We start from the raw sequence: 144,179 nt of genomic DNA, 5'->3' as shown, positions 1-144,179 counted from the left end.
GCACTGGATGTGCCTTACACACTGGTACCATGCATTGCTCCCCCCCATTTTAGACTTTATTTGCTCCCTCATTTTAGACTCCTGTAACATTTCTTCAAACTCTGACTTCAAAGAGTTTTAAAAATACTGCTTATCTTCCCTGAAACCACAAAAGGAATACTGTTACAAGTACAACTTTCTACCTGGTTTACAATCTTAGGGGATCTAACATATAACATTTCCCCTTAAAAAAAACACCCACATTTGCTCGTGCTTACTTCAGCGGTAGTACACTAATTTTACCATTATTTACAGAATCCAAATGCTGTTACAATAACTGTTTGTCCATGCTCCCTCAAATCCTACTAAAATGTTGATAACCCACTGAGTGTCTCAGTCTAGAGAAGAATTCCAATTCAGTTGAGGTAGACACACCTTTGGCACGACAGTTCATGCCCCTGGTCTCACCCTGCCAGAGCTGTTCAGATGGGAAGTCACATTCTCCATAAGGCCAGGGATTGCAATGTACATCCTCAAGGAGCTTTCACTGTGCTAGAGCCAAACATCAAACATGTTCTCCAAACATCAGTGAACCTGGAGATCCAAGCAATTATTTAAGACTCCTTTTATCAAGTTGCTTTATTGCCTTTTTATTTTTATTTTTTCTTTTCCTTTTATATTTTCTGCTGTGTATCGTGATTTCCATTCATTTGCACCCCTGAAGTATGAATCACTGACAGGTTGAACAGAGTATGAAGAAAAGAACTTGGAAGATGTCTTGACTTCCCAGTATTGTAGTGAAGATGACTGCCAAATCTTTGTTCTGTCCTGAGGAGATGTTTGAAAGTTCTTTAAGTCCCAAATGAGAGGCTGAAGAATGTTGGATTACCTCTTCCTGTGAAAACTTTTATTTGCAATCAATACATACCTATGACACAATTCCTCTGTCACCTTATTAAGCTTCTGTAAGTGATTCCACTAATTTAAAAAAATACAAGTGTTTCTTGTTTTCTTGATGTCTTCCCCCAGACCATTTGTTGTATTCTTGATTTATTGACCTTTGCTTTTTAAATCTTTCAGCTCTAATGGTCAGAAACATTACTAAAATTTCCTCAAATTTTAACCTTTAGAGTTATTGCTGCACTGTGGCAAAGTATCCTTAGATTAGATACTATCACTTTGAGCTTTCTTTTGAGAGGCTGATAGTGTTGGAATGGAGGCATTTTATGGGACTAAATAGAAAATCAATAGGATAAACAACCCTTTTGCTTGCATGTTTATTTTTATTTCCTGATTGTATCTCTCTTTCTGAGAATTGCCTGTAGCAGAAAATAGGAAGCTCTAAGACTAGTGTTGCAGCTGTACTCTACAGTTTTTGCTAGGGCAAATTATAAAATAGTTTGGAAAACACCATCCCATTCCTAGTCTCAAAGTAATCTCCATGTTTTGTTCATTCAATTTGTAATTAAATAGTATAAAGTCTAGTCATGAAAAAGATACCCAAATAACATAATTTTTAAATAATTAGTCTGAAATTAGTCTGGTTTTAGGTTTTGAGTATAAACCATTCTAGATAAATCTGAGCCTCTGGACTATTCATAATTGACTGTTTTGATAGGTGGATGCTTTCCACCACAAGTAGAGTGGGGGGAATTTTTTCTGAGGCTTTTGGGAGTCACCTTGAGTAGGAAGTAAGTGGTAAATCCTTCATTCTCCTTCCCTGTAGAGGTACAAGAGCAAATAGTGTGACATTTCTTTAAGCCCAGGTTTCTATCAAGTGGGTTTTCTTGGCAACAGAAATTTAATCCTCCCTTATCAGTATCTCTAAATCCCTAATTATTTTCCTAAAATCTTATTCCAGAACTCTGGGCCTGCTTTGTCCTCCAAGGGAACTATTCAAGAATTTCATAACTGCAGAACAGCTACAGAATAATAATGGCAATGCCAGCTCCTCCACACAGCCCAGACTGTATGGACTTTTAAAAGCATATTGAAATAGCGATTTGAATTGGAGAAAACTTGTTAGGATGTGACTGCATTTCAGCTGAGAGTTTCTCTTAATATTTTCTGAAACTTTTGTTGGAGCTCATAAAGACTAGGGTTTGAAGTTTTAAACTTTGTTGTTCTCATGTTTGGTCCAAAAGTCAGAATAAATCTATGCAAGAATACCAGAAGCTCTCATAAATTATAATAAATTATAAAGTTCAAGTACAGATTTGTTTCTCTATAATGGTACATAACATAATGAAAAAATAACTATAAAAATAGTGCCTGTTGTGGAAATTGGTTTACATAGAAAAAGGTGCTAAGTCTGAGCTATCCACATACCCCAGCAATATGCAACTGATCCAGTCTTTGGGTTCATTCTTTGGTGTAGCTGAGCCTTTTCCATGCTCCTGAGAGTGGTGATATTGTAAGAACAGCTCTACAGACCCCATCTGTGGAATTGCATTTTATCCACCAATCTTATGTGTGTCTCAAAGAACAGAAGATTGGAAGTCCTGTGAAAAATATTTTGAAGATCAAAAGCTCAGAATTAATGGGGCAGAAACATAAATCTTGAATATTAAGTCTGAATCTAATATGCTATATAAATACTGTTTTTACTTAGGGAGTGTGTGGAGACCAAGGACAGCAGAGTGACTTAAAATTTCAGTGCTGAGAAGTCAGAAAGATTTTGGAACCAAAGATTAACCAGGAATAAATGGGCCAGTGTATTTCCTCTCTGCAGCTTTAACCCAGTGCTCTCAAAGGTACAAAACTCATAATGAACTTGACAGTTGCTGCTAATTCTTACAGTGAGTTATAGGACTATAGTACTCTGTTTTAAATCAAGGCTTTTCTTAGAGGCCTTCTCAAGGCTCCTTATGAATGGAAATAGGGGGTTGGAATATTTTCTTAGTACTTTAATTGTTTTATTGCTTGACTTTTTTCCTACCATATGCAGAATATTTTTTCCCTCTGTCTTTCAAGTCATAACTGAGTTCTTTCCTTGCTTACAAGTGTTCAGTGCTGAAGAAGCCAAATAATTCAAAATAAATAATTTAGTAGGCATTGCTTGGCTTACTTTATTTGCCCAGTATATAAAAAGCTCTCACACTGTTTATATTTCCTCAATGAAAAATTCTGCAAAATCTGGACTGAGCCAGTGGGTTACTCACAAATTCAGCATATTCGTTGTGTTACTTTATACTCAAGCTGTTGTAATGGGTCACCTGAGTCACATTGTTCCACTTTTATAGTTTCACTTCCGTGATTGGATGCCATAAACTGTATGTGCTGCTTTTCCAAAAATGAGTTTTGTTTGGGGACTTGTTCTATTATCCACTCAGTGAAATCACTTGCTCCAAATGCACTGGTGGGGGGCTGTGCCTGTGCCAGGGACTCCATCAGGGACTCAGGACTGATTAGTTCAGGAATGCACTGATATCTAATCAGCCTTCAGCCTACATCTGGTTCTGATGATTCAGCTGAACCACCCTGGGGACATGGCAGGAAGGAACAATTTGAAAGTACTCAGATCCCCAAGTCTCCTCACAGCCAAATGTCACCCAGGATGTTCCCAGCAGTGCCACTGCCAGGATCACACCAGGCCCCAAGTGGGACTTGGTGAGCACTTTCCATGGCTGCTCTTTGAATTTAACTATTCTAGGTGATTCTTCATAAAAGGAAAACAATATCTTGCTTTGGTTTATATTTTTTTCTGAATTTTGATGACAAGTTTTTGGTATCCTTTGCAAATGTCCCATGGGTCAGAAGGAGCCCTGAGTTGAGCTATGGCTTTTTAAAAGTTACAGAATTCATTTGGGAAATGTTAATTCTATTAACTAAGCTAAAAAAGTGTTTTGTCTACAAGAGGGAGTAATCTATTTGTTTAAAATCTATCTATTTCTTATTCTTCATATCAAATTTTATCATCTTTCTAAAAACAAGTCTTTCATCTCCTCTTACATTTATTACTTAGTCTTAACTTACAGTGGGCATCTGCTCTTGGACTTTATTGAGACGTGGATCAAAAAATGTTATATTTTCAAAGTTAAAAACATTGAATTTCATTTTATGCAGTAACTTGTGTAATTAAAATTCAACCCTATTACTAACACTGATTAAAAACTGAATGCTAAAACCCTAACATGCAAGAGGCCTATTGAAAAAAAAAAAGCTTTTCTTCATATTTCTTCTAAATCAATACATTGTCAAAACATATTAATAGTATAAGAGCTCGGACTATGGGTATTCTTCTTCAAGAAAGAATCCATGTATGCCTTTTTAAAGGTTGTTTCTTCCTGAGTTGGGACAAATCTCTTTTAGATCCTTCCTTTATAAACTATTGTCTTTAATAGGCTGGACCTGAATTTAGGGAACCTAACTTTTGCTTTTATCTCTTTCAGCAGCCTTCAAGTTTCATTGAATTCATTGGAAAACAAAGAAGCAGACACTTAAATTCTTTCTATTGACTGTTCTTCTTCTTTCTTTCTTTTTTTTTTTCCCCAATGGGATATGCTGGGTTAGATAGGATTTTGGAGGCAATCAAGACAATATTTTTATGATAGCAGATAATCTTTCTCTTCTGCCTCAGCTCCTCCATTTGTCAAAAAAAACCAAAATGATCAAGATCTTTGTTTTGAAGTGCTTCAGTATATACTAATGAGGGCAGTTACAAGAGTACCAGATATTTTTATTACTTGCTTTAAAAATAAAGTTAAATAAAGAATACCACTATCTTACTTATTGAAAGATCTGATACAATGCTTCTAGACCTAATCCAACAAAATCTTTCTGTATGAGTCTTTATATAAAAATATATTTTCTGTTTAAACATGGTTGTCCTATTTAGTTTTCTTTTCATCTGAAACAGTCCCAACATATTTAGTCCAAATACTACTTAATATTTAATAATCTTCTTTTTGTTCACATTCTGCATTGTAATTCTTGCTTAATGTTGGACCAATCACTTAACAAATCTTTCATACTTTTTTCACATGCATCTGATACCTACAGGAAAGTTTTTAAGTATTGTTTTCATTTATGGAAACACTAAAATTTTCTTGGGTTGTACTTCAGGAAGTGTTATTCCTTTTGGGATGCAGGAGTAGTATTCCCTCTGGATGATACAATGAAGCAGGTAGTCAGTTTCCATACTTCTTTAGATCTTCATTGACATGTGATCTATGTCTCTTTTAGTCCTCCATATTTCATATTTAGAGAAAAAGTTTGTAACCATGCCACCTTTGGGAAACAACATTGGTTCCAAATAGAAGTGGATCCTTAAAATATCTGAGGAAGTAAAATCACTGCAGTTACTTCATACAATTGTATGCAAATATTTGCCTTAAACTGAATTTTAATAAATTATATTTTACCAACTTTTACAATATGTGTTAACACTTACTAAAGAAAGTACCAGTATTCATAGTGTGAATCACACACAGGCTTTTTTGAACTTGATCAGACTAATATATATTTGATGAACTATTTTTATTTCAATTTGAGATTCATAGATAATACAAATTATGGAATAAATAAATTGAAATCTTTCCTTTTTTTTTTTTTGTAATCACTGAAAATGCATTGTCCAATGATTTACTTTAAAAACATTTAAATTTAAGTTGAATTTACCAAAATTTAAAAATTCAATTCTCAATTTATTAAGGTATGAATATGGAAGATTAATAGACTTGGCAAATTGATAGATTGATTTTTATTGGGTGTAGTCCCTTTGTGCTTCATACATGCTTCCAAGAGATCCATGCATGTTCATATTTTTCATGAAGTTTGAAACATTAATGGATTTTTTTCTGCCTGGAAAACATAGTAAGTAAGCTGAATTATAATATAAATTATGTAATAAATCATATACTAATAGAGCTGTTTATATATGTTTATATATGTATAGAGATATTGCCTTGCCAATGCCTACTTTGATATCTAAACTTTTATTTTGGGAAGTTTCTCTGAATCTTTGCCTTAGGTAGAGAAGGCTTAGGTGCTGCAGTGCTCTTCACTGCAGAAGGACTCTGAGCCAGTGTCCAGACTGTGCAGAGATGCTCAGGCAGAGCAGTTGGGATCAGCATTATTCCTGCATTCCTTCACTGCAGGAAGTACGATGAGTTGTCTTTTTAGTATCTTCTCTGAAATATTTATTTGCTGTAATGTTTCCCCAGACTCTACAGTAATTCCAGGGATAACTTCAATTTTTGGTTTGATTTTTTTTTCCTTCCCCCTCCCCGGCCTCATACTTTTCCCACTTTTTTCCATGATGGCCTTGTGACCTTCATGCACTTGGTGTTCTTCCTCATAAATGATGTAAGTGCAATCCTATACTTACAGTAGGTTTAGCCAGATATAGATGACTGTACCTATGTGATAGCAGGTGTCTTGTATCTGATATAGATAAAGCCAAATTAATTCTCCATGTCCCTCAGGGTAAGAATACATATTGGTTTTTTGCCTTCTGTGAGAACAGGGAGTAAAAAATATTCAGAAAACAGAATATGAGACATTTGAAAAAGTTTTAAAAACAATGGTCCAGACATTCATGGGAGACAGACTCTATTTTCCTTAAAAAACAAGTCACAAAAGTGAAGTTTATGTTTTGAACTCGATCCTCTTCAGTTTAGGATTCTTTTATTAAATAATTAGTTAATTAACACTTAGAGATCTGTAGGTTAGGAAAGTCCTCTCTGCGCTTTCCCTTGCATCAGTGAAACATGAAAATCATTTCCAGATTCAGGTCTTAGATGGGCTTTTCCACCTGGGGAGTGGATTGTGTCCTGTGATGACAGAGGGAGTCTGAAATTAGCGTGCATCCTAGCATGCTCATCCTGATTTTAGTCCTGCATCAAATCTTCTTTCCAAACTGGGTGTACAGAGAACACTCATGTCAAAACCACAGATCTGGTTTTAATGACCAGGCTGCTGTTCATCACATGGGTCAGCACAGCTGTTCTGCTTTGAGGAATGACCAGGCTGCTGTTCATCACATGGGTCAGCACAGCTGTTCTGCTTTGAGGAATGAAGCTCCAATCTCACTTGGAACTACAGGAGGACCTCTAAGATGATGCCATTCTGCTCTCATTTGGGTTTCTGGTTCTCTGTTTGCCCACCAGTTCAAACTGGGCTTCCCAAGAGCAGCAGGCCAGTGCAGGCTGCTTCCCACTGACTGCCAATCTACCTGAGTGTTACATGTGGGGAAGAGAAATCTGGTTCTAAATCAAATTGTTATTCAAGAACATTTTCACATTATCAGTGTTATCCTCCTTTATTCTGGTTCCAATTGGAACTCATTTAAATGAATAAATAACAGAGAAACTGAGCATATAGGTATAAGTCATTAAATGCTTGAAAGTATGAATTTGACAGTGCTGTGTCCTTTGGAATGATCTGATTTGATTAGAATGTCAAAGTTATTATGCATAAAAGGCATCTTGAAATTGCCTTTTAAGAGATTTAATGTGTTAAAGACACAGTATGGAAAGCTGAGTCCTTCAGGAATTACAGAATGTTGTTGGTTCCCAAAGCTTTTACTTCCAAAAGCTATGACACAGATTGGTTTGTTTGGCCATTTAGAGGCAGGAAAAGGACATGGGCAAATTAATGGGAATGGTACAAGCAAACTGGTAAAGCTGTAAAATATGAACAATGCAATGATATTTTTCTGCTCTTTATCTGGGCTGAAAACCAGGGTATATCAATATATTTCATTAGTATTAAACTCCTTTTCACAGTAAATTAGATGCAATGAAGAGTAATTTAGCATACATTGCTCTTATTTGTTTTAGCTGAAACCCACACGCAATTCCACTATGATACATTTCAAAGACTTGCAGAAACACATTTTTGAGTGCTTTTCGCCTCTGAATGCACAGAAACACTTCATCAGCACTTTCTGGCCATGCATAAAACATTGACATGAAAACACAATAGGATACTCCCTTACTGTAGTTAAGAAATATCTTCATACCACAAAGGATTAAAAATCAAACAAACCAACCAACAAAAGACACTCCTTTTTTGTTGCCAGAATTCAATTCTGTAAAGGAAACCTTGATCTATCTGGCTGAATTCAATCTGAGCTGGGAATAGTAGGATGTTGCAGATCTTACCTGCACTATAGTTCTGGAAATCTGGTTTATTCACTATACATGTACCAAAAATTGGTTGAAGTTGAATAGTAAGTATGTGATGTAGAGGAAAGCTGTACTAGTGATCCTCTGAATTGCAGATGATGATTAGGATTTACAAGTTCATTAAACATTTACTGGAAAACAGAAAAAAATCTTATGAAGATCCATCTTCTTTTCCTTTTCCCATATGTTTTACTCCTTTGTGTGCTGGCTGAATTTTTAACTCTGGACTTGTCCTAGTTAAGTAGCTAAGAAGGATATAATTTGACAAGATTCTGAGATGTATTATATTATTTAATATCCTGGTAATCACTGGATGTCAATATACAAACTCTGGGAATTATAGTTTACAAACTGTTGCAGATAAGACCAGAGTAGCATTACTCAAAATTAATATGACTAAATTCCAGATACTCAAAACCTTCCCAAACTACCCTGTCACACTGACTTAAATGAAAGAAATGAATCTCTTGAATATTTACGGACCTCTTTCAAAAAAAAACCTGACAAACAAGCAAACAAGAATCCTTAGCCTTGGCAGTAATGCAGATTTGCAGAAAGTCTGTGAAGTTGAATTATCTCTATGAGCTTTACTGGGGAAACAAAAAAAAAAGAAAATTATTTCTTTACTTTTATAAACTATTTTGTGTTAGTTTTTGCATTATACAGAGTTGCTTGCGTTGTTTTTTTTGGAATGGCTAAAAAGTTTCTGAAAGAGAAAGCTGATTCAAGGCTAAGGCTGGAAGTCAGGCAGAATTTAACCCAAGTACCCTAAGTACATTAATAGAATCTAACATCTTTTTAGGTTCCTCAAATTTAAGATTGGATATTAGGATTTGAAATAATGCCAATCTGAAATATTTGTTTTTCTGCTGTGTTTTTCTATAATCATGACTAACTGAGCTTTTCACAGCTGTCTGCATGACATTCAAAGGTTCTGTGATTTAAAAAATCCCAGAGAATTGTAGAGCTCAAGAAATGGACCACAACTAAATATTCTACATTTTTTGGTGAGTAGTATCATATAATTGCAAAGTGTTCATTGGTTTGTGTTATGCCTTCTCCACAAGGATACAAAGTTCCAAAGAGAAGAAGGTCCCAAATTTTGGCCTTCTGGCATAATAAAGACTTTGCTCTTTATTAGTTTGACCTCTAAAACATATCTATCTTTAAATCCAACCTACATTTAATCTTTTATTGCTTGGTCAGAAATACTTCCTTTTGACATGTTTTGTTCTTTTGTGGCTGCACAGATTTAAAATTATATTTCAAGCTTTGGGGACAGGAGTTATGCAGAACTTTTTTGTTATTGCATTCCCTAGCATTGGAAAAATGTGTTGAGACTTCAGAAATGTGTGTCCTGTGGGATTGAAGTTACTAAAGAGCAGCAAGTCACTTAATAGAAAATATCGCCTAGTCCCTGAGGATCCTTTCCTATTACCTACCTCTAAATGAATGACTAACATAATGGATTAGGCTGTTCACCCTTGATACATGACTGGAAGACTTTATGAACTAGGAGGAACGTATTTTGATTTCACTGGTGTCCTTCCCTATCACTGCTGTTGAATTTTCAAATGCTTTTTGGACTCATCAGAATCTAGATGGAGAATTCTCTGAATTGTGAGAAGCTAACAGTGTTGCTCTGATTATCTTTTTACTTAACCTCCATGTGTCCTCTGCATAATTCTGCCTTTTCCCAGGATCAAATCTCTGTCAAGATCAAAAATGGATATAGTCAGATAGCAAAGGTGTTATCAGCTAAAATGTACAACTGGAATTTTAACAAGAAAATTCAAAGGAAGAATTCTAAACATGTTTATGCATAAATGAAGATAAATGTATTGGGTTGTCTTAAAGTTTATACCATAGGACTGAATTCATTGATCTTTGTGAGGCTCCTCTATAGTGACTTTGAAAAACTTACCATGCAAACATTGGGTATGGAGAATATCTTTCAGAGACACCACAAGGATGCATTTGAATGTATCCAACCATCTTTTTATTTGCATGTTCCATTTAAAGCTGTAAATTACCATTCAAAGACTGGGAATTTGACTTAATTATTATGATCTCAAATGCTTAATTACGATTAAGTCCTTTAAAGTAAAGCTCTAAAGCAGCAATAAATGTATTTAAAATTATATACAGATACCAGTTCTGTGCTTCTGATGAGAACTGCTTGCCACAGAAGCTGGGGATTACAGTTTGGGGAAGCTGTTTGCTCTGATCTCACCTCTATTATCTCTGTGGCAGGTTAGAGTAACCTCTTGTCTCACTTGCAACATTTTTTAGTGTGTTCTCTGTAGTAATTTCTGAAGTAACATCCCTGAAACCTTTTTCATAACAATTTATACACTTCTACTGAGCCAAGGCTGGTAGAAGCCTGTTATGGTCAATTCTATATCAAGAGAGATTTTTGGCCATCCAGAGAATTGTCAGCTAGCCACATTTGACCACATTTTTTCTGCTCCTTTTCTGAGAAACTAAACTGATAACACTATTAGTTACCCCACTTTGTTTTCTGTTTCTCGAACCTGTGGAAAATACCAGGTTTGCAATGCATCACAATCCCTTTTCTCACTCTAGTGTGGCACTGACAGGGGTCAGATATACTGCAATGAACAAGTGTCTTCACAGAAAAGAGTCCACTTTGCCAGTAGCTGGGTACCAAGCACAGTGTCACTTCTTCTCTTAGATATGCAGCCTTTAAAGAGAAAACAAATTTATAGAGGTGAGAGAATTGCTCAGTATAAGCATACATGTTTGACTTCATAAGAAAATAAATGCTAGTGTAAGTTTTGGTAATGAACAGTTTCTATGAGAATTGCCTAACTCTTAATTAATTGGTCCATAAACTGTATGATAATCCACCTTAACAGGTGTAGCACATGCTGTGGAACTGTCCCTCACAGCCTCTAAACAAAGCCTGAGGGGAAATGAATCAGAGATTAGCTGCAAACTCTGTTCTAGTCATTAAACAAACACTCTGCAGTTAGAGGTTCAGGTGTTGACTTTAGAAAGACACCAGACAGGTGAAGTGACATTCAGACTGTACAATAGAAAGAAATGCAGATGTTATCTTTAGAAGCAAGAAAAATCATAGTCCAAGAGTTGCAGAGGAACTTCACACTAAGCTGTTACTGCTCAAAATAGATAAGCAAATAGTGAACTCAGTAAATTGCAGGCAGTGTAAGTTGTGCTTCACAAAGAGGGAACAAAGAGAAGATCAAAAGCCACAGGGCTCTGCAAGATTAGAACAATTGAAATTGTTCTCTTTCTTCTCACAGCTCCATGCAGCACTGAGCAAGAGCTGGGCAGTACCTCCTTAGGAGAGTGTCTCTTTTGAGACAGTGCATTCATTATCAAATACTGGGGGTTGCTGTTCTTTAAAATAACTATACAAGAACTAACAGAAACCTTGAATATACACATGCATATGTTCTGACAGCACTGCTAGTAATTACAAGATATTAGTTCAAAACAGAGAAGGGCAGCACTAAAATAATACAGCTTTTGTTTTCATGAGAAATTGTTGTTTTTTCCTTTTTAGTCTTCCCCATCACAAGTATTTTTGACTATACTAAAACTACCTTTTTGTATTTAAGAACAGGATTTGAGAAAAACACAAGCCTTCTAGTTCTTTTATGCAATTATGTTAAGATATTTTTGATCTAATTTTTGGTTTACCATCACTCATTTTATCGCAAACTGACAGATTTTATCGTAGTTCAATGTTCAATGTACCAGAAACTATGAAATTTAATCTCCTTGCAAGCAGAGCACCTTCTTATGACTTCTGAACTCACAGCTCTGTCTTCAGAAGAGAATAGGCACATAGAGCTGTCTCAATGCAGCTTTATTGAACAGCATAACTGACTTCAGTAATGGAAGGGCTGAATTAAAAAGTGTTGGCTTTTAGTTCCAAATTATTAGATTTTTTAGAATGCAATTTACTGGTCAGATGCTGAGTATTTTGATTTGAAAAAGCAGCATTTCCTGAGGGCAAGTGCTGTTCATGAAAACCTCACCTTGTTGAGAACCTGGTACAGTTAAGTTTCATTAGGGAAAAAGAAAGTCCCCTTGTACTGCAAGGAGACCTTGTACATATCCTAGCACCAGGAGATCCTGGTAAGATACTGAGAATCCTAACTAGGATTCTTCTTCTAGTTTAAGAATATAACAAAAAACAGATAATGAGAATTCCTATTTTGCACGTCACGGTCCCTCCTTTCAGTCTGTTTTCCATAAATGCATAAAAGAAATGTCAGTTGAGCTTGTCATGCTAGAGAACTGGAACCATCAGCTAATAAAACCCTGTGACTTGCATGAGTGTGACACACTTCCAGTACAAAGTCCAAAAGTGCAATTTCACTCAAATTTCCAGAGCTATAAAAGGGACCAATACAGACCAGTAAAGAGCAGCACTTGTACTATCAGCATATTATTTTAAATACTCAACTATGATCAGTAGGAATCATAGTTGATCAAGATGTCTGAAAATAATGCGCTTTTATTTGCATGCTCAATATCATAATATTAATATCTTTTATTACATTGAAAGAACTTAACTTGAATTTACAGACAGGCTTTCAATGCAATTCCCAGATGTGCATATGTAGTACTTATCTGCATCTTTAAATGCCTAGTACTTGTAAAAATATGAATGTGTCTTTATTATGTAACTTCAGGGATCTTAGCAAACCTCTAGGAGAAAAGCTTTGGTCTTTCTGCAAAAATGAAAGGGAAGTTCCAGCTTGATCACTGGTATTGCCTCTTCCCTGTAGCTCATCTTCTTAACCTGCATGTCTTCAAACACAAATTATTTTGATTATTTAACATATAACAGGTTCCTGTGCTAACAAAAGACCACAGGGTTGGACCATGGTGCTCTGTGGAATCAGCAAATGACTGTGAAGATGTGGACCTAGAGTTTATTAAATTCAATATTAAAGGCGGAGAGGATTTTACTCCAATCTAAGGTACTCAGTTTTAAGAAATAAGACATTTCTTTAAGGGTCTGGAATTGTTCTCACTCTTACTAAGTAGCACAGAGCATGTTTGAGTGAAGTGGTACAAGAAAGAGCTGCAGAGTGACTTGACAAAATAAAGGGATTTTTAAGGTACTTTTGAGCCTTCTCCCATCAGACCATTACAACCACTGAAGTAGATCAAATGGTTACATAAAACAGTAGAACTAATGGAGTGATTTTATTTGTACTAGAGCAAGTCCACTATTGCATGCCCTTTGATTGCCTCTAAGTATCTGCGTAACTTTATAGGAAAAGACATTTTCTAGCCCTAAAAAAGTCAAGTGCATGTTTCTTTTCTGCACATTTTATATCCAGGTTAATTCCTGTTATGCTTCATTTTATCTTTTGGAAAAATGGAAAGAGAGCTGTACCTAAATTTTCTTAGTTCTAGTGAGTGGGGAAGCAACATTTGCAAAGGCAGCCCAGGAAATTTTATTTTCATTTTCCAGAAATAGGAATGGGCATGGCACCCAAGACAGAATTCTGGGTATTTTTGATACAAGTAGCACATTGGACCTTGGCACAATAATAAGCAGCTGTCAGAAGGATACTAACAAAAGTAAGGGAATTAGTGCACTGTGAGGATATCCTTGGAGTTCTGTACATTTTCAGCAAGGTCAGCTGTGCAGCCTCCACTGCTGGGCTCTGCACCTGATGCTGGTTATAGTGGGCAGCAGGCTCACTCCAGAGGGCAACAGCTGTAATCCATTTATGTCAGCAGTGCAAAGAGACTTTTCTTTCCTGAAAGTCCTGCCTAGAATGCTCCCCAGCTCTCAGAACTCTAGATTGAGGCCACCACCCTATAATTTTCCTCTAGAGGGATGATGCCAGCTGCTCTGTCTCACTATAGTCAGACTGTGTAAGTCAGCTTTACACTTTCCACGTGGAAATCTGTAATACTCATCATTTGAAACAATTGCAACTCTGAATATTTAGAGCTTGATCCTCTTTCCAAAGAAGTTACTCTAAATTTTGGTCACTGGAGCAGATGTGGTTCTTGAAAGGGCATGGTCAGGCCTCAGAGACTTGGAATTTACCTTGTAAAGACAAATTCTCAGTCCTAGTCCTGAATCTCTGGGTGCTCACAGTAGATGCTTTCTGCTTATCAATCTGTCAGGAGCTGTTTTTTCCAGGATATTCCCTAGAGAATGTCTGACCTCTTGAGGGGATAATGATGTGGGTGATTTATGGGTTGTTTCTGATGAATACAAATATTCTGCAATTTGTAAGGTGAGGCAGTTAGAGAAAGATCTATATGAGTCAATTGAAAGTGAGGGAGTTTAGTATCCAGAATCCAAGATGAGAAATGAACAATATTTATTGCAGGGAACAACAGTGGGCAGTTTCCATACTGATTTTCTTTTAGGTGAATGTAGATTATATATCTGTCTCTATCTCTGTCTCTATATCTGATGTATATTAATAAAAAATATCCTCTCTCTCTTTTGCTTGTTATTTCTTTTAATTACATTCTTGATTTTTATGGTAGTAGTAGGTTTGGTTGTTCTTTCAAATGGACTGTTCTTGTCAATGCCTGTTGGAACAGTGTCGAAGTTTTTTATGAGGTTGAGGAATATTATTATTTTATTCTGTAATATTAAATTATTTTGGGGACATAAGCTATTTTTATCACATGTTTTTGGGAAATAAATTGATGAGTTTTCTTTAGGTTATTCTAAAAAATTCCTTACTAGAGCCTTTAAATATATTAACCAATAAATAGTAAGGGAAGAATTTTTATTAATTTTAGTAAAATGATTAAGAAACTATTGTAAACATTCATGGAAAGGAAACTTGTTGATATGTCATAAGAATGAAAAATGTAACTTTTGGCTGGGAAAGGGTACCTTATATATATACACCTTGGTGTTTTTTAGCTTAATTTGGACCATAGGCCTATTTCTGAATTTTGATATATGAAATACCAGGCTTATTCCTGTCTAACAGCATGTACTGAAAATAGCTTCATTTGCTGAACTCCCTTCCAAATGCACTGTAGAAAAAGTTTGCCTACAAGTTGAGCATGTTGATATCAGTACAGGTGACAAATACTTCGGAAAACAACATTAATCACCTGAAATGTAAGAGACATTTATTTCTGTCCTTCAGCTCCTCGGCCTGGAACGGACTGCATTTGAAATCACTCAGACAGAAGTCTTGGGCTGATAGGGAGTTTGTGTGAACACAGTTGCTGTACTGTGCAAATCTGTTTCAACATCCATCATTTAAAGGATAGGCATAAATTTAACTTGTATCCAGCTGCTCTTGTGTTAAATAGTGACCAGATTATAAAGTGATTTTAGAAAGCAGGGCTGATAATGAATATGCATTTTTAAAAGCCACCAGCCAGTGTCAAGCATATGAAGAACTACGGCTAGTTCTTTTCATCACAAGAGTAACTTCCAAGATTTATATTCCTGATTTGACTCAGTGTAATTTGCACATCTCCCTAGAGGAGAGGTAATTCTCAAAATAAATTGTTTCTTCTTTGTGTTTAAGTACATTAGTGATGTTAGACTAGACATCAAAGCTTGGACAGTGTGTTCTGTAATGTGAGCTTGGCAACATTTCTATAGACTGGCATTTTGGCTTATTTCATTATTTTAAAAGGAAAACCAGAAGAAAAATTTTAGTCTTTAAAACTAAATTTAAAAAAAAAATTGAAATTTACAAAAGGCCATCAGATCTTGCATGTGCTCTGTTGACTTCTGTTGACCCCTTTTTGACAGATCAAAACACCCTTCGGTTATGAAGTATGTAGAGCATTAAATAATTTAAGTTCTTGAGTTTACTACTCTAAAAAGAGCCAACACCTGCACTTCTTTCCTGAAAAGAAATGAAAGCAGCAAATGCTTAAGATAACTGAAAGTAATTATAAAAGAAAAGAAGATAATTTTCTTGCTACATGGTAGGAAGCCCTCTCCATGTTTCTGTGTACTGGCAAAGCTTTACCAACTTGGATAGTGCTCTGCCAGTCTTTTGTTTTACCATCTGAGAAGTTGGCCTGGCAATAGAATATAATGGATTATCAATGCAGGGCTCTCCCATCAACAAGGGCATTCCTTAAAATGCCTAAATACACAGAAAACTTCCTTCCCTCCTCATATACACACCTCAGTAGTTTGTATTTAAGTTCACATTTAGGCCTTGTCCATCTCATTCCCTTCTCTGGCAGCTTCTCCTATGAACTGGAAAAGGCCTTGTGTGTGTCACCATGAAAACCCAAATCAGCTGTTAAACCAGCAGACTATGACCACTGCAAAACTTGTCTAAGGAAATTAGATCAATTCACATGCCAACTGTGAAAGCAGTACTTATGCATTTACCAAGGTGATAATCTAATTCTTCAGGCCAAAACATATTTTTCCTTCATATTAGCATGTGGTTTGCTTTTCCTCCAAATATGTGAAAATGAGTGATTAGGTGGAGAACAGAGCTACCCAGAGACAATGATTTCTAGACAGCAGAATATAGCTTAAGAGCATATTAACTTCTTGAATCACAGATTTCATATATAAAGTTGTTCCTTTATTTTATTCTATTTCAAGCACAAAAAGTAGGAATATAGGTTTTGAAATTGTGTATGACAGCTCACAGATGCAGATGGTTTGTAACTAATTTTAGTCTGCATTTTCCATTCAGATGAACAGATTCTAATGTTAGAATTTCCATGATACATGAAGATGTAGAGAGAGTTGTCTTGAGAATCAAAAGTTATTTATAAAGGTGTTGGTCTGCTTTGGATGGAGAACTGCAGAAACATTCTCTTTTTTCCATACTGGTGCCAACACACTAGGAAACAAGATGTTTCAATAGCAATGCCACCAATCTGTGTGTCACTGAACACCTGTTTTAACATGGTCTATTTGAAGATTAATTGCCTATTTTGCAACGAAAGCTTCTTGTTGAGAAAACTCCTGCTTTTCCAGATCATTACCCATAATGTAACCACATATACAACATAATAGTTATTGAGTAACCACATTTAAATTCTGCCATTTCCAAGAAAAAGACAAAAAATTGCTATGAGTCACTGTCATGGCTACAGTTGACTGCTAAGTGTTTTGCCTTTAATCCACCCCAGTTAGAGCTGATGTACAAATTTTAAGATGCAGTGTAAGCTAAACACAAACTTTATTAACAACTCCAGGACATTTTACCCAAAAAATGCCAGCATCTGAGAGGAAAACCAGGCAAATGATAAATTTGAATTTTGCATTTTGCAGATGCAGCATATTTATGGGATATCTTGGTTGCAGTATTCTTCATTACTTGAAAAGATTTTTCAGTGCCAGAAGTCTGAGAATGTGATGGGACTGACAGAGATAAGAACTGAAGGTATGTTTGGTCAGAGAACTTGTGATGATCTCAGAGTTTACGAAAAAAATGCAATGCATTTCTTGGCTTTGCCCTCTAAACATTTTCCCACATGAAAACCTTTGCAGTCTCAACCAGCTACAAAAGCAGGAGATTTCTCTGCACATACCAAAGTCCTAATGAGAGCAGCTTGGCAGGACACAATCTCCATCTGAAGGCTGAAAGTCACACAGCTTTGCAAAGCCGGCGTGCACTAAATCAGAGGAGAGCAGTTGAAGCATTTTTATTTGTGCACACTTAACTGAAACTTTTATTTTTATGTACCTTTGTATCTAGGCCAAGCACAAAAGAAGCAAGCTTGTATTACCTGCTATGTACTGTATTAGTGCAATCACAGCAGCACTAGTAGTGACCAATTTTTCTTTTGCAAAACTGCTTCTACAAGTTGTTTGCCAAAAATGTTAAAATTTTGGCTAATCTTTTGCTTAAGTTGGGTAGAATCTATGTTACATTATCAAACTAGACTAACACCACTATGTACAGTGGTACTCAGTGGTTTTCTTTATGTGATGCCACATATATTAAACTTCTTTGATAAATCCGTTGTTTTCCTCTACATTTAAAATAGACATGCAAATACTGAAGATCCTTGATTGTGCTTTTCTTCTCAGTGCTCAGGTCGAGCTATTTATAGAGCATTGCACATCTCCAGCAAAAAGCTTTATCAACCCCAAGAACTCAGTCAAACAGGCTCTCATTTGAAAATATTCATATTTTGGTAAAACAACAGGGTCAGCAGAGCCTGTTTTTACTGTGGGTTAAGCCTGACCATACCACCCTGACAATGGCCAGCTAGCTCAGCTGTAGAGCCTAAAACTGTTTGTAATATCAGAGCTGTGGGTTGGGTCCAGCATTGGGTGCCATCTAAGTGATGGGGTGACCCTGTCCAGCTGCTCACCCTGACACTCCTTCAGTCCCCCTTCTCCGTGTGATGGGGGAAGAAGGGGAGGTGAAAAAGCCATCAGTGGAGACAAAGATCTGGAGATCACTTACCAACTGCCGTCACAGGAATTAGGCTGGATTTGGGAAAAGTGAATTGAGTTTATAATAGAGTTGGATGGCAAGAAACAAAGAGAAAAGCTAAAACACTTTCTCCCACCCTTTTTCCCAAGCTCAACTTCATTCTCTGTGGCCCCCATACCTGCACATGGACACCTGAGACATACACGGGAATTGCCTATAAAGTTAAAAAAATGTTTCTGTGACAGTGTAGCTGCATCAGGAGGAGGAGAGAGATCAAGGTCTCAGGTAACCCCTGGTTTCATCTGCAAGTTATTCAGTCTTTCTCATTTTCATAACTTTGTGACAAAGTAAAGCACAATGTGGTTTTGAATTCTAGCATTATCTTTATACCTTTGTATTGGGTTTCATGCTGTAAACTCCTTTTATGAGCATTTTAAGAATCTGCTGTGTCTAAAGAGTGAAGAAACTTTTGCTACTTTCACATTATAACATTAATCCAGGCTGGATAGTTTCTAAAAATTCTTCTCTTCCTGACTCTAAGATGCTCAGTCATTTATATTAAATAAACTTTGCTGTGGACCTCTGTGCCAATCCAGTGCTGCAGTGTTAAGTGGTGAATATGAGAGATTATAATCTTGGCTACTACATGAGACTGCAATTAAAGTAATCTTCAACTGCTAGTTGCTTTTTCTTATCAAATGGAAACATGACATTTCAGAGGCTGTTAATTCCCAGTCTTTGCTGCTGTGTTCTCTCTCTGCTGCTGTGCTAAGTCAGAAAGAAGGCAGGAAGAGTCACGCCCACAGGCCTGATGCGAAGGTTAAACTCAACCTCCATGGAGTTCCTAAATCAAGGGAAAAGTTATTGAATTTGGGCCATTACTCAGCACAGAAAATTGGCATTCATGTTAACTCAGTCTCATGAGTGCAACTGCAAGCTCCTGAGTTAGAGCAGAACTGCCAAAAGTGAGTCTCCCTTCCTGCTTCAGGCTGTGACCTGCAGCTTGGACACGGATGGCAACACACAGCAGCCCCACCCTGCTCAAGGAGCAGGGCTGGTCCAGGAGGAGCTTTACTGTCAGAAAGGGCAGTGGAACAGCTCCAGTGCTGAGGAGCAGCTGGGTGGCCCCTTCTGGATTGCAGTGTTGGACTTGGTGCCAAGGTGTTATTGAAGAAAATCCTGTTTGTGGGATGCAGGCTGAGTTCTCTCTCTGTAAGGGTCAGGGCCAAAGAGCACATGACAATTCAGCTGGGTAGAAGACCCTGGGTTCACTGAGGGGCACACCTGAAAGTATCATAGTGTCCTGCTTTGACACGGGCCAAATGCCAGGCACCCATGAAAGTCATTTCTTACCTGCTTTTGCTACAGTTGGGCAGATGAATTAAGGACTAGGAGAAAAACACTCTAAGGGCAAAATAGGTTCCAATTTAAAGGCATAAGGTAAATTTATTATTAACTGAGTCAGAAGAGGATAATGAAAAATAATATAAGCCTTTAAAACACCTTTTGCCCCTCCCAGCCCTCTTTATTACCAAGCACAGGGAGACAGGACGTGGGAGTTTTGGCCTGTTCATCAAAATTTCCTGTTCACTCAGGGAGAGGAGTCTGTTCTCTGCTATGCTGAGAGTCCCTCCCATGGGCAAACAAGTGTTCCCAAAACTGTCGTGGCCTGGGTCACTCATCCACAGGGTGCAGTCCTCTGGGGATAGGCTGCTCTAGTTTGGAAGCAAGGCCCCTCTCCCTGTCTCTGGAAGCAGGAGCCCCCAGCAGCAGTTCCTTATCGTCCCTGGAAAAAATTGCATGTATGCTATTTTCATTTTTCTGCTTAAATATGACACCACAGAGGTGTTACCAGCCTCTCTAATGGGGTCAGCACCATATCGTCCAACTTGAGAGCCAGCAGAGATTGTCTCTGTTGGACATGGTGGAAGCTTCCAGCAGCTTCTCACAGAAGCTACCTCTGAGGCCCTCCCCTGCTACCAGAAACCCAGCTGCACCAAATCAACCCAGAGAAGTAAGGAATGAAAACTAATTAGGCTCTAACTGCAATTGGGCCAGCAATTGCATTAATTGATACAAAAATATATAAATGGGAAAGGATTTGTTTTGAGTGAGATACTTTGTGGATCATTAGAGTAAGAGTTAGCTTGCAAGAGGACAGGAATTTAGTAGGTAAGGGGTTTCCTTTATAACAGAGTAAAAGAAAGACAAAAAAAGGCTCTCTAGTTAGTTATTGCTATTTCAGCCTTTTTCCTCTAGGAATTTTATCTGGTTTTAGGCAAAAATATCTTTCTACTTTATCAATTCATTAGTAAGGGAAAAAGTTAGGAAATGTTAATAAACTCTTGTAGTTTTCTGGAAAGTAGTGTATTGCTAAATGCAGATGTTTTGAGGGGTCAAATTTGAAACCAAAGAAAGAAAACTAAGGAAGTTTTAATCTTTCATTTAGCAAACCAGAATGAAACTAGTGGCTTCTATTTTGTTCAATTTAATAATGTGGTTTTAATTATTCTATTTTGCTTTCATTCAGCATATGTTATCAAGTCTAATGAGCCAAATTCTCATTGGCTGAGCAGGTTTTTTTTCCAGTTTTAATCTGATTTCTAAGGAATAAAATGAAGCATCTTTATCAATAGAGCCCATTTACAGTGCTGTCCGTTTTTATTAGAGCCCAAATCTAAGGATTTGAGCTTTTTAAAATTCAGAGGTTACTGTTAATAAGAAGTACGGGAGAAAGTATCTAATGGCTTTTGCATTCTGAGTACTGCTACTGTATAGAAATGAAAAATGTTTCTGACATTTTTGCAGAAACTTCGTGGACCCCTTAGACTTAGCATACACGGGAAGAAAAGATTCCAGTTGTCTGAAAGTTGCACTGTTTCATGTGAGCTAATTGCAAAGTGCTATTATTACTTCTACTAGTGGTATGCTACTTCCACTAATACCATATTAGAATAATTGGTGTTTTGGAGCAGAAATTATAGATTCAATAGGCAAATAAATGATATTTCACTGCTATTTTAAATGTCTGCTTTTGAACTAGACTGTATAGAGTCTAGGGTTTTGGGGATTTTTTCCCCAGTAAGGCAACTAGAACAGTAAATCTGATTGATAATGTAATTTCAAATTGTGTCATTTGTGTCTTAATATATCATAGGTGGATACAGCTGCTATCCTATCTTGGCAAACTCGCTGTCTTTAACTTCTGGAGACTTATAAGGTATGGCCCAATATGAATATTTTATCAGTCTAAATCAAACTTCTTTCTTTTCCAGTTTGAGTGTTACAAGTGCATTGATTGTTAAGCACTTCAAATGGACTGTAATACAACCAAGATGAGGTAGGACATTTACAAAAGCTTCAGCCTGCTGCTGTGTTTATAAAGTACTTCAAAGTAAATGCAAGTGACCTACATACCACAGCAAAGTGTCAGTTTAACTGAATTGTACAATGAATAAAAAAGAAATATAATATGGATTTTTAAAGCTGGAATAGAAGTTACTTACAAAAACAGAGGCTTTTAATTATTTAGGTGGTATAAAGTTGCATCTGTTTTTGAAATGGCCCAGCTATTCATAGTTTATTAATCTGAGGAGACTGAACACCCATTAGATCAAGTGAGCTTTCTGTAATTTATGAGTGCTTATTAGGAGATGAGTTTCTCAGCTTACAGGTTTGAATACTGGCAAAGCAAATATATATTTGCACATGTTAAGATTTTTACTATGAAAAATTATGTATGCCATATGAAAATTTATGTATGCCACACATCTTTGCCTGCTACCATGTGCCTTGCAGTGTCCACGTGCTAAGTGTGCATCTACAGGGGAAGAAGTGCCTTGACTGAAACAAGCAACTGCCATTAACCTTCTTTGTTGTAACAGACACAAAAGGTCTGTTCTGTCCCAACTCAAACCCAGCTGATAAACTAAATCAGATATCAACTAAATCCAGCAAACTGTCCAGGATCCCTTAATGGAATAGTCAGCAATGGCCTTTGTGCTACTGGCAAGTAAAAGGAAATGGGTGAAGAAAAAACATACCTAACTTGCTAATGATGGATTTCTGTATGCAAGCACTGCTCTTGGATTACAGGCTGTTCCTGCTTTCTTGATTGTTAGATACAAAAAGGATTTTAAAACCAGTTGAAATGATAATGGCTCCCATCAAAAGAGCAAAACAGAGCAAAACTGGTAATTACTTTTCCAGTAGTTAATGACAGAAAACAGGGTTTTTTCTCAAATACTGAGTTCATTAATCTAATTGGTTTCTGTTATTGTATTGCAAGATGTCTAACCATGTGTATAAAAGATGCTACATTTTTGTTCCTGACTATTATTAGTGGCAACTGTTTGGTTTAGGGAAGTATTTGTGATTTCTTCTCTGAGGTCCTGATACTGATTCCTGGCTCCCTGCATTTGTATACTGTGTGTCATTTCTTTAGATATTTTTCAGCTTTTCACTCCACAGCATATTTCTGATGGGATTTCAGAAGAAAAAGCAAGATTGTAAGATTTTTTTTTAAAGACAAGTAAATTAGCAGCATTATCATTTTGAGATTGTCAGAAAAGGATTGAATCTCATGAAAATGATGATAGGAAAGCTAAGCTTCACTGATTGCTATGAAGAGCCCTGCAGTCAGTGTCAAACAATACTTCTCTGATAGCTGCTTATTTGATTTGGAGTCATTCACTTCTTTTCTCTGTGGAGGTAAACATGACAGTTCTGCTGTTCTTATTAGCAGGGCAAAAAGCTCTGAAAAAATCCACAGTCATATGCAATTACATTCAATCCCATGCATTTATTGCTCTGGTTTATTTGAGTTTTTGATAGAAGTTATTTTTCCTGGTCTCTAACCTGTTTTATACATAAAAGTTCCTTAGTTCATTCAGATTTGACAAATTTGAATTGGCTAACAATTAAACAATTTTTTTTAGTTCCTATTAGTCAGCATTAGTACCAATTTCTCTTTTAGAAATTGGAGTCCATCTAAAACACTCATCCTGCTAAAAGGAAATTTTAGAATATGCTTTTCAACACCTATCAAGCTTATTTTCCTAATTCCTTTTTTTGCCTAGCATGTGCTCCATTCTTTATAATTAAGGCATGATTAGTGATTCTATAGCTAGCATTCACCTACTCCTTTCCTCCAATTATCAAACCCAAGGAGCTGCTGCCATTGGAAAAATGGGGTCCCATTCTTTCCTTAATGGATTTGGACATTTTTAAACTTTACCCCTTGTGGAATGAATTCTAATTTGTCTTTTTAAAGAAAACAAACAAAGCCCCCTACAGGAATTGCTAAAACTTCTTTCATGCACAAACCTTATGTCAGCAGCTTCCTCAGAGGTGGCAGTTGCCTTAATATAATGAGACACTTTCTGCATGCTTCTACTCTAAGTGACTTTGAATTGCTGGGATATTGGCAAACCTGTCCAGTAGAGACTTAGCTTCTCTTCCTCTGGTTCTAGTTCACTTCACTTCTGCTGAGTCTTCTGTTTTCTCTTGTCATTTGAGAATCTCCTACTCAATGAAAACCTCCTTTTGAGACTAATTAAAAATAAGCTAAACTAGTTATTTTCTTTGAAGCAAACATGCCATAAAAAATTGCACTGTCTCATTAGTAATAAAGAGATGTCTGCATTGCCAGCTGAGGTTTTTGCAGCTGATCTTAGTGCAGATATAATATTTAACAACTGTGTATATTGAAGATTGCTTTCTTGGTATTCTCCAGGCTACTTTTCTTTCCATACATCCTTCCATAGCTGTAATTACTGCTCTTGTGGTGAGGTGATGAACAAGTGCTGAAATGAACCCTTTCTCATTTCTTACACTAATTTAATATACACTAAAAGAGTAACAACATACAGATTTCATAGTCACATTGAGTTCTTGTTGATGCCATAACGCTGGGTGCTGTAAATGCACAGTACCTGCAGGTAGGATAGGTATAGATTACTGTCTAGATGTGGTGCAGAACCATAGATTTCTTTGCCTTGTGCCTTTTGTCCAAATGTCTCATTTAATTTTCATTTTCTGAGGGTTTTATTTGGTTGGTTTTTGTTTGGTTGATTTGTGGTTAGTGTTTTGTTTTTTGTGTTTGGTTGTTTTTTTTTTTAATCAGGGAGGCTTATTTTATTTTGTTTTACACTAACCTGTGACAAAAGCAAAAATTGCTATGACTAATGTCACACAAGACTGTGCAGGGAGACTCTGCTCAGCTTTCTTGTATTGCAAACCAACCTATACTTTATTTCCATTATCTCTACTCCAAGAATGCAACTCTTTATAACAGTGAGGCCAGAGGAGAGCTAGTGTGTGTGGAGGGCTCCATGAAAGCAGTCCCCATAACCTTTTGTTCCTTACAGTCTTTCTAGTTGCAAGATTTGCAGTACATTCCTTTTACCCTGACCATTAGTCTAAAATTACTTGCTCCTTTTGACAACATGCCTCTTGTGTTTGCTTCTTATGATTGTAAAACACTTCTTAGAGCCATTCTGAAAAAGAATTTTGTCAGTTCTGTCTCAGCTGCTGAGCTGTTACTGCTGTGTGCCAACTAGTATTTTTTAGCAATAAGAAAACCCACATGAAGGCAAGAGGGATTCATATCTAGTAAAAAGTAAAATAAGTAGAAAATGTCAGGTTTTGAGGAAGGATAAACTTTTGAAGCCGTGTAAAGTCTGTGCTGATTTGCTGGTTTCCTGAATTACTGTTCACAGAGTGAACAATGATGGGGCATATTTTACTCTAAATTATTCATCATAGTTGAAATGAAAATGCACTGCAAAGAGCTTGAGAGACACTAAGCAATAAGCTTTAGTCAATAACAGTTGGATGATAAACCTGGAGAAATCTTTAAGAAGCACCAAAATGGGCTGTAAATTCCTGGTGCCAGACAGAACCAAGATCCCCACGCTGCAGTGCTGATCATGCTGGAGCAGCACTGAAAATACATGAATATTAGATATTACCAGCTATGTGTATAGAAATAGAAACAATTATTTAGGCCACTGTTCTTATAGACAAGGAAAAAGCTTGCATTTAATAATGTTGGAGCATCTCCAAATTTAGCAAATACATTTTATAATGCTACTATCTGGAGTTTTCTGATTTCTTTCACATGAAAGCCTGAGCTAACTTTTCCATAATGGCATACCCTTCTGTTATCTCTCCTTTCTTCATCAGTTCTTCATGTTTTTGCTATAAACATATGCCTTCTGCCTTTTTTGATTTTGCAAACTACCTGGGACAATAGCTTTTATATGAGGGGCTGCTGGACTCAGTGTGGCTTTTTATGCCAGATGGTATTTTTCAGTCTCTGCTTTAATACTGACAGCCTTCTACAGGCAAAGATGTGTTTAAGATGGAAAATGTTTTGGACATAGTAAACAGAAAACTAAAGCAAGTTTAACTCATTCAAGTAAAGAAATATCTATTTCTGCCTGTGGTGTTTTATGCACGTTGGTATTTCCACTGGAGCTTACATATAAATACCTTTACCTGCTTCTTATCTCTAATACAGAAGGAGTTCATCTGGCATGCTTTAATTTGATGCATTATTACAATTAAAAATCCTGGCAAGCTTATAAATCTGGCAAAGCACCACTCTCCAGGTTTGGAAAATGTTTTCCTCTCAACTTTTGGTTTTTAACCAATTAATCAATCTCTCTTGATGTTACAAACTAATAAAATCTATGATAAGTGGTGTAGGTGACCTTCTATAGGGAAGAATGGTGCTGCTGTGATAAGTGAGCATTCACCTGGGTTAATGTTGCTGGTAACAGAGCTCTGCAGTAATTCCCAGAACAGTGAACCTGCACACATGTTCTTCCTGACCACCTCATTCAATGTCAGGGCAATGTGTGGATGTGTTTATCATTCACTGAAAGATTCTGACTGCTTTCAATGATTGACTGTAAGGTGCTGTGACTGATCAATTAGTGTACAGAGGTGTTGGTGTCAGGATGGAAGAGGGAGTGAGATGTGATGGCACTTCAAGAAGTGCACTCATATCATCAGTATTTTCTGCATTTAACAGGGGAGACCTGCTTTCTGTGAGCTTTCTTCTCTTCCAGCTGCTGTCAAACACTGAATATTAGCCTTATCTTTGTGGAGTTAGGACCATTGGCAAATGTCTCAAATGAAGCAGCAGAATGAGGAATTGCTGGCAGCAGTGGCTGATTATTAATGCTGTGGATGTGCAGGTGTTTGTGGGGATGCTCTCCCAGGCCCATGTTGTGCTACAGGGAGGAGATAAACCTTCCAGCTCTGAAGCTTTTGATTGCTGTGTCCAGCCTTGCAGCTTTCTGAGCTCTAGATATTTGAATCTGCCTTTCTGTTCAGCCTGAGGAGTTGCTGCATATTATGTCTCTGTAGTAATGCTGAACAAATAACAGCCATTTTTTCCTGTATCTGCTTGGATTCTAGTTACCATTTTTGTTTCTTCTCCTTTTGGGTTTTCTCGAAGGGCAGAAAAGAGGAGTTTCCCTGCCCTCAACAAATGCAGATGCATTCCTACAGCAATGTAGGGCATAATAAGGTTGGAGTTGGGTCTTGAAATATCTTCCTATCTTGCCCTTGGTCTGGAGACACCATTCATGAATGCTGTATTTATGCTCTTGCACTAGAGAGGTGTTGAGATTTAGATTTGTTTGGTTGGGGTTTTCCCCCCCTTGCAAGACAGAGGAAGGTGAGGGGGGAGCTGCCTATTGCACATTGATGAGGTCCCCTCTCAGTCATCTCCTCTGGAGGCTGAACAGGCCCAGCTTGGAGCTGGGATGGGATAGGCTTACAGTGACTCTCAGCCAGGACAGCCACAACCCCAACACATTCAGTGCAGGTCACAAGTGAAAAAATGGCCACAGATAGGAACAAAACTTCCCAAGAGCTGGACATGAGGTTGCTTTGCAAATACTTCCAAGATTAGCACTAGGACTTTGAAGGAGTACTTAAAAATCAAGTGAAGCAGCATGTGTGCCAACTGGCACTCATTGATTTTTTTTCCAATAGAACGAGGCCAGAAAAAGACAATTTGCAGCAGAGATTTGGCTGCACTGTGCTGGGCTGAATGGCAAGTAGGTGGCAGCAGGACATACTGAAAGCAACATGCCTCAAGGTGCTGGGACTTGGCTGGGTCCCCCTTGTATAAATAGCCCTGCTAAGTGCCCAGCACAGCCACAAGAGAACATGCTTGTGTTAGTGAGCTTCCAAGCATTCATTACTCTTTAATGACTCAAATTATAAAAATGATTGTAGAAGTTAACATTTCTGGCTTTTCTATGGTGCAGTAGTTAGTAGAAAAGCCCCCATGTAGCTGAAATTCCAGGGGGTTGTCCTGTCAATCTTTCTTGACAAATACTAGAGTTCTAAAAACAATGCACAGTGGAATAAAAAAAAAGTAGAGGCAAAGGAAGTGAAGTTGCATAGTTTTTTTAAAATCACGTGCACCATGGGGCCTATTGGTAACCTCTTGGACTTTAGCTACATCTACACTAAAGGGTCTGATTACTTCAGTTAGGGATTGCAGCCAAACAATATTGCTTTGCCATGAGATGCACAAATGCTCACAGTCTATTCAGCCATTGTTTCTAACAGAAATGAGGTTCCACCTCAATGGCCCAGTCCTTTTGTCTCTGGGTTTGGTTTTAAATGTGTGATCTCTCTCTCTCTCCTTTGTCATTCAATATTACAGTGTCTCTGTATGTGTCAGGATTAATATTCATAAAGTGCTCTAGGCAAATTAACTATCCACATTGCCAAATTGTCATGTCTGACTTCTTTACCACCATTAAAAAGGAGATTGAGTACTCAACATTTGACTCTCCTGAGTTCCTGCTTTGAAGTAACACGATGAACCTATTTACAAGTGGAAAGATTAAGTTTCTGACATACACAGGCATATCCATGTAGTCACCTTTTCATTTTGTTATTCCCCTGGTATTACCCTTGTCCCTTTGAACCCTGTAAAATGCAGGCTGCTTGACCAAGATAATTGCTCTTGAACAATGCTGTTTTATTAACATTCACATCAGCACTACAACCCAGTCCTGCTGGGGCCTTGCTGCAGTATGTATGAGAGGTACATACAGAGCAGCAGAGAAAAACCCTAAGAGAAGAATTCAGATGCCTGCCAGCTTGCTTTTTTGTTAGGAATACATCAAAACTCTCCAGTTTACCAAGCAAATGTGAAGCCCTCAAGAGTATAAATCAGGGGTCAAAGTAGACTCTTGCACTAAGATTGTAGAAGGGATTTTCTGTTCTGCAGATTTTCTCATCCATGCACATTAGAGAACAGATGTATTTTCCTCTGCCATTGGCAAAGAGATCCACCCTGTTTAATCGTATTATTATCCTGTGACTCAGCAATAGCTGAGCTCTTGTATCTCAGTATTCTGGTTGACATTGACTGCTTAATCTCCAGCATAAAATTTCAGCAAGTCTGGTAAGGTCAGCTCTTCTTAAATGAACAGCTATTTCTTACAAGTCTGTCTCTCTTGATGGGGCACAAGAAAGAGGTGGAGCAAGAAAAGTTATTTTAACATCCTTGTGAATATCTTTCTCAGCTTATAGGTACCTTGCAGAACTTCTCATCACAGACTTTGATAAGAGCTGCAGTCTGAAAAAAATGAACATAGGCTTACTCTTTGTCATTCTTTCAGATAGCATTAGTCTGCAGTATTAAATAGTTATATATTAGTATATATCTATATATAGTTAGTATGATAAATAAAATTTAAAAAGCACAGATTTAAGAGATGTAATCAGGGTCACAATCAGGAGCACCAGTAAGCATTTATTCTGCAATGTTCAGACCGTGGAGAAACCTGCACTGGTGTTTGCTGCAGGATCTCACATGCAGAGCATATTCAAGTGGAAGGACTGATTAGTTAAACCAGGATAAGGGTATTGAATACAATGAATAATGGCAGTGAAACAGTGTCCTAACATTATTCTTCCATTTCATTATGACCTTTAGCTCAAAATGACAGAAGATCTTATGCACTCAGCTGGAAGAAGCAGAAATTTTAAGTGTATGTGAGGTTTTTTTTAAATTAGGGACTGATAAAATATGTAATTCTGGGATTTGAACCTTTTAAAGTTCATAAAGCTCAATTAAAATTTTGACAACAATTCTGATCTGAAATGTTCATGTAGTTCTTTTTTCAGTGAAGTACCTTACCTGTCTCTCTTTCTTTTTTTTTAATGCTGCACAGTGGAATTTAGTGAAAACTGATCCAGTTATTTTAGCAGAAGTATCACACATTAATATGGATACTCTTGCTTTCTGTCAGTGTAGTATTTCTCCTAGGTTTTCTCTGAAATCAAATGAGTTAAAAGTGTTTTAACCAAGTTTATGACTGAGAATAGTGTGATACACAGAGATACCTGGAAAAATCAAAGCAAGTGTAAATTATGATTAAAAGAGACATTATTACTATATTCCCCACCCCCAGAAAGTGAACAAACCTATTTTATAGAGAGACCAGCATGAATTGAGTGCCTAGAGAAAGGCAAAGCTTTACATGGTACTTGTAAAGTTCAAGGCTTCTTTGAAGACTGAAATTTCTTTGATCCTGTTGGTTTAGCAGTGAAAGCAGTTGCAGCATGCCAGGCTCTGGATAGGCAAAAAGATTTTGTGGATATCAGCAGTACTTTTTAACACAAATTCACTTACTTGCAACTAAAAAAAAGGTGCCAAAAGACATTTGAGTTAAAGTTTACATTTATTTTAAAAGTTGGTAAAAATGCAGGCACCTAAGACTTAAGAGCAATTAATGTTAGAGCTACTCCCCTTAATCTAGTTCACTTTACTTAATCATGACTAGAAAGAATTACTGATTGTAGCAAATTGCAGTTTGCCAGCACAGTACTTTCACTTTTGCTGAATCCCTTGTAGGCAGTAGTTCCAGTTTTTACTGCAAGTATTTTAGCCATTTGAGATCAGAACTCAAAAAGGATTTCCTAGTTAAGTTATATCACTTCCTTAATACTTTATATAAGCTAGTATAAATTAGTTTTCTCCTTATTTTATGTGTGAATGGTATTCCAAAATGTCTGTCTTTTTTGACTGCTTCAAAACCTTCTATTAATTTCATAACCACTGAGTATTTATTTCTTATTTTTTTAGCTTGGATGATCTTCTGTCTTTTACACGTTCTCTTCATTTTCCTTATCACAGTTTTATTTAAGAGTGGTACTGAACTGCCAGCCCACAGCTCTCTTTGCTTCTTTGTTTCTACCTGGTAGAAGAAATTTCAGGTCATAGTTTGAGTTAGCAGGCTTTTCTATTAAAGTATTCAAGATCGTTGTATTGCTATGACTTCATTCTTTAATACCACTTTTGTATTTGAGAATTTCCTGTTTATTCATGGTAATTGTAATTCCCCATACTCTGTCTGTAAATAGGCTGTCTAGATTCTGCCTGACCTGATCACTGTGAAAGCTGAAAGGGAAACTAAAGGCTGAAGTGGGTCCTGTAGCTGGTTTGATAATTCTCAGTAGCTCCAAAGCTAAGCCAGGTGGTACCTGCAGTATTTTATGTCACGTTTCATTAGTAGACCTGGTCCACACTTCTGACCAAAAAACAAATGAATTGTGTTTTCTGATGAAGAAGTAATGACTTCTGAAAGAGAGCAGACCTCAGAGGAAAAAGTCATAGTGGGTTTAGAATTTTAAGTACTTGCCAAAGCCTGATAGAATGTCATTGATGTAAACAGATCTGTGAGTCTCACTGGGGCAGTCTTTACAATTCTGGCTGTGGTACCTGTGTACAATTCCTTGAATTTTTCATTCATTTTTTAATTGTCCAAGCAGAATATGGAGCCTTCTCAGGTCATGAGCAGTCATGAGCAGTCAGTGTGTGCATATGGTGTAATCCCATCTGCAATGCTATATGTGGCAATCAGATTGTCACGTGAACTGGAAATGATGAGTTCCCAGAAAGAACATTCATGTGCTGGAAGGTTCTGATGATGTTGCCTTTTATTACCTTTAGATGGGCACTGTTTATAAATAACTATGGAACATAGAAGTTCTGCTTGACCCAGATCATCATCTGAGTCAGGAAAAATTATTTGAAATGTTACTCAAAATTCAACATTTCTCATATCCAGATGGAAAATGAAATATGTTAGCAGTTCTTATTTGATTTGATATGCCTAATTTCTTCTTTAATTTGTTAAGCTATTACACAGAACAATTTACTGTGGTGTATATAAGATAGCTGCATAGGGTTAGGTAACGTTATGTTTTGTCCTTGATTTACAAAAGTAATGCAATTTTAATCTTTCTGATCTTCTTTCAGTATTTGATTTTGGGTTTTCAGAGAACAGATTGATTTTAGAGGTGTCCTTGGTCTGCCTATGGTTCAAGCCTTTACCTCATTTGGAGCCTCTAACAAAAAAACTCCTTTGGTTAAGAGGGCTAGTGAATCTGTCACAGATCTATAGGTCTCCCTGCATGTAGCATCTGCTGTAAAACTCATATAGTGAATAAACTGGTGGAAATGATGGTGAGAACCCACTTGAAATAAATTTTAAGGGTTCTCCCTCCACATGGTTCACTGTTAACAGTGTAGGCCTATCTGCTTAGTGAGCTTTCATGTGAGAAAAGAGATATTCTGCAGTAAATAGAATTTCAATTTATTCTTCAACTGGGTCAGTTCTTGGCTACAGGCAAAATGGGTTGATGTTCACTATATTGCTGTTAAACAGAGGAAACTGCAGGTTATTACAAATTGTCACATAGGCCCTTGACAGTGACCAGAACTTCATGCCTTATGATTCTGTAATGTACTAGTAAATAACTATAAGTAGCTTCTTAATGGGTCATAAATTATCATCAAATAAGGAACTTGTGACTCTCCTGAGAAACAGGTAGGGAAATCTTCAGAGTCAAGTTCCTTAGCAGAAAATAGCTTACTCTTAGATAAGGAAAAATAACGTGAGAAAAGAAGATTGAAACAAACTCTTTGCTTATCTGGGCTGGATAGAGGAGAAAGAAAATCCTGGTTTTGTTTGTGAGTCTGGGCCAAATGTAGGGGAGAAATTTAGAACTTCTAAATGAATATACAAACAGAGCATAAATGCAGGGGAAGTATTGCATGGCTCATAACATGTGCCTGTGCACATTTATGGCATTAAGATTTCAAGATCTCCTGGTTTTAGACAAGGTCTTCCCCACTGGTGCTGTGGTTTTTCTTCCACCAAAGCTTTTCTGAAGCCAAATCACTCAGAATATCTTATCCAGAGAATGGGGCATTCAGTCTGGTGCAAGTCCAAAACCCTGTGGAGTGATTTTCTTTTTGGCAAATTTGAATTTCACTAATGGAATTTGCACATTTAGTGATGTGTCTAACATGAAGTTCTGACCAGGTGATGAGGAGATGGTTTTTCCTTATGAGGGCAGTCAGGTAACAATGAAGCCCCAGCTACCTGGTCTGAGCTCTGCCCCTGCTTTGAGGAGGCGACTGCACTGGAGACCTCCTGAGGTCTCTTCCAGCCTGGTCCTGTGCAATTCAGACTAGGAAGAAGAATATTTTATACAGTAAATGAAGCTCATCCAAGGACAAGTTTGTGAATTGTCATATTAGATTATTTGTTCTTGGTTATTTTCAAATGAGACTTGGATTTTATCTAAAAACCCCTCTAGTTTACATAAAAATTACATGAGGAGATTTAAGGCTCTTTTATAATGGTATTAGACGAATTTACTGTAATATTCTTTGGAACTCTGTAAATATTTTTCTCATTGAATATTTTTATTCTAAAGTGGCTTTTTTATCTTTGATTCTTGATTTTTTTCAAAAACATTTCCATCTTCATGTGTTTTATTATGTGCAAAAGGCACATTACTGACTGCTATTTATTCTGTGTACAGCTTGATAGAGATTAGGGAACAACTCACATGGAAAATGCACAGAATTTTGCTGAAGTCAGTTGAATACAAAGAATTCTCATTTGTGTTTTGCTTTTGTGTATTTAAATTTACTAAAATGAGAAATAAAAATGTGACTAGTGTGGTGTGAAAGTTAAGCAAAGGGTGTTTCAAGCCAACCAATTAAGTTGAAGGACTTCATATATCTGTATGAAAAGCCACTCTTCAGATTCAATAGGGATTTAAATATGGAATAAAGAACACTCCTTGCTTGGAAAGTAACCTAACTGAATAGAATTATGAAATGAACTGAGATCCTAGGAAGCAAACTAAAATGAAAGAGACAATTTGGACTAAGAGGTTAATGATGTTAACAAAGGTTCATTGAGGAAGATTATAAACTAGATGTTAGAGAAAAAGCAGGATCTGAGCATATGTAACTTTTCTGGCCAGTGGGATTGATGTGGGAATGTGCTCTTAGTTTTGCCTCTATTTACAAGGTGGATGAGGCCTTTTTTCTCTCTTTCTCCAGTTACATGCTGGTGGTAAAACAGCCTAGAAAGCTGTGCTGTGTCAAGCAATGGATATTTCAGTGTAGAATGAGACAATGGAATCATCTCACAGTGGAATAACTGAGAGAAATTGGGAAAAATTTCAGGGTTCTTCAGAGGTACAGGCCCAGCTTGTGAATTTCTTGCCACAGACTAAAAATAATCTTCCAATGGAGTAATGTGTATTCCAAACCCATCCTCTATGTTTGCAATACCTAAAAGTCAGATTCATTTCATGTGGGACTGTCCAAGATCCTCAGTTTTGTGGTTGATGTTTGGTACCCCATGAAGTTTATCAGATGCCTCTGTGTAGCATTGCTCACTAGAGAACAGAATGACTACAGTTTAACTGCTGTGAATAACATTTAAGTCAAGGCAGACTTTAAAGTAAAACTGAAAATGGATTTATTTTACTCCAGTGAAAAACTTTCTAAAGCAGTTGTGTTTAGAGACTGTGATGCAGAGGAATAAACAAATACTTAGAGCTTTATGGAGGCTTGTAGCTTTTATTTAAGTTATTTTCTCAGTTCTCTTCCATTACCTGAATGTCAAATTAAGCTAACTATAAAGATGTTTCACACAGCTCTTCTGGGGTAGGATCCACTTATTTCTAAAGCCCCATCCTTGAGCTTGTTATCTACAAAATAGATACCAGCTTGTCATGAAATAGTCTCCTTTGTATTCCTTTTTCTCAGCTGTCTTTCTATTTAATACAAACTCACTCTTAGGTCCCTACTGATTGCAACTGCTTCAATGGCGCCCTGAATTTATGTCCTGCCTGTTGACAGCTTTCCTGCTGTCACAAATTTGGTTCATATCTGATTAATCTGTAAACTATACTACTTGCACAATGAAAATATAGATCTTTGCTTGGAAAGGTTGGCTTGGATACCATTTGTATCACATCTGAGTGTATGACAGTTAATGTACGTATGGGATTTAGGAACAGGTTGACTTTAAGACTGTTTTATTGTAGCAAGATATAATCAAGCATGATGCATGCAGGTAACTTCAAGATATTCACAGGTTCTAGTCATATTTACAGGAAGTCAAAGCATTAGTTATATTGTTTGCTGAGTCCAGGGCCATGGTAAGGAATAGTTGTTGCATAATTTTGGTAGTTTTCTCACTAAAACAAAAGAGCTGGTGCTCTTTCATTATATGTGAAATGAGTCAAGAAAATATAATACTTTGTCACATAGTAATATCAATAATAACTCATCTTTGTAAGTGTGTGGTCAGGCTTGATTGCAAATTACAAAGGGAACAAAATGAACATATGCTGGATTCCACTGTTAACAGTTAACACATAATGTGGTAACGTTATGAAAGAACTGGCCAATTTGGCTGTATTGGCTAAGGAAGGAAAATATCTTAAATTTATATTATTCTTCAGTACCTTCCTTTCACTGGTAAACCTGATATTTTAAAGAAATTCAGTTTCATATGATGGAACATTTTATTAGCCACTAAAATGTGAAAGGACTAAGGCAGCCCCTCCTTTGGATTAGAAAACTGTACACACAGAATACTAATGTACTCTGTCTTGTGCTTTGCACTGCTTCCTTCAGAGCTTGGAAAATTCTATGTTTGACTGGCAAATGAGGCATGCTAAGATTCAGTGAACAAAAGATTAATGTGATCCAGTGTGGCTCAATGGAACAACCTGATCCCAGTTTGAACACAAACAAATCCAAAAAATTTCTATCATTGTATTACTTGTGTTCCAGTTTTGATAACAAGACAATATTACTTTCTTCCTTCTATCAGACAGTTCTCATGATAGTTAAAAAGCTATTGTTTTGGTAGGCATTACTATTGCAGACTTATTAATGTAACTTAAATATTTCAGAGTTAGAGCAGCAGGACCAACCAATGTAAATTTTCTTTCTTTGTGGATAATCTGTAAAGAGATGTTTGGAAGCCAGAGCAGAATCCAAAAAAGGTCTCAAAAAAGACTCTGCTGATACACTGCTTTATTTTACTGCATTTATTACACCAGGAGTCATTACCTAGGTCACAAAGCCATTGCTAAATATTAACCTCTTTCATTACCTCTATCATACTTACTCGTGCACTGCTTATGAATGTCTATTACCTCTGACCAGACCCATTTCTTTTATACAAATCATGGTGATATCTAGGAGGTTATTAAGGTTATATGCTTTTATTCAGAAAGTCAATTTCCATTTAGAGAGTATAGCATTTATTGTTATAACACAAAGGAATTTATCTTTTAAGGATGTCATGTGTCACTGTGAGCTTTCTGGCAACTCTAATGCTACCAGTTATGAAGAATAAAATTTGCTCTAATGGAAGAAACTGAAAATTTCAGTATAGCAAAATTTAAAATGGTGCTCAGCAAATATAAAAAATCAGAAAAGGCTAATTTAAATTAATATAGTAGAAATTTTGGACACATTTAGCAGATCAGTTTTTAGATGAGTTTTCTGGGATCATATACTGCACAGAGGTTTTTTTTTTCTGCTATATATCAAATTATATTTGCTACTCAGGTAGATAACAGTAAATGTTATAAATTAGACCAAAATCTTTAGCAAAGATTTAAAAATATTTCTTCCCCCCCTCTACACCCACCAAATTAGTTTAACCTAGTTCTCAAAGCAACTAGGAGAAAATGTCATGTCATAGTTAGAAATTTTAATCTATTCATTAAAGTCCACAGGGAATATCTTTTAAGGAAAACATCAGTTGAATCATTTATTAGAATTCCTTAACATTTGTTTCGTTTGGAGCAGAATCTGAGGTCTACAGGGTGCATGTGGGATTTTTCAGTTACTTTATATTCTTTCTTTTCTTTTTTTTTTTTTTGACTGAAAGGAAAGCAGGAGAAAATGGACCTACATCCTTACTGGTACCTTGTCTTAAAGATGTTTGCAAGATATAATTGTCTGTCAATTGGATACTCTCCAAGGGTGTCCTCTTTTGCTTTCTTTTTTTACATTATGCAGCATTGGACACTACCAAAGACTAGTGAACAAAATAACCTTATAATGGATAGGAAATTACTTATCATATGTACTGTCTTGGCTATTCTTTTATCCCTAAAACAGGAAAGAACTGAAGCCTTCAACTGCTGTTTAAGTTTTCTTCCTAAAATCCTAGACAGAACCTACCAGAAGATTTCTCAGACGGTTTTCAAAACATTGACACTAATTCTGGAAGTTTTTAGAAACAAATCTTTCTTGTAAGGTCCAGATGTATCTTTGATAAGTGGAAACATGTATTCACAAGGTAAATCTTATAATGTACAATAAATAATCCATATCGAGTGGTTGCTATAGTTGGAACTAAGAGGTTTCCCCCCCCCCTTTCTTAGAGGGATTTTACAACCTCAGACTCTTACACAGACTTGTGAGAATATAAAATTTACTAGACTCTGGAATTATGCTAACAGTAATGAAATTGAGAAAGAACCACTGTCATTTTCTCAAAATGTTTTTTTCATTTGTGCCATTAAAATAAAAAAGGGAAAAGAGCTTTCAAATGTGAATAAATTCAAAGGTCATATTCCATCCACTGCCGAAAACCAAGTGCCCTTTTCTGATGTCTGTTGACTTTTAAGATCTTGATATTTCTTTTGGCAAATTCCACTTTAAATTCAGTTTTCTTCACAAAGCATAAGAAAATTGCACATGTTATGTGGCATAATGAAGCATTATTGTAGTTCTGACTTCTTATTACAGGCCTGAAAGTGAATTTAGCCAAGGCAAGCAGGCAGAAGTCATTATCATCTGATAGCTGCTAAAGGTCACAAGTGACAGGGCCACAGGCATTCCTTTCATTAGAATAACATTGCAGTTAAACTAGAAACTGCTTCATTTTAGTGCTTGAAAGAAGTATAAAATTTAAGTGCATAATACCTTGAGGATAAGAAACAACTATCTTTAGCTTGCAACTAAAACATCTCGAACTTCTGAGCGTCTGCACCAAAATCCAAGACATTCATCTTCCTTCCCATTTTCCCTAGCTAAACTTTTTCCTCTCCTACTCCTTTCCTGCAATCCAAGCCCCTGGTAAAATACCCTATGTTTGATAATCATCAGTTAAAACTTAGCATGCTGTTACAGGACACCTTTTTAAACTGTTGTGAATATTGTTGATGTTTTCATGCCAGACCTTGAAATCTTATATTATGCTTATGTTTTTGTTTTAAAAGTACTCCCAAAGAGCAGTTGACTAGTTCATGGGGTGTGGGAAACTGAGATGACCCCTCACAGAGGATACAGAATTGATTATGATGGGATTTTAATTACACTGCAGCTACTGGCTCTCTGAATCTCCTCTGACAATGAAATCAAGTCCTCACTGAGTAGGGTGAAGCTTCAGCTATTAAAATTTAATGACCACAATCTCTTTCCTTGTCTTTAAATGAAAATTGGCTTAATATTGATAACTTGGATTTTAACTCTTTGCTCTAGCCTGTACTACATTATTAAAAGCAGCACAGGTGGCCTGGCCTGCTTCTTCACTGCCCTTTTTTGGCCTTACTGAAAAAAGGATGTGCTGTTGGTTTGTCACCATGTTGGCCCAAACAACATGCTGGCTTTTTTGGATAAAGACTTCTGTAGCAAAGCGGGCAGTTGAAAGCAAATTAAACTATTTTCCTCTGCCTGCTTTTCCTTTTCCTTAATGATCTTACCTTTCAACTGTGGCAAGACCTATCCTAGCTCGAGGTATCTTTGATTCAGGGAGAATTGATTTCATTATTTGGTTTTTCTGGGGAGTGTTTCAATGGTTTGAGGTTTTTTTTCCCCCCACCATATTACATTAAAAGATTTAATGTAAGCCATATGTCTTATGAAAGAATAGACACATCTCTCTTGTCTAAATGGAAAAATCACAATTCTCCTTTTGAAAATAGAGATGACATTTTCTGTGTTCCTCTTCCCTTCTCCCCTCAACTGGACCTTGTCCAAAGCCATTTGCCAAATACTGGACTCAGGTTGTCCGAGCTATTGGAATAGTCACAAGAAAGTTTTTCTAAGAAATGTCTGATAGGTCTTAACTTTTGTTAATTATCCACATAAAATATCTAATTAAAAATGTGTAAGACACCTTCTCTTAAGATAGAAGTGATCTTGCTGTGAAGTGGTTGCTCACAGCCTCCAAGTGCCTTTTCTGTTCAGAGAAGCTTCATTGTGTAATAGCTGTAATACAAAACACTAAGACAATATTTCAGTGTTATCAGACCTCTGACATTTCATTCTGGTTTTGCTTACTAGATGTTTCTTTTAAGTATAATTGATGTGAGGAAAGAGAAAAGAAAGGTCTTAGGGTGTGTTAAAATTCAGACAAGGGAAACGTAAGCACAGTGTAATAGAAAAGATTCCACTCTTTCAACCTCTAGCTTGTGTGTACAGGAAAAGTCCATGAGGATTTTATTTCTGTGACTCTAGGCAATCATGTACCAAATTTTCAGTGTGCATTAAAGCATGGGGATGGCAATCTGGAGTGTTTAGTTTTATGAGAGAAAGGGAATCCAAAATGTTTACAACTAAAGCATACAGTTGTGCCAGGATGTCCAAATGGTTTCACAGGAACACTGGGCAACTATTATTCAGATTAGATGAATTCTGTAGGATTCAACCAGCAGGAGTGCTAAGAGGAATTATTTTTACTTGTCTTCTCATCCTGTAGCAATGATTGGACAATTTTGCTAACAAAGCACAATCTTTGCAGTATAGACTGAACACAGAATATTCTGTTCAGTTGTGTCAATCTAACTTTTCTGCCTAGATCTGAACGAAAAAAGAGATAGATTAATTTCTAACTACATATTTAACCTTTGGCAAAATGAAGATGGAATTGTCAAGTGGGCCATGTAAAGATCTTTACTGAAGGTTAATTGCCTGTGCTATATAACTTCCTGTTTTACTGTACCTTACATGGCTAACTTAAAATCTGAAAGGATTGATGAACAAGTATAATGGCTTGGACATTGGAGAGGCTTTTTCAGTTTCTCTTCATTTAGTGAGGACAATTAGGCTGACTTGATCTTCCCTATGCTTCTCTTTCCCAGTGGCATTTGCCCAAGCAGTCACTGAAAAGTTCCTGTCATTTGCTTAGTCACATGGAGAGCAGGTGTTGTACCCAGAGTAATATTCCTTCAGATTTTTTCTGGAGATGTCATGGGGTCACTATAGTCCATTGAGAACCCAGATGCAAAAATCTCCAGAGGCTTCAAAAGCAGAGAGTTCTTTCAGCCTGCTTACCCAAGGTGTTACTTCTGTATGATGTCCACCTGATAAGGTCATCCCAGTGGGGTTACTGCTCTCTGTAGAAATGTGTTTAAATTGTTGTGGGTGCTTCATATCAGTGAAAGCTCATGTAACAATTCAGTTTCTCTGACTAAACTAGTTTCCTTTCATCCTTGCTGCCAGATAATCCAGTGCACCTATCACCCAAGGATTCTTCCTTCCCACTGTGGTAGAGCTGTGTTTGTGTGACTCTGTATCTGGTCCCAGGTTGGCTGCTGAGGTTTTGGTGTGCCTGGGCCCAGCCGGATGAAAGGCTCCACATTTGTGTGCAATAGGTTTGCACACAAGGACACACCATTAAAATACAGCTGGATGCCCAAAAATGATACCCAGATTAACACATGCTGCATAGTAGCTTAATCCTGGGTCTACAGGCTGATAATCAGGGATACACCCTTGTTCTGGATATCTCTGATCCTACTCAGTGGCCACATTAACTTCAGTGGAGTTCCCTGCACACAACGGGGTCTCCCTGGTAGATGGTCCCTGCCCAGCTGCTGGACACTTGCTCTTCAGACCCACACTTCCCCATCAAGTGGCACTCAGAGCTTCTGTGTTACTTCAACTCTTCCTTCTGGTTCTATTCTGATGCCTTTGTGTCCAGACAACTGTGATGCTCATAAATCCATACCATTGGTATCCATATGATACCAATATCATATGAATAAATAAGCTTTGGCAGGCTGTCACCTGGAAGAGAGATGATTAGTTTTATTGCTTTGCTCTGGCTCTCACGGAATTTGACCTTGAGTTTGCGGGTAGTTTGGGATAATATTTTCTGAGTCTATGAAAACAGATGAAATGAAACTTAAGGTGAATTCAACTCAAATTTTATATTAGTTTATGTAACCAGTTCCCCAAACATTTAAGATTCCTAGCATTCTAGTTCATCTCCAAATGACAGATTTAAAGGGGTTTATTCCATGTTCTGTTGCCCAGAATATGCAGCATGATGGGAGAAAATTCTCCATGTTTTCCTTTCTCAGAGTTAGATTTGCCAAACAATTAATTTCTGTTGAAGTATAAACTTTACATCCAGGTTTTGATGGTTGACAGAAAGGAATACTTGAGGACAAAGCCCTGTATTAAGGTATCTCATATCATTATGAGAAAAATATTGACATAACTGGGACTGTCAGTAGCATAGCTAGATTTGCACTGAACTGTAGTGTAGAAGAAGGGATTACATGTGACCTCACCCCTGATAAGTCGCAGCTGTACTAATTGCCAAAGAAGAAAAACAGCCTTGCCCTTAATGGGTTGCAGCTGTGACTAATAAAGTATAACAAAAGGGGTGGGTTGGTTGGTCAGAGGGAACCTTGGGAAGGAGGAGTTGGAAGAAGAGGATCTTGGGGAGGAGAGGAGCCCTAAGGAAGGATGACTGATCTGGAGAGGTATAAAGAAGAGAGTTACTGCTGCACAAGATCTGCTGTGAGGTCAGTCTGGGTCTGATAGAGTTAGAGCCTGCAGTCAGAGTTGAGTTGGGTAAAAGCCTGTGGTCAGGGGCAGTAAGAGCAGACTTGCAGTCATATTCCAGTAGGAAATAGCAGCAGTCAGTCTGTCAGAGAAGCCAAAAGTAGGAGCTCATGTACTTAGAGTCAGGATGGGTAAGCTGTAAATAGTAAGCCAGGGCCCTTCTCCCATTGTTGTATTGAGAGTCTGTGTCTTGGCTCATTTCTACCCCTAATGAGAGGCCTGCTGCAACACTGAGCTTAATATGGTGGCATGGGTCAGGTGGGAAGGAATATTTGCAGTTACAGGGAGGTTAGGATCACAACTTCTGAGATCAGAAAGTAAAAGGATGCTGGTGGAATACTTCCCCTAGGTTGTGAATGTGAGAAAGAAGGGAATAGATAGGTAGGTGATGTTCTTGCTCTCTCTTGCTTAACTGAGGGACACGTTGTAGTTAAACTCCCTTCTTCTGTGGAACAAAAAACTGTTTAGGCAGTCATATATGTCTCTAGCAAATCTTCATAAATCGTTGTTCTGAAGTATGCAAGAATAGGAGCTACCTGTAAAAAATTTTCTTTCGTTAGGAGAATCATATTAAAAACAAATGCTGAGAGCCAGGCCCTGCAGTCTGTTTGCTTTCCTTGCAGCAAACTTGACCTTTTCATCCCCTCAGATTTACCTCATATAAAATGCTAATGATGTATTATATGTGCTATGTTTAGTTCTCTTCAAACTCAACCCCATTGGTAGAGCAGTATGAATTGCACAGAATGACCAATTACTGGAACAAGAAGCATGACCATGGCCATGGATAAACTCATGATTCCAAACAGCACTTTTAGTGTATTGAAGGTCTTTGTGTAGATTGGTGAAAGTCTCTTAAAACAACTTTAGAAAGATCATTCACAGGCACATTTTCCTTTGGCTCTGCTGTAGTCTTCAGGCAGAGCTTCTAGCCAAGAACTTTTGACCCCTACTGCTGCTGTGATGGCACTTTTGAAAGCTTAGTTCAAGCCTTCAGTGGCCCTGGGTCCACTGAAGTTAATTATGGGGAGCTACTGTGTGAAAAAAGTCCCCTCCCTTGTTTCGGCATAACATTTATTGGTCTCCTGGGATGAGGGAAGATCATGATGGCATATTCAGGTCACTTCCTTGACATAGCAGCTGTAAGCTTAACTTTTAAAAGTTTGACTTTAGCTATGAGTTTTTATTGGCAATTGACAGTAGCTAAAAAATATGATTAAGTTCTCACCCTATGCCAGCTTGTCTTCCTTAATTTATACTTACTGAGATAAGTTGACAGAAGTTTAAATTTAAAAAAAATTGTTGTCTTGGAACAACATACACAGTTCACTTAAAAGTGGCCTAATTCTGAAAGACTTTGTAATAATTTTTTGTTCAATGCCAATATCCTTTCTTCTGTCTCAAGCTGTTTTGCAGAAGTCTGTTTTTGTGAAAAGAAGTTACGACTATGTGTATATTTGGATCTAGTTCTATATGATCTATTTTATGATTATCACATTCTGCTACTAAAAATGTAAAATTCCTAATTAAAAAAAATATTAAAAATATAATAAAAACCTAAAAAAAATCAATTCCAACCCCAGACATATTTAGATATGTTAAATCCACTTTACACTGCTCTGGGGTTAGGTGGTATATTGAACAAACTCAGCTTAGGCAAGTGTAAGAGACCTTGTGGCACCATTTGCTATGTTTTTTTGTTACAAATAAGTGTTGCATCTTTTTTCTTGATGAGAAGCTATTTTTTTCATGTAATGGCAAATATATTGCAGGTCCCACTTCCAAGGCACTTGGTTCCATTTTTTTTACAATAGATAAAGTAATTGTAATGTTTTTCCATTTACTAAGACAAGACAGTGAGAATGAGAAGAGCAAATACAAGTAGCAAAATGCAGCTCTAATCAATAGTGGCCACACATACAAATAGAAATGCACTAATTTCTGCAGGGTTGCTTTAAGTCCTACAGCAGATGTTGATTATATACTGTCAGTGAGCAAACAGCAGCAAGTTCTTTTCAAAACAAGTGTCTTCTGTACAGTGCATGAAAAGTACAGTATGTGAATGTGAGATGAATGACAGAGCTGGGCAGAGAGAGAATGAAGAATAAGCATATTTCTGATGGAATCTGCTTGATATATTGCTTCCTGATACCTTGCAGGCTTCATTGTCTTGTTTCACTCAGAGAGACTGAGGGCAAGGAGGGAGAGGAAATTAATTATTAAGTGGGAGTTGGTGGTGGAAAATTATTGGTGGTATTTAGAAAAGGGCATTCAGAGTAATGAAGGGACATTGCCTGGAACAACCAGTAGTTGAAGACTCTAATGAAGGTCCAGGTTGGGTTTTCATCTATATCAGACCAGCTGCCCATTCCATACTAGGGTAGTGCTCTTTGTCAGAGGCTGGAAAGGATTTTAGATAGAGGTTTTCATAGGATGGCTATAGATGGACCTATGAATTAGGAACAAACATTAGGTTTTCAAAATCAAACAGGCTTTTTTTAGAGATGGTTGCCTTGAAGTCCTGGGAAACAAGATTTAGAAGTTTCTTTCTAAAACTGATAGGGTTAAATGCACATTTAGCCTTGTAGCATTAATGAATCCTATTAAATGTTGAGGTATTTGCAGATTCTGGTAAAATAGTTGTAAGTGTTAATCCTTCAACTCAGACTAAGAAGAAACAACCAGCCTATTCTGGACACCCATGTGAAAATATAAATGAGGATCATGGACTAACCTAAAAGGGTTTCACAACAGGAGCTTTCTTTGAACTGTACAATGCCAAGGCTTTGGCTTTAAGCAGCAGGTGTGGACAGAGCTGCAGTCCACTGGCACTTGCTGTTTTGCCTGAACTTGGTCTTCTGATTGTGGGCATTTTTTATTCCTTACGTAATCACTCCATGTTTTACTGCAGTGAACAGGCCTTAGTTCATAGACTAGTGTTTCTCTTTTTTATTCTTCAAGCTCCCAAAGGTACTGTCTTAGATTCAGTTAGACTCAAAGAAAATGCAATCTTTGGAAAAGCACAAGCTCACCTTCTTGCAGTCTGAGCAGCACCTCCATTCAATTCCTAAGCCCTGTGGTGACAGTTCTTTGTGTCACATTTCTTATCTCTGTATTCCATTACTTAGCTGCCAAGGGATTTGCATCATTTAAAAGAAAAACAATACAAATCTCAAAGCTTCTTTAAGACTATTGTGTCTTATCAATTATGTTCAGTGACTCTGTTCTAATTCTAAAGGCAGTTCTCCTACTTGTCTGTAATTCACTGCTTTCCCTTATTAATAGTTTTAGTTACCAATTCATTCCTCTAAAAACTGTTTAGTCATAAAATATTCATAATTATAACGTCGGTGCTATGATTAAAGTCATGTTAATACTTCTATTAATAAAACCTTCAATTGCAAGTGGTAAAGTTTATATTTAGCTAGAATTTGTCATAACAAAATGCAGACACAAAAACTGTTTTGCACAATGAAAAATATTTTATATTAAAAGATGCTGCCAAGTCTTTTTTTTATAATTTAACTGTATCCTATAACCATGTCAGTGAGACATTGCAGAGCAGACAGTAGAAGTAAATAGCTTTTTCTTGTTAAAAGTATATTATGTTTCCTTTTATAAACACAATTTCAGAGGCTTAATCTTGGTATTAATTCTCATCTTGGAAGGTCTTTCTGTTTTTACCCTGAGTGTAGCAAGTTTCATGCAGTTCTGGACTCCAAAATCTCTAGATAATTGCTCTATGGAATGTCATGGTCACATCTGCAGTAGTTGTTTCCGGGTTGGGTTATACTAACACATACTCTCACAGTTCTGTAACAACTGTGGTCCTGAATATTTCTTGCCCTTCAGGTCTGGGATACCACACTTATTGTGATCAAGGAATAGATAGATTATGTGGCCAGAAAGATTCTTTCTTATTGAGGTTTTTTTTTCCTTTTCTGATTAAAACTGTGTTTTCCTTTGAAATGCTTCTGTGTAATTTCATTTATTTCTTACCAGTCTGTGGTATTAGATCAAATAATGGCTTGACAGATTGTAGTACCATGTATTTCTTGACTTCTGAAAACCCTATTTGTTTTTCTGTTTCTTTGTCAGTGGCTACTTTGTCGATGGTTTGAAATGTTTGCATACAGAATGATTCATCCTGTGCTGCCTACTCAGTCTCACACAGGTCCCTGTGATATGAGTCCTTCTACACATTAGACAGAGATGCAAAATCCTAAAAGCAAGTTAAATTAAATCTGGATCAAGCTGTGGTTTTATGTCGTGTCCCATGTTGAAACAAATCTGAATACAATGAAGTGTAGCTGGCTGCATGCAGATTCCTGGGCATGTGCATGGACCCTTTTCTTCTTTGTCTCCTTGCGCAGACACAGTATGTAAGGTCAATTCAGAGGAAGTTAAGTTCTCCTCATATGCCATGAATACCTAAACACATAAACAGGAGTCATGTATGAATTGTTCTCCAAAAAATATATTAGGAACTAGAACTTAGAGTTTTGAGTCCATGGAGTGAAGTCCACAAGTGCATTCTGCCCCTCTCGAGGGTTTCAGGCTGTTACTGTTATGTCTGTGCTTTGATTTGGAAAACCCATGGATGAGACAGTGTGAAGGGGGCCCTGCTGCCTCCAGTACTGTAACTCCACACTGGACTGGGATGAGATCTGTGCTCTGTCACATCAGTTCCCAGCTATGTCACTTGGCAAGCAGCTCTGGAACTGCTTCTCACTAAGATGAACCCACCAGCAGAAGGTGACCAAAGCTGAAGGGAGTTACTGTCACCACCAAATCTACTTCACACTGGGACCGGGGAGAGCCACATGGCATTGCACAATACCTAAAAGACATGCAGAAATAGCTTTTGTGGCCAGAGATAAAAATAAGCATTTTAATACCTTTGTTACTAAGAAAAAAAATGGAACATAAATGCTAAACCATATCCCTTTTAAAATGTTGTGTTAAAAGTTTATTGGACTTTAATTTTCCCAATGCTTTCCACTCTTCTGCCTTCATATCAGCAGGGCCAGGTTCCTAAACTACTAGAGATGTTTTTTGACATCCCCAGGTATTTATTGCCATGCACTTATTCTGATATTTATTTCTGATATCCTTTTATGTAACATGAACCTGCAATATTAAAACAACAGACCCAGGTTTAAATGATGACATGATTAATAATTTCTCTCATGGAAAGCTGCTTTCTGACCAAACAGTGGTTATTGCAATGAATCTGTGAAATGATCATTATTGTGAAATATTCTGGAGGGTACTCACTTTGATATGAGCAATAGGAGCTGGCTGGTTTCTAGCAATTAATTAGTGCAACACCATATGTTAGCAGACACACAGCAGATGTGTATGTGTGTGTACGTGGCAGAACAGAGCAGAAAATTCTGCAGTTGGAGTTAAAGGAAGAGAAAAGACTAATTTAAGGAAGAATCCAAGAATAGCAACTTTGATTTGTTTTCAAGCAGCCTTTCTGAACACTTAAAATGTTTATATTTTTACTGTGGTTATTGTTAGGTTACTTCTATTTATGTGACTTCTAATGTTATCTTGTTACATGATTAGTCAGACATGTTTTTAAATTTCCACTGACTGGAGGCACACATGCCAAAGCCTTTGTGTCATACAGCAATTGTTCTATGTGTGTCTATCTCTTATATTAGGAAAGGAAATTGTCTCTGTAACCTAAGCACTAAAATATGCTTGTTCTCTATGTACTGCTCTTAGAGTATTGCTAAACCATTGGTTCAAATGAGATTGAAAATCAAGTCTATCAGGTTTAAAGGAAGATTGTTTTTCTTGCTGTAGTAAATGATTGTTACTAACTGCTGATTATTGTGTCACATCTCCTCAAATACTACCAAATCTAACCAACTGGTTGAGATAGAAGAGTTACCCAGTGCCAAGGCAGATCTAGCACCAAAATGGAGTTTAAATAATAAAAGACAATATGACTTTCATTCTATTTTAGAAACTGTCTGCATGAAGTGAGTTTTTAGGAGATCTGTAGGGTATGTGAATGAATAATTGCAGTTTGTGCATTGAGCTACTTGTTAGCCTTGCAATAATTTTTTTTATTTTCTTAGAAGTCAGAGTTTTAGTTCTCCTAGAAAATTTTACTTTAGTGTGAGGTGTAGCCCATGGAAGATGCAGTTCCTACGATTCTTGCAATTTATTTAAAAACCAAGCAACTGGAAATCACAAGAGCAGGTTTGAAACAGGGACAAAGTACAAGAAAGAAAGTGGCTCATTTAAAGAACATTCATAACAGAACAGAACCTCATGTTCCTGAAATCTTATTCAGTATTCCTCAAATCATATTGAATAGCTTTTGATATTCTAGGTGTTTTTATACCAGTAGATTTTATAAATTTAAATAAGCAACAGAAAAATATATTTGAACTATGTGACTAGCATTTCATTTTCAGAAAGGCCTTGCAAGAATTTCCTGTGCTTTAACAAGACAGAATTATGCCATCTCAATTGATCTTTGGGAAGATTGTGCCTATGTGCATCCCTGCTGTTGTCCTGTTATCTCACCATTCTGCAGTGAATCTCTTCTCCCTTGTCCCTGGCCATTCCTGTTTTGTATGTATGTGCCATTCAGCTCCTTGTACACCCTCAGTTGCTTTTCCTGTCAGTTAGATAGAAAAAAACTTCTTGCATAAGTAGCACTATTTAAGACTATGTAAAAGATGGCATATAGACAATCTAAAGAGATACAGGGTTTTCTTAGTCCTTCTGAAAACCAGAAATCACACAATGGTTTCTTTTTCTTATTTTAAGTTATTTTCTGGCAAGGTCTTAGAACCAGAATCTTTAATTTTTTGGCTCTTCTTCAAGGTGATGCAATGTGTCTGTCTATTCTGTTCTTTCTCTGAGGTCTTTCTTTTATCTTTTTTTGGTCTTTTTTATCAGTGGTTTACTTCACCACTGGTGAAGCACCATCAAGGATTATCCACTCCCCACTGTGGCAGTGCTCAGGGCTTTCTCTGAACGAGACACTTTAGTGTTTGCTAAGTGAGTCTGAGGGGTACCAAGTGAGAAATCAAAGTATAATCATGATGTCCTCAGAAACCTGCTAGGAAGCCAAAATCAGAATCTTTATGCCAGTGTGAGAAGAGTAAAGATGCTTTTGCTGGAAGGGTTTGTGCTTAATTATATGTGTATCTTACATGGTTAAAATGCTATAATAATTAGATGGGAAAGAGGTAATACAGAACCATCCCCAAGAATAGAGAGCTGCCATCAGTTTTGTCACTTGATGAATGGAAATTTGAATGGAAAATGTGCAGTGTGGGGAGCCTTTATCAAGAACTTCATAACAGAAGACTAATATGTGTTTGCTGTGTCCTGTGGGATGCCAGTGGATCCAGCTAAACGTGCTGCAATATGAGGGAAATACCAGCAGAGGTCATGGAAGCAGGAAGAAAAGCATGGAAAGGGCTGATGGACTAACAGAGAATCTGTGAGGGGTAGCAGGTAAGGGCTGCAAGGGAAATCAGATGTCACACAGTACCAAAAAGAATTCAGTAGCTCACAAGCCTATATAATAAAATGCACTAATTGCACACTTCAAGTGTCACCTTCTCAGAGACAATCCAAGCAATAAATACAATACGTGCATCAAACTCCAGTGCAAAATTACCTGCTAATAAGGTGTAATTAAATAATCTCGTGGATGAAAGAATAATTAGGAAGATATTTCAAAAATTAAATTCAAAAGCAAGGTACCATTCATGCCAATAAGAAATGACAGGTTTTTAATAAAGACCAAATTTATATTCAAGGAAAAGCACTTGATGAAGATAAATTTGTTTATTCAGGCTTCTCTTTGTAAAGTTTCAACATCTATGTATGTAAAGTTTTCATGATCATATATTCTAAAATTGTTTGCATTTGGTTCTTGATGTATTGAAATTCTTCTGGAGATTGGGAAGGTTAAGCTTAAATATTAAGCAATTACATTTTATTACATTTATTTATTGGGAGAAACTTTCAAAAGTTTATTTTATGTAAATATATCAGACCGTATGAACTGTGCTGTTATTTTTATAGGGCAAATAATGATAGATTAAGAGATTTCAAGTCTAGTTTTTATTGTAAATAGTTTGATAGCTTTTACAAAAATGTGGAATTTTACTCAAGTAATGGAGCTTGATCCAGGAAATAGGAATCAAAGAGCAAGAAGAAAAAGTTTACTCATATCTAGCTTTGTGGTGCCTCTTCCACTACATCAACAAAAGTTATACATCACTAGGATGTGAAAGTGGAATATTTTTAAATACCAAATCCAATATAGGGCAATTCTCCTAATAGCCTTTTACTTTTTAAGTGGTGCTTCAATGATTTCTATAAAATGAAATCTAGCCCCTGTAGAGAAAAATCTTTAGTTCTTAATAAATTTGCTGAAATAATTGAACCTGAAAGAATTTAGCCAAACATTTAAACAATGTTTTCTATGTTTTTAGTGCCACATTTGTGTGCTTCTAGTTTGGGTTACATAATTTTCGGTCTTATTTACAAATGTAAAAATTTTATTTTTGGAGATTGCTCATCACCTGAAAATGAGAAGTTCAAGGCTTTGCCATGTTCTAGCAAGTGTTTTAATCGCTGACAAAAATATTCTACATTTTCTATGATTTTTTCCTTTTATAATAAAAGCTAAAAACCATGTATTTTTGGTAGAACTGAGGTTGTGGATAGGAAGTGTGTGTCATAGAAGATCTTTAGTTATACTGTAATGAATTGGCCTTGCTGTATTTTGCTGACACTGCACAGGAAGAAAGGCACTAGCACTTCTTTTCTGCAATCTTTTTTTCAATATAACTGGTCAGCCGTAAATGAAAATATACCTGGACTGTAAAATGAGCAATGAAAATGATCCCTAGATAGCTATTAAAAAAATGGTCCTCTAGTATCTGTCTTGTTGTGATAAAGATGGCAGGAGCAGAATTAATCATAAAACCTTTCAGAAAAATGACAGATTTCAGAGATAAATATGAATATCTGGAGGGTGGAGAAACTTTAAGTTAGAAAACATCATTTCTAGCACTTCCTTTTCATATCTGTGTAGGCAGAACTGGAGTGATGGCAGCTGTCATCGAGCTGCACACTATAAGTGGCAATATCATCTTAGGAAAATTAGTATGTTCTGTGACTTCTAAGACTTCTGCTTGTGGAGTCTTTGATCCTAAGCTGTAATTGCAATTAATTACTTATAAAGCTATAAATTTTTAATTACTGTTTTTTAAAGAAATAATTCAGTGCTTTTCTAGTGAGATTCAAGGTGATGTCTATCACAACTTACATAAAATTAATTCTGGAAAACTCAATTGTATGACTGGGAAAATAACCTATAAGATGTGCACGGCTAAGATCCAAAATTAAGCTTTAGGTATTGCCCTGATCAAAAACGAAGCTTGTCAGCTCTTTTAGAGGCAAAGAAGTGATCCATTTAAAGGGTGATAAATTTAGCAGTGGTTGATAGAGTAAATCACTTAGAGTGAGGGCAGCACCAAGAGTCCTTAGGGACTTTGTCAGTGGCTCATGGGCTATGATCCTTTTTTCCCTCTTGCTTCTGAAGCAAGTAATGCTTTATATCATGTACATCCATGTCATCTGTATCAAAGATGTTTTGAAGCAACCAACTAATTCCCACCTGAATAAATTTTTTTTGTGAATACTTATGTTAGGAAAAACAGTTGAAGCATGAGAAGTGCTGTCTGATAAACCTTGACATGAGCAGTGGTCACACTGCTGGGACTGGGATTATTTTCACTATGTGTGGACTTTCTGATGTGTGAGCCAAGAGTGCACTCCCACTGTACCATCAGTACAATTCAGTTCAGACAGCTTCTCAGAAGACAGAAATGATAGAAGCCCAGAATTTTTCATGCCAGTGCTTACAGGACAGCACACACAAGAGTCTGAGCACTTGATGGTGTTTGATAGCAGTGATGCATTGTAGCACCATTGGCATGTGCCTTCTAGCTTTACCTTTTCCAAGAGCAAGTACTAAGTAGCTGTATTTTATAACAGTAGTGTATTTTATACACTGCTATGGGTTCCACACTTAGCTTGCTCCTGCCTGAATCGTATCTAGACAGCTGCCCCCTGTCTGTGCCTGTGTGATGTGTGTGCCCCAAACAGAAGGGAACAAACAATACACGTGCAAAAATGGAAGTTCTCAGTTGTGAACAGGAGCAGAGGCAGGCAGTCATAAAGTGGGCAGCTAAACCTCACCACTGAGACATCACTGGTTTTTGACATGTCTCTACCTCTCAAGAAACCTCAGAGAGGTCACAGACAAATGCTCAGCTAATTTCTTTGAAATAAACCAGAAGATGAAGATCTGGGGAGATGCCTAGAAATAAAAAATCTATTCAACAAATGTCATTAAAATTTTGACCCAAAGTACATTTTATGACTAAAATATGTGGGTGAAAAAAAAAAAATAGTGCCAGAGGCCTGTGACAGAACCTCCTGAGACTTTGCAAAGATAGATTTCCATCACACTTTGTGATGTTTTGTGGATGGAGATTTCAGCAACTGACAAACAATGTATTACAATTTGGGATGTTGTGCCTCTCATTCAGAATAGGTGGAGTCAGATTAAAATTCAGCTTTGGGAGGTAACATTTATTAGTTCCAGGGGGACATGTGAGTAGAACCATAAAAATAATTGGAATGGTGAAGAGAAGTTGCATCTGTATAAAATCTGTATAAAATTTTACAAACTGTAGATTATAAGTTTCTCCAAAAAGTTTCTGAGAACAATGTTTTTCATGAAAGCCACAGTAATGATTGTTGCTTGGAACCAGTTAAAAGGATATTTTTTCATTACTTCATTGGGAATTCTTGGGGGGATGATGGTTAAAAATTCCTTATCAGTTCGTACAGCTTTGCATAAAGAATGTGAGATCTCCTGCCTGCATGGTACCATACCCTCAGGGTAGGTTACTGCCTGTCATCTTATGAGGTGTATTCAACTACCTCTTTGTATTAAGGTGGGAAAATAGATTATTTTTGAAGAAAGGACTGTTGTTTTCTCAGAGTTGCCTCTCCCCTTCCAGGACAGCATTTAAAAATGGACCAAATTTTGTCTGTTAGCCAAAACCTTTGTGTTAGTTACCAGGGCAGTTAGTGAGTTAGATGTCATTGGTCAAGTGAGCTGTAGGAAGAAGCTCAGAGTACTCAGTGGCTTATATTTAAACCATAAAAGAAAGTGCACTAAATTACAGTAAGAGAAAAAAGGTCTACATAAAAGTGGGTTGTGTAGCTTCATGTGGCTCTTCTTGGAGTCAAAAAACCTCCACCTAAACAATATTCACGTTAAGGTGATGTTTTTAAGGGGATAGAAAAATAGTAATGACAAAAGTACAGAATGAGTCAGAGCTAGCCAATAGGAAAAGTGAAGGATCCACCCTGGAGGGGAATGAAATTGGTTATGACTCAAGTGTCTGATACACTGAGCTTCTATTTAAGCTCTGATTTTAATAGGGGAAAACAATGACAAGAGGTTGAGCATTTAGGCTGCAGTCTGAAACCTACTGACCTTGACAAAATGATGCTTATTAATTTGAATGCATGCTGAATTAACCTTGTGATAAATAAACATAAGGACCTAAAAAAAGAACTGCATATGAAATGTAGCCTGTCAGCCTGGTGATATGCAAATGAAGAGGACAGGACCTAGTTTATCAACTCACCATATCTTTGTCACCCTTTTACTATTTAGATCCTTGGTTACCAGATATAATGAAGTAAATTTCTGCTTAACAAATGAATATTGATGAGGCAATGACTCATGCTTTTTAACAATTTATAATAAAGAACATAAAGGAGGGTGCCTGACTTCATAAAGATATTACACAACTGTATGCCAAGGAATTCCTGATAATAAACCTCTTAAACATAGAGGAAAGCCACCACCTGCTCTTGAGAGCTTCTAGTGCTTCCAATGGCTTTCTCCCTGTCTTTTGACTGAAGTCTATACTCTGAAATTTAGTTTCTTCCAGTTTTCAGCTTTGCACAACTTCTGCTTGAAGAAAATAAAACAGAAGAATTAAACATGGTACTTGAATTTAATAACAAGGGTGCTTTCCTTTTGGCTGCTTTAGAAGCAAGTTGTGTAGAAATCCTTTGTGCAACCTGAACACAGCAGGTAGGGAACAAGCTCTGTGTCAAAGCCTCTTGTCACAGAAAGTCCAACCTCTCTTTCTGATACAAACACTGTAACCAGTGAAGGGCACTGAATTTTCTTGTAGTGATTTATGAAAAAATGTGTCTATTATCCATTGGGAAATGAGGAACAGTGAGAAATTTATCATGAAATAAAAGGGACAGCTGTCTAACTTTTGGTGTTTGGGTGTTTTTCCCCCAGTTAACAGTTAAAATTATGCTTGCTAATAGTAACACTGATGGTGTTTGCAGTAACCTCATCATACAGTGTTTTTTCTAACTCATCCTCTTTTCTCACTGATCCTCTTTTTTTCCCTCTCAGGAGAGTGATTTTAAACTGATTTTGCTAAACAAGCTTAACAAATTCTTTAACTTTAACCAGCAAGAAGGAAGGGAAAATGAAATTATTTCTTATGGATCAGAATAGATGCCTCCATTTACATTGACCCATGACTATGAAAATCTTATTCCTGTTTTTGACCATTGACTAAAATTTATAGGGAAAAGCCCTGCATGTGGGAACTCAGCCATGAAGCAGGCTTCTTCCTACCTGGCTCACAGCCAGACAACTTGATAAGAGGCTGCCTTAACTTGGCCCCTTGTCAAACCTCTTGCTTTATCAACCATTTTAAGATCTATCTTCAAAGCACATTTAGTTTGCAAAGGAAACTGGTGTTGAATTTCTCTCTCTGGGCATTTTAAACCCGTTGCTTTGCTCTGTGTGCTAATGTTTTCTATTGGTTATGGCAATCACTAATGTTCTATGAAGTGCTGCATTTATTTGCTCCATGTTATTCCAAATCTTCTGTAAACAGCCCTGAACCAGGCATGGCTGCCGGCCTACCTGGAATGCTGACAAATATCAACATTCATGGATGGTCAGCAGAGCAATGAGCTATGCACCACCCTGTGTAGAACATACTGTATTTCTGAAAGACATAAGAACAAATGTATTTCTCTTTCAGGTGGTCCAGAATGTCAATGAGGTTTTTTAGCTGGCAATAGCAGAAGTAGATTAATTGGTACAGCAAATATGAGCTACATTTTGCTTGAGCTTTGGGCAGGGGCAGAGCAGAACACAATGACTTGTTTTCTGGCAGAAAACTCCTCATAAATGAATCAGTCAGTTAAGGCTCACTGATAATGCACCAGAATGTATGGGGGGTCTTGTTATATATATTATACCTGCCCTACAGCACCCATGACTCAACTGGACATGGGTAAACTGCTGCTTAACCATTTATATAAATTTCTTCTTTACTCATGTGAAAATCTTTCTCTGCTTCTTCATTGGTTTGTTTGACTGTTTTTGCAGTTGCAGCTCTAATTTGTATTCTACTGGGTAGTGATGGTGACAAAGGAATATTTTGTTAGTATATTTATTCCATTAATTTTCAGAAGTACCTGGGACTAAAAATGGGTAGTGAAGTACATAATTTAAACTGATAATATTCTCTGAGAGGGTTAGTCAAGGGAATTTCCTGTGTTTGTCCTGATCAACTTATTGCTTAAAGGAAGTTAATATGAAGTTTCTATCTAAAGATTTTTTGGGAAGGAATTAAGAAAAAAAATGTAAAAGAAATTTTAAAAAATCAAATTTTATGAGTTGGTATAGTTGGCATACACTGAAGCTTTGATATTAGAATGGTTTGGGTTGCAGGAGACCTTTAGGATCACCTAGTTCCAAATCCCCTGCTGTGGGCTGGGACTCCTTCCACTGGATCAGGTTGCCCCAAGCTCTGTCCATGGAAACTTCCAGGGGTCTCAGTTTCAACCAACAAGATAGCAGAGCTCGATGCAGCTTAGAGCAGTCTTCTCCTTGAGAGCAGACCTTCCTAAAAAGCCAGAGGAGGCAGCAGAGGGCACTGGCATGATCAGGTCAGAAGCCAACTTAATCCATCAGCCAGTATTGTGGTAAAGGCCTGTGTTTGCCAGGGGCAGCGGCCACTGAGCTGCACTCATCAGGGGTGTCGGCTCAGGCTCAGACCCATGTGAGGGGCAGTACCTGGCCCTTCACACACTAAATTCCCTGACCTCTCAAGATGTCCAAGTTTAAACTAGCTTGCAGCATGTAATTTTTTTAAAAAGAAGGGTTTATCGCTATTATTATTATGTTTAGAAACACTGTATTGACTTTGCTGCAGGCAATAGGTAGCAGGATAACGGCACTCTGACTCAAAAAAGGATTGTTAGCAGTCAGTTAGAGTAAATGATTGCTGTTAGCATTCAGCTAGAATAAATGATTACTGCCAAGAGACAGCTATACTGCAAGCCCTTCGGCTGCTCTGGTTCAGTGTTACTGCTTAGAGTTGGAGAGCCTTCCAAAATCCTGCATTCAGTGTTCCAGAGGAGTTAGCAGAATATGAGATTTCTACTCTTCCTGGGGAGTGAAGGGAGGAAAATAAGTCTGTGTTTAATGTTTGGCATAAGGAAAAGGCTGTAGTAACTTGAGCAGTGTGAGAAACAGTCCCTGCTCTAGATTGTTGTATTATAAAGCTGCTGTCACTTATATGTTGATTAGAGGAGAAAAAGATGGTGAGAGGTTAAAGGAGAGACATGTTTGCTTGTGAATTTTTGAATGTGGTACCAAATGCAATTGGCCACCTACAGACAGAATTCATTAATACAGAATTTTATTTAATGTTGGAACAGCAGGAATTCACTGAAAATAATTGGGGAAAAAAATCCAGTCCATTTAACTCCTTTCACAGAAAAGATTTCTTTCAAACATGTAGGCTCATAGTCATAGAATGGTGGCCCTATTTCTAACAAAAAAAATACAAGACAATAAATTAAATCATGCTATTATGAAGCTAGAGAGTCACTTTGTGTTATTTATTAGGAATGAGGATTCCAATAAAGATTCCAGTGCACACACAAAATGTAATCACATGGTGCTTCCAGCCTTAATCATGCAGGTAGATCACACAGTCCTTTGCAGACTGGATTGTGGCCTCTCAAAGTGTGCACCTTTAGGTTAGCTTCCATTGTAGGATTTAAGGAAAGGTTGGGCAAGGTCAGAGGCTACTGGGAAGTCTGCCGGAGGGGGGAAGATGGTTTTCTGTGGAGAATGAACCTGACTTTTCCAGCAGTCACCTGCCCAAACAGCATCCAGCTACTGCCCATGTCCTGCTGCTGCAGGACAGAGCCAGACCCAGGGCTTTTCCCCGGAGCTGGAGGGTTGCTGCTCCCATGTGGCACCAGGAGCAGTGGGATTCTGCTGGGAGCTGCAGGAGGAGCAAGGAGCAATGCACTGCTCCTGATCTGTAACCATTCACAGTCTAGCTCCTGTTTCTTCAGCTGTCTCTGAGCAGGCTGTGATCAAAAACCCTCAGCTGTACAGAACCCTGGGAAGAGCTGCAGGTAGACTTCTTGGAACAGGAGTGTGCTTCAAAGATTATTTCAGCCTTGCAGGAGGCAAGATAGGAAAGAATAATGCAGGAAATCTCTTTAATAATGAAGTATATAAAAGATTCAGTATATGATTTGGTCTGACAAGGATCTGTCAAATTTGAGGATTTACCATTACATCTAAGTGGCTTAATTTTTCTTTTGAGCTCTGCAAGAAAATAACTGTTAAATGGTGTACACAAAAAATAACTGGCAGTGTACATGCTCATTTGACCTTCCTTACAGAAAAAATTATGCTGTTACAGCTGTTTGTTTCACTGCTGTTTCCCATAATAATTTCCTGGGTTTTTTCATAAAAGGGGTTTACTTTATTTGAACTTAAAATTATTTTCCAGCCAAAATATCTTTTTGGTTTTTAATACAATAGATGTGCTTTTAAAGAACATGTTAATGTATATGGCTCCTTTCTGAAACTCTACAAGTAGGAGAAGGCTAAACTTGTAGCTCTCTTCATGCCAGCTCAAAACCAGGTACAATATCTAGAAGAAAAGGTAACGGTTCAAAGCCCTTGGTGAATGTACAAGATGTGTTACACACTTGGTCATTTTCCAAAAAGATCCTTGCCAGTTATTCCGATTTAATTTTAGGTCACCAGAAACAGCCCTTTTTTTTTAATCCTAACAGTCAAAGAAACCTCTAATGCAGCCTGTATTGGTGTGCTCTTCCCTAGGTTTTGGGCCCTGCAATTGAAATGCTGAGTATGTCCTAAGTTTGTAGCAAGTACTGAGGGAAAGAGCTGCAGAATGGAAATGAGGAGAGGGTCAGAGGGAACACTGGAATGTTGCTTTGTAGACTCAAATATAGGTAGAAACTTTTTTGCACGCTGAAGGGAAGACATCATGTTTGTAATGCCTCAGAGACAGGAACTAAAACATTGCACACAAAAGTAGGATCATGCATAGAGTAAGGACTGTGCAGATTCTGGTGCTTTTATTCAACTATTCAAATTCAAAAGCATGAGGGCAGATTTGACTCAATGGAATGACTGTCAGGAAAGGTGTTGGACTGAGGCTGGGATACCTGTGCCTTTGGGAAGGGACTCACATTGAGCACTGGTTGGGATGACTCTAACTGCCTTTACTCTGCTCTATGACTGACACTTCATCCAGTATTTGTTTCCACTGCTGTTACTGCTCTTGTTTTTACCTCTGGCTGGTTGCTGCCTCCTATACTAGCAAATATAGCTCAGTGTCTGTAGATGGGTGGTTTTCACTCAAAAAAAATCAGGTCCTGAAAGTAGTGAGTGTTGAAGTGGCAATCTGAGATCACACATCAGCACCTGCTGGTCAGAGATATCTTGTGATTCACTGTCTTAAGTAACAGTATTTCAATCAATATATATTTGAAAACTTCTTAGTCTTTCATAAAGAAAAAAATTTAGCCCCTTGAAAATGAATTTAAATAGGTAAGTTTAAATACCTTCTGACCTATTGCTCAGTGCACATTGTACAGTAAGATATTACAAAGTAGTTAATGGTATGTCCTTGTCTTTGAACTCATGAAAAAGGACTTTAATTGTCAAGAATTCTTTCCTTCCTAGAGCATTTCAACATCTTCTTTTAACAAATATCCATGATCTGCATTTTTCACTTTAGAAATACTGTAGGGTGGATTGCTAAGTTAAATCACAGGCAGCTCAGTTTGTACTCTTGAGATGTACTGTAACAGACTTGAATCAGCATTGACTTAATTTCTCACTGTGTCATTGAAAAATGTGTCCTTTTGATGTTTTGGTGAATTCTGAAAAATCCCAAGAATGAAGAGAGGAGGGACAGTTCCTGTTTCTAAGCCATAATTTCTTTCCTGTGAGGCAAAACTTCATTACATATTTGTTCCTCTTCTCTCACTCTAACCTTGACCTTTTCAACTAAGTGTTTAATTCAGGATATTAATAATCTCACTATGTTCGCAATTTATGACCTTTTTGTACAGTTTGTTACACAACTTTGCGAAAATTGACTTAAGGCTTTGTGAATACATAGTCCTTTGTGCAGGAGCCTACAGGTTGTTTTTCAAGGAAACACTCTGATATTCTGTGACAGTTACCCTCTACTGAACAAATTTGCAACAAGACCTTTTGACTCTTTTATCTGTCCTTGCTCCCAAAGAAATTCAGATTTTCAGCTGGAGGACTGGTGGCTTATCTTTACAATTGTGTGTTTATTTCACTGGAGGCTCTTCAAAGAGCCAATAACACATTGAAAACTTTGCTAGTTGATGCAGGAAAGTATGTTTAGGAATTGGGATTTTTTAAAATTATTATTTCATTTCTGAAGACCAACTGGATTTTATCTTTTGAAGATGTCCACAAGTTACAATCTTTATTTGTTTTTAATGCCTGGGATATTTGCAAATATTTCAGCTGTTTTATGATGTGATGACTGAGAAAAGGGTATTCATTGGCTGCCAGTGTGCATGGCTTCAGGTGCCCCTGAACCACACATACTCATATCTGCCCAATACTAAATATATGAATGAAAAGAAATTCAGTGACCAGAATTCCTTCTTACAGTAGGAACATAGGTTGCTGTTCCTGGCTTCCAGTATATCCACAGAATTAACTTTCCTTTCAGGTAATCCCTAGCATGTGTTTATGACCTTTTTGTACAATTTATCCTTAATTTCTTTTTATTCCTGTCTTGATTGCTAAAAAATTTTGCCTGTGGGTTTTTTTAAATTTTTGTTGGTTTTTTTTTCATTAATTATTAATAGAAAACCCCCACAAAACCACAGTTCAGGTGTGCATGAAAAACACACTGTGCATTCTTAAAGGTTGGAGAACTTTTCTGTTAGGATCTAAGTGTCCATTTGTATGTGGGGTCTGATCAAGCTGGCATTGGCATTACTGGATGCAGTGGTTGAGTAATCAACTTGTGATACAAACCCAGAAGTATGTTAAGATCATACTTAGATGATGATGAATAGCAGAACATAACTGATGAACCAGCATATTTAATTTCATCACTGTAAAAGGTAATTTAGAAAGCCTCTCAAGGCCCACAGTTGGCAATTTTCTCTTTGTAATCTTTTATGCTTTTATTTTTTTCTGTTTTTAAAGGAATACAGTGTAGTATGATTAACTTGCCAATTTGCATTTGCAGTATTACCAAAAACTCATAGTTTGATTTGAGAAAGACTACACCATGTCCTGTCAGATTTTGTTTCCTGGTCTGTAACCTTTACGTTTCTTGTTACATGTGGTGAAGTAAGACATTTGACATAAAGGGCAGCCCAAAACAGGACGAATTTGACCTTATAAATTAATGAATAGTATACAGATGCCAACATGACATCTGTGTGAAATTGTATTCCCAATTAAGAGATTGACTGTATTTTTATTTATATGCTTTCTATAATTTTTTGGCAGAAAGATTTTTTATTTTTTTTTTAAGTCTCGAAGTCCTTGACAGAATAGGATGAAGTCTGCTTGCAAATAAGGAGGAACACAAGTTGCAATGTCTACTGACTCACCTAAATAGTCAAATGCTGAGATGCAGCTTTGCTAACACTTTTGAAAATGAAAACTTTGTATTGATGAGAAAATGTAGCAGCTCTAACTGTGCTGTCCTGGTACGGACAGCATAATCTGTGAGTGACACATCTCTGCTTTCTCCTAGGCTCATGAAATATTCTAAAGCATCTATCAGTTTTAAACAAGTGATTTTTTTGAATTAAAGATGAAATACAGTGGGCAGGAAGCCTTCAACACTTTTATAAAACATTTCCTCTTAATAATCATCTTGGACACGAACATACTACAAGGAGTATTCCATTAAGCAGACAAACTGTATGCTCCAGAGTGAGATTTTTATAGTGACAAAGTTCAGTTCCATTACTGAGAAAATGAGAACTTGGCCCTGCAATCAAATCAGAATGTGCTGACTGTAGCACTGGCCCCCAGATTTAGTGAGAGACTTTTAAAGAAATAAGTTAAAATAAGTTTTTAAGTAGTTTTCTTGTGTGGTAATATAAGGTATGCCTAGGAATATTTACACATTTCAAAATAGAGATTCATTTTATGTCTCAAGTGTGAATTAGTTGTAATTTTATTTTGATGATGAAGTGTTCAAGTTTAACCTGCTTATAACACAGGTGAGTCTTACAAGTGAGACTTCCAGTAAGGTTAATTTCCAGTTTGTGATGTCTATGGACACTGCATGAGACATAGATTTAGACCAACTCCATTCCATCTGTACCATCACAGGGTAAAGAATGATGGATGTAGAAGCTAAATGAGAAATAACATAAACATAATCTTTTGTGTTCATGTCAGGTGCTAGAGAAGACAGTTAATCTTTGGTTTCTTCAAAGATTAAAAGAAAAATAAAGGCTTAAAGCTTGTGATGCCAAAAATAAGCTTCACCACTCTATAAGGCAGCTGAGAAAGAAAAGGTAGATTTGATCTGGCAGTGAAAGCAGTTCTGTTAGGGAGTTAATTATATATGTGAATAGACAAATCATTACTCTTAAAAAGAGGGGGAACTGTATTTTATCTTAAAAATATTATTATATTATATTTTTATAGAATAAAATTCAAAAAATTCTTTACAGAAGTGATGATCTGGAACATCAATGGCTGCTAACTGCACAGTGGAATTTTCATGTGACAGATATATTGCAAAATAGGCATGGTCCTGACCAAGCTGGATTTATGGCTGTGAAGGTCAACAAATGTTGTAATAGTTTCTTTCTGATTTCAAGTTTATTGTGCTTATCTAGATTCCTGTGACTTCCACATGGATTATAAATGGCAATGTACAGATGTTCTCACAAGTGTGCACATTACCTCTTAAGTTAGTGTTGTTAATAGAGGTGTAAAGCTATTACAAGATCGGTATTGAAGATTCTAGAATTTCCTTCCTCATCAGTCTGAGTACAGATTAAGTTGTTATTCTTTTTACAGACAGCAGGAAGACCAGGAGGGCAAAGCATGCTTTGATTTGTTTGAGTTCTATAACGTGTTTGCAATTGATGGCCTCGTTGGCAGCCAGGTTCCTCCCAGGCAGCCACAGCCTTTAGTTCAGCTGCCCTAAGCAGTTCAGTTAAAGAAAACCAACATCAAATAACTTATCTGACTGATTGATCAAAATATCAATTTGCATATGCTTCTAAAAGAACCTGCAAGATGTTGTTTCTATAAGCAAGAAGCACCCAGATATTCTAACTCAGGGCATCACTGGGATTTGACAATGGCAACTAATTTGCATATTGTTAAATCATGAGATATTTTCCAACCCTATAAAATTAATCTGGCATGTCCAGATATTATCTACTTATTTTCACAGTGGCTTCATTATGCACCCTCAGAAAGCAGTTAAGGAAGTGTAGCAAACTCTGCTTCTTTTGGCAAATTACTTTGTCTGCTGAAACTGTTTTTCTGGTGCCACTGCCCCTTATGGATCAGAAAGAGTGTGGATTCTTGTACTGGCTTTGACTGGGATGGAGTAAATTTTAACTGTGTTTTGGATTTGTGCTGAAAACATTTGTGTTGCTAGCACAGGGATGTTTTAGATCCCGCTGAGCAGTTCTTGCACAGCATCAGGACTTTCTCCTCTTCACCCACTGAGGTTTTTTTTGCTTTTACTCTCCCAGTTGTCCCCCCTGTCCCACTGGGAGAGGGTGAAGGAGTGGCTGTGTGGTCCTTGGCTGCTGGCTGGGGTGAAGCTGTAACAATTATGCAGGGAGCTGCAGTGTGCAGGGTTTCCTTGGAATTCTGTGAGCTTTTCTGTGTCCTTCTGCTGGCAGTGACCAGAGGAGCTATGATGACATTCAGTCTGGCAACAGGCATGTCATGCTGCAGCTTTTGGCAGCCAAATCTGCTTGGACTTCCAGGGAGTCCCACTGTACTTAAATTAGACACCTGAGAACAGAATCCAAACTTCTCAGGTGTAACCTAGCAGTCTGGTGAGCATGGAACACAGTGACCTTCTTCTTCCATTTGGAACATTGAAAGCGGATGACTTTAGACAGAATTTTTTATGATTGAAAGATGAAGATTAATAGAGGTCATACAGAAAAATTTTTCCTTTCTCACAAGGAAAAATCCTAAGAAAGGATTTTTCATGAAAGATGTCTGCGACAGTCCTCCTCTAATTTCTCCAATATTTTTTGCAAACAGGACAAGTAAGGGAGATATTAAAATACCACATCATGTGTTATTCTGCTAGATCTAGTAATTGCTCAGTGTTTAATTGTGCCTCAGTTATGGTGCTGGGATGGCAACAGAGCTGTTTCCTATTATGCATCATCTAAAGAAAAACAAGCAAGGACTTCTGTACTTGAATTTCATATTGCTTTTATAAACAATGGAAATAGATTACTTTCATTTAGGAAAAGACTCCGGATATTCAGCTAGTTATAGAGATCAATATTTTATTAAGTAAATCATGCTGAATAAGCAGCATAAAACTAAACAGATTATATATCTTCACAAAGGATGCTATTGCACAGCAGTTCAGAAGCACCCTTAGACTAGTAGTGTAAAGAACCAGCTCATCACCTGGAACCAGCAGGGTGCTGGTGCCTCCTGAGACTTAGCTCATGTCTGGCTCATTTCTGACTAAACTCCTAAAATGGCCAAAGACAGCTTCAAGGACTAAGCAGTAGGACAATAGTTGTTTATAAAAAGTGTCTTTCAGAGGGAGGTTGTCTGTTATCTCAAAGATTGAGGGGCTTTTGGTGTTTAGTCTTATGTTTCTATTCACAAGAAAGCAGATTTCTTTATCTGGCTATGTGCAAACTGTGTGGAAATTTACAGAAAATAATGAAAATTGGAAAGGTTGCAGCTACATGCCAGTTTTAACAATATTAACATTTTACCAGTGTTTTCAAAAAAAATAAAGATTGGATCCTGCCCAATATTGGGTAGATATCAACTCACATGACTTTTTCTTGCTTATTTTCTTAGTTTAGGAAAGATTGGTACCACATTGGTTCAGCAAAATGCAATATTTAAGGCGTGTGATCCATAAACTGCAAGGCAATTGTAATTTGAGTTTTACTGATCTGTTTTCCAAGCACAATATTTCTTTGTGTGACAGAACGTTTGTTTGTCTTTTCCTACTTAGCAGTATGAAAAATCTGCTTGTATTCACAATTACAGTCTGAGTTGCTGTTCTGATTATGGATCAGGAACCTTGATTTGTCATGTGATAAAAGCGGCAGCTCAGTAATGAAGTTGAGGGAAAAAAAAGGAAAAAAAGCAGAGTAATATTTGAACAACTTGAGTTTCATCTCTACTAGCTGTTAAAGCAGGAATAATTATACATGTCTATTTTTGAAAGAACTTTGTTTTTTCCCAGTATTCAGCAAAAACTTTTTCCACCCTTCAGTAAAGCAGAGAGGATGAAATGCAGGTAGAAATAGGGAACTAGAAGTGATGGTACTCAGGAAGGATAAAATTTCATAGACTACAATAATAAAAATAAAATTAAATAAATACTTTTCTAATATTCTCAAATGACACAAAAAATTACAGGATTTTGAGTAATGGAGCTTGAGTTACATGGGCTAGATCATTGCAAGGCAGCTCAGAAGTAAACACACATACAAAGAATATCCCAGGAGTCTTCATGTGAAGTGAATGCATAATATTATTAAGTAGATTTGGACAAAATCTACTTATATATAAGAAGCACTAATCCGTTATAAGTTTCCTATCCTAATTTTTGTTAAATAGGGGACAGTACATAAAAACACCAGAGTCTTATGGTGTGATTTGATCAAAATGTCAGAAAGTTATAGAAAAATATTTTTGTATGTTAATTTTTACATTCCGTATCTTGTAGCTAAAGCTTGTGTTTTGGATCCTGCAGACATTATTTAGGGCAGTTTTTCTGCTAAGTCCTTAATACCAGAATGAATCTATTTAACTGTAAAATAGTTCCAGAGAACATGCATTTTATGAAGATAATAATATCTAGGCATGCCAGATACTTTATTGTTGTTATAAAATATTATTTGATAATTTTGTGATCTTGTAAGGTTTATGCTAATGCTGCTCTACCAGGACCCTCCTGTGTACAAAGGGAATTAGAAACTTAGCAACTTCACATCAGAGTAAATATTTGGTGAGTGAAGAAGTTGCCTGCTTTATTATCATAATGGTTATCAGTAACAGTGACCAAGTCCAGAATTTTCATATCACAGCACTGAAGATTATTCCCAAGCATACACTGAGACTCATTTCTTCCTCGTTTTCAACACTTGAACAGAGTCATAAACTATAGAGCATAAGGAAAGCAGTCAAGTGAAGAGAATAAATAGCACTCAATGATGTGCACTAAGAGTGTGTAGGGCAGCTGTACAGCTGGAGCTCAAGTGGAAATAGGTTTCTGAGAAAACAACCGAAAAACCAAAACCCCAAACTGCATCAAAGAGGGTTCTGAGAGGGATTGGAAACTCTTACGGGCATATATAGATAGGATAAATAAAAAATGTTATTATTTAGGAATAACACCATGCTGCTTCTGCAAGCTAAGCTAGAAATCAGATCTGTGCATCCATAGGCAAGAAAACACACACAAGTCAATTGTTTTGGTGAGAAGCTTTTTCACTGCAGCAAAGGCACAATACCCAGCAGCTATGAATTACAGGAAGAAGAGGAATAATTCATATTATGTGTTATAATAATGCAACTCCATCTGGAATTAGGGATTATACTGCTGTTATTATCTCAATTAGGAAAAAATGAAAATATGTTCTGTTGGCAACTTTCCAGGAAGCTCCTGTATTTTAGGGTTTTTTTTCCTTTTTGTTCTACTTGGTTTTATTCCAGTGACAGTGTTGTATGTTATAAATGCCTAATTTTGTTTTATTTAATTTAATTACATTGTTTTATAGAAAAGACAGTTATTTTTATCTAGGCCCCCATGAAGTAATTTCCTCAAAATCTTCAAATACCCAGGTTAGCAATCTCCATTGTAGTGCAATATTTGGAGATGAAGAACGACTGCAAAACTTGGCTTTTTTTCAATAAAGGCAGCAGAGCAGGGGTGGGAAGGAAGAACTGAGTAAGCCACCCTAGACCTGTCAGTAAGCTAAATAAATATTAAGCCACAAACTGTTGGATTTTAACCATTTTGTGTTCTTGAATGAGAACAAATGAAAACTTACCTTGAAAGAGAAACAAACCCAGAAATATTTTCTCATCTTTTAAATTATTACATGCTGTTTCTTTTTTTTCTGTTAACTTTTCTCTAGTATTCAAGGTAAGAAACTTACTGTGTTCTTGTTAGATTAAAGGGCTGAGCCAAAAGTCCACAGAAATACATTTGCAATTGAAATGTAATTTGCAGCAAAGAGAATGCTCTCACTTCAAGCAGAATTGGTTATTTATATGTATCACCTAATCAGAAATTTAAAAAAAAATTATATTGCATTACTTAGTTTATTAACACCTCATACATATTTTGAACATGAAACTCTTGTTATAACGACTCCAAATGATATTCATGGACTCAGAATTGTCTGCTAAGGGATAGGATTGAACATTTCAATTGATAAAGGGAGCCACAGGCAGCCTGAGAAGGAAAAGAGGAGAAAGTAACAGACTATATAGTTCAAAACAGTTCTGCATCACTGGATACTGGATAAAAGAACACCTTCTTCCCTAACTTTAATTTTTTGTGACTCTAATGTTGATTTATCCATTGTTCTCTTTGTTTTGGTCAGCCTGAATGAGAAGAAGGACACTGGAACATTTTCTACTTTACTCTGCTTTGTGCTTAATCTAATCAATGCAGTGCTTTTTCTGTTTGTGAACAGAAGCATATTTCTATTGAAGTTTAACAGAGGCTTGGTACCTGTCAGTAAAAGTATCAATATCAAGCTATAACTTTACAAAAAGGGTTATGAAAATGAGTTTGTTCAAACAAAGTTTTCAAATGCTGCCATTGAGCAGGTTCTATGTTGTATGAAGATGTAAATTGTTTGAAAAGAGACAAGTAGCATTCCCCAACACCCTCTTCCTATGAAATGGGTAGCGATATTTATGAGACAATGGAATAAAAAGATGCTTAGGCTTTCTTAATGCTCTGTGTGCTGTCAGTGGGTGCATTTCAGGGCAGACACAGCTGCTCTGCAGCTGGCAGCTGACTCTGTCTGCCCATACCCTGAACCAGCTGCGGTCACCTTGGCATGAGGTGGGAGACGTGTGAGGGCGCTGGCACAGAGCTTTCTCTTAGGGTAATGAAGTGTAACAGCTTGGGAAAATGCCTTTCTGAGGAGTTGTCTGGACTGAAAACGAGCCAGGCACATCAAAGGACCTAAATCCCTGACAAGGGGTTTGAAAAATAGGTCTGGGCACACAGAGGAACAAGAACCTGGCAAACATGGAAGGGAATGAAAGTCCCTTAGGACTTTGCCATAGGATAATGTTGAACAAAATGTTTGAGAATGGGCACCTCTTCCTAGAATTCTGGTATCACTTTACTGAGTGCTTCACTTAGAGGGGTTTCAGTCAACCATTCTGATATTTTCTGTCAACCATTCCTCCTACACATCTGCCGCTTCATTTATTTCTGCTTTGAATGACTCTCTAAAAAATACCTTTTGAGAATTAGATTGGGTTGTGTTGTTTGTCACCTTCAAGAGAATAAAATCTTTTCATGAGTCGGGAAAAGTAATAAAGGATGAAGGGTTGGATTTGGAAGAGTGGCATATTTTTTCTTATTTGTTTTCTTAGGAAATTTAATTCAGAGTAGATATAAGTAGGCTAGGAAAAAGTAGGTAGAGGTCTGGAGCAGCAAACTGTACCTTTTGACAAGGTAGGTCTAGTAAAATAATCACTGACAAAAAGATGTTTGGTTGAGTTGGATTTAGTGTCATTTTGGAGTAATGTCAAGCATTTTTGTCTATGGAAGCAGAAATAAGAAGCAATGCTTGAATTTAAAGTACTCCAACTATAGCAGTGCAATGAGGAAGACATCTGAAGATGCCTCCCTCCTCAAAGTCAAGCTTTTGAAATTGCGTACTCCGCATGACCTGGTTTTAAATCTGTTTCATTTGTTTGTGCTAGCTGTGTAGAATTTGAAAAACAAGTAAGAAAATTGGCTTGCTATGTTTTCTGCAGTTGTTCTGACTGTGAAGAGGGAAACAGGAGAATTCTCTTTGCTAGTCCAGTATATTTTTTTTCAGCTTCCATTTAGATCTACAAGCCCTTGTTTGTCAGCAGTGTGTAGTGTTTTGTTTGTTTGTGGTGATGTTTAAGGGCACTGCACTTAGTTTAGGGAATTCAATTTGAATTCCAACTTCTGAGATTTAAAAACTCTTTTCATTAAATATCCTTATTTCTTCTTTTCTTTTCGCCACAAAATCACACCAAATTCTGTTAATACAATTGTTTTTCAGCCATATCCACAACGTTTTAAAAGTATTTTAGGCAACTTTCCAGAGATCTTTTGGGTTTATTTGGCAGTGCTTATTAGTCAGAATTTCTCCAGTAGCTCCCTTTCTTCTGCCCTGCTTCAGTAATATTTAATACCTAACTGGTACTGGGCACTTGGCCCAAAACTGGTTTTGATCACTTCTAATGATCTGAATTTTAAATCTGAAGGCAGTAGAAGCTGTGGTGCTCAGAAGCTATGAAAAAATTGAAGACAAAATTAGGTAGCTTTAACATTGCTGTCTTGGTCTTGTAGTTGTGAAAAGAATTTCAGTTTTGCCTCTGAAGAGCCCTGCAGTGACTGATCTCTCTGGCTGTGGTCTGTTTTGCAGTGTGAGGTCCAGGCAGGACCAGCAGAGCTGTCAATGCTCTCCTGCCTTTTCCAGGTCACTGACAGCCTGGAACATTAGAGAGGAACTGATTTTCAGTTCCTCTCTAATGGATTCATACACAGTTAATTACAAAGGGCCATTTTCCTGGATTGCAGCCAGAGTAAAGCTTTCTGAAAACCACTTTTCTGCAAGTGTCTGAACTCCTTGCTCCCCAAAGGTGAGAACTGTAAGTTTGCTGTTCATCCACAGAGCAGATGGTGGCAATGCCAATTTCTATAGGAGCAGCTTGCATGAACCCTGGTGTGGAAGATCAGCCATTTGGAGTGAAATGTTAATTAAATATTGTATGTTTTGGAGTCCTTACTTTTCTAATGATGGTGCTGATTTAGTCTCACTGTGAATTCTGGTAAAGCTGCTGCCTGCAGCAGCATTTACCAAGTATCTCCCTGCATTATCTTTCAGACGTTCAGGAGTCAGACTCTGCAATTCAGCTAGACCTATTTTTTTTCAGATTTCCAGTGAAAAATAGCCTTTGAATTTGAATTATTCCCATTGCATGAGGCAACTTTGGTCAGGCAGAGGTAGTACTACAGAGGCATTTTGTGTCAGCAAAACCACTGTCTGTAGTATGAATCAAGGAGAGTACATGGTTAAAACTCTTCTAAATATAATTTTTGGCTTGAAAATGGAGAAGAAAATAATAATAGGTTTGTATTCAATTGTATTTAATTTCATAATATGACACTGTCTTCTTATGTTAATTTCATAATATGACACAGAAGACCAAACTGGCTATTCCCAGACCACTGGGGGTTTCAGAAACACCTGAAAAGTCTCTGCAGTGGCAACAAGCAATTTGCAGAGAGAGCCAGAAAACAGTTTTTCCCAGGATAAACTTTTTCCCACTGATCAATGTAATGCTTGAATAATCTTATGATCTTAGTGTAAGTCAATGCTGCTGCTATCAAGCTATGAATTATGAATTCTCCGTAGATCCATGTCTTGAACTTCTCCACTGTAAATCAGTCTGATATTCCATTTTTTTCCCACTTAATTAATGATCAGGAGACTCTAGGAGCAGAATGGATTACAGAAAGCCCACAAGTGAGATCAGATGCTTTTCCTAAATTAATTCATGAATAAACTTGAGATCATTCGCTTTTGAAAAAAAATTATGTCCTATTTTTCTGTCTTAAGGAAACTAAAAATAAAGAGAAAATAGAAAAAACATCAACAGTTCTGAAATGAAACATTATAAATTTTTCTTCAGAGGAAAATGGAAATGTACTTTTATATGTAGGGATTTTTATTAGTGTTCTAGTGCTTCAGAACAAACAAAATACATATACAAAATGTTTAATAGCCACACTTACTGGACGTCTGATCTTACACATTGCATAAAAAAGCCTCGTCTAAATAGTTCAGAGGCAGGGCCAATACTGATCTATATGTTATATTTGGCTATCAATATAAGTTGCACAATTTCAGCCTGAATCATAAGGAAAAAATTATTTTTTGGAATTTGGACAAATTACTTCATTACAGAAGTTGGAAAATATTACTTCTTGGCTTTTAGAAAATGTGTTTATTTTTTGTTCTTGTTCTTTAAAAATTACATGTTAAAAATGAGGAATATTTTCTTTGACAACTTTTAGAGTCCCCACAGCTTTACGCCTTTTCTTCTTAAATTTCCAAACAACTGTTAGGGTAGGAGGATTAGGGAAGAATTACAGTTTGGGGATTGATAATGAAGTCCTAGAAACTGATGTCAAAGCTTCAGGGAGCTGCAGAGGTGCAATAAGAGCAAATGATGTAAAACAAAACTAGTGTGATCTGGGGGTCTTTAGAAGTGTCACTTTGAAAATGATCCTTTGTATTCCTAAAAAAGGAAGTGGTATTTGAGACAGTGATGTTTAACAAGGTTTTGTCCTGGTTACAGGAGTTTGTCACCCTGAGCAGGTGGACACCAAACGTGTTTTCCAAATTCCTCTGGAAGAAACACGAGGGAGTGTTCCAAGGAATCTCAGGCACCAGCTATGGTTTATTAAATAAATATAGTCATGGGATGAAGTAGAATCAAAACAGTCTTGCCAGCTCTCATCACCCCTGGAGTTTTGTTTTAAAGTGAAGAAACAACCTACAAGACCCACAGCTTGGGAACCAATCAATTAAATTCACTGTAGACAGAAAATGTTGGATTGCAAAAGCTCACCTTTTTTATTGTGTGGCCAGAGCACACAAGTGCCAGTGTTCTGCTGCATCTTCCAAGCTTCAAAGAGATTTTGAGAAGAAAACATGTCAGTGATTTGGACTGGTGCACGTATGATATAACCTGATGTGTTTTCTAGTGTTAGTGAGACACTGTTCTGGTTCAGTTCTGACCTGGGGAAGATGCAGAGCTGCACCTCACTATCAGCAGGGCTGGTACTGCTGCCAGCAGGGATGTTTGGCTTTCCATGCACTGTGACAGAGCTCTGGTGGGGTCTAAGATATGGAAGATGCTCACAGTTTGTGGTGCAAGGCTCTGTATCACATTGCCATTAAGATCCTTCCTCTCCAGATTTGCCCATTCGGACAATGAAGTCCTCATGTACTTTTAGCCACAATAGAACCCCTCTTAACCCTTCCTGCAAAAATTTTTAGAGTTCTCTGTGTATCTTTAAAAAAAGGCAAATGAACTTGCCCAGTTGACATAATTGTGAATAACTGTAGGACTTGCACTGTGTCGTTCTTTATTTTACGAGTAGTCCCAGGGAAAATTACAAGGGCTGCAGAATTTGTTATAAACAACTCATTTATTCAGGAGCATTTGCAGAAAATATTTGCTGATCTGCTGTGAGGGATAGTGAGATTTTTCACATGTTTTTAATTAAACTGAATACTTCTATGTTTGCATAATAGGCTGCTTTGCTTGCTTGGTTGCGTACTGGTTTTGCTCTTTTTAATTATTTCTTATGCAAGGATCCTTTTCACCTTCTCTTTGCTCTGAGCAGTTTGTTGTTCTTCACAGTTGTATTGCAGTGACAGCTTGCTTTGCTGTGTTTTCAGTGCATAAAGAGCAAAACATACATTTCAGTCTCAATTACTTTCATTTTAGATTAGGAAAACTGAAAGACAAAGTGAGTACAAATATAAAATCTTCATGAGAGAGAAAGCAAAGAATCTCTAAGATCTGCAGTTTAAAAAACTCTGTAAACCTTTCATCTTTAATCCTCTTATAATGCTTTCACTGGCTGACAGGCAGGTGGGGAGATTTTCCATTTTATGGCACAGAAAGGACAGATTTGTGATTAAGGCATAGATTGGGTCTCAAAGGATTCTAGTTCAGTTTACATCTTTTGATATAAACTTTGTATGGGTGTCAGTTTAGAATTCACATTGCCTGTGTATTTTTTTTTCCTTTTCTCTGTAAGGGTAACAGTTCTCTGTCTATTTAGATGTCATAGTATCAAAAATGTTGCCTTTTGCAGTGGAACTCTAAACTTTGCTGTAATGTGAAATTTAGGCCTCCAGTTCAGGGATGCAGTTATACATGTGCCTAATCCCTGTGAGAAGTCAGACTAAGTGTGTTCACTGTGTCTCCATACACCCACCTGATGTTGAAGAAGGAACAAATATCAGAGAAATTCAATGTACCAAACAATGCATCTATTAGCAAAATGAAATTTGCATAGTACAAACGTTCAGCAAATTTCAGTGCTGGGGGTATGTTTATATTTCAATGTATTGCCAACTCTGCACTGCAAGCAAAAATGAATATTCATCTTTTTGGCGCTGCACAGACAGCAGTGGATATTTCAAGGGCAACTTCAGTAGAGTTTGAAATGCAGATCAACATTTTAAAACACTCTTATTGGAAGCTAATACTTTTTACTTATGTTGTCTGACATAAAGACATTATATTTTGATGTTCCCATTTAGTTGTTGTGAGTTGATCTCATCTTTTATGCTGTTCATCTTGTTATGAAATCAGGTTCCTTTTCACCTGAGGTGAAACATGCCTTGTTTTATCTTAAACTAAGTTTTGTACACTGGGCGGCTGTGTGACCCCTCATATCGTATTCAATCTTTCAGGTTTACAGTATTAATTAGGCATAGATTTCTACACCAACAAAAGAAATGAATTTGTGATGGTTGGTAAGCAAAAATTTGCTTTTTTTCCAATTAGTGAAACTAGGAAGTCGTTTCTTAATTGCAGATTAAGAAACCTTAAGTGGCTCCTTGAGAGCTATCTGATGTCATTTACTCACAATTTTAATATTTACAGGACAGGCTAATTCTGTCTCTAGATCTTTTATCACTTTTCCCAGAGTCTGTAAAATAGGTCAAGGAAGAATAGAATCAACTGAAAGAATGGAAAAATGGAAAATCAAATGGAAAGAATGGAGAAGAGGCTTGAACAAATGGCCCTTGCATTTACCACTTCTCCCAACAGCAGTATCATCAGAAAAGTTCTGGGTAGGAATAATTGCTTGGCAGTGTGAGGCAATTTATCCTGGTTTTGCTTGCAGATCATGGAGATTATAGAGCACTCTAGGTGGAAAGTTCTGTGCAGGTGTCCAGGATTGCTGCAGGCTCTCCCTGGGACTTCTGTCATTTTGTCCTAGACAATGCCAAAACCATCCAGTGGATTTACATTCATTTCCTCCTTTTATTCTTCTTCAAAGGCTGCTTTCAGAAATACATTTTCTGTTCCTCATTGCTCCAAATATGTATTTCAGTTTAAATGGATTAAACTCAAGGGATGGGTGTGGAGTTCACATCCTTTGTTCCTATGGTAGCAAATGGAATTTCTTCCAAGATTGCCTGCCATTAATATGAGGTACAATTGAAGGGTATCATCTAGAGGAGGATTCTGGTTTCTTGAAACTGGAGAATCTTAATTTTATCTAACATTATGAGTCAATGATTAGGGAATTAGTATGGGGACAGAGAGACTAAATCCTGGGATTTCCAGTGCCCATGAGTGTTCTGTTCTGACATGTGAGATCATATTTGCCTGCTGCTGGTAAGGGACTAAGGTGATTAATTTCATAAGGTTAACAAATAAGCTGAAAGAGCCTGAATCTTGGCTAGAGGTTGCTATAGGCTCTGTTAACTTGAGGTAAAGGGGTGCTTTAGATTCAAAATAGGAATAATGCAGTATATTTTTATATGTCCTCCCCCAGCCTGCAAAAACCACCCAAACCAAAAATCCCTTGAGACAAAGGGGTCTGTTTCTGTCTAGAGGTGGCTTTCATAGTGGCTTTCCCTCCTTAATGGGCTTGTGCAGTTTGCTAGACAAACTGAAAATGCAAAGCAATGCTTCACCTACTCTCCAGACAGAATGATATTTCACAAAGAATATTTGGGTAATGTTTATGAATATCGTGAAATGGTTCACTTGCTTGTTTTCAGTATTTACTGTAAAATATGTCGTGTGCTTAAACATATGAAGATGTAATCCCCAGTGGGTACTTTAACCATTTAGTGGTAGAGCAGACATGTTAAAGGTATGAGGGAGATATAGAGTAATGAATATTATTGACTCTTTATGCACCTTAAATATTTAACTTTATATAAAAAAGTGTTACAAAGAGATGATGTATCACTGCAGTGATGACTTTTTAAAATTCTGTGGGCATCTGTCCAACAACCTGAGGAAAAAATATTTGTTAACTTGTGAAGAGTCTTGTACCTTTCTCCTATGTTTGTCTCTTTTTATGCTAATCTGTGGATCTCAGTTGCCATCTATACATCTCTGTGAACTTGGGTGGAGTCAGCAAAATCCCTGACAAAATGTGACAAGTCACACCCAAGAGGTGGTTCTGCAGTTTTGGTGGGTGTTTTTGCTAACACAGGTTAGAACATTGTTCTGCAGTTGTGAGCTTGTGTAGGAGATCCCAGCAGGGATTTCTTTGGTCCCTCTGGTTCCTCCACCTTACAAGGAGGGTGCTTGGGACTGAAGGCTCCTTACAGGTTTTGACACAGGAAGCAGCTCTGTCCCCTGTCAGTGAAAAGGCCATTTCCCCTGAGTTTTATAACATACACCAATGAAATGTCAGCTTTTTCTCTGTATAAGACCTGTAGAAACAGTCATGATATGAATTCTGCAGTTCCCATAGATGACTAAGTGATAACATGCCAAGTTACTTTGTTTTTGTGATCTAACTTCTCTCCTTAGGTTTTGATTGTCTAAATGTACTAAGGACAGGTGACATGAAATTTAAGTTTAGAAGAAAATCTTCTGCAAAGGATTTTAAAAGAAAATTGGTGTCTTGGGCTTAACAGGAGGAAACGAAGTAAAAATGCAGATCTACAGAACTCATTACAGGTGGTTACTTCACTTTCAGGTGGGGATGTATTCATTGGTAGTTGTGACATAACTCTCCAATGGTTCTAGTTTTAAATAATAATGTATTCCAAATTAGTGGAAAAGTGCAAACTTTAAGCATATTAATTCTTAAAATGGATCGAAGGAGTTTTTAATTTATGGTTTCCATTATTTTACCATATTTTCAGGGATATAGTTCTTTTGACTGCTTTCTTTTCACTTTCGTTTCCTATGTAATTATTTTAATTTTTTTCTTAATAAGTAAAGTACTCCTTTTTGTATTTTAACTCTTTGAAAATCATGTTCCTCATAACTCGCAATAATTGCAGAGCAACTTTCGTAACTGTTGCTGTTTAGAATAAAATGCATTGTGTTCTACTGTGGCATGAATGACTTTGATTAGGATTCTGATTAATATTTTTGCCTGCTACCTATGAATGAAACGGAGCTTTTCAAGTTAGGTTAGTAACATTTTTATTACTAAAATTGAGAAAGCAGTGTTTTCCTTTTCTGTTTCAAAATGTTCATTGACTACATTTTCTAGGTAACATCAGAATGTCAATCCATTTATTGGAACTGTGATAAATGACTCAGGACAAAATTATTTAATGTACTAATAATCAGAATGATGTAGGGATATGGTAGTACTTCTTACAGGAATGGTCATGATATTTTTAGTCTACCAACATTAATTTACTAAATTACTGTGGTCTGAATTTTTCTAAGATGTTTAGAAAGGCAAATAGAGAACAGAAAAATAATCTGCCAATGCTTATCTCTTTCTTTACCTAGGGAAGTTTATTGCAAAGTTAATTTAGAGAATTTTTTTTAAGACTTCCTCCCAAATGCTACTTAGCTCTATAGGGTTTTTTTGGATGACAGGGTAAAATAAGGACATCTTTGAATAGGAGCATCTTCTCCCCTTGTACTTTTCCTTTGCACCAGGTACAAATTCAAGAGCACTGAGATCTCATTTCTTCTGGGCCTGGATGCCAGGAGAGCGGAAAGGAAGGTAGAAGGAGCAATAACAGGGTACTTAGCATTTATTTGGCAAAATCCCCTGAAGAATTTTTATAATTATCTCAGATGTACATGGGATGTGAACTTCAGTCTGCTTACATAATCAAAACTCGTGTGTCTGCATTAACTCAGCATTATTGTCTCTTCCCCTTTGTACAGGTAGGAAAAACATCCTCTGGAGACTAAAATGCCTGTTCATGCAATGAGATTGTATTCAGCTTATCCCTTAGGAAATATTACCATAGCAAATCTTATTTCAGATTTGGGATGGATTTTATTCTTAAATTACCTGTTTTATCTTAAATTCCCTGTAAAGGACCAAATTGCCATCTGAGGATAAAAAAGTGGATCAGATTATTTTCGAATTTCAGAGATTTTGAACAGAGCCAGCCACTTCACTGCTTTACCAGACAGGCATCCTGTGGTTTTGTTCACTTCTCAATAGCGCCAAGTTATGTAATTATTGAAGAGATGTATCATTTACACTTGGGCAATATTTCATCCAAAATGCTGATACCAATGCTAAAAGAAACAATCAGAAGTGATGTAGAGAGAACAAAAAAAGCATATGGTTCTTAAAAATCATATGTAGAAACATCATTTTCTGGTTAACTATTACAAAATAATAATACTGAACAGGTAATAAATTTTCCTGTTTATCATTGAGGCTGATCCTTTCAAAGCACATTACCTTTTGCACATTGTCCTGTCTCATGCTGCTCAGGACATGTGTTAGTGCACTGGTTTAGGATCAGAAGAGATGCGGGAGTGGTTCCAGTAGCACTCAAGGAATAACCCAGGCAGTGAGTGGGACCTGCCAGCTTCATGGCCTGTAGCACACCCAATTCCTTCATGGGCAGGTGAGAAGGCCCTTTAGGTTGTTTTGGAAGGAAGCCATGGTTTTGGTTAAAAAAAATCTCAGCTTTTTGGGTTCTGTTCAGTCCTACTTTCAGATGTGCTTGGCACTCAGATTTGTTTCTTTGCACGCAAGTGCTGGGTATGAGGTTGACAACAGCTGGAAGGAGGAACTGCCCTATCTTTTCTTGAAAGTGAGTGCTCCAAAGGACAGAAAAGGTTTCCAGTGCCTAAAAATGGTATTTTATTAATGCAGAGACTAGAATGAGATGACTCTTCAAATATAGGAAATTCTCATCAGTTATGGCAGAGAAGTTTGAAACAAATGCCTTCAAGGGTACTAAGCATTTCCAAGGTGATTTTTTTTAGCATAATTTTGCTTTCTCTTTAATGGATTTTAGATAGATTTGTAGCTTGAGCTAATGTGTTTCCCATGTGACATTCTCTCCAGGTCACCACCCATTAGTTGTTTTGGACCTATCTGTGTAAATACTCTGTAGGACCTGGAGGGGAGCAAAACAAAGTCACATTCTATGGTGCTCATTCCCCTTTGTAACAAAGCCTGATTTTCAATGTTTCTACAGTAAATTTAGCAGTTCACAAATTATGTTAACAAATCACAATTAGAGATTGGCTTAAAATTATTTGTAGTTTGTTTTGATAAATTTTGGTTGCGATTTCTTTTTCTTTTTGCTGTGGTATATTTGCAAGACAATCTGTAGAAATAAATGGGGGAAAAATCTTTTTATAACTGCAAGACTGTTTCTGAAGTGGGTTTTGCTGCAGTTTAATTTTGTGGAGTGTTTTCATTCTTTAGACTTATTTCTTCTCTATGCCAAATATTTGAGCTCAAGAACAAATGTTTTATCTTCATTCAAACTAACATATAGTAAACTAACTTCTGTCATGCCTGTATAGTCTCCACCTGTGATTCTTTGATGATGAGAATCTCCCAAGGCCCATCCAGGGTAGATTGGCCAGTGTGTAATGATCCAACAGAGCTGCTGAAGACCCCTCAGAAACTGGAAAAGTTACTGAAACCAGCCAAAAACGTAAGGAAGTGTTAGCTGAGGTTTGAAAGAATTAATAACATTTGTTTTGGCATGGCCATTGTCTTGGCTCTTCCAGAAACACTCAATCTTCAGCAGCTGTAGGCAGTATCCTCAGGTGTTTGAGGGCAGCAGGACAGCTTCTGTATGGGGAGGGTATGGTTTGGGTGAGATTTATGCCACACCTGGAAGTTGTCAGGGTCTGCAGATTGTGCCAGTCTGGGCACTCTCTGAGAATTCCGCATAGAGGGATGGGCCTTAACCTGAGCTGACATCAGCTCTCCTGAAAGCAAGTGAAATAAAGGTGAGCTTGAAGTTAGCAATTGGTCTGTCTTACCACTTCTTTGTTTCCTGATATCAAGTCCATTAACTTTATTATTCCACTTATAGCTTCTTTAGAAGTAATAGTTTTCAAATTGCAATAATTTTTCAGGGTTGAAATGGAATCACCGATTTAGGTGAAACTCTGAGGTGGTGATTTTTGGGACAGAAGCGTTTGTGCAGGAAAGATGCAGCACTGCTAAATCAGCAGGAAGCCATCAAATTCATGTGAATGTAACTGAGGCAAAGGAATTGGAAAGAGCACAAGGAAAGTGCTCTCTTCTATAAGAAATCTCTCTGTGGCAGCAGATTAAGGAGTTGTGATAGAAGTAGAACAAGAATGAGAAGCAGAAATGCTTTTGAAATTAGAATAGGTTTGTGAGATTGTAGAAGTGCTAAGACTGTCTTGTGTTTCCCTTCTAGTCCTAAGGGAAGCATTGAAATGAATTCTGAGAGTTGATGGATATGCATAGTTTTGTCAATACAAACATGGAGACTTTTTTTTTTTAATCTTAGTAAAAGCATGGTAAATGAACATGGAGGTTTTTGTTCTTTAATAGAGCAAAGTATCCAGCTATACTAAATCCTCTCTAGCAGGTCTGTCTGACTTTCAAGCATTCATAGCCTGATTTGCTATTTTTATAGACATCTTGTTAATATATTATCTGTGTGGATGTCTCTGTGCTTGTGTCTCACTTTAGGAATGAAATGAGAAGTCTTGATTTGGAGCCTTTTTGGGGAAGGTTGGTGGTGTTTTTTGTGGGGGTTTGGGTTTTGTTCCTTTTTTTTTTCTGTGAGTAAATTAGGATGAGGCTTCTCATGGCAATATAACTGAATATATAGTTAGGCTAATAGCATATACTTGAAAATTCTGAAGAGAGTGATGGCAGATTAAATCTCATCAGATACAGGTTTCAATATACCAGTATTAAAAAACATGTTTCTGGTGGAAAGATCAATATTTCTAATGTTTTTCATACTGGCTGTATTAAAGCTACATTAATATTTCCTTATTTCTTGTTTTCCCTTTTCTCATTTTGATAATCAATATGAATTTTATGTGAATCCAAATGAGAATATCCTATCCAGTCTAACATCCTGTGATCTGGGTATTTTTCCCACAGGAAAGACAACCTTTCTAATATGTTTTTGTGAAGTAAATTGACATTCTGGAATGAATTATTCAAATGTGTTTGCTGACTTGTAAGCAAGCTTTTAGTTCATGTCTGTTATTCAAGACCTTTTAAAGGTCATGAGCTTTCTTTTACATATTGAATAGGTATGTTTTTCATTGTAAATCTTGTCTTTAAAAAAAAGCCCCACAGTAATGTGTAAGTAGGAAGTCTAAATCTTTTCATCTACAGAATCCTTCTAAATAAGGAGGGGAAAGTGCACTGTCTCTTAATTTTTATAAATGGAACAATAGATCTCTCATGGGCATAATAAACCAATTTATCTGTGAAGCTTTTCACAAGATTTAATGAAATTTTCAGCCAAGTGACTGAGATTTTGTTTGAAAGACAACGCTTGTTTTTTAAAATGTTATTTTGTCCCCTGGGCTGTAATTAGGTTGCCTTTAGATGGATTCTTCATATTTTATTTTTTTTTGTTCACTCTTACTACTGGGTTCTACCCTGGATGCTCCCTTAGTTTAAAAGAACATGTTTCAGTCCCTCAATTGCAGAAGTCCATGAACAGACTTTATTTTTCATGAAGACCTCACCTTGTAGCTAATCATTTCCAAATAACATTACCTTTCTTCTATGGCTACACTAAATGTGGTCCTTCATGCATGTAGAGGAAGCCTGGATCCCAAAGGTACTCTATTAAAAGTTCAGAGAACTGCAACCTTCATTATTTTAGCCTTGAAAATTAAGATCATTTTGCCTCTAATTTGCCTTCTTAGATTGTTGTTCTGGGCTACCACTTTAGTCCATTAATGTCCAAATTCTTTTGCTTGCTTGTCTAATTCAGTTCTCAGCTGCAGCCTGGATAGAGCAGGTCATCTTAATATGGACTTCAGCCTCGGTGTCATATCCAAGCCTCAGTTTCTCTCCTTAACTACCAAATTCTCCTAAAAATTCTTTTTTTCACATTGTCCTGCCTTTTGTCTGAAGCATGATAAACTCCTCAGCAAACCTGGACAAGCTTATTGTCTTCCAATCCTTTTTTCAGCTCATCTCTACCATGGTCCTACAAAACCCAGATTTGGTGGTAAGGCAGATAAGCCAAACTCTTTTTGTTCTGTATAAACCAATGCTATCCACTAAAATTTCTGCAGTTAACAGAGCTTTCTTGTTCCTTTTCTGACATTATTCATTTGCCTAATTATTTTATAAGTATTTTTTTTTCTTTTTCTACATGTTTTAATACTGAAGGGCTTTGAGGGCACAGGTGGCAGGAAGTATAAATATTTGGATTCCCAATAGTTGTTGTAACAGCAGTGTCTTTGAAACTGAAACATTGTTATTAGGCCAGTCCAACCATGTTCCAGACTTCTGTAACTGTGGGAAAATGAGGTAGAAATGAGGTACAGTGGATTTTTTAAAAGATTTCTTGATTATTTTCTCCCTTTTTAGTGTGTGTGTATCCTTAGCATTTTTCAGTGTACAGCATCTAAAATTATTCCATACTTGCTTGATAAAATGGGGGCTTTTGGCCTGGCTAACATAAAAAATAGCAGAACTATTGTTGTCATGTGATCTCCCTGAATACCAGTTCTTGATTTACAATCTGGGTTTGTAGATGTTATAAGTGTGTAAAGATGTATAAATGCTCTGAAGATGTCCTGTTGTGGTATAATCCCTGGGACAACCGTGTCTTGTCTCAGTCAGGATATTGCATGCTCTTGGAATGTAAATAGCAAGTAAATAATTGTGCCACTAGGGTATACTTGATAACAACTTCCAGTGCCACTCTGAACATCCTCAGACACATCTCAGAGCAGTAATATTTATTTGCAATGTGATGAGCTTGCAAACATCTTAGCAAGCCTGGTGCATCAGGAGTGAGTTTGTTCTCTGGAATACAGCTGGGAGAGTTAGTATGTATAATGTATATATTAGCATAATGTTTTCTCTGATATGTATACATGAACATGTCTCTAAAGATAGAGAGACATGGGCAGTTTTCTTCTGAATAATAACACTTATCATACCCAATGTTTTGTGTACTGTGGTGTTAATCTGGCTTTACAACACAAAGGTTTTCTTCTGTACTGAAGAGGTAAATAATCCCTATTAGAGGAACACTGGGATTGCACTTTGATGTCAGTTTCTTGCTGGGAATGTTTTTGTGTTTTTTCATAAACAATCCTTTTGAATTTCCTTCATTTTCCCCAGAAGGACATGACAAATCCCCTCAGTAAGTGTGGCAGGAGGGAGGTTTTTCACTGATTAGGGTCTCATTTCCTTTACTTTGTGTCATGATACATGGTGAGAAAAGTTCGTTCACCTCCTTAGGGCAGATGTGGCACACTTTCCCAGTTTGTGTGGTTTGCATTATTTAGGTGGGGATATATCAATTCTTAACTCCTCCCTTGGTGGAAGGAGAAGCCAAACGTGCACAAGTGAGGGGTTGGACCATTTGTTCCTCATTATTGCATCTGATTCATCAGTACTGCAGATTTTCTTAGGCACAGCTAACCTGATGGCTGAACTAGGGTAAAGTGCTTAGTGTCCCATTAATTCCACAAATCATGACAAAAAAATAATTCTATGTATGTTTACCAAAATGCACTTGGACTGAGGGCATTAAAGGGCTGGTTTGTTTCATAGTGATTATCTGTAAAACCTATATGGAAGCAGGGAAAAATTGACATTTTAAATGTATAGCATTAGTCACTCTTATTAATTGCAAGAAAATAAAAGAAAGTTCTTAAATCACTGACTACTGCAGAAAAAAAAAATTAGAGATCAGTCTGGTACCAGTTGAAACACCTTCATATATGAAAGGTGATTGACACTCAGTCAGAGAGTGGAGACTCTCTTAGTGGGGACTCTCTTAGTAGATAAAGGAAAGTTATTTCTCATTGGAGTACTTCCAGTTCTGTGATTTTCAATTTTTTTTTTTTAATTATAATAAGATGACCTTCAAAAGAACTAGTCTCCATTCTTTAAAGTTATATATGAGCCATTTGACTACAAAATGAGACAATGCAGAGGGTTATAAGGATTATAATCACTTATATTTAGTCAGCTGATTAATCCAACTGGTCAAGCAGTCTAGTTCTTAAATCATGCTTTTAACAAACTCATCACAGAAAAGCTGGAGTTGAGTGCAGTAGTTTTATTGAAAAAGTCCACAGGTGTGTGCAATTCCTTTATTAAAATGTTTTGAATACATTGGACTAGGAGCAATTGATGATCAAGAGATATTACTTTTTTATACATTTTTATTTCCAAAACTATACAGACATTGGAAAACTTTCCTTTTCCTCCATTTCAATTAATAATAATTCTGTAGTGTTAATCTATAGGTCTCCCTTTTCAAGCTGCAAGCCCACTTTTCTGGAGGTGGTATTTTGCATCTTTGACAAATTAAAAAAAAACAAAAAAACAAAAACCATCAGTCATATTTACATGTGCTTAAGGTTGCATAATTGAGCATCATACAGGTTCTGAAAACCAGTGGTTTTCAGGATTCACCCAGGTGGGTTGAAGGATTTAAATACATACATAACTGCATACATGTGATTTAGTAGCCAAGACACCTTCTGTTCCTTTTTGTTTTCGAGGCTATCTATAAATTCTGTGCTAGCCATGGTAAAGGTTTGTTTTAGTAAAGGTACTCACTGAGTGAAAGCAGCACTGACAACAACTATTGCTGATCAAGGACATGAATGGGCAGAGAATTGTGTGTGTATATACAATAGAAGGACTAATGTTTCAAAATTAACTTGAAGCTGTTATGTAAAAATAACATCTAGAATAAAAGCTATTTCCTGTACTGAATTAAAGAATAAAAGACCCCCACAAACACTTGAGTAAGGAATAAAGTGGAGCTCCACATGGGAAAAGAACAATAGAAGCACGTGGATTAAATTCCGAAGCTGATCTTGCAATGTATAATTACTGGAGATTCAGTTGAAATATAGCAACATTAACAATGGGAAATGAAGGCTACAACTGCAGAGGACACATACATTACACTTTATGAGCTATTATATTGGCCAAACAGATTTGTCTATATGTTATTTAGTTGAATCCTTAAGGCTTCTCTAATATCTTGCATGACAGTGCTGTCTGCTTGGATTTTCCATGCATGAGGGAGAGGGGCAAGTTTTCAAGAAAAAAGAAAATTAGGTTTGTCCACATTTCTATTACAATAGCACATCCAGAGACACAAAATAAAAGACATAACTTTATAGTACCTTTTTTCATTTATTTTGGCCCCCAAAAGATGCATGCACTAGGCTTTATGTACTATAAGGTATTGAAATATTTACAGCATTGTACATGTGCTCTTAAAGGGATGGCAAAGGGAAAGGTCTGTTTTCATCTTGGTGGGCGTAGAAGTTCATTTTCCTAGCTTAATAATACCTATTCAAAGTGAGAGATGACTCTTCCAAAAAGAAAAGCCCACAGAGAATAAAGCTATAGCATAATTATAGCCAATGTTAACAAACTGTACAGCACTTTACCTGGGAATTCTCCTCTCTCTCACTCCTATTTGGAATCACAGTATCAACTATTTAGTGATGTTGCTATGCTCTCCTTGTCCTGTCTGCCCTGTTTCTCTCTATTCCAGCAGGCATAGGCGTATATTACCTATCGACATGATTTTATTTTTAAGTTATTTTGGCATGTGGAATGGACATGTAATTCACAATAACCTGATGGTAATTTTTGGACAGATGATATGACTGATATTTACGGGATTATGGCACTAAAGAATTCAGATCACTATAAAGCGCATCATAAAGACTTCAAGTGGATTTAGGAAACCATCTCTCTAAGAAATTCAGTGAGTAAGGCTCATATCACTGATTTCCTACAGCTTTTAAAGGTACAGATATGATACCCAATAGACCAGGTTGAACAAGCAGAAGGCAGTTGGGAAGAAGATGCGGGCGTAGGAGTCCATTTTGGCGATGCGGATGTGTATTCTGCCGTGCCGCCACGCCCCCGTCCGACAATCCTCAAAGCAGCAAAAAAAACTGGCACAGTCCTTGCCATCGAGACACTCATACCCATACTCCTCATCCCTTTCTTGGAGGTGTGTGGCATTGTTCATTTGAATTGTAGCTGATCGAGGGCGGATGTCAATAGTAGGTGCCTACGGTGGAGTAGCAAAAGATGAAAAGAGATGGTAGAGAGAGAAACTTTGTTATTATCATCAGACCGGTTGGGAATAATGGTCAACATGTGCATGATGGTTCTGTGGGGGGTACATGGGAAATTGCTGAGGTGTTCTAGTGGCAAAATTACCTTGAGCTTATTAAAAGCAGTTGCATCATACCCTTTAGAGGAAAGCAGCACAAACCAATCTAAAGTTAACAGCTATGGGAAATCAGCTTCAAAGCTAAACTGACTAAACATGACAGGTTATATGAAACATTCAGGAATGTAATTGATGGCATTTTGAGTTTTTGTTTTATAGTTTATGTAGCTGCTTATTATCTGAAGGCAATTTTTGTATTGCACATGAAAGGAACTGAATCAATTGGAAATGCAGGATTTTAAAAGGGGTGGTTCATGTTGAGAAAAAAGAATGTATACACAGGAAAAAGTCAAAACCCAGGTTTTTTTGAAGATTAGAAGAATCTCTATAAGACTCTCCAATTATTTGAATATTTGCAGCTCACCGCCTACTAATGTTCACCAACTAGAAGGTTCAACATGTTCTGGATTTTATATAGTAGCTGTACATGTATATATACATACATATAATTAGAATGAATTGAGCAAGTATTTAAAACACATTCACTGGGTGAATGCTGGGATGATAGGCATTGAAATTTCATGCTGATAGTTGTTAGAGAAGCATAACAATTCCATTCCATGTATGTTAAATTCAATGTCATTTATTTTATGTGGTTTCTTCCCCCCACCACCCCCCCCAGCCTTTTAATTTTTTTTTAATAAAATCTCTGCATTTCTGAATGGAGATAAGGTTTCAATGTGGAACACAGCTAGATATATTAGATAATTTTCTAAGTGTGTTGATCCAGTGACAACATTAAAAATCTATATGCATCTTAAACCCTTTCAAAACTCTGACATTTTTTTGCAAAATGAACAGCATTTGAGTAATTGATGACATTGAGTTTTTCTCAGGTCATCAGAATAGATTTGGCTTTATAATTTGGAGTGAAATCACAAAGATTAAAACTCCAGGGTCAGAGTTGAGTTCTAAAAGGGTGTATTGCAGGTTTTAGGCTAGCTGGTGCTATGGGATCCCATGGCAAATTGAGAGAGAGGAGCAGAAATGTTTTAATGTTAAACTCCCTTAATTCATGCGATCCAATAATGTTGGTCACTCCTGAACTTATGTAAGTTCAGGACCATAGTGGTATTTGGGCTGCTGAATCAACTCTACAAATTGTTTAGGAATTTGTAACCATTCTACTTAATTAGGAAGTAGCTTGAACAGTTTTCTCATTAATGAAAAGACCAGACAAAACACCACTCTCATCTAAGCTCTACTAGTTAAATTCAGCAGTCGCATGCAGTGAATTTCCATTCCAAAAAGCATTATACCTTGAAGGAAAACATCCGAAGAAGCTTTCATTTTGTAGACAGAAAAGAGAATCAGAGAGTTTTGTTTTAAATTAAAGAAAGGAAAGAAAGAGACAAAAATAATGTAAATTAAAAATATGTTTCTAAAACATGGTAAGTCAAAAATAACTAAATTTATAGAGAGATTGGGATTACAGCAATTGAAACAATTATCTGTAACATAAAATCCCCCACATTTTCAACTTGTCACTGTCTTGTTTACATCTGGGCCAAAGACATAAGATATCAAACTCCTGTTAGATTTTCATATCCTGAGGGAATTTTAGTCTTTTATGCTGAACTGTTTGGAAAGAGACCATTCACATTTTATGGAAGCACCTTTGCAGGTAAAAAGTCTTTTTTCTAAGACTTTGCCCTGAACACTACTTTTATCATTTTTAGAATCTGTGACTGGGATTTTGGCAAGGGTTTATAGTTCTGTTTTTTCCCAGATGCTCACAGATAGGCAATGTCAAGAATAAGTTATTCCTCCTCATGTGGATGCCTTAAAGTGAAACAATTAAATCTGAGCTACATCTAGTTTTGGTCCTTTTGGTCCTGACTGCATAAGACACACAGATACTTTTATTTCCATCTAACACAGAACACATCACTTGATCATTTTACTTTTTTTTTACAGTCTACCTCTCAGCAGCTTTTAAACTTGAAATTATAGTATGTAGTGAAAGGTTCCTTAACTACTATTTTTTTCTATATCCATTTTTGTGATGTATTTTAAAACTAAAATAGAATATTTTCAAAAGTCCTTGAATATGTTAGCAGAGCAAATACAAATTACTTTATTCTTTGTTAGGTGCCTGAAATGGAGATGAAAATACTCTTTATTAATGTAAAACACTTTTCCTTCACGTTTTTCACTTTTTTTTCCTCCTTTGGTTGGTTTACAGTAGTTTTTTGGGGGTTTTTGGGGGGTGTTTGGGTTTGGGGGGTTTTGTTGTTTTTTAGGTGTTTGGTGGTTTTTTTGGTAGATGATTAGGCTAAATGTTTTAGAGATTCTAGACAACACATTTGTCAGCTCAGTTGCCAAAGGCAAGGAGAAATCTGTCCTGGACAAAATAAGCATCGAATTCTTAGCCTGTCTGGGCAAAAGCCCAAATTGCTACTGAGGGTGTTCCCAGGATTTTTTTTTCTCTTGTTATTTTATACATTATTTTTACTACTGGGTAGCATATATCCATAACTATCATTATAAACTACTGCAAAATCATGTTCTAAGGCAGCGAAGCAGGTAAATAAGGTAAAAAATATACAAAAAAAGAATTTAGGAAACAATGGAAAGGAAACAGATGCTAAGGGGAAGTTGGAGAAAACACACCCAAGTTTGAATATAAAGGTTTAACTGTAGTCCTGATAAGCAAGGCAGTCATGTCAATATTGTGGACCTAAGTTCATGGCATAAAATATTGCTAATACTAATAAGAGAAACTGATCTTTCTATATGGAGATCTATATATAACATAAATAATGCCTTTGGTAGTTGTGGTTTGCAGAACACTTTGGTTGAAAAGATCATTATCCTAAGAAATTAGTTCTTCTGGCATCCAGAAAGCTGTAATACATGAGCTTTGATTCTCAAAGTCAATGTTTGCATTCCTATTGTTACAAAGGATGGGTATATAGGTAATAGAAAAGTATGGAAAATAAGGACAGTTATAAAGAGGGATTTAAATGCTGTCTCAGAAAAACTAATTTAATTTTGGGCCTTGCTGGTAAAAAGATACGTACTGGGTTTTTCTTCTTTTTGTCTTTATCCTTGCTTGGCTTTCTGTTGCTGACAAAGTAATGCAAAGTTCCATATTCCACCAGTGCAGAGAACACGAAAATAAAGCAGACTGACACAAAAAGATCCATGGCTGTCACATAGGAGACCTTGGGAAGAGATTTACGAGCAATTGTACTTAGGGTGGTCATTGTCAGGACAGTTGTAATTCCTGGTAAATGGATAGAAAAAAACCAGAATAACATTACTTCAAGTAGAAAACTGATTTTGCCAGTTATCTCTCTGTGATTGGTTTTGCAGTGTGCCTGGAGTTCAAACACAGAGCAAAGGTATTCAGTAGCACATTCTAGCAGAGAAATGCCAGTTCAGTGGGAGCTTAGAGGATTAACAAGGGTAATTGACATTTTTGCATGGTCACTGCCAGTGCTGCTCTGTAGAGTACTTTGGTTAGATGAATTCTAAGAAATTTAATTGAAGTTTTTTTTGTTTTGCAGTTTACTTCTGGGGAGTTTTTATTTTTTTTGAAAACTGAAGTTTAGGGTTTATGTGCTCAAATCCTTAAACAGAGCAAGAGACAGATTTACGAAAGAGAAGTACTGTGACATGCCTCACCATCCCTTCCCTTTCAGAACATTGTTGCATGTATTGTGATGTGAAAAACGTTAAAAATGCATCAGAAGAGTTAAAATCTACGTTTTTTATTGCACTTTTGGATTTACTTTCTTACTGGTGCAAATAGATTAATTCTCAACAGAGGGACAAGTCTGTTTTGTGTATCTAGGTAAAATTTAAAATAATAGCTGAATGCCTTTATTAATTTTGTACTTCTTTAAAGCAGATTTTATAACCTCTTTCAAAGAGGATGTGAAAAAAACCCAATAACATGCTTAAAGCTTTCTTTTATGGAAGCCACTGTTATGTTGTTATGGTCCTCTGTTATGTTCCTTCTAGGGAGTCTGAAATGAAAATTGTGTACCCTATTTTTCACTCCAGTGCTCTGTGCTGTGGTTCTGTGAAGAAATGAAAATGCAGAAGGAAAAACTGAAATAATTCTCACTTGAGTGGATTTAATGTGGAAGTAGAAAATGTGTTAAAGTTTCTCTAGCTGAATGTTTCTGCTTTGTTATTTCTTACTCTTTCAGCTGCTTTGCACAAGCAAGATTAATTTGGTCTCTTAGTTTATTTGTGGAACAGTTGCTAAATGTGTAGAAATTTCTAATTCTGATTAATTGCATGTCACATTTTCATGTATAAGGTTTTGGATGCCACCAAATTCAGTTGATGTTTTTTGCCTGAAGTCTGTACTTGATTCTTGGTTTATAAAGTAGTCATGGTGCTACATTCTCCTCTTGTTAGCACTTGGACATACAGCCAGAAAGGTGGATTCCTTCTTGGTAATTATTTAATTTGTGTTGCCAGTCACCGTGATATGGAAGTAGAACAAGTGAAACTAATGCACCCTGCCTCTAATCCAGCTGTGTGTCCCTATCCTCTTGATGTTCATAAAAATTCTGCTGTAATCAGAAAAAATGTGAAAGCTTTTATTGTTGACAATCTGCAATAGTCAGGATCTGACATGGTAAAAAAGAAGACATGCAAATATAGCTCAGTTTGTGTTATTCTTTGGAAATTACTGTGTTCCTCTAAATGAGGAGAGGTCATGTGAAGTTGTCTGTTCTCATATTTACAAACTGATGATCTGCAGGTGTCAATTAAACATGATAATGCTTGAAGAAAACAGGAAAGATAAACTCACCCAGTGATGTTCTGGCTGGAACTGCATCCTTATTAATCCAGAAAGAGACCCAGGACAAGACAACAATAAGTGTGCAGGGAATGTAGGTCTGAATTGTGAAATAACCCATTCTCCTGCTCAGGTTGAAGAACACAGACATGACTACATAGTCTCCTGTAAAACAAAAGCAGAAAAAATAAAATATTATGTTAAAAAAACAACATAAAATTTCTATGTAAGAGCTAGGGCTTTCCTATTCCACATCTGGGTTGTGTGTGCATAAATATTCAAGGGATTCACCAGATGTGCTGATGGCAAATGCACACATACATCTTCAACACAGCTCTAGCTCAGGAACCAGTGGTTTTTCCTCACTAGGAAATTTAACAGTTGTGCAGATGAACTCAGGTCTAACCAGGTTATTCCTCCTCACCACACCTGCCTGGTGTGGTCCCCTTACAGCAGCCCAGGGTGTGGTGTGGTGGGGGTCCAGCCTTCCTCCAGTTTCTGTGTCCCCATTAGTGTGCTCCCAGCTCCACTCTCAAGTGTTGGACACTTTCAGATGTACTTCCTACATTTTTCATGTTCTTAACTATCTTGTGGGCTATGCTGTATCAGTAATTATTTTTTTTTATTTTCCTGCTGATCTTCTGTTGCATTTTCTCCTTTAAAATGATCTGAACCCACATTTCATAAGTGACTGCAAAAGCTAGGCTAGAAGTTACTCAGGTGTACATAACACATCCTTCTTATTCAGGAGTTTGTGATTGTCTTTCCAGGTTCTCTTCCCCTTTCAAATTGTTAAGTAAATTCCATCTGGGCTCAGGAACACAGCCAAGCTTCAGGTTTTGATGTGGTTTGTTTTTTGTTTTTTTAGGTGAGTTTTCTTGGTGTTTTTTGGTTGGTAGTTTTTGTGAGTTTTTCTGGTTTTGTTGGTTTTTGTTGTTGTCATTGTTGGTTTTGGTAGTGGTTTTTTTCCTAAATTAAAAAAAACCTCTAGTTCTTATCTTTACTTCAGATTACAGCACTCTGGGAAAAATCTTGATTGCAAAGGAACTACAGAACCCCAGGGTACAAAGGCTTCCTTGCAATTCAGTGAAATGCACCCAGAGAAGTCTCTAATGGAAACAGGATATGGTTTGCAAATTTAGAGTGAGCTAGTTTTCCAGCATTATCAAAGGGTGGCTAATGCAAGTTCTGCTTAGATCAGTACCTTTAGTTAACATTGAGTTCCTTCTTTTCTGGAATTTAAATTTCTCCCAGAATAATCCCTTTGAATCTGACCACAGAAGAAACTTCAGAAATATTTTTCACCTGGTGCTTCTTTGTAATTTTTTTTTTTAATTTGAATATCCATATTCCTGGGATTGACTGGCTTTAGTTTAACTATATTATGTTACAATTAAACCAAATACATAAAGCCCCCAAATTTTATATATGTGATTTTTAAGGTGATGCATCTGAATATGAGCAAACAAGTGTAATAAGTACACTCTGATGATTTTCTTCAGTCACAGATAACTTTGCATTGTATGTGCATGTCCTTCAAATACTCAAGTCCAGCCAACCTATCAAAAACCAGCACTCATCAGCAGCACTGCAAAGCTGAAGCCATAAAATTACAGTATGACTCATTCTTCATCTCTCTGGATCATATATTAACTTCCTAAGGAGTGATTTCTTTTTTTCGGTTTTTGGAATTATCCCTTTATTCATTCACCTTCATATGTGCTATTAATAGCATTCCTATTTCAATTTTATTCTGCTATGATATGGTAGAGTCACTTTAAGCAGTAGCTGTTTTACTTCCATGCAAACATTTTTAAAGAGAAGGATTTTGTGCTCACTGTTATTATATCAATTTAATGGGACAAAGAATTTCCAGAAGAGATGAAATATAAACCCAAATATAGATTAGAACAGAAAAAGATACAAAAGACCCAGAATTGAAGTTTAAAATTTGGTTGTTTTATTGCTGTTCTTGTTTCTTTCTACTGAAGTTCCAACTGCTATGGGCTCTTTTGGTAGAAGAGTGAGGTACCAGATCCCAGGTAACTACTTGCTCCTTATTTTTTGTCCTATTCTTGCACAGGTCTTTTTGCCCAACTGTTTGGCAGCAGTAGCCCTTGTGCCTTGTACTCAAAGGAACAGAAAATATCACACTTCAGTATACAAGCCATAACTTTCCTATAGGTATTAGACTTAAATCCAAAACTCAGTATCTGTGCTGAGAAGAGCTAAATAGAGATGGACCAAGGCATAGTGCAAGCCCTCCCTCACACACTGTCCTTGTTCAACAGCTGGATGTGCAAACCCAGCCCAGGGGTGCTGTGGATAACATATGAAGAAACATCTGTGTGTGTAGAGAGAGAGCATCCTTAGTCCTTCTATTTTATAGACTATTTCCAAATACATCTGGTTTTTTGTTTGGTTTTAGTGGTGATCCCCTGGTGTCAATGGAGACTTGTCTGAATTTTTCCCTTAACCCAAGAAATGCTTTTTATACAGTAAATTATTACAGTTACATTTTTACAGTATTGTATGCATTATTTTAATATTTTTGTTGCTGTTCATTACATAATCCATATGACCTTTTAAAACATGAACCAAACTGGCCAAAGGGATATTCCACACCCTGGGATGTCTTGCCCAGTACATGAGCTGGGGGGGTGGGCTGGGCTTATCAGTCTTTGGTAGTGACCAACTGCATTGTGCATCACTTGCTTCTCTTGGGTTCTGTCGCTTTCTCCCCTTATTGTTGCAGTTATAATTAGTGTTATTTACATATTTCTAATAATAGTAACATTTTATTTTAATTATTAAGTTGTTCCTGTCTCAGCCCATGAGGTTTACCTTTTCTTTCTCATTCTCCTCTCCACTGGGGAGGGGTGGTGGGTGGGAAGTGGGTGAAAAGCCACATGTACTCAATTGCCAGCCAGGGAAAACTGTGACAATAATGAGATAAGGAAAAGAGGACTAAGTGCTGCAATCCTCCAGAGAAGTATCTTGCTGGGATTGCCAAGTTTACTTAAGTGATGTTGGAACAATATAACAGCAGGTCTTCTGAGATTTTGAATAAAAAAAGAACTCTGAACATACAAAATAATGCAAGACCTGAGATGTGAAGTTTAGGATTCAGTCTCAGTTGTCACAACACATACATCCAAAACGTCAAATGCATTAAGTCCCATGTGGAACATGGACTTGACAGTGCTTTGCTTTAATCACACCTTTCTTGATGGCATCTTGCCCCAGCCCTGTTTTTATCCAGATTTGGTTTATTTTCTGGCTTTATTCATGCATGTCTCAGCTCTTTAGCTGAGACCAGTCTAAATACTCTGTTATTTTCAGATTATCTCTGTGCCTCAGGTGATTTTTCACTCCTGGTGTGATGCCTGCATGAAGCTGTCAAACTAAGACATTAGTTTAGTAAAAATGGCTAGACTCGATCCTCAGCATAATGTCATTTATTAGTCCTCACTTGGGATTTATAATCTTTTCATTATTACTTCATCCTTTCTCCCTGAGCTCTGTGTCTTGTTTGTCCACTATTGTCTGCTGCAGCAAGAAAGCTCCCCAGACTGCCAGATTGCTGTTTGGAGCACTAATACACTTTTGGAGTTTTCTAGAAATGAATGGTAGTGCAACCTGACAGTATCTGTGTAAGACAACACACTTAAACCCTCAACATTTGGCATCGTAATCAGAAGATTTTGGATTATTTAGCCATTCACCAGAGACCTTACATTCATATTGTCCATTCTGAGGTATATTTCTATGACATCTGTCGAGAAAATAACACCTCTGTAATTTTCAACTTGTAAGAAATACAAAATTTCCCTGGAAAAAATGATCTTATTACACTGAGGAGTGTAATAACTGATCCCTTAAATCTTGACACCCTTCCTCTCTTTCTCTGAATGTACACATTTCTCCTATTCCTTTGTAGTGATCTGTGTTTGTATCTGCATGTAGACAGACATAGTCTACATCTGAAGACACAATAGCAAGTTAACCAGTTTCTTCATGGAAAGGACAATGAAGTATATTTAAACCAGAATGTACTTCCTCAGGACAATGATATCCAGGTCATATTTATCCTCATGTATAAATGCTCATATCATATTTTCTGCTAAGTGCATTATTTCTCCCAGTTATGTTTGGAAGATCAAGAGATGCAGAGCAGTGTTCTGACTTGAGACACAGCATCTTCCTGCTGCCACACTGAATGGGAAATTGAATATTTCTCTTGGTGCACACAGAGGAAGTATATGAACTTGAAGTCATTCCAGAGCAGGAGATAATTTGAAAATTAGATTAATTAATCAGTATTCAGTGCTTGTGACCTTAGTAAACCCCTGCAGAAGGTTTTATTTCTGACAGACCTGTTCTATCTGAATTTATACAGCCTCATAGCAGTCTGTATGAACTTTGGAAATTGTGGTCTTCCTCCTACCCTACACTTGTGTGACATAGTGATTTGAATACCAGGATTCTGTTCTACAGCAGGGGAAGTGAATTCCTGATTTGAGGCACCATCTGTGCACATGTGCTGGCCTAGGTCCCAAAGGTTCAATAGAAGGAATTAGTCGTGCCAGGAAGCACAGCCAGGGGGAATGTACACTGTGCTTAAGTGATTTAATCAGCTCACTGGGTGTGATCCTTCATTGCTCCCTGGTTGAAGAGTCGTTTATACCTGTGCAAAGTGAATGGGGAATTACACCCATTAGCGCTCTCTTTATGCATGTTTAAGTGACTGTGCAAAGTGTAAGGTACTGGGGAAAAAAGCCTCCAATTTGTACTCAGAAGTGATTTGGTAGCTAGTGCAAATGCAAGAGAAAAGAACACTTTTATAACACCACAAGAAATTGGTGTCTTAATTATAGTTCAGGTAGCAGCACTTAGAGCTAAGACTGTCTCATACTTAGTTATTGTGAGATTCCTTCTGTTGTTTAAAATACTGCAGGATTTAAATTATTGAAAGAACTGCAGAAGAGCTTCAAAAATCATATATTAGCCACACAGTCAAGTTACTTGTATGTGTTAGTTCAGTTCATTCTCAGATGGTTTTTGACTGGGGAAAATTCAGTGTTTCATTTCTGTTTAGGATATGGAGTTTTGAACAGGGAAATTCAATTAGGACAAGGGCTGGCCTTGTTATGGGTTTACACTATTAAGTCATTCATGGCTAACTTAAAAGCTTTGGAAAACGGTGAGTGTGTGCATAGACATGTCCATATGAATAAGGTTTTTGGGAGTTTGTAAGACTTTATTTCTCTCTGTTTCTTACAAGGCTACACACCACTCTGAACGGCACCACAGAAACAGAGGGATGGTAGAAGTGGCTCTCTTCTCAAACTGTGTTTGTTCCTTTATATATTCTCTACCTAAAATGTCCAGGATTTCTCTGTGCTGCTGAGAGTTTACAGCACATGAACTCGTCACCTCATGCTGACTCCAGGGTGTCAGGGGTTTCATTGTGGTGATCTTCTCCCCAAGTAATGAGAAGTCTTCTATCCCCGGGTCTGAACAGGATTTTCTTTGAGTGTTTAGTTATCTTAAATATTTTTGCCAATGATTAGTAGTATAAAAATCAATGTCTGTTTTAGTAATTCTGATAATGTTTATAATGTAGAGCTTTTTGTGTTTAAACTTTTAAAATATTTGGAGAAAACAAATTATGTAGGAGAACATTGGTTATGAATCAATAATTGCCAGCAAAAGCTACCAAGTAGCTTTATTATATCCTTTTAAAAGCTAAAGTTTTTCTCCACTACATGAATTTGTTACACTGCCAAAAAAAGTCAGATAGGAGAAGAGTAATGTGCTATCCAGACTCACCCAGAATTTCTAACAATTATTTGCTCCTTAAGAACAGATCAACTTACTAAAAACTAGTATTGACATAGGTTACAAATTATATGGTATGTAATAGGCACAGTTTTGTATGTGCAGCAAATACCAGCAACCTGGTCCCTGCAGACAGAGATGCACCCACTGTCCAGATTCCCAATGGGCTTTTAACCCCCAAATTTACACAGCAACCATACAGAGAGGGGCAAGCACTTTTTAAAATATTTCTTTAAAGGGACATGTGAAAATAGAGATAGAAATGGAACCTTTTCTCAAAATTATTTCATATAAACAGCTATATAAATAAATGACATGCTTCTAAATGGGAAACCCTAACCAGTTCGTCTTTCTGGATGGAGTATACGTAGGGGAAAAAGCAAAAACAAAACCTCGTGCCACAGGAGGGCACTGTCACCTCAGAATAGAAATGAGAAAAGCTTGCAAGTCTGCCAGTGGAAAACCAAATCTTAAAAATTTCTAATTATTCTTGTCATTGAATGTTTATAGAAGCACTGAAATGGCACAACTGACTTGTGTGGGTCTGGTATTAGAGGAGCACTTCTAAAGACCAAACCAAGTCTTGTGTGATGGAAATATCCCCAAAGTAGCATCACCTTTGTGCTATGAGTAATGAATATAAACTGAATCGATTGTTAATGAAGAACAACTGCGGCAGCAGAATTTATCTTCTTTTCCTCATAAATAGCTAATAGATACATCCTTGTTGTCTCTCTCTTTTGCTGTCAGCATGGCCAGCAGTCTCCTTTTCTATTAGGCAGAGAACACAGCTAGTGCTCTTGGTTTATTTTCAAAGAAGGAATGGTAAATGGTAGTTTGATGGAATAGATGTGTTTTCTTGGGTTTAGTCATGGTACCTGGAAATACCATTAAAACAGTGGTGCATGATGTCTCTGAACATCTCCTGTAGGAGCTTCTAAATCTCTCTAGTTCTTAAAAAGTTGCTGGATTAGTACAGGCTATAAAAATAATAGTAAATGGGTCCAAAAGGATTCAAAATGTATCCTTCATCAAAGAGTTAGGCTTGGTGTCATTTTTAGACAGATATACTGCAAGAAAAATATCTAATTGGTAAACTTGTGGGTCACTGCTTGTAAAGCAGCTGATTTCCTTCCCACTGTGTGCCCTCCTGGCACGCTGGAGGGCAGTAAGGTTACCCAAAAGCTGCTGCAAGTGGAGAGAAAATGAAAGAAAAAGAAAAGAATATAGACAAAGCTTTTTCTCTTTCATGTCAAATCAGGTGTTGGTACCGAGCTCTGGTCTATGTTCTGCTCAGCAGTGGCTGAGGCAGATCCCTGCCCCCAGAAAAGGCAGGAAAAGCAGAGAATGGGAGTCAGGAATCAGACCTCTACCAGATCAAGCAAGTATCAGACTGTGGATTACATTGTACAGTACAGCTCTAATCTAGGATGAAAAATCACATAAATAGCTTTAGATTGGTATTAGTATTTGTCTTGATGAATCTTCATTTGGTTTTTGTGCCCATCTCCTGTCTTGCCCTGACAGGGTCTATATTTGGAGTTCTGGCATTTACTGTCTTGGTGAGGGTACTGAGTCAGCCTGCAAATACAGTTCAGTGGGATGTCTTACAGTGTTACAGTGGCATAAAGAAAACATGAGATTGGTTCTAAAGACACAGTTTTCTATAAGAATTCAGATTTAACTTACTCCAATAATAATCTTGTGTGAAACCTCAAATGACCTATTTTTTTTTCATTTTCCAACAGATCAGAATACTCATAAGTCTAAGTTCAGTACCAATGTCCTTCTTAAACTGGCCTGTTGTCACATGGAAAAATTATGTTCTCTCTTACAGTGCAATGTTTTTACATACATGGCACAAAAATAATTTTTGCTGAAGTACTTGATCACTGGGTGCATGAATTAATTTTCTTAAAGACAGGACAAATTTGATCACAGTATCAATCATATGCTGATATCTATGAGATTTATTTGTTGCCACAGCCAGAAATGAGAAGTCTGGAGAAAAGGTAAAACCAGAGGGAACACTGTTCACCAGAAATCTCCTTATCTCATTCTTTGCCAAATGCCCTTTTGTTTGTTCTGTCCTTCAGAGGTTTTTGTTCTTTTATTGACAGATTTTTAGACTGTACAAGGGCCAGAGAGTTAAATAACTTGAGTCTCTTCCTTTCCAAAAATGCTCAATAATCTCTTTCCCTCTGAGGTTTAGCTGCAAAATACTACTAATTGTGTTATAGAGAAGTCATCATGTGAAGTGATATAAAATGGTCTAAATGTTTAGCCTTTAGGACACAGAAAGAAAATAGGCCATGGCATTGCAGGCATTTGCTTTTAACAGACTTGCACATGGAAGCAGTGCCATTCCCTACCTGACTGCTGGCATTACATAAAAATGGGGTGAGCCATGGTCACTGCTGGTACAGCACAGCAACTGTATTCAGTGATTTCCCCAAAAAATCTAATAATAGCAATTCTTAATATCCATTTCTAAGCTGTGATTATAGTTTGATTATGCAATGAGGTAAAACAATATTAAGATTTTGACAAAGCTTGCACAGTAGTCCATTTATATAAGATTATCTATGGGATTCAGATAGCTGCAAGCCTGATTTTCAATTTACATTCCAAGGGATGAATCCTAACTGCATTGCACAGCTGGATGGAGGGCAGGAGATGGGAGGAGATCTGCTTTTTTTTTTTTTATGCAGTTTTTAAAAAGTGAGGCAGTAAGGTGCTGTCTGTGTGTTAATGTCTGGCATTAAACACCTTGATTTCCTGTGGGAGCAGGCAGAAGAGAGCTGCAATTAGTTGATGTTTGTGAAATGACAATCTCAGCGGATGAAACTTGTGCAAAATGAGATGAATCATTACACTCATCCAAGCAAGAGAAATTTCTTTATGTATGACGTGACTTTCTGCCCAACAGTTCTGGATTTTGTTTGGTCCTTGGCCACTCATTCCACTTGAAACGCTGTTTTCTCAGTTCATTTGACAGAATGTGTTCCGTTTCTCATTAGTTTCTAATTATAGGAGGAAATAATGTAATGACACTAGGCAGTAATTAAAATCTATTACTGTTGTCTGCACCTACTCTTTGGAATCACAGAGACATGATTTAGCCTGAGAATTTTTTGTTGCTGAAAAATGTCAGTATGTGGAAATGTATTGAATGGGCACTTAGGTGTGTTTGTTTCTAAGGTTTTATCTGTAAATGCCAGAAGTCTGAAAGGAAAATGAACATTACTGACTGTGTGTGTTTGCCCATGATATGATTTTTTTTCGAGTTTGTGACATAATTAAAAGCAATTTTTTTTGCTTGTCTTTGAAGGTGAATAAGCTATTACATTGGCATTAGCAAACACAGGAGGGATTTTAGTGTGCAGGATTAGTATTCAGATGTGACAGCAGCAATAGCTTGCAACTTCTGTGACTGAACCATGATGCTCCAGGATGCAAATAATCTTCAAATTATAGTGCTCTCTGTTGTCTTTCCCTTTCCTCCTTGCCTAGGAAGCATCAACCAAGGATGAGAGCTCAGTGTCTCATCTTGGAATGCTCAGGACTTGTTCAGGTTCTAAAGAACCTCTTTGACTCACTGTGATAAAGTCCATCCAGTTCAGAGGTTAGAAAATATGTGGATTACAGGAAATATCAAGTAAAGAGAGAAAGAGAGTCGCCATTTCCAGACAGCAGCACCAGCTGGGGTGTTGTTCTGTCAGGAATTTTGCTGTTCCTGACACATCCTGTGTCCTTGGCTTTTTTGGATGTCTGGTTGCTATCTTGAATACCTCAAGAAAAGCTGTCTGCTTCAAGAAAATTATGCACCTATAGCAGGGCTCTGTGCATGTTTAAAATAATGACTTGCTCAATTTTGATTACTTAGCCTATTGCTATAATAATTCAGGTTTTGATATAATGTAGTCATTGATGTAAACAACTAAGTGTTTTATTATAATAAACTTAGTTTATTATAATAAAACACTTAGTTTTATTATATTACTTAGTTTTACATATATTATATTACATGTATTTTATATTACATATTTCATTGATTTCAAAGTATCCAGATGGTATAACCACTTTCTGACAGCATCCAAACCTTCCTGCTGCAGGAAGAACTGGAAATAACTTCTGTTTCTGTGCTTCAAAGCATGAAGTATAACACATCCCTGGTACTTTAGATCAAACACACTATCAGAATTATGAAATGGCATGGAATAAGGATTGTCAAAACTATGTAAATTCTATCATGTTGAAATTTTCAACAGTTCATGTCTGAGAAAGAAAGCACAAAATTGTGCTTGTTTTTGTTTTTATTTTATGGGATGGCAAAGCACAAGATTGATACCATACCACGGGTCTACCTATTTGGACTTTCTAGGCAACTCTGCAAAGAGTTTGTCTGAAAAGAGAGTCTGGGCAAGTCCAGGGGTAGTAAGAGAAATATAAGATGTAAAAATGGGAATTAAATAAAAGTGACACTTTAAGGTCTAGGTTAAAAACTGCAAATATAAATTAGATACAGGCCTGTTTGGTGAGTGCCACGAGGCAAAAAAAAATCAGTATTTAATAATGTTGGTCTAAATAACAGCAGTCCTACAGACATGTTGGAGAGCTCCCTTGAAATTAGTACTGTTTCATGAGCTTTGTGCAAGTCCTGGTTGCTGAAATAACTGCAAGTGACTAATATAGCTCATAAACATCCCTTCTCAGATTTCCTTTTGTATCTTTGTGAATTGCCTTGCACAGCAGAGGTCATTCTTGAATTCCTCTGAATGCCTTTCATTTGGGGAGGAGAGGAATTTGAGGATACAGTACATTTAATCTTTGGTTTTGATGTTTCCAGTTATTTTCAGGGCCAGGAGACAGTAATACATAACCTGGGGCTGCAATAAAACTTAATGTTTCCTTCTACCTCCTCTGCAGAGGAGAGAAGGCATGACTGCATGGAGGCAACGTTCTGCAGGGGAGCTCCAGATTTCACAGATTCATCCTGTCTGAACGCCCCAGCAGAAGAAATATTTATACAAGGAAATACTACTCAAACACCAGCATCTCACTTCCAGTGGGTGCACAGGGAGATGACTGGGAAGACAGTACCATAAACAAAGAGCCCAAGGGGTGCTGGGAGGGAGGGATACATCTGCTTTTATTGCTCAGCTTCCAGCATTAGACTGACTTTTTTTCTTTTTTTTTTTTTTTTGTGTTTCAATTCCATTTATTTTTAGCTTCCATTAAATATTTTAGGATACTTCATCAATGGATATTTAGTTTTAAACCCCCAGAAAACCAATTCAACTAACTAAGAAAAGACTAAATTTTACTTGAGTATGAGAAGGCAAAACATCAAAGAGCAGAAGTTATACAGACCAGACTCAAAGCAGGGTGGTAACCTACCACATGTCCTGGGCTTCAGAGAGCTCAGTAAGAAAAGAAAACACCTTTGAGCACAAGAACCCAACGAGGATAACATGGTAAAATGTAAATAGGCTTGTTGGAAAACACTGTGTGCTCACTGCCATGTGAGCTGTGCTTTTCTCCTGCTGGACATGTAAAAGGCTATACAGGAGCAGGCTGTTCCCATTAGTAGGCATGTTCAAGAAGGGTGCCTGCCTCACAGGATTTAGATCAGTAGTTACATTTTTCCTTGAACTGAGCTCAATAAAAGGAGTATATAAATTGCACGAAGTCACGTGTATTACAGAAATAAGTGATGTGTTACATATATTACTATATTACATAGAGGCATATCTACGTGACTTCTGCTTTTAAAATACCACAAATCCTACATACAAAAGCTCGGAATGAAAGGAAAAATATTTTCACTACATGTATCTGGGTCTGTGTTTAGTTTGACTTGTTTGAGAGTAACTCATTTATTGTCAACATTTTGTAAGCATCTAAAATCTGTTAAAACCATGCTTTAAAACCACAACACATAAAGAGATTGCCAAATTCCCAAGAAGAAAGTGCTCCAGATTTCACATCTATGACTATTAAAAATATGATGTTCTTACTGTTGGTGTTTAGAACTACTCTAGAACAGTTTTTGATAAAAATATGATGAATATATTTCTTTTTCTATTTGAGACATTCTTCTAGAGGAGACTGTTGTGGACCAGTATTTGAGAGGCAAACATGGTTTTCATTCTCCTGCTATCAGTTTGCCTGAGGACAAGGCCTGCTCTGTGTGCAGATTTCAAATTGTTTCTCGTTTATTAAGTATTTTGTCTTGCAGAAACCAGGTGCAAACCTTCAGCAATGTGCAAATTAATCTTGTTCACTATCAGAGGTAGCAGCAGAAACATCCGCTGGCAAAAGTAGGTGTTGCAAAATTGTCTGAGGTGTGATTGGTGAGGAAATGAAATGGAAAAAAACCTAGCTCTAATAGAACGGTTATTTATATGCTAAGAAAGGAGATGGCAATTGTGTTTGGGTGTGTTTTTAACGTCTTTAGCTTTCTAGGAGGATATTATTGACATTAGATAAAAAGTAGAAGTGTTGAAGGAAAGAAAAAAGCCTTTAAAACCACTATATCTTTAGCTATTGAAAGGGGGAAAGAAAGTATTTTTAAAATCAGAGAAGAAATAAAGACACAATAAAGAAATAAAGAAGTAGAAGCAACTAGATTATTATTAAAATAGTAAATAAATGTAAAGTTTAAAAAACCATGGAAGGTGTTCAAAAAACTGAGAAAGAAAGAGCGAGAAACTATGAAAAATGGCAAACAATGAGATGATGTTCTAAAACTGTACTTAATACCAAGAGCAAGGCCACAGGCCTGATGGGAGAAACAGAGATAAAGAGGATGCTTGGTTTGAAGATCATGCCTCAAAAGAGACAGCTATGAATCATGAATAATTTATACCCAGTATTGCCATTTGAAGTCAAATAGATCAAGCTTAGGACGTGAAAAAAATCTTTAAAGACTACAGATAATCATCTTGAAGCTTTAGTCAGCAACTTCACAGATAGAGGTAGATCTTCTAGGTGTATGTAATCACCCTAGTCCAAATCCTACAAGGTATTTAAATGGCTCTCTCTTTTCAAGAGGAGACCTTTGAAGAAGTATTTGTTTCTCAGACAGACATATTCAGGATAAAAGTTCACAGCTACTACACAACTGGTTCCCCTGGGAGTCCCTATTCCATGTCACAGTGTGTATTGCCATCACACTGTATGTTTTCAGGCCCAAAAATGCAACCTCTTAAAAGCATCTTAAAAGTGAGGTTACAACAATGTGTACCCATTACCCATGGGTAATGTCTTTTTAAGGCTTTTTTTCTTTTAACATTTTAAAATGTTATGTCCTGGGAAGCTTTTAAAAATTAACTGGCAATTGTGGATCCAAAGCACTGTGTGACATGCAGAGAAGGATTGATTTTGGAGTCCCACAGGACTGTGGTGAGGGAGTTGTGCTTTGAGCTGTACCCTGTAGGCTGGGCTGCACCCTACATATGGTGTAAAGTGATGTGATGGCCCTGGAAGCCAGGTCTCTGAGGGGTCTCCTATGTTATTTTTTTAGAAGTTTGGGTGCTGTGTTTGTAAAAGAGAGGTAAGGCCGCAACAAGTGACAGGCATCAGAAAAGGTTGATAGGCTCCAAAGTGTCTTTCAAAGTGTTTCGCTCTTTCTACAGAAAACACTTTGTTTTGCTCTTTGTTTTGATCTTTCTACAGAGGTGCCAGACTTCAGGGTGGGGTGAGAGGGTGGATGCAGAAATGATGCAGTGGTCTTTCACTCTAGGACAGTCATGATGGTACCTCAGGTGCCATAAAGAGAGAAGGATACTCAAAGCCTGAGGCAAAGCAATAAAATTGCAAACATTAACTTCTCACGCCCAACAAAATATTTGCTTTGAAGGGGCTCATGAGTTTCCTGAAAGTGACGTAGGTATGGAAATGCCATCCAGTGTTCTTCAGGATACAGAGATTCCCACCAGCAAATGCAGCTCTGCTCCTCCATGGTGCCATGCCCAGCAGCAGGGGCTGATCCTGGCCCAGCTCTGCTGGCCACGTTCCCTAGGAAGCATTTTGCTGTTCATGTGCACATAGTGCAGGTGGGGAGAAGGAGTAACCAAAAGAGCATTGAAAACACTGCCTTACTCTTTCATTCTACTGAGCTCAGAGGCTTAATTTGTAACATGACTTTCAGTTTTTCATGTATCAATGATAGTGGTGTTTTCAAATTGCATCCCAGCAGCTCTCAACCAGATCAATTTTAAACATTTTATTATTTCTAGAAGTTCAAAAGAAGATGACTGCTGGTAGTTTTTGATAAATACATCTTGTACTGATGTAGTTTCCTCCTTGTTTTTTGATCCTAACATCTCTATGTGAACACATTTTTAAGCCAAATGAATGTTGGAAAACATGAATACAGCTATAAACAAAGTTCTTCAAGCAGCTCTCAATATGAAAGAATTCATCTGTTGTTCATTTGTATTACCTTGAGCAAGCAACCTTGATTTTGGAATACAATTCCACTCTCATGGGACTTTTATCTCAAAGAAAAAAGAGTTTGTATCTCCCAAGTTTACATTTCCAGTGTAAATTAATTGTCATAAAATTAATGCTCCTCATTGTGCTTTTCTGAAAAGCTACTTTTTCCTTTACATTTGTTTTTATATTGTTTTGTAAGATTTTTTTTTTTCATGGGTAGTACCTGATATTCTCTAATAATAAATTCTTTTGACAAAATTTTTTACTTTTCTTGTCACCAAAGGTACATTTTTTTTCTCAGAATGGAAAGATATCCAAAGGTTTTCCTATACCTATACTTGTTGGTATGCTAGTTTTTTTCTCTAAATATTGTCATAGAGTTGTTGACAATTCTTGTTTTTCAAAATAAAAATGGGAAGAAAATTAATTTTCTTCATTTTCAATAATATTTTTTACTTTTTCTAGGATGAAATCAAATAATAGAATTACTCAAGAATATTTTTTCTTAGCTCAAACCCTTAGCACTAGAGCAAAGTCGGGTGGCAGTATGCTGTCACAAGTGCCCTGGTTGTTGCTCTTGCATTTGTATAACCAAAGTCAATAAACGCAGTTTGAAGATTCTGCTGTTTCCCTTTAGGATTTTGTAATCCTAAGGGGGACAATCCACCAGCTCAGTTTCAGACCAGACATTTGCTACCATAAGATAAGAAAGGAAATTTTGGTGAATTACAAGGATGGTTGAAAACATTCCAACTTGTTTTCTTCTGGTTTTGCTTAAGTATTACTGGGTAGCAGCAGAAGATAATCAAATCAATGCATTTTCTTGGTTGACTGTGTGTTTTTGCATTTTGCATTAGCAGAGGAGGAGTGTTAAGGAAGGTCAAATAGTTATTGCTGTTTGTAATTTGAATTGGTAAGGTCTCAGCACACTGTAGGACTTTTGGAGGGAGGCAAAGGAAGTGAGGTGTTGGGGGATATTGTTAACCTGTGCACTGAGAATGGAAGCAAGTTTGTATGGTGGGTTGTTACCTACACAGTTTGACTCCCCTTCCTCTTCCAAGTCATGCTCTCAGATTAGAGTAGAAGAAATTGAGCTCCAATCAACAAGAGCACATTATTTGCATTCGTCAAAATTTTTCTAATTTGGTCAATTTTTGGAACAATAGGCAAGAAAGAAAAAATAACAATTACTGACCACTTTGATAAACATTTCTAGTCTCTAGCATTAAGACACACAAAGGGTGTTGTGGCACTTTATGCATTAAATCTTGAAAAATATTTTCAAATTCTCCTATATAGGGCATGATACAAGCAAGTATTATTACATAAATTTTATCCTGCAGCTCTTTAGCCTTAATTATGCAATCTTCTTGAGAGTAGCAAAGAACTCACTTAATAGACTGTATCACTTTTTGAGATAAGTGGCATATTTTTAGCTTCTGTAATGTACGTTGAAATGAGGGCAATTATGCCTTGTTTCAAAGACAACAGTTAAAACACACACTATTTACAATTCAGAATTTGTTTTAACAATACAAAATGAGGGAGTTAATGTTTGAGAATATACAATGCTGATGACAGCTATTTGAACATTAGACCATGCTTAGTGTTAGGCTACTATATTCCTCTGTTGAGAATGTGTTGTCAGTCTTGTAAGATGGGATATGGAATTGTAGGTAACATGTATCTAAAAATGTAAGTAGAATATTTTGTAGTCGCAAAGTACAGCAGAGTTTCAGTAGTTTGTACATCATGTACACATTTTCATTTAACACCCTAGTGTATTCTTTTTTTTTCTCCCATTTTATTTGATAAAAATAATTAACAAAAAAGCTCACTGTGAAGGTCTCTTCAAAATTAGTGATGTTAATTTAGTTTTATTTCCTTTTTCCGTGTCTTTTTCTAACATATGGCTGAATTTGAGTATTATTAGCTCCTATGGATGCTGCCTGGCTCTTGTTACATGTGACACAGACTTGTATGTCTTATTTCCAACCAGCCTTTCAATTATATCTATTCAAATACACAGTGGCAACAAAACAGCATCTTAGCTAAGTAGGTTACTAAAAATGCAGTGTAATGACAGGGGTTTGAGAAACTAGAAATTGCACTTGCAAAGTGAAGGGATTTAACTGTGTAAGAACAGCCTTAGAGGAGTATGTTTATTATTTAGGACATATATGTGCCCCAGGCAAAGCAAAATCTATTTCAAATGAACTATCCCTACTCCATACACATTATGAACACTAAGCTGTCCTCATCTTCACACATCCTAATGAATTCATTTTATCTCCACTGAGAAATGAGGAAGATGGTGAATAACAAAATCAGGCCAAGGGAAGAAAACGTCCAAGACATTATCTTACAATCATTGTACTACAAACATGTTTTTTTGACATAAAAAGGGTCTGGAAGTGAAACATCAGTACAGAAATGGACCTCAGTACTACACTGATCAGTTTACAGGCTGCAGGGATTATCTAGTACTCTGCAGATGAAAGGATGAAGTGCTCAGGAACCTTGTGATTTATCACAGGATTGCTTGAACTTTAGTTGTTTGAACAGTGCACTAAAAATATTTATTTTTATCAGTGATTTAAACATGCTTATTACCTATTGCAAAAATGCTTAATACTCAGACTTATTTTAATTCTAAAGTAATTGTGACTATACATTGTTCTTCACTACTATTTCACCTGGTCTGATCCTTTTGAACCAAAGATTTTTCCCTGCAATTCATTATAATTAGATTTATTTGCAAGTCCAAGAGTGACATTGCAATGATTTTTCTCTTGTGATGTTTCTGAAAAATCACTCAGTGGTTGGAGGAGGATGATTTCATTGCCAAACATGAATTATAGGAGGGAGTTGGGTTAATATGCTTTGTCTCAAGGAGTCACCAGTACTAATGGAAATACATTCATAGGGGCATAAGAGGCAGCACAAGAATTTTTATGCTTGGTTATGTCCAGGAAGTGTTTTAAGATATAGACTCATCCTGTTAACTTGCTGATTTTAGCATAAAATTAGAAACATTCAAAATTCTCGTTTTTCTTTCTTTTTAATAATTCAAATATCTTAAAAGATCTAATTATTTTCTTGCTGTTAAATGAACAAATATTATTTAAAGGCAGTGTTCTATCATATCTACACAAGTATATTTAATGCAGAACCAATCTTGCTTGTAACATCTGTGTTTTGTAATTACCCAGCAATAAGTTCAGTGAAAATGCTTGTAAGATCCCACATTATCCCTTATTCTCTGGTTACTTGTATATTAATTCTTTTTATCCTTATCTGACCTTTCTGAAGCTCAGTTTAAGCTCTAGCAGGCCATGCTTTTAGATATGGAAAACCTTATGAAGGACAGACTCAGAATAAAACCTTGACCCTCGAGAATCTTTGTTCTACTGGGGAGTTATTATGAGGAGGATTTCAGGCCCCAGGAACCCTTTTCCTCAGGGACAGTCATGATTTTGTTTTACTGAGGTAAGTCAGTTGCCATTGAGTCTAGGAAAATCTGAGAGGAAAAAAATGGCTGAATTAATGTCACTGAAATTGGAAAAAATTCTTTAACCTCTCTCAGAAAATGAAAAGTAATCATCAAAGAGCTTTTCAACTCTTTATATGATTAGGTAGAAGCAGGTGGATTTCTATGCCTGAATCTCTATAGATACAAACCTGAACAGAAACATCAGATTCTCTCAGTTTCTGAGAGTTTTAAACCTATTGATTCCCAAGGAATAGTGTTTGGTTTTTTCCTGCCTATTAAACCAAAATGATCTAACCTGTCACTGTCAAAGAGATGGCAAAGTGGAGGAGTTTTGGCTCTGGGTGCTTTCTGCACCAGCTCCAGGGGTGATGTCCCTGCAGTGCCAGATGTCCCCGCTCTCCTTCCAGACCTTCCCCAGAGTCCCCCAGCAGCCAGCAGGGTGATGGCAGTGACTGTGCCACACAAACTGGCAGCATCATCTCCATTGTGCTCACAACTGAACACACAGCTGAAACCAGGCAAGCCCTGGCTATTAATTATCTGTATTGCTTGGATTCACTGGTTTTTTGTTGGATATGGCATTTGTGTTGAATTCCATGGCCTCATCTTGTGCTGTTAAGATGCCCTTGGTTTTCCCCTTGCTCTGTTGCCACAGGATGGGTCCACAGTGAAAGAAGCTACAGAGCAGAGGATGAACAGAGAGGTGCTTGAATGACTCAAGTGGGAAAGCAACTGTAAGTTTTTAGCCAAGGGCTGAAGCAGCCAGTACAGAAGAGACTCAAATGTGCCTGCCCTGAGCCCTTCCCAGCCATTCCAGGTCAGGCCTGCGTCCTTCTTGTCAGCTCCTCATTCTCTAGTGCCCTGAGAGGTGTCCTGGGAAGCCTTTGGTTTGTCCCTGTAGTCCTGTCTGTCTCTACAGGGATTATGTAAGGATAAATGGTACTAAGGAGTTCTGATTTTGCAGTTCTAAAAAAAATATGCATACATAGATCTTGGAGGTCTGCATGATAGGGAGGATTGAAAATGCCTGTTTACTGAATTAGTTTGTTTATTCAGTCATGTACCTTTTAATGTAAATTCTTATTTGCCACACAATTAACCAACTGGAAAAATGTAGGATATACAAAAGGGAATTAAGGGAGTTGTATTTCAGTTTTATTCTTTGAAGACACAGTCCTGAAATTTAGATTATTTTCAGTGAGCCAATTATTCAAGTTAAACTTTAGTAAATGTTCATTAATTAATATGATTTGATCCATGACAGACCAGCAAGCGTATGTGGATCATTTTAGGAAAAAAATTGTTGTTCCCATTTTAGAAATATCTCTTATCCATTATTCTCCAGAAGAATATGCAAGTGTAGTTATCTTAGACTGGCTTTTATCCCCTAAGAGCAAGATCAAACTCTTGTGAGCTGCCACCATGGCTGAATTCCTGCTCACAGAAGTGTCTGTAACCCTTTTTAATGGTATTATACAGAAGGCAAATAATTCAACTCCTCCTGTGTTTTCTTTCAAATGATTATGTTTGGGTGCAGTAATGTGGTGGTTCATGTGAGGTGAAATAAGGGAGAGTTTGAATAAAAAACAAAAAAAGAATTTATAAGCAAAAATATTCCCTGTTGGCTCCCTTCCTAGCACAGGTGGCCATTCATAATGGGAGTAAAACCTTAAGGTGTAGCTATTAAGGTGTTTTAAGCTTATCTTAAGGTTATTGGCTCAAAATTGAGGATTTCCATTGAGGCATCAAACATAAAAGTAGGCCTTTCTGTTTATTGTGTCTGCCTTCTGCTTTAAATATTTCACTGTCCTACAGAGACAGTATTCTTCTAGCAAGCATGTTTAAGGTTATAATTTAATATAGCTTTTTCAAAAATAAGGATCTTAAGATAAATACCTTCCCATACCATAAAGAGAACAATAACAACACACAGAACACTTTAATAGTCATCTGGGTTTTCTGACTTGCAGCTTATGCCATTATTTGCTCCTCTGCAAGGTGAATACAAATGTGTTTAATTTCTGCCAAAAGCAAGATGCAGGTAGTAGTACCTTGTACCCATTCAGTAGATCAGCATCTTCAGATAGGAAATGTTTTGGGTTCTCAGGCAGATCTCCCTGGCACTGCCAGATGCTACAGTCAGCCCATGCTGGAGCCTGAGGCTGTGTGTGGGGCTGGCAGGGATTTCTAGGTGCACTGGAGATCCACTTATGCCTATTTGTAATGTCAGGACTATTTCCCAATGCAGATCTACAAATCTGATTGCAGCTGTCATATTTTGCCTTAATAAAGAAACAGAAGATGACTCCTGGGGTTTTTTGAGCATTATGAAACCTCTGGGGACTGCATATCTGCCAACAGTTCAATTCATTAGGAAACAACATTGAAATGAAGTATAAAAGCCTGAAAATGCATCCTCTTCCACAAAATAATAGCCCTGACTATATTTTCCAGATAAAACAGAAACCAGACCTAGATTTACTTATGTGGTTTAGCAGATGCATAGCAAGGGGAATATTTAATTACCCATTTATCAATTCTGAGCCATGCACTGTCTCTATTGCATAGCTCCCATTAGCTCTCTAAAACATAGAAAAGGAAGAAAATAAAAGGTATTTACAAATATTGCCTGACCAGTCTTGTGGCTCCTCTGCATCTTGTTGAATTGCTATTTATTAGTCTTCTAATGCCTTTGTATCTAATTAAAAATTCAGGACAGGCTCTGTAAATAAGCAGTAGACAATATCTGGTCTAAAAAAAGGAACTACCCAGTCATAGAAATGAACTGGGAATACCAGAAACTCCCATCTGTCCTGAATAATTACACATTTACAAACTGTTTTGCATAGTACAATGTTTTATATGTTCAAAACAACTGGAAGAGTTAGTAGAAGTGCAATTTATGTAGGACTTGTATTAAATTAATGGAAACCTATTGACAGAATTTCAAGATTTAAGCTACTTCTTTCCTCTTGGTCTGTGGTATGATTTCATAAACTCTCTGATTTTAGGGTTTCCACTATTTTCCTCTCTACCAGCATTGATCATTGTTATGATTTAAAAACAGTATGGTTATTTTACTCCTTTGATCATCAATAATTTCTCCCAGACTAGTTCCATACTTCTAAGTATTTCTATAGCTCATGTTTTCTAAACTCCTTACTTGTTATATTCTCCTGCACTACCCTTTCTCAAAATATTGCACTTAAAAGTGATATTTTTATTAATCAAGCAGAATGCAGCAACCTTTTGATGTAAATTTTTCACAGAGCAGCACAGTGAATATTTCTCCCAAGTTTACACTCAACACTGAGTAACACATCCCAGGGGAGGTTTTTGCAATAATATCATGTTCTCTGTCCTTTGTGGACGACTATAGCCCCCCAGTTTTTGTTTTTTCTTTTTTGCAAAACTCATGTTTTTATATTTGTGCAGTTGATTATTTCCTTTCTACAATCTTTCCCTCTTAAAGGAACTAATTACAAATTTTGAAATGTCTTATTTTCCTCTTCCCAAAGTGCAACATGTCCTTCTCGATATAATCCACGTGTGCATTATATTTAACAAATCTTATACTACTGCATCACTTGTTGCTTTCTTTTTGTAAGAACTACTCATTAGTTTATTTGTTTTAGCAGTGTGCATCCAAATTTTGCAAGTTGGTGAATTTTTGTTCTCAAGATTTTTCCATCAGTTCATCCCTTTCTTATTGGAGAATCTCATTGCCATTCACTGGATGGGGCCTTGAACTGTGAGCAAAAAGGTCCCACACAAGAAATGGCAGTTTCTTAATAAGATAGGAACCCTTTGAGCAGTGATTATTGGCATACATCAATAGTAAAAAATATCTTAAACCTATCTCAGTTTCTAAATGTGTGAAGTCAACTGTAGTAGTTTATTTAACTCAGATGATATTAAGTCTCAATGTGTACTCTTATTGAAAATAATCTAAACTAAACCAATGCTGTTTACAAAAGGTAGATTTTAATGTAAAGACAAAAAAAAATGCAGATCATGTATATGGACTATTTGGTTATTTTAATGAAATGTCCATAAGGCAGAAGGTTTATAGTTAACTTTTTTAAGAGTCCCCACTATTACTGGACTCTTAAATTGGATTCCATTTGCTAAGTTACTTCTTACTGCTTGGTCAGTGACTTTCAAAGAAAATTAAAGTTGCATGTAAATGTCCAGTTTGGAGAGAAACAAGCTGGTACTTGAGGATGACTTACTTCAGATAAGAGAAATAGAGGCATGTTTGTAATATTCCAGTTGGGATTTTTCAGCTGTTGCTGGGATTTGCTAACTAAGGGACAGAATTCTGACATCTGGCCCTTTGAGTTAATCTTGTATTTCTGCAGTGCATGCAAAGGAAGAGCAGCAGATAAATGCATTAATTTCAGCAAGAGCCATCAGGTCTTAGGAAGCTTACACTCAAACAAACCTTGTCCTTCTCTGCCCATGACCCAGCCCAGAGCTCAAATGTGCAGCTTTGACATGACAGAAAGAGAGAAGTGGAGATTATAATGGCCAAATCTCAGGCTTGCTGATTCTCTCTCCAGACACAAAACAAGCACTGCCCTCAAGGATGAGAAGGTGTTGGTTGCTGGGAGGTATAAAGCTGGAAACAAGCATTTGTTTTGAAATTGTGTAAATAGAGACACTGAAGCTTTACTCCAGTTTCAAATGCCTTAACACTAGCCCCAAGATCCTTTTGTTCTCTGTTTAATTTTGCATTCTCTAACACTCCTTCTTTCATTCTGGTTTCTCTGGGGTTTTTTTTCAACTAAATTTAATTTTGGGGAAGAGTTTGTGGGAGTATAGTATAGCCCTCTTTCCAACATCTCATTAATTTTTCCATTGCCTCCCCCACTGTACCTCAGATTTTATCTCCACCAAAACATTGGCATGAGTTTGTACTGAAATTCTGCACTGACAGTAATTGCATGAATTGTCAAGATTATTTTAGGGGTATGGGTACTCAAACTTTTAACTAGGGTACTCTGGCTGCACCTAGGTTGCTATTAAAATTGGAATTTTTTTTTGTCCTTACTATTCATGAAACTTTTGAAAATATGTTCATTCTAAGGGTGTAATTCTAGGTAGAGTGTGGGTCTGGCTGAGGAATACTGGATTTAGTGTAGTTTCCAGCACGCTAATCAGTCACTTAAGGAAGCCATGAAGACCCTTTAGGCTCTGCTGCCTTTAAGAAAATATTTGTAGAAAATAGACCAGATTCATGTCAACTGCTATGATATTGGGCTTTTTTCCTGCCTTCTATTATTTAGATGCTCCACCTAGATCAAAATAAAACCTAGTTTTACATATCTGTGGTTATAAAAACAAGAGGAGCAATGAAAATCAAGCACAGGGTAACTGCAGCAGAAGAAATACATACACAGGATATTTTTCCAAATTTTTATATTCTGCAGGCCTGTGAATGCAGCAGCAGCAGGCTGAGTAACTTTCATGTGCTTTTTAACTTAGGAATTGAATGACAACTTTTCACTGCGTTAAAGTGCATGCTAGCTGCTAATTATTGTAGTGCAAACAAAATGGACTGGTGTGTGTCATCATATTAAAAACTATGGAGGCTAAATTATGGGAGTACTCCAGGTGAGTACTAACAGTTTGGATGACTATACGCTGAAAAAAGAAAGGTTTGCTTTGCATGAGAAAGGAATTTTTTGCTCTTTTGTATTTTACTGTTTATTTCCCAGTATGCACCTCGTTCACATTAACAGAACATTAGAGAATATTTTTGAGTCACCAGTGCACTCAATCAGGGTATGGGAGTCTTGTAGCATGTCACAAGATTTTATTATTTTCTATCTCTGGTCAAAAATAAAGAGTTGATTAGAGAATGGCTCAAGCAGAAAATTAAAGAAAATAGCAAATAGGAGAAACTCAAATTAGAGCTGAAATATAGATAGTTTTCAATGTGGGCAGGATGAGACTGGAAGCACACTTGGGTGCAATCCTGCTATTTGTGCTGTCTGAGGGGAGATGTTTTTATTGCTGCTGATATTTTTGCTTGGAGAGCCCTGTGTAATGGTGGTTATTAACAGCTATGGCTGGCTAACGTGCTGCTCTCCTGTCCTCTTTCGCACCTTTATGTTTGTTTTCCTGAGAAAATGAGAAAAGTTAACTGCTTTCTTCGGTACTTGACTAAAAATCTTCCTTGGCTACAGTGGCAGCAGATTCCATGAGGCATACATGGCTGCATTCTGATTTTGCCCTGCTCATGAGAGTGAACACATCATTGGTGCTTAATGTCCAGAGATTAAGGAGTTGGAACTTGAATTAATTCTCCATCTCTTTGCTTGCTCTCCTGTGTAATGTACAGCAGGCTCTTCTCAGCTCTAGTGTATCTCACTTTCCTTTTTGAATAAAACAGCAATGCTGGCCTTTTAGAAATAAAAGGGGTGGGGGTATTTCTGAAGTCAGAATAAACACAGATGCCTGAATTTAAATTAAGATACTTGCCGGAACTATAAAGTAAGGTAAAAATTGGAAGCAGACAGAAAAATCCCCAACCTGCTTACATTTCCTTGTTCTTTTTGAAAGTAAGAAAAGAAAGACAAGATATATCATGCATATACAACAACATTAATATGCAGTTCCTCTTTACATCTCTCCTCATAGTAACTAGTTTTGTTTCCACCAAGAAATAAAACAAAACATATAGAAAAATATATTTTTCTGTTTAGTTAGTAGGGTTAAAATTGTATTTTTATTAAACACTGAGTACTTCCTCATTTATCATTCTGAATTCTGTTGCTTGTTTCCAAGGAGATAGAAGTAAGAAGGAAGGCCATCTGAGACTGATTTGTAAGGCTGTTCTCTTTAATGAAAGTTGAATGTGCCTTATTTTAGGGAACAAAATAAACTTGGAGCCTCTGTAGTAAAGAAGTTGGGACTTTGAGTTTCACTTCTGTGCAGGCTTATTTCTGTGTCTGGCAGTGGGAAGGGGATTGTAAAATGTTCAGTGCAGTGTCAGATCATCCTTTAGTGGCTCAGTTCTGCTGTTTTCTGCACTAAAGCAGTGCAAGCTCCCTCACCCATCCACCCTTTGTAGCAGTGGCTTTCTCCTGACAGTCAGAGTTTTTTTAATGGAGGACAAGAATGGCTAGTAGACAAGAACTAATTTTTCTTCCTGTGAGGAATTCAGAAATGCCAGAGGCTCGATGGTTCCATAGATATTGAAAAACCTGTAATTGTTCATTGCGGTGTGAATGCTAAGTTCTAACCAGAGATATCTTTCTTGGTTTCATTCTGTTAATAAAATCCTAACTGAGCCTGGAGGCAAATCCTTCAGCTGTCTTACCTGAAGTAGTCTTCACCACCTCAGTTGTGTTTCTGAGTCCTGTGAAGGCGAACTGGTAGAGCCTCCAGGAGCGGGTGTCCCCCACCTCCACCGAGCTGCGCTTCCACTGGTAAATGATCTCTTCTCTGGGGTAGCCATCTTATTGCAATGGAAAATACACAATCCTTGGTTTCATAGTCACTGCTAGGCTTTAGGGTGCTTTGGGGAGTAAAAATACTACTAGCTATTTCTGGAAAAAACTGGGGAAGCATATTGCAAGTAAATTATAGATATGTTTTTCTCAAGTTACTTACTAGTGCCTTTTACTTAATGTCACATTTTATTAATTATAAGTTATAATAGCACTTGAGATAAATTTTTCAAAAATAGGTTTTCCACTTTTGTGGACCTAATAGGATGCAATTTTGCCCATCCTCCAGATGCATCTGCAGCTGGACCAGGAATTCACACCTTGATCTAACCACAAAATGTCAAACTCTTGACTCCAACTAGTGCAATAGTAAAACACACAGAGAGAAAGTGAAAGGCCAGGACACCTTGATGCTGAAAGTAAAAGTTTCTTGTTTTATGGTCAGATATAAACATAAATTAATCACATAGGGTCCAGAAATTTTATAATTTTTTGTACCAGTCCTTAATGATATTTGTGAACATATATAATACATGAACTGAAAAAAAATCAAAATAAAAGTAAAAATCAGTGAGGTGTGTCTAATTAAGAACATAACCTTCACTGACTCTAGGTAAGTAAAAATAAATTTATAATAAGTTTAGTGCGGGTCAGAAAAAGGAATAATTTTAGGTATGTTACTTACAGCTTGAAAATTCCAGTGGGCAGGAGTGGACATCCATTGGGAAGTTGTGTAACTGTAGCTGACACTCAGCATCAATTGTCAGCCTGAGAAGAAAGAGATCAGGATATATATATATATATATATATTATATATATATTATATATATATATGTAAAGTAAACTATTGCTGTTTATGTAATTACTGGAATATTCCAAGCATAGGAAGACATCATGGTTACTGATAAGCAATATTTCTTTTTTGGTTCCATAGACCCTGATCATCTACTTTCTGGACTGTGTAATGGAAGAAGGTATTAAAGTTCTGTTCCTGTGCATCTGAAATGGCAGCATTATTCATGACTGACAAATCCATAGGTAGGTAGATATACAGGTCATCTCATGAGCAGTGACAAATCTTTGTGTCACAACATGCCATAAAGCATTAGGAAAATGTATTTTATGTGACAAAGATTCTATTTCAGAAATGATGGATGGGAGTCCAAATTTAGACATCTGCATCCAAGACAGCCATCCAGACTCCCTTCACAGCTAGTGCAGAGGCACTCTGAGGATACACTTCCTCTCACTCCAAAATAAGACATTCAAATTTAATCAGAGGAAAAATGTACCAAAAGGTGTTTGTCTCCACTGAATATTAGGAGAGTCTCCATGATAACTCAGGTAGTGTAGGTGCTAAGCTCAGGTAAAGACAATTGCTCTCAGCAATCCCAAGTAAGATGAAATGTACCCTCTGGTGTTCCTGCTAAAACCTCCACCATTTTTCACTCACTCCCAGCCCAGCCATGAGCTGCAGGATACTTGGACTTTGGAAGAGAGGGAAGAGGTGAGGTGAGATGAAGGAAAAGGGTGGGGTAAAATGTTTGTTCCACAAGGTGTCTCTAGGAAAGCTGTAGGTTTCTGGTCTTTGCTGATTCTGGGGTGTCTAAATGATGAGCCCTGGTTTGTCTCCAGGTTCCTGAATGAAGGTGTTATGGGCAGATGACCCTGAGTCTCATCCTGTGGGATGCAGAGGAGTGCTGGGCCCACCAAGTTAATGGAGTCCAAAGGCAACCTTTCTGTTTTAGGGATTTGGGAAGAAATCTAATTTCCCTGGTTTTCTTCTTCTTCTTATTTTCATCATCTCCAGTACCACAGATACTTGATTTCCTGCTGGGCAGGTGGTTCTTAAACCTGGGGGAGGTGACTGAGAAAACTCAACCAGCCCTTCTGGATCCCTCTTGAGGACAGAATCCCACCTGTGTGATACTATCACATTTCATTTCTGGGTTAACTGTGGTTAAATCTTTGGTGCTTGCTGTGACTCACCAGCACAACTAAATATATATTCAAAGCAGATACCTGTTTGCAAGTACTACCAGATACATCTCTTTCTAGTGAGAAAAAACCAAGGAATTTGAAGAAAAAGATAATAAAACCCAAGCAGACAGTAGTGTAGCCAAGTCCAAATTTAACATTTAGAAAGTTGATCTAGGCTCATCTTTATCAGATTAACTTTGATTTGCATTGGATTTCAGTTCTTATTATTCCAATATGCAATAAATGTAAAGTAGCTATGAAATAAAACTCTTTTATAATTCAGGCAGTTGCAACATTAAAAGGTTGTCTTAACCAAAGCTTCACATCTACTCAGTAAAATTATGAGTGTACTTTTCTTCAAAACTTTATTTTTGACTACCAAGAAAGTAAAAGCAAAATAAAGCTTTGACAAAATGTAGTCTAAAGCTCAGATGTCTATCATCTTATGTCTATCATCTTTGATTGTATAATCTCATTTTAAATTATAAATTCTCTTGAAACAGTGCTATGTTTATCTATATTTTACATAAACCCAAATATTATATCACATGTAAGAAAAAGTATAAAAAACACTCCCACAGGATTTTCACATTTACAAAGTATATTAGGATCATTTGGAATATGATATTTGAGTTGTTACCTATGGCATCCACATAATTATTGAAAAGGTACTTTGTCTTAAAAGCAAAACTATACACATGACTGAGGAACCTGTACAGGCTGAGTACATCAAGTTCAGTTCCATGAAAATTTTGGTGGAATGGGGCATATCCATAGGTTTGAGTTAAATAGTCAATGCTGGGATGGTAAAATCTTATTTGTCTAAGATATTTGAGGAATAAATTGCTTTTTCAGGGTGGAGTTTCATCTGATTAGATTGTAATCAATTCAGAATAAGAGGCCTTTGATGTATGTAGTAGTTCCTTTTATACCATCTACTTAATTCCAGCATATTTCACATTTATCAGTTTAAAACAATTAAAAAGTAGAGGGGACCAAACCCAAGGTAAACAATAAAACATACCTGAAAATGAAGACTAATTGCTATAAAAATGCCTATGTTAATGTTAATATAGGAAGGTGACTATTGTGGAGCAAGGCAGTACAATCTATAAGAAGAAATAAAACTTCTTATTGTGCCAATATAAAATTTCATACAATTGATATCTTCTAAATTCTTCCTTTTTTCAGGGTTGTTTACATAAATATATAAGAAAACCCAATATTTTTTTCCCTTCGGGTTAATGTGAAATGACCTGAATTCAGGATTTTTCTCTTTGGCTTGCCTTAGAGAAAATGAAATTAAATTAGATATAAATACCTCAGTGTGTACAAGACTCTGCCATCATTCCAGATCCTGAGCATCCTGTTAGGAGTTGTTATCCAGTGAGCATCAGCCTTCTTGGAATTTCGGAAAAACGTGTCTGGTATCCAGATCTTCCCAACCATGTTGCTGTTTAATCTGAGCACTTTTATAGTGCTGTTGAACTTCAGACGTCTGTCATACCACGTTTGGGCGAAAAATATATCAATTGTATATTCCTGTTGTGTTAACCAGAAATACCGATGAAAACACAGCACTCAGCATTCCACATAACTCCTGATATGCTTTCCTAATTTCATATGAACAAACTGGAGCTACAGAAGGTGATACTAGAACTGATAAAACCAATCTCTTTTGGTGAAGTTTTGAGGTATGTTTTAACAAAGATTGTTTTAAAACAATTTATTATTTTACAATTGAGGGTACAGCTAAGGTGCAAGTGAGTGTTACATGCACCTTTCTAATTCTGTGTCCCCACATCTCAGCCCACACCTGCTCAGGTCAGAGAACAATTATTATTTCCTTGGATCTGGGACAGGAAAAGCTTGAGCTGACTAATTGCCTGTGCCCTCTGGTTGATCTCAGAAATGGTGAAGTCTCTGGAGAAGTTCTAGGCCTTTTACTTATTATCTCGTGGTGGAAAAAGTGGTAATATCACTCATTAATGGTTTTCCCAATTTTGTAGCAATCTGGAAGATTGGTTTTTCTGGAGTTAAACTGTTGCAAAGCATTTGAAAGCAGAGCACATAAAATGTGAGGGTAGGTTAAAACAATTATTTCTGCGTTTACAGCATATAGCTCCATTTTCTGACTTGTACAGATTTATAGCTCATAAAACCCTCCCATCCATAATTAAAATGAGATTTTAAAAATAATGTATGTATGACAACATTAAGAACTAATGGAAGCTTTGTAATGTCAAAATGATGGAGACTTTGTAACAAGGCAAATGGGCAATCCTTTACCTACCATATTGATAGCATTCACAGGGCCAATGCTATTTACGTACATGTCAGTGTGAATTATTGTTGGTTTAACTGCAAGAGAAACAACAAGAATCAGTAACCAATGAAGGTCAAAATCAACTACATGAAAGTCAAGCAGGAGCACGTTACTATGGCATCTCTCCTCTGTGGTTGCCTCACATTTAAATGTGCATATAAAATAAATACCAATTTGCAACCATGTCTTCAATTCGAAATTAGTTGGAGATGCTTTGGACAAATTCTTGTATCATTTATTATGTCAAAACCAATTCCCTTATGCTATCAGAACAAACACTGAAACCAGTGTTCATAGCCTAGAGAGGCTCCTCTGACTGAGAGGGTCTGCATTTTGTCTCAGGTCACAGCAGAGCATCAAAATAAAACGCTATCAACAAAAGCAACTTTATTTATCTTGTGATGCCTTCCTCACTTGTTTTACTTTGTAATGCCAAATGCAACATGACTGCTGTGGCCTGCATAGATGACTGTAGATAAGTAACACTTTTGTGAGCCCAAAGCCAAAATACTTAAGACTCTAAGGCAGAAATTAAGAATAATTATGTTAATTTATTTTGAAATAATTCCATTTCAGCTTTACTCCTCTTATATATCATGGCTACAGCATGATCATTTTTATCCCAGATGATTTTAGGAGTGCTTTACTTCTTTTCTGTTTCTAAAGACTTGGTTTAAGTGAAGACAAATTCCTCTGCTAATTTACACTGTATACATACACTGAAGGTTCAAGACTCAAGTTATCTTTCACTGTGAAAAATTCCTTAGTTTACAAGGCACTATAAACTTGTTAGCCTTCTTTGTTAACCTTGCTGCTCCCTGCTTTCCTCTGTCTATCTCATCCATGAAATCTGTGCCTTTTTCTATAATCTTCTTACTGCTGCATCCTCTTCTGCAGAGGTATTGTCTGCCTACTCCCTGCTCTCGTGGGGCTTCTCAAACTGACTTTCAGCAATCCAGGGAGACTTTTTCCTTTGGGTTACCTCAGTAATCAGTGGAGAGGAAGATCCCTCCAAAAGGTGATGGAGTCAAATGAGACTTCGATTCTGAGTGCAGGCTTGGCTCTGTTTACCTACATTGGCTGTGGGAATCATCTGGGCAGACTGGCTTTGCTTGACTGCAGTTATCTTCTGTGAACCTCCTCCTCTGTGCCCTATTCTGTCACCTCCTGCCCAGGCTGCATCAGTCTGTGCAAGCCTGCTGCTGTTGGAGGCTCTGCATCCATCACATCATACAAGGATTAGGCTGTATTAGCCTCTTTTTGGCCTTTCTTTCTATTGTATTATTTGTGATTCTCTGACAGAATCTCTTGGGTACAAAAAAAGATAAAAACTTGCTTTTTCTTTCACCAGAAGTTTAATTCTGAACATCATATGCAGGTAAATCATCACAAGCTGCCTGATTCAGCAAATTATAACACTCTTATTAGATGTCTTAGGGATAGATTCAGCCATCCTAATTTATGTCAGCTTCCAAAATCATGACTAATTTACATGCCTCTGATGTTTTTCTGCATTGCAATTTAGTCTTGTAACTACTTTGAATGGATTCTGCTTCCTGAGTAGCATAATATGACACAAAAGTTCTTTCTCTTCACTGCTTAATTGATAGTGATCTAAAACCAAAACCAACGTACCTCCTATGTCAGGTCTCAGTTTGTTGTCATATCCTTCCAGCAAACCATTTAAAATAAGAGTCACATCACTCTCATGGACTTTGGGAGTCAAAACCCAAGTCTTATTTGTAGTGTAATCTTCATAATCATCATCTCCCTTTTGTGTGGAGCTATTAAAGAGACAAAAATGAAAAGAAGAAAAGCCTTGAAAGATACAAATTTGAAGGTTATTTCTTTGGAAGAAAACACAGACACAATTAAGATTATAATAATACTGTAAAAACATTTTTAAATGTCTCATTTTCAAAATTAGACTGTCAGTAAAGGTTCCAAATAACAGTTGAGGTTACAGTTCATTTTATCAGCATTTCCTTTTAGCACGGTTGAGATGACATTGTCTGTTCAGAGGAACATCAATGCTTATCACCTTTATCATGGCTATTTTTTCTCTCATCGACTCAGGTGGGACCTGTTATGAAACAAATCTGTCACTTAGCTTATGCAACTCTCCACCAAAATATCACTTATTATGTACACATTGTTGTTGCTTCATTTCTGTTGGCGAGAATGATTTGATGAAACACATTACTGACAAGACCAATAATTACATTTATTCAGACAAACTTCTCCTGCAGCTTTTCTCCACTCTGATGAACTTGAGTTTATTGTGCATTTGGAAAGTTGAGCACAAATTTTTGCCAAGGGTTTTCCTTTTCCCTTTTGCTAACCACAATCCACAGAGGGTAAAAAGTTTATCTGCTGGGGTTTTTCTGCTCCTCAGAACTATGACAGCAGATCTAATTGAACCCGCTTAGTTCAGTAAAAAAAGCAAGGCTGGAGTTACAAATGTGTAGACTAGTCTTAATGGATGTTTTGCTTCCCCAAAATCAGTGCCTCCAGTTCTAGAGGAGAACATTGAAGCTACTTTATATGACATAATCAGATATTTTCATTTCAGAATGTTAGTGGTAATCAGCTGGACAGTGGTAGGCAACTCTGGATGGTTTTTTGCATAATATGCCAGTGCCCTTCTTCCCTTCCCTGCTTCTGTGACAGGGTTTAAACACTGCTGGCTGGATATGGAATATCTCAATGATACTACAAATATCTAAAGCCACTGTATAGAGTGGTAGGGTGAAAAGCAGAAAAATTCTTTTCCAGTTTCAGCTAGAATGTGGAGTGGGAAGGAGCAGAGGGAGGCAGATTCTCATGGGAGCTGGATCATCTGCATGGCACAGGGGATTGAAAGAGGCCCAGCTGGCCACGGGTGCAGTAGGGAAGGGACGATTCCTCCCAGAGCCTGAGAGCACCATTTTATTAACAGCAATCTTTGCTCAGCTGAGGTTGTGTCTGCCCTTCCCTGTAGTGCTCTCCTGCTGCATCCATCTTGTACCACCCAGAGTAGCCCAAAGGCTTTCCAGTGCTGGTGTTTGGGAGCTGTAAGCCACCTGCACAAACACAATCTCACTAGGAAAGAGGCTTTGGGTTCTTTCTTCCCCTGGGCACAGCCTGACAGGGAGAGCTGCAGCTCTTTCTGCCCCTCAGTGTAGGATGCTGCCTCCCAGGAGGTGCTGAAGGCACAGGGACAGTTGAAGCAGGCTGAGACTGCACAGGGCTGTAGCAAATTGTAATGTGCAGCATGGAGAGAGAGCTGGGCTTGCTGGGAGTTGAGCTTGGAAGCTGCTAATGAGTCTGATTGCCACCTTTGTTAGGTGTGCTGGGCACCAGGCACTGACTGAGCCTCCAGGCACCACCTCACCCACACTGCACCAGCCATGGGGGTCTGGGAGGTTCCCAGGTCAAGAATTGGCAATGCAGCCTCTTCATTCTGGCTGCACAAGCCTGGACTTGCAGTGTTTTATTAGGAATCAAAAGCAAAGTTTTAATTGGCAATATGGTCCATAGTATTCTGCTGGTACTGACAAACAGGCCAATTTAATTAAATTGGGAGGATGTTTTTTTATTCAGTTGTCTGGAGTTCAAAGATCTAATTGTAATTCAGAGAAACATAATTGAAGCCAAATTTTCTCTCCTGGAGGAAAGGAAATACTTCTAAATAAAGTCTTTGCAAACAGAAGGCACTAGATTATATGTTTTCAAACTATGCAAAGTGAATGAAGAAAAATAACTTTATTTATAAAAAACCTTATTCCTGTTTTATAACCAATTAAAAAACCATTCTCTCCAAAGAATATGTTTTTCTGAATGGAAAAGAAAAATAAATCAAATGCATTCTTTCACAAAGGCAATATGTTACTGAATATCAGTGCAATGAGAAAGCTTCAAAACCCAAACCAGCTGAGTAGTAGAGTCTGGTCCACTAGAAAGTGCAAGATTAGAGGTATGTTTGGCTAGAAGTTTTCTCAGATCTAGAACAACCTAAGTGAACAGCAGCCCACAGTAACTGAAACTTCTGGTCCTTCTTGGAAATTATTTGTCTGACAGAAACAGCTGTTTGTTTGCTCATCTCTCATCTCAAGCCATTTTGGCAATCCACATCTCCAAAACCAGCAAATACTTTATGAAATTAGTGTGAGACAGAGGAGGGAAAACACAGCCAATGTAGCTGGGGAAAAATGCTACTGAATTCCAGCTTTTATGAGAATTCCACAAGGATCAGAAGTGAGCATGGGTATGCAATTGTCTGTCTGTGTAAACCTTCATTCCAGCCAGAAAAATCAGAGATGCTTCTCTATCCAAATGAGCAGAGCTTTAGCTATGCAATGCCATTAATACAAAGAAAATTATAATGACAAAGCCCTTTTCATCTCCTTAAGATTTTCAGATCAGTCCTTCTGATTATATGGCTGAAATTTTGCAAGTGCTTTTAATGTCCAACTCAAATTTGTTAAAGCCTAGATTATACCCAAATGTATATTGAAATCTATTTTTATTTTTCTGACTGCTAGAAATTTTCAAATCTAGTAGTACAGATATGAAGAGAAACACATATTTACCGATTCGAAAATTAAACTTTAATTTTTTGAAGGTTCATCTTTCCAATACTGATAAAAAATCTCACCATTTGAGATATTCCCAGTGATATTAATGCCACTGCAAGATGTCTGCAACACTGCTTTACCTAAATCCATAAACCCATACATTTCCTTGCTGGAAAAGAGATTACTTAAGATGGTCAGAACCCAAGCTTGAAACTTCAAACCATAGAGTAATTAAAGTTGAAGGCACTTTTGGAGGTCATCTGGTCCAATCCCTTCTCAGTTTGCCAGCTGAGTCTGCATGTGGTGGCTCTGATGGTAATCACTTACAAATATAGATATATATATATATATATATGTGTAACCACAAGTGTTTAATATGCAGGGGGATATTTGTATGTCTCAATTTATTTGAAATATATCTTCACAAAGCAGGAAGAGGGCAGAAATTACTGGTGCTAATTATGTTATGCCAGCTTGTACTCGCTGTGGCTTTGTCCTCTAATTTTTCTAAATATACAAAATTAATTTTAACTGTAACCAAGAGTTTTATTGTGAAACTTCACCTAATTAATTGCTAATATTGCATTGTTTCTTACAAGCAGAATCAGAGTAGCCACTTAGTGCTTAAAGTGAAAGACCTGTAGCAGTAGTAAATAGCTAATGACTATATAATTTAAATCTAATTAAAAATTTAAGTTTATTTGCCCAGATTTTTTGATAATTTCATCTTTCGTACTAAGTCTGCTATAGACCTTTCAGCCAAGATTTAATAAACTACTTGAACATAAACTGAGTTTTCCATTGAAAACACCAGTGTTTTCTACCTCTCAGGGAAGAACTGAAGCAAGGCTTGCCAGTTCACTTCACTGTTCAACTGGCACTGTTTAATTTAATGAAGAGTCAAGTTCAATTCATTCTCTGATGTGCATAAAAAATTACCTTAATCTGGATGTTATACATTATTGGTGGTGGTACCAGAGTCAGTGGGAAGGCAAGATGTATTCCAGGTTCCACTGTGGGAACAGAGATGCTGTATGCAGATGTGACATAGGAGTTTGTGGAGATTGCAGATGTGGAAGAGAATGCAGTCTCTGGAAATCTGTGTCTAAATTCTCCCTTGCTGACTCATATTTTAAGTAAAGATATCTTGATTGAAGCAGAAAATGCTTTCACAAAGCTGTGCCATGGATTCTCCTGTCCTGTTTGTGTTTCTGTTCTGTCCATTTGTGTTGTTTAAATCCCAAGGCTATGTGCAGGACTGAGTTTCTGTTCTTGCCATAAAAATAGCACCTATTTTCTATTTTACTACTAAATGTTCATCACAAATACCCAAACTTTGATTTTATTAGGAGTACAAATCATGTAATGCAAAGATTAATCTCTTCCCAAATAATTTCCCACATCAAAGATGGAAACTCAGATGCTTTTCTTAGAGGGGAGAAGATCCAGTCAGTTATCAGATGCTCCATAACAGAAAATGAATTTGAAAAATGTGGGCTAAGAAATCACTGAGAAACTGTCTTCTAGTCCTACTCCCTTCACCTAGATTTGTGCTGCAGCTGCCATTCTGGATGAAGCTATAATGTTCCAGAAGAGTCTGAAATCGTAGATTCACAGAGTTTTCAGCAAAGGCTACAAGGGTGTATAAGCTGTATTTTGGCCATTTGTTGTAGTCATGTAGTAAGGGAGGCTGAGGAAGTTCATAGGAGGTAAGAAAATAATTTTTACTTCTATTCAGTGGTTTGGGTGGGGTGGATTTTAGGTAGGTCACCTGTAGAAGATAGTTTATTTCCTAGGCAATACTTCTGCTGCAGCTATCATTCCATGTATTACTCAGATTATGTAATGTAGTTAAAATCTTGGCATGAAATGATTATTTAAAACAAAGCAAAGCTAAATTTTTCTGTCGTCCCTAAGACATAGAGGCACTGAAGCACATATGAAAATAATTATTAAAAGAATATTACAGTTCTCATAAAGAAATAGGGACAACTAAACACTTAGGTTATGGGACTGAGCACACAAGTCTCAGAATGTTTTTTTAAGAGCCAGAAATTACTAGAGGAGCACAAATGAATGCTCCCAGCAATGACTTCTCAGTCATCTTTACTGAACATGAAGGCCTCAAACTGCCAGCAATCAGTCATTCCTGTAAACTGTGCCTGCCCTGAGGTTTCAAGGCTGTCTGGATTCCTGTGAGCATTTGCACTCTGCTCCCCTGAAGAGATGATACCTGGCAGCACAACACCTATGGATCATGCTGTGGAATTTTACAAGGTTTCCTGTAGTCATTCAGCAACTCCCAGCAGCCTCACTGGTGCTTCCCAGCCATTTTGAGTAAAGCAGCCCAGTTCTGAAACCTCTTCACAAATTTCTGAAATCTTACAAGGCAGTGGTGGTTTTGTATCAGTGTCCATAAAGGTGTCAACCACAGCAGACTAGCTTCCAGTCCTTTGATCTCTTGCCCAAGACATGCACTCACATTAACTACTGCATGTAATAAGTTTTAGCTATTTGTAACTATTGTTAAAACATCTGTTTTCCATATTTTCAGATTCAGCTGAATTTGGCTACAGTAAGCATTCATAAGGAAAGGTTTAAAATGAAAAATTTAACTTGGTTTATGTTTTGTCTCATTTCTGTCAGTTCATGAAAACACTTTTTAAAAAAGCCCTTTAGAGTGCATTTATTGAGAGTGCTAACAATAAACCTTCTGCTTTGCAGTATTTACAGTGTTTTCTAGTTCACTGTGCTGAAAAATTGTAGTGTGATTCTTGCATTGCACAACTGATTGGATTCAAGTCGTGAGTGACCGTGAGGGTTATTGTCCCTTTTAAAATATTTCTAGTTGCAACAATATGGGCTCCCAGCCAGTTGTCACAAAAATTACCAGAAACAGAGAGCAGTGTCAGCAGCTCTGGCAAAGAACCAAAAGCTGAAATGTAGCACCCAGCTTAGAATCTGGTTCTCCAGCAGACCATTGAGGTATATTGTTAAATAAACTGATAATGGACATACATTTCCAGGTCTGTATGAACAGATTGGTGTTATTAACCAAAGCTGAATTACACCACAATATAAAACTCGTGGGTATGGAGAGGAATTGTATTGTACCCCGAGGGAGGATAGCAAAGTGTAAAGAGATGAGGGAAACTTTAGGCCAGTAAGGAATAGAAAGATAATTATGGAAGCAGGCATACATCATTCATTTTGAGCAGCCTGAGCTTGAAGTGCAGCATTTATAGTTACTAGAGCTCTGGAGGAGTCTCAGATGTGATCAGATGATTCAGATAAGCCTCCATAACTTAAGATGATTATTTCAAATTTTCTTTTTTTTTTTTTTTTTTGAGCTGGAATTTTGTATAACTATGTTTCTTTATATTTTATTTACTGGAGGTTATATAACCTACTTCTGTATCTGTTTTCACTGTGGTTATGGATATTCATGTTAGCAGTGAGCAAAAGCATAAGAAAAAACAGAAAAGGGAGAAATAGCTACAGCTATTTCTCTTCTGCATCTGTGTAGGGTTAGCTTGAGTTGATCTGCTTTATTTGAAAGTATCTAGCTATATCTAAGTGTAAAGGATTTAATCTTGGAATTATGTGAACCTCAGAAGGTTTTTTTGTTTTGTTTTACTTTCATTTTTTGCCACTCCTCTTCCATCCCATCCCATCCCCTTCTCTCCTTTTGCAAAGTTTTTTAACCATTGTATGCATCTCTGAATGTGAAATCTAAGGCATTTGGAGCAGGATTTTTGCCTGTTGCTATTACTCAGCTCCTGTAGATTGCCACTACAGCTAACAACTCTCAAGAGAAGGAGTAAATAACCATTACTGAAATGTGATTTGACTAGGTCAGTTTTAGCTTGAGCTCACTTCATTTTTTCTGGCAGTGTTTTATTGTATATAATTGTCATTTGTTAGTATTGCATATGATATCTCTTCCCCAATGATGTACATTGCTTTTATAAATGATTGCTCTAGAATCTCACTATAAATTAAAAAGCTCAATTCTCTTCTCAGTGAGTAAGATTAGGAAAATATAGATGCCCTCTAGCCATCTATTTAAAAAACATTAACTCAAAACCCCCAATCCTATTGCTCAATTAGACTTGAGAAATGAAAAAAATAGGTTCTTGTTCTGTAGTACCCTACAAGGAACTCATATTTGTGTTTTTTTCAAAATTCTTGCACAATTTTTTTTCTGTATTTTGTTTGCATGGTAATTTCACCCAGAAGGAAGTCACTTCTGGAATCATTCATGATGTAGTCATCTTCTCATCACTATCTGTCAGTGTTTAAAAACAAACATGTGAGGTGCTAGAAATGTCAGCAGTTTTGTTATTGAGTAGCAATCCTGAGCATTTTTTCAAATTTAAAACACTTTTTTTTTTTAAATTGGTCTACTAGCATGAGCTATAAATTCAAGTTAGGCTGAACATAAATTCATGTTAAACTGAATATAAATCCTTATTAGAATTAAATCTATCAGGGAGTGTTTTCATTCTCATCTTCTCCTTCTCAGCACACAGAAGAGCTCTATAATGAAGTGTTCCCGGTGTTGGGCTGGGAGCCAGGAGCATGGAATGCTTACCCCAGCTAAAGGACTGGTGTCCTACTTGCTGTGCTAAGCCAAGTGATATCTTCTCTGCATGTGAGTGTAAACCATTTTTACAACATTAATAAGCACATAAATGCCCCTTATTATTTGTGTTTGATGAAGACTGTGTATGATGCTGAACCATCTCATGAAGGGAGGAGGACACAATCCCTAACCATTCCTTAGGGAATGACTTGGCATTGTGCTTATCAGCAACATTAAAGCCATATTGTTGGTAAAGCAAGTGGGTCAGATAAGTCTTTAATGTTTAGGGAGCCAAAAAAAAAAGTGAAACTAGTATAGGTTTATTCTGAGTGTATTAATAATTCTTACTTCTCTCAGATCATGCAAGTATCATTACTGGAATGTTTTTAGACAGAAATGCATCTGAAGAAAGAGCTGAATGAACAGAAAATAGCTGCTCAATACACATGTCTGTAATTGCATCATGATGTAGCTAATTCATTCACAAAATAAGAGTAAGCAAATGGTGAAAATTAAACTCGTTTCTGTTGTTTCTTTTTTAAACAATGGTTCTGATTTATCTTCATTTTTAATGCATGGTAACCAATAGTAACCCATGTGTTCCCACATAAACCAACTTATATCATGCAAGACGCTGTTTGCACTCATGCTCATAAAACAGACTGTGCAGAGGTGGATGTGGAATTTAGTTCTGATAACAGGGTAGATGTGTGATACATTAAGAATGTAAGTGGCAAACTAATGTCTCTATGTCAGCTGAGTAGGAAAATCGTCAACAAGTGTTCTGCAATTCCCCTATGGAATTTATTTGTTTTGATTGACTTTCTTTGGTGGTTGGTACTATCAGGATGACTTCATGTCAGTGTCTCCTTAATCCTGTAGGGCATATAAACATGCCAGCTTCTGAGTGTAAGGATCGTCAGCACCTTTGCTCTAAAATGCACCCAGGCAGGGTTTCTCAACTCACCCTGTTTACCCTGGAGAAAAGGGGGCTTAGGGGGGACCTTATCCCTCCCTACATCTCCCTGACAGGAAGTTGTAGCCAGCTGGGGGTCAGTCTCCTGTGCCAGGTGACAATGGACAGAACAAGAGGGAACAGCCTCAGGTTGCAGCAGGGGAGGATTAGGTTGGATGTTAGGAAAAATTTCTTCACTGGAAGGGTTGTCAGGCATTGGAACAGACTGCCAGGGAAGTGCTGGAGTCACCAGCCCAGAAGTACTCAATTCATGTGGATGTGATACTTGGGGACATACTTTAATTGTGAACCTGGCAGTGTGAGGTAATGACAGGACTCAATGATTTTAGAAGCCTTTTCCAGCCTTAATGATTCCATGATTCTGTGCCTTTATCCTGCCATGCTACATTCCAAGTCCACCTCTCAATGCCTCTGCTGTTGTAGTAGCCTTGTATTTCTCAGCACTGCACAGTGATGTCAGTAACTCATTCCCCATGGAGTCATGGCTTGTTATTATTGTCTAAATAAAACTCTGGTTGTACCATACAAAAAGTCAAATAAATTAGCCATAGATGCCTGGTCAATTAGATAAACGGCTGTGGCAGCTAAACCAAGTAAAACAGAGCTGTGAGCAGGTCAAGAGGAGTTCAGACCCTGACAAGCCTCTGTCCTGAGGCCGTGCAGGCTCAGGGCAAAGCAGTGCCTGTGGTGTGCTGCTGGGCTGAAGCTGCAGTTCACACATGGTGCTTCCAAAAATCATCACATAAATTGTGATGCAAAGCTGCTACATCTCACTTATTTATGCCCCACTTTTCCAGAGACAATTTCAAAAAGAGACGCTGGGGTCCTGAAAATTTTTTGAAAAGCTTACTTTGGATATGTAGTCCATAGAACAACAATCTCACTATTCAACTATATTCAGCTATCTCACACTATTCAGCTTTTTATGCAAGAATTTCAGAACCTTTTCTCTGAAAAATTTTTGAATTGTTTTAAATGTCCTAAGTAATAAATATAATGGTGAATCTGTAATTTTATTTTAGTGAGAAGAAACTGTGTATGGGTTCACTTAGTGTCTTATTTTTTTATCTTTTTTTAATCAATCTTCAGTAAGTAAAATGTAAGGCACATAACATGCAAATTCTACCTAGCTCTGAAGTTTTTGACATTTGAGTGGGCTAGCATAATGATCACTGCAAAGCCAATCTTCCCATCCCTTGCATTTGAATGTGACTATTAAGGCTCGTCAAAACACCAGGAAAGTAGGAGCAATTTCTATTCCATACACATACAAACATCTATCTCCCAGAATTCTTTTTTTCCTCCACAAATATTTTGGCATACCTTTTTTTACTCTTGTCAGCATCATAGAATTTTACTTTATAAATTGTCATTGCTCTGATTAGGGTCGGAGAAGTTTTTCCTTGTAAAAAGGAATGAAAATTTTACAGAGAAAGATACTAGAAACTTCTTTTATAAGTAGATGTTATTCAGGGCTAGAGAAAGATGTATGCCTCATAACTGCAAAATAGAGCAAGAATAAAAATAATAACCAAGTAAAAGGAGAAGCTATGAGTGGGTTTGATTAATGTGCATAACTGGCTACAAGGGTCAGTAGTAGTATGGATGTAACCATAGACATATTCCAAAAGCATTCTTTTGAAACACTGCATTGGGAGCCAAGTTTATCCAGCACTATTACCAATTTATTTCTGATATTTCTGGAGAGAAGAAACCATGTTAAGGTTTCTTCTAAGAGATGTAGACTCATGTAGCTAGAGTTTAAAAATATGTTTAGAAATGGAATAATACAGGGTGCTGAAGATGCTACAGAGAATGATACAAAGTCCAGAAAGACATACAGTGATGAATATATTTCCTTCAGTTGGAGAGATTATATAAGAGGATTTTCTTTTCTCCTTGTCTCCTCATCTCCTGCAGCTCTGTACTGTGGCTAAGTCAAAGGATCTACTAAATGTGCTGCAAGACTGTTTCAGCTGAAAACCAGAGCGTCCCTGTATTCAGGCCACAATGTCCAGTTCCTCATCAGGTTTCCTTGGCTCCATCAGAACTCTGTAGGGCAGCCACTATGGCACAACAGCAAGGAGCTTCAAAGACCAAGCAGGGATAGGCAGATGTTACCATGTGTCATTACCAGGTCTTCTTGGATTAGTCCATGCCAGCTGTGGGGTCTCCTCAGAAGAGATGTAAGCACCAGCTACATGTGGGGGCATTTATGGAGATTGTACTTGTTGTGAGCACTGAAGCAAGGTCCACAAAGGAATTTAGGGTAGCTGCACAAAGCCTCATGGCAACTCAGAAAAGGCTCACTGGCAAAATGCAAAGGGTTTCAGACCCTATTTTCTATGATCAGAGGAGGCACCATGAGGCTTCAGAGATTTTGTTGGATCTTACCCAAACTGCATAATCAGAAACTCTTTAAAAACAGGAGTCTTTCCATGACTTGAGCAGATGCTGATGGGACCATCAAGTAAGGATGGACATCTGCAAACCCCTAAAATTAATGGGAGGTGAGCAGAAGCTAAGGATGAAGATGTTTCACTAGTCGTAGCATATCTCCCATATGGATAAATCCATCTTCAGTTTTCCCTTGCTACAGACCCAGCAGCTTTTTATGAGCTACAGACTTGTGCAGAATAACTGACAGAGTATTGATAAAAAGAAATTCCACTGGAAACCACTGAAGTAAAACTCTGCATGCAATTTATCCTCCTGAGATCCTGGGGAATTTGGCAAACACACCTCAGGATAATTTTTTTAATAAAAAACAGGTGTTATTCTAAGCTCTACAGTTTTCCAGGACAGATTAACCAAGAAATAATTTAGAAGAGAGGACATAAATGGAATAAATTTGCTGGCAAATGTTGCACTTTTAGCTTATATCTGTCAGATTTTCCAGGATTATGCTTTCCATACTGCCAGCTGCTCAGTATTCCAGTCCTTGTGCAGAAAACCATGTTGGTAAACATTTAAACACAAATGAAAGTGTCTTCCTGGATAAAGGCTTGAATGCTTAAAACCTTGCAAAACTGAAGCCCAGCTTAGCTGGCTCAGCCTGTTTTCCAAGGTGTCATTGCAGACATGGCATCTTTGTTAAAGAAATACATTGTTTACCTACCACTTGGAATTGCTGCTCGTTAACTGAGAGGTCCTATTTAAAATATACACTATTTATGATTGGAGGTAATTTGACTATTAAACTTCTGGGCTTTTCATTAAATCCTTTCATTACTATTTTATTGAAGAGCTCAGAACATTGCATATGCAGGTAATGATTGCAGATAATAAATTTTTCTCATTATTTAGTCTGAATATATGTTGCATTGAATTTAATCATGTCTATGCTTATCTACTATAGAAAGATGAAGAGAGATAGAGCCTTGGGGATGGTAACAAAAGAATTTATTTTAGAGATATAGTACCTTTCCTCTTTCTTTTCTTTTTTTCCTTCCTTAATAAATTGTATAATTAAAGCTGCTCACAACTTTCCCTTTTAGTATTCACCATAAGCCTTCACATGCTCTGAACTTTTTCAAAGTTACCGTAAGAGCTGAATTTCTTGGTTTCTGGCCAAAGATTAATTTTATTTCAAAGCCTAAAATAAAATCTACTTTTTGAAATCAGTAAGGCTAAAATTATTCATATTCTCTTTTAATATCAAATCTATATATGGGTTGTTTTCGCACATATAATCCCTAGATGACAGAATAGTAAATTTTGGAACTCATTATAGAAATAATCCCTATTAAGACGTGTGCCAGAGTAAAAGTGCTTGGCTATTAAGTGGTTAAAATACATCAAATGGATAAAACAGTCATTGAAAGTGGTTGGATATTAATAGCAGGTAATTTGGAATTGCTTAATTTAATTTCAGAGCAATGAACTGTCCCTGGAGGTGCTGTTGGCACGTGGTGAGAGGTAAGATAACTGTCCTCACCTGGACAAAAGAGCAGTACCTTAGATTTACAACCTTTTGACATAAAGGAGGCAGAGCTGTGAATCTGGATCACAAGAACCAGTGCAGAGAAGAATATTTTCATGTTGTTCACCATTTAAATATGGCTTTCATAGCCTTGTTAGCTGTGCTGGACGTGGAATTTAGGAATTTGGCCCAAAAGATTTGTCATGACTTTAATCTCATGTGCTACATTAGAGCCTTATTAAGGTTTTAGGTAATTTTAAGTGCATGCTATAAGTCCTTAAAGCAGCTTAGTGAGGTTTTTTAGCATTTCCATTAGAAACCAGGAAATAAAATGAGAAAAGGCATTATTAATGTATTGTGGATTGTTCTTGCCCCAAAGAGCTTACAAATATCCAATATGTTTATTCAATACAACATGGTCTGTGACAGTGGTTAATTATTTGGCTTCATTAAAAGAGTAGTAATATTTGTAATTGTATTCTAAGGACCTCCAAGTATTTGACTGCTGGTAACCTTCCCCTCTTCCAAATCCTCACCTTGCCAGAAAATAGTGACTTCTTTACTCCTTTACAAAACAAAATTTTAATACTCAAACATGTTTGATCCCTCACTGCCTCAAGGAGCAGAATGCATCTTTTAAGTTACATATAGAGAAGCCAAAAGTGTCTTTTCAGTATTCAAGATCAGCTACTAAGACAGTTCTTGGCAGTGTAAGTATTATTACATGGGTCACACACCCCATCTTCTTTCTGAAGCCACTATCAGCTTTCCCTCTTGTGTTCTTCTTCAAGTGTGGAATGGCTCTGCTCTCTGACTCCCAAAACATATACCCACACTGTCTTCACTTCATGCAAATGGCTGCTCTGCATTTCTCATCTTTGTTAATTTGAACATAATAACTCATTCTTCCCAATCCCCTGTTCTCTGTTCGAAGCATAGCAGGCTTCTTGTCACTATATTATAAATGTTGTATAATTCTGGTCCTCATAATTCACTTCCAGACCAGGTTCACTTCTGACTCTTACTCATACACAGCAAGTGTGCAACCTTCCTGGACTCATAGCTGAAGTCCTTACTCCTTGAATTAAGTAACTCCAAAGGCTATCAGTAATTCATCTAAGAAGGTCAAGCTGACTGTAATTTAAATTATATATCAATTATTTGTTGGCATTTGTCATTCACAAATTTGTGTGCCTCTTTGCCTTTCCTGTTTTATCTGTGTGGGCCACCATGGTACCACAGTTGTCTTGAAAATATTGTCTATTCACAAAAATGAGCTGATGATTTACATATAGAATTATGTTGTTGATTTTTGGGAGATCAGGTGATTATTTTTCTGCACAGACAGTCAGTTCAAAAGCTTAAATTTTGGAAGAATGAGTCTTAGGGCTATAAAAGTAGAAACATTTGGCATTGATCAGGGTAGCAGAGGGAAAAAATCATTGCAGACTTCTTGATAAGCTGTTTTCCCTTGCCTGCATTAGTATCTGTTGTCCACCTGATTGAAGCCCTTTTAGTGTTAATTTGTTGTGTGAAGTCTCTTGTGTCTTCACCAGTTTTTGGTGAGGAAAAGCAGAGCACAAACTCTGCCACCCTTCAGTGGGATGTACACAAAATGTCCAAGAGATAACTGATCTTGGGGCCTGGTTATCATGGGCACATCTCATTCTGCTTTGGGGACACTTCTCCGCCTCTGGCAAACATATGTGTGGTTCAGTGGGTCCCAGAAGTGCATCACTTAATAACACATTGACTAATACATTGATTAGTTTAGTAAGGTTTTCTAGCATTATCTGATTAATTTCTCTTAATGTTTTTTTTTCCTCATTCTTCCTCCTGCTATCTCTTTTTCTCTCTCTTGGAAAATAATCTATGGGAATTAAATGAAAGTGGTATTTAGTGGATAATCCTCAATCTGTTGCAGCAGGCAGAGTTCTGTTTGAATCTGAAGATATCTTGCTGTGGATTAACAAAAGCTTCATATGACCAGAACATGCTATTTGTGTTACACAATATAACATTGAGCCACTAGTGAAGGAAAGCATTCATTTTCTCATATTATCCACTTTTCTGGGGGGCAGGAATTCTGGCAGATGGTTATTAGGGTATGTGTGAGATCCCCTTTAAGGGGCATTTCTCATAAATGTTTAGAACAAGAAGTATTTTTCAGCAGAACATGGAGCATTCAAAAAGTTGAAGATAAATAGCTCAGACGGAAAGGTGGCCTTTTATCTCAAGGGTTCACATCAAAGTCCAAGATGAAATTCAGTAAAAAATACAATTTCATACATGACTACCTGCAACATCTAAGAAAGAGCTTATGCAAGCATAAAAAATAAATAACTTCTAATTCCATCCCTTCCAAAAGATCATTATTATCCTTCATTTATTTTAAATACCTTTTTTACATTAGATCGTTTATTTCTGGTAATAATCTGTGTATGCTGGTTTAGGTATGGTAAAAATGATATTTCTTTAATGTTTTGCTGGCTGTCTGCAAACAGATGAAAGGTCTGTCTTGTAAGACTAATATTTAGTTTCATACACAATGGCCAGATTTCACAGCTAGGCCTACACATTGTGTTGTTCTTTACTGAATATGTGTGAAAATGTCCTTACACTAGATCTGAAAAAATAGAATTGATCCTCAAGATATGAAAATGTTTTAAACAATATTGATATTCTTTTTTAGAGGTGATCAACTGTTGCACTAAGATTCTTGTATGATTTACTGACTTTCTCTTGCCTGCTATCACTTTGCTGTAACCATAATTCAGTCATTACTCTGGGTCAAATCAGTGGTGTTTTGTGCCATGTATTTTGCATCTGGCAGCTGCCAACAGCAGAGGGTAAGTGCAAAAGATAAGGGCACAAAATCTCTCCTCTTTCAGAAACATGCAGCTAGAGATTTTCTATAATGGAGTGCTATCACTGAGTTTAATGGATTTTAAATATTTTTCTTCTCCCTGAATCTATATAAATATTTGGGCTCTGCATCACCCCATTTATTAAGAAGAAAAACATTTTTGTAAGTTTTCAGCCAGGGATCATATCATTGCATGCTCTATGTCCTTTATGTAAGAGAGAACAAGTAAAGCTGCTGTAGTCAACTTTTTCTGTGTTGCTTAGGACATCACATGAAAAAACATTATGCAGCTGAGGTGCTCATTTACATGGGAAGGTATTTGTTACATTTCTCTTCTGCTTATGCAGTCACTGGTGGTTTTCATCAGCATTAAAGCCTCCTTTTTTGACAGCAGTTGTGTTAAAAATATTACTGTTATATAAATAAGAGGATATCACCGTGTGTCAGACTGAATACCCAATATTCAGTCTGACAAGACTTGCATATTAATTTTTTGTTGCAACTATACAAATACCCCAGAATCACACTAGATATAATCCTCACTATTCTCTCAAGAGTTTTCTTCAACCTACCACCATCACCCCTCTTTTACCTCAGTTTGTCTGAGCCAGTTGGCAGGTGTTGGAACTTGTGAAAATATGTATCTCCCCTCACCCACTCTTTTTTCATACGGATGAAAAAAACCCCTCTAGTCCTTTTGTAAATTTCTCACATTGAAGGAGATGGTTACACATTCTGATATAAATTATGTTCCAACCACTTCATATGAAACATTTAAAAGCAATTAATGTTATTTTCTATTTTGATTTTTTTTTCAGTTCTTGGCTTAATGCAAAGCGAAATTTCTTCTTCATTAGAAGAATCAAATAAGCAGGTTACTTCTGGACATTAAAATAGGAAAGCTGACCCAATTCAAACAGCAAAGCTCGCACTTACTGCACCAGAGCTCTTCTGAGGTAGGTGCTCACCTAAATAAAATGTCCTTAAAGACATTACACCTCCACAAGAATACACTCTAGGTGAATTCAGACTCGCACACTCTGCTCCTTACAGCACCATGACAATTTAGGCCAAAATCCATTATCACAAAGAAGCATGCGGTGAATGCTAAGTTTAAAGTCATCAAAAGTCACTCCCCAAATTGAGTCTAAAAAGATAAGTACATCTACAATGGACATTTTATACTGTCCCTTTCTCATCTCTCTAGCATCTAAAATTTCTCTTCACCCTGGTTTTTGTGTGTTAGATGTTTTCCCTAGGGGCAGTTTAGTCCCTAGTTTCATCGGTGCTCAATGAGTTTTAGTCTCATTCCATGAGAAAGGATCTTCCTTACCTAATAACAATTATAGATACCTGACTGTGGTGGTGGGCTCTTTTTTTCTGGAATTTATGGTTCTTTCCTGGTACTTCCTGAGGTCTTTTTATTCACTGTATAAGAAACATGTCTTGTATGAAGTAAACAGCTTCCTGCTTTGAGCCCAGAAAGTTACATCTACTTCCAGTGAAGTTATCTGGATGTCCTTTGCTATTGTCAGCTATCATATCCTTTCTAAAAAGAAAATGAATACATCTCTTTCTCCTATATTCTCAAAAAGCCTCCCTGGTGCTTGTTCAGGAGTTCCATTCAGAGAAAACAGCTCATTTTCTAGAATGGAGAAATTCCTTTTTTGTCCAGAAGGCCAGGGAAAGACTTATGTGCCATTTAAGATCAATTTACATTACAGTCTGTGGTCTGAAGTGGAGTGTGAAGTTTTAGCTGATCATCTGTATAAGATAAAAAAGAAGAAATGAAGGAAAAAATATTTAGAGGTATTGTAAATCAGCTGGAATGTAGGTTGAGAGCTTTCTGCAAGAGCATTTTGCAGTGTAACATACCCTTTTTGAAGATCCTTACTGAGTTGTAATTTAACTTTGGGTGATTTCCCAGTTCTTAGATAAGCACAAAACTACCTGTATGAATCTATACTGGATATGCCCTGGCTTTCCTCAGCAACAGAGTGACTTCAGTGGGACAGGAATTACTGAGGATAAAATGAGGCCTTGCCATGTGAGAAGATTCCAAGAACTGCTGAGATTTTCAGCATTAGTGTTGGATATGATGTTGGTTTCTTAGTAGGCAAAACTGGGAAAATGGACAATTCTATCTTATCATTCATGTTAAAAGAAAAAATGTTTTTAAAAGAGCTACATTAAATAAGCTATAGAGCATAACAATGAAAAAAAACCCCTCTGACATCCTGTATCAGGTTTTGGGGGTATTTTTCTTAATCTCTGTGTTTATATGTATGTGTCCAGATTCTTCTCAGTGGTGCCCAGCAATAGGACAAGGAGTATGGCCATAAACAGAAACACAAGAAATTCCACCTCAACGTGAGGAAGAACTTCTTTATGTTTTTATGTTAAGGGTGGCAGAGCCCTGGAACAGCCACCCAGGGAGGTTCCTGGAGTCTCCCTCTCTGGAGACATCCCAAACCCACCTGGACACCTTCCTGTGTCACCTCTCCAGGTGACCCTGCCTTGGCAGGGGGGGTTGGACTGGATGATCTCCAGAGATCCTTTCCAACCCTAATGATAAAGTGATTCTGTGATTTTCTGAACTTGAGTTCACATTAATCCTTCCTCCAGTTCCACTTTGTTCTTCACTTGCAGTCTTACACAACTCACTGCCAGTTTCACACAAACCACCTCTCTCTCTACATTGAAGGTTTCTGTCAGTGGGGCTGCAGGTGCCATGGTCTGCAAAGCTGCAGTTCAGACTGCACCAAGAGAGAACCCCAGAACACTCCAATTATCCCCATGAATGCTAAAAAATAGGTCCTCAAATTATCACCCTAAAAGAATGTAGGACTATATATGTAGTAATTATTATTATTATTATTATTATTATTATTATTATTATTATTATTATTATTATTATTATTATTATTATTATTAATAATAATAATAATAATAATAATAATAATAATAATAATAATAATAACAACTATATCTATATTAATATCTATATCTATGTTTTGCAGCCAGAGTGGCTGACGCTCCTTGTGACAAGGGGAAGGCTGAAGGGACTGAGCCAGCTCCAAATGAGCCACTGCATCTCTCTGCAGGACAGTGCCAGGCACAGCTACTGACCTTAAAACTGCCTCTGCTTTGGAGCTTACTGGAATGTATGTCTGCAAGGTACTGTAAGGAATCAACCATCCTATGTATGTGCATCTGTTACTGGTCACCTGTGTCTAATGCTCTATCTAATAATTTAATAATTCATTATTCGATTGACAATTCAGTTCTCCATTGGAGAAAGTGGTGGTCATTACTTAAGCATATAGGAGTTTAATTGTACTGGGACTGAGACTTGGAAAGAGTTCCCCTTGACCAGACATTTGCTTCTTTGCCTTTCATCCATTCACTCCTCTTCCCTTTTAAATTTTTGTGCAACTGCTACAGAATTTAATGATATATGTCAATAGACTGAATGTAGTATAAATGAAACCAATACAAACACAATCCAAATAATCTAGATATTTTTTCCAGATTACTATTAATCTTGAACATTTTAAACCCTAAAGACCCTAAAGCATGATTTGGATGGCCATGAAGAAGACATATAATATGAATAATATGGGAAATATTACATTAAAAGAGCTTAATAATTTCCTAAGATATTTTTATTGTAGTTAGTTTCTATAGTTTTTTATTAGCAGCTTTCACTTTTTATTTTTATAATTTTCGAAGATTCAAACTTTCTGAAAGGAATCTAACATTGTTTTCCATACTCACTGGAGTATTTTGGAGTACATGAGTTTTGGCACGCAGGTTATGTTTAGGTGGTTCAGTCACTACAGCACAAGTTAGTCAAAGGGTTTCATCCATATTTCTGAATCATATATTTTCAAGTAGGGAAACAGTGTCTGTAGTTTGTTTTTTTGCCCCATCAAGTTATTAGCAATAGAATTTAACCTCACTTTCAAATCTACTTTAGGTCAGTAGTTTTGGTACTGTTTTTATGACAATAATAGCTGTTCTAAGTTTGTGTCCCAGGCTTGCAGCTCCCAGCGGTCAGGAATGCAGCATGGCCATGAAAACCTCACAGGCAGGCCTTGCTCCCCTGACATGGTCAAATAGTGCAGGACCTGTGTCCACACAGCTTTAGCTCTGCTGATCCAAACACTGGAGTGTATGAAATATTCAGTTTCATGGTATCAGAGATAAGGATAAAGTCATATTTTAACAGCACTTAGATCCACATCTTCTATCATGACACTTCTTCAAAGGGGACCAATCCTTGGGAGGTGAGAAATTGCCTCTTGTTGAGCAACTCCTTATTCCAGTGATGGGACCTCTGGCTTAGTGTCAGTGTTACACACTGAGAAATTCTTGGCAAAGTATTAATAACTATGGCTGCAGGATTTACACCAAACTGATATTGGCAAGTTTTACAGTAATTCTAAGTCACTGTCCATATGAAGGATATTCTTGTTATTATATCACATCACTTTACCAGAGCAAAAGAATTTTACTTACACACATGTTCATTAATTTACTAATAAAATACATGTATTCACTTAGGCACCAGACTATTTTGATGCTAAAATGATTGCTTTGTTTATAGGGTTTTTTTGATCAGTCTTGACAGTCTTCAATTTTAGGCATGTAGTTGCAGCATAAAAATATTGCCATGAAACTACTTGGGCACAAACAAGTGGAAAAAAAGTCTCACATTCCCCATCTGAACATTATTTTCCACTGTATTATGTAGCTTTTGGTGGCAGTTTGTTAAAGCTGTGCAAAAATAATTGATAAACCTCATATATAAGAAGCGTGCAGAGTACAGCTTTAAATATTTTGAAACTTTGCTGGTGATTTCTATTACATGTAATGTTTTAAATACATGTTGTTTGTTTGATGAGGACCATCAAATAATTGGTTCTGATTAAACCCCATCAGGTGTACAAATATATTTTCTTAAATAATTTTAAATTGTCTTTTGATCTGTGGATTTTTTATGTCCCAATTTTCAGAAATTGGGAGCTTGATCTGACCAATATTCACTGAGCACAGCTCCAAGCCCATGTGATGGACTGCACACTGCTGTGACACTGATCTGAGGGGTGAGAGGAGGAGGGAAATTTGTGCAAGAAGTTTGCAGTCCAGTTATGAATCCTGAGAAACCAACAGGTAAAAAGCACTACCTAAAACTTTAGTGTGCCCAGTTGTAAGGATGTACTTTGTGCATTTCATAAAACTGATACAAATTTTCTAAAGATAAAATACTACAGTATTGTAAAGGGACATTTTTTCTGAGTTCATTCATGTTTTACTGGAGCTAATCCTGGAATTTTAGCTACTTGCATTAATGCCAGAGTGGTGTCTCAACTTTCCCCTTCTTTCCTCAATCTTCTAAATATTAATGATTTTGCAACGATAAATTTCCCTATATAGTAATTTTTTATATTAACAGGGTTTAAATTTCTGCACAGTAATGGTAATCAATACTTTGATCAAATGTTATGAATACTTAAACTTCTGTGTGTGTTCTGATTGATGTCAATACATTTATTCAGATGTTTAACATAGAGCATCTTTGTTAGTGTTCAATTGGCCTTTCTAAATTTCAGTGTCCTGAAAAGTGACACACAATAAAATAATAAACCCCTCTTTCTGAAGTGTTTGATGAGTTTTTAACAAAGAAAACCTATAATCTTGGCTATAAATAAATGGTATCCAAGTTCAACTTTTATAACCCTATCTTGGTCCTTGAGTTTCCAAAACTAATAACAAGGCTTCTTCCACAATGGGAGGAGGAAAATGTCCTGATTGTTAGAATTAAAATCACATATGCATATTCACTCATTTAAAATGTTTCTGTGAAGCACTGAGAATAATTTTCACTTTACTTTTAGCTATTATTTCTCAGTGTATGATTTATTCTTCAAAATTATGAGGTCAGGAGGCTGTGAAAAGAAACCATCTTGGCCATCAGATAGCTGTGAACAGAATACAGAACTTTTTGTTGAGCTAAAACTATAAGTTGCATTATGAAGGGTTTCTTTTAAAGCTTATGAAATAATTTTGGCAAAATTCCTCTCAGGCGATGCTTTTCTGAAGATGAGTGAAAAGAAGGAAGTGTGCTAAAATAAGTATCTGGGATTATTTTAGTGGAAGTTTTATGTCAAAATAATATGAAAGCCCATCATAAAATCCTTTAAAAATTGACTTTTCCATTTTTGTATGCAGGTAGTAATCATAACTGGTTTTAGAAAGGTCAAAAATACCTCACACCTGTCTTACTCCCAACACCAAAGTACCCTCATGGTAGGCTCATTGAGTTTTCTCATTTTCTACTCTATTTTCAACCACTTTTAGTTTCTTCTCACAGGAATTCTTTACGAAGTTCTTTTTGTGTGGGAAAAAGTTACTTGAAAACCTAGCAACTTTTAATTTCCCTGGCCAAACATTTTGGCCTTTTATTTGGCTTAGAACTAAGATCCTACCATTGCAGGTATGAAGTCTGATTTTACATTAAAAAAAAAAAAAAAAGGAAAAGAAAATAAAAAGAAAAATAAACCAAGCAATAGAGAAAAACAAAGAGAATGAACCCACTTTTTGGTATGGTAGTGTCCATGTAAAAGGAAGGAAGGGGAAAGAAGGAAAATTTGCGAAGCCTATGTGAATCTAGCATTAGTAGTAGCAGAGTGGGCACTAACTTCTGGAAGGTATCAGTGACAACATGGCTTGTGCAGCTGTGGGGAGGGGTCTGTTGCCTCTTGGAAGGCCACACACTCTGCCGTGCAGAGATTTTGCCTCATCTAACCTGTTAAAAGCACAGTCCACACATTTTTGCAGGAATGTCTGCTCCGGCGGAAAGCTTGGCACTGCAGCAATTCTCCCGCCCTCCACTTTCTGCTCATCCACATATGAACTCCTGCTTCCTGTGCTGTGGGATTTTCACCCCTTTCCGTTTCGGTGCGTGATGCACACACATGCAGCAGAACGAGCCGGGTGTGCTGGGAACATCCAGCTGGAAACATTCAACCCCAAAACTATCGCATCCCCTGGGGAGCTGCGGCCGCCCGCACCTGGGCATGCTGGGGCTCTGAGGGACACGGGGGAGCTCAGAGGGACCCAGAGGAGCTGTGCGGAGCCGGGGGAACCGTGAGGGAGCCCGGGGAGCCGGGAGGAGCCGGGAGGAGCCGTGCGGGACCCGCATCCCTGTCCTTGGTACCCAGCCCTGCCCGCGCCCGCCGCGCAGCCCCGCACAGCCATGATGGGGCTGCCCGCTCCGGGAAAACAAGCAGGAATGCACGGACATTGTGCCCGCAAAACACAGCTCCGTGCACCGGAGCAAGCGATTAATTCAGAGATAAAGGGCTTCATTAATATGGCACCAAATTCTATGAACAGCCCGGCATGTACCACCATCACACACACCCGCCGCTCACCCTCCCTCTGTCCATGTCAGAGCGACAACAATTGTAAGAGAAATAAAACATTCCAAGATCTCAGCTGCTAGAGATGGATGAATGCAATGCCACTGTCCAAACCTCTGGCATTCTCACGACAGCTCAGCAAATTCGCAGATTCTTCACCCCCCCCAGCCCTCCCTCTCCCCCCACCCTCCCAAACAGAATCAGAAAGCACATCTTACCGCTGGATGAGAGAGAAGAACAGAAGTGCCCACACCATCATTTTGAGAGAAAATGCAGGATTCAAGAATGCAGTGCTCCCCAGGCTTGTTGGATTTGGAGGAATCATCTCTATTCCAGCCCCCCCACCCCCCCCCCCCAGCTTTTTTCCCCCTTTCCTCTCGGTTGCAGATGGATCCGTCCCCTTCTTTAATTTTTTTTTTTTTTTGGTAGTAGTTCTCCCTCCTCCCTACCAGGTCCCGTCAGTGGGATGAGACATTGCGCCCAGCTGCGGGAATTAATATGCAGGGGGAGAGAAATTAGATCTGCACAAGCCCTTTGCAGATATAATCAGAAAACGTCAGCTCTGGCAG

General features: G+C 37.2%; 1 protein-coding gene across 2 annotated transcripts; it reads right to left on the bottom strand.

Moving 5' to 3' along the window:
* Positions 1–82,808: 82,808 nt before the first annotated feature.
* On the bottom strand, positions 82,809–143,945 carry GABRG2 (gamma-aminobutyric acid type A receptor subunit gamma2). 2 transcript variants are annotated; one of them, XM_066559921.1, is made up of 10 exons: positions 143,829–143,945; positions 120,914–121,062; positions 119,246–119,313; positions 118,274–118,494; positions 115,658–115,740; positions 114,843–114,980; positions 89,752–89,904; positions 88,001–88,206; positions 86,237–86,260; positions 82,809–84,812 (listed from the first exon to the last, which is right to left on the bottom strand). In XM_066559921.1, the coding sequence occupies exons 1-10, from the start codon at positions 143,933–143,935 to the stop codon at positions 84,537–84,539; spliced, it is 1,425 nt and encodes a 474-aa protein (XP_066416018.1). In that variant the 5' UTR covers positions 143,936–143,945; the 3' UTR covers positions 82,809–84,536. The 2 variants fall into 2 exon arrangements, with proteins under 2 accessions (XP_066416018.1, XP_066416019.1); XM_066559922.1 differs by lacking the exon at positions 86,237–86,260.
* Positions 143,946–144,179: the final 234 nt, after the last annotated feature.

This window comes from Molothrus aeneus, chromosome 15, assembly GCF_037042795.1.
Source record: "Molothrus aeneus isolate 106 chromosome 15, BPBGC_Maene_1.0, whole genome shotgun sequence".
Classification (NCBI taxonomy): Eukaryota; Metazoa; Chordata; class Aves; order Passeriformes; family Icteridae; genus Molothrus; species Molothrus aeneus.
This window is presented reverse-complemented; position numbering and strand designations above follow the sequence as displayed.

Bases quoted from the DNA above. Each gene is read 5' to 3' on its own strand.
- GABRG2 (XM_066559921.1), bottom strand. From the start codon at position 143,935: ATGATTCCTCCAAATCCAACAAGCCTGGGGAGCACTGCATTCTTGAAT. The intron at 88,207-89,751 runs GTGAGTTTATCT...TCCATTTACCAG, and splicing joins TCCAGCCAGAACATCACTGG to GAATTACAACTGTCCTGACA. The intron at 84,813-86,236 runs GTATAATGCTTT...ACTCCACCGTAG, and splicing joins TTCGGATGTTTTCCTTCAAG to GCACCTACTATTGACATCCG.